The sequence below is a fragment of the Pteropus medius genome, unplaced genomic scaffold, assembly GCF_902729225.1.
Source record: "Pteropus medius unplaced genomic scaffold, Ma_sr-lr_union100, whole genome shotgun sequence".
NCBI classification, from domain to species: Eukaryota; Metazoa; Chordata; class Mammalia; order Chiroptera; family Pteropodidae; genus Pteropus; species Pteropus medius.
The window spans coordinates 1713504-1824838 of NW_024347793.1; the positions used below are offsets into that span (position 1 = coordinate 1713504).

A 111335-nucleotide genomic window follows, 5' to 3' on the forward strand; every position below is an offset into this window, starting at 1 on the left:
TCTCTCTTTCTCTCTCTCTCCCTCCCTCCCTTCCTTCTTTTCTTCCTTCCTTCCTTCCTTTCGCTGTTTTTCTCACACTGTCATATTATATAGTCATTTGTTTATCATGAACTCAGCTCCTTCAGGGCAGGGATTATCTGTCCTGTTCACTGCTATGTGTCCAGTGCCTGGCACACAGGAGGTCCACCTTTGTGGAATGCATGAATGACAGGCATCTCGCCAGCATTTTTAGTCCTTGTGGCTTCATGTCTGGTGAGATATTCTCCTAGCATTGGGGTGACAAGTAAAACCCTCGAGCCAGGCTTCCTGGGTTTGAATCCTGGCTCTTTCGCCTGTCAGCCATGCGTCTGGGACAAGCTCCTTAACTCCTCTAGGCCTCAGTTGCCCCACCTGTAAGATGGAGACAAGAATGGTGTCTACTCGTAAGAGTTGCCGTGAAGGTTAAGTTATTCCACATACTGTGTCAGTTAGCTATTGCTGCGTAACAAACCATTCTAGAGCTTAGCGACTTAAAACGCCACCAGCGTCTTATATCTGGGACTGGAATTTGGGCAGGGGGTTTCTTCTGCCCCATGCAGTGTCACCTGGGCTCACTCGGCTGTACTCAGCTGTTTCCAGGCTGGGTGGGAAGGTCCCAGGACTCCTCACCATGTTTCACGTGGTTTGGGCTTCCTCGCAGCACGGGGGCTCACGGTTGTTAAACTTCTTAACATGGCGACAGCTCCTCCAGAGCAAACGTTCCCTGACCCAAAGGCAGAAGCTGCCGTCTTTGAAGGCTCAGCGTCAGACGTTACAGTGTCGCCCTGCTCCATTCTGTTGGTCACCAAGTCACTGGACCAGCCCCGTGAAAGGAAAGGAAAACGGACCACAGTTACGAATGCGAGGGGTGGCAGAGACTCCACACGTGTAGGTAAAGCGCTTGGCACGAAGCCCCGGCGGTGTTAGCTACCGCTGCTTTGTAAGCCGTCACCCTCTTTCGCAAGAAGCGAGAGCCAGTCCGATATTCCCAACGTCTATCAACAGCTCGACGTTTCTCCCGTTTATAGAGCGCTAACTCTGTACCACACTGAGACGAACACATGTCAACCCCTCACAAACCCCACGACGTAAGTTGTATCATTAATGCCTTCACAGATGTGGAAACTGAGGCTCAGGGAGGGGAGATGACCTGCTCAAGGTCATAGAACAAAGAAGTACCCGCACCGGGGTCTGAACCCAAGAGCGTCTATACTGCTACACATCAGGTCTACACACGCCGAGCCCCTTTCCTCAACGAGAGGGCGCAGGGACTAATCCAGAAGGCTTACTATGGGCCAGGTCCTCTGTATCCGTTACTGCCCCTACTCCCTTTTATTTCTTCATTCATTCATTCATTCATTCATTCATTCGACAAACTTATTGAACACGTACTATGTGCTGGGGATATAGCGTTCAACAAAACTGACTCGATCATGGCCCTTGGAGAGACCGAGAGGGAATGAACAAGTAAAACCGTTCATTCTCCAAAGAGGACGTGCAGACGATCAACAGACACCCGCAAAGGTGCTCAACATCACTAATCATCGGGGAAATGCAAATCAAAACCACCATGAGACACCACCTCCTGTGACAGATAATACCTGTCAGAATGGCCACCACCAATAAATCAAAACCCAAGTGTTGGCAAGGATGTGGAGAAAAGGGAACCCTCATGCACTTTTGGTGGGATTGCAAATTGGTGCAACTGCTATGGAGAACAGTATGGAGGTTCCACAAAAAAATGAAAATTAGAACTGCCATGGGACCCAGGAATTCCACTCTGGACAAATCCAAAGAAAACAAAAACACCCACTTGCAAAGATACATGCACCCCTATGTTCATTGCAGCATTGCTGAAAATAGACAAGATATGGAAGCAACCTAGGTGTCCACCGATAGGGGAACGGAGAAAGAAGATGTGGTTCATATATGTAATATTAGTCAGCCATAAAAAAGAATGAAATCTTGTCATTCTTTGTGACGACGTGGGTGGGCCTAAGGGTATTATGCTCTGTGAGATAAGTCAGACAGAGACAGACAAATACCATAGGATTTCACTTATATAATGTGGATCCTAAAAAAAAAAAAAAAAAATAGGTGAATAAAACAAAACAGAACTAGATCCGTAGATACAGAGAACAGGCTGAGGTACAAGGATGAGAATAAAGAAAAAAATTATCTGAAATAAAATAAAACCATTGGGGTTGTGGTGAGTGATACCCGGAGAATTAGACGAGGGAAACTTCGGTTTGGTGGCATGAGACAGTCTTTCTGCGGCGGCGACATTTAAGCAGAAATTGAACATGCGAGGAAGAGTTGGTCACGGGGCAAGGTGAAGGAATGGCGTTCCACGCAGAGGGAACAGCCAATGCAAAGGCCCTGGGGCCGGGCCCTGCCTGATGTCGGAGGAACTGCACAGAGGCCCCAGATGGCTCGCCAGAGGTATGAACCGGTGAGAGATACAGATTGTAAAGCTATGGATGCGCTAAAACTTTACAACATCGTATGCACTGGAGAAAGAAAAACATTAATATGCTAATTGTTGGCTCTTCGTAGCGTTTGTTAAAGGACAGCCCCCCACCCCGCGAGGATGAGGCGCCCTGGGTCACAGCCCCCCGCTTGTGTTCCAGATCACGTGGACGGCCGGGGCGGTGTCCAGGGACTGCGGCTTCTCTCACGCCCGAGAAAAGCAGGAGGTGTTGGTCAGCTACCTCCCCCTCAGCCACATTGCGGCCCAGATGCTGGATGTCTGGGTGCACATGAAGATCGGGGCCGTCATGTACTTCGCTCAACCAGATGCTCTCAAGGTGAGGCCAAGGGCAGCGGCGAGGGCACTTCCCAGGGCTCCCTTCTGTCCCTGTCATGTTCCACTTAGCAGCGCCGGCAACAGCGGATCGCATGCATTCAGGATTATCTTTACCCGAGTCGGGGAATCCATGTGTGTAGACTGTACACTGAAAAACGCAAGACTACGATGTGAATGGTATTGAAAGCAGAATATTATTAGGTGATGATATGGCGTGTGTGTGTGTGTGTGTATTGTTTAAAGTCTAGTATTCCCAACTCAGCTCAAAAAAAAAAAAAAAAAATCCTTAACTTAATCACATCTGCAAAGTCTCTGCTGCCATAAAAGATAACAATTCAGGAAGTTAGAAGAAGGACATCTTGGGGGCAGGGGGCATGACTCTGCCTTCCACACTCTATCCAACAGGCTGTCTGAGGGCCTTTGTAATTCCTTCTAGAAGGTTCCTTCTCCTGTTTTTGTGTGGCTGAGGACTCTCTGTCATTTAGTTCTCTGCTTAAATTTCTCCAGAGACCTTCTCACGTCCCCAAAGCTCAGCGTCTGAGATGTAGTAGCCACTCGATGCTTTCCTTTCTGGCTAAATACGTAACGGATGTACATACATTCACTGACTGTCTTCCAAAGTGGCTGCACCGTTTCACGTTGCCACCAGATGCGCATGAGAGTTCTCATTTCTCCTCCCCGTCACTCACACGTCATCGTTTCATTATTATTATTGTCGTGACCATTTGCCATCCTGGCGGATGTGAAGTCATTGTAATTGTCATTTCCCTAATGACTAATCATCGTGAGCAAGTTTTCATTCGCTTATTGGCCATTCGTGTGTCTTCTCTGGGAAAATGTCTGTTCGAATCTTTTGCCCATTTAAAAATGTGGTTGCGTATCTTGTGGGGTTTTAAGGGTTCTTTATTCATTCTGGATATAAATCCTTTATCAAGTATATGATTTGCAAACACTTTCTCCCAGCTCTGAGGCTTGTCTGTTCGTTTTGATTCTGATCAAGTACAACTTATTATTTTTTTCTTTCATGGCTTTGCTGTCATAAGTAAGAAATTTTTGCCCAAGCTCATGGAGATTGCTTCTGTGTTCTTCAAGAAGGCTTTTCGTTTTAGCTCTTACATTTAGGTCTGTGATTCGTTTTGAGTTTCTTTTTGTGTTTGGCGAGAAGGAAGTCTCTAAGCTGAGCTCTTATTTTAACCTCCAGTGTTTTGGATGTGGATAGCCTTTCGCCAGTCAGTTTGCACTTTTATTGAATGTCAGTTGATCACAAATGCTAAGAGCCATCTCTGGGTTTCTATTCCATTCCGTTGATCTATGCGTCTGTCCTTATGCCGAAACCACACTGACTTGGTTTTTCTGGTTTATGGTAGGATGACTACTTTGTCCCAGTTTGCCTGAGACTTTGCCAGTTTTATAACTGAAAATCCGGCATTCCAGGAACTCCTTCGGTTCTGGGCAAACCAGGATGGTTGATCACCCTACTTTATAATAAATTTCAAAACCAGGTAGTAATTCTTCCTATTTTGTTCTTTTCCAAAATCGCTTTGACTGTTCTAGGCCCTCTGTATTTCCATATAAAATGCAAGATCATCTCGTCAGTTTGTGTAAACGAGCCTGTCTGGATTTTGATTGGGATTGCATTAAACCTAGAGATCGATTTTGTGGGGGAGAACCTTACATCTGTTTCAATTGGCCAGGAGAAGGTTCTCCTGGGCTGAGCTGGGTGGCTGGGAGAGATGAACATCTCGGGGCCTTGGAAGGTAGAAGGGGTGGCTAACAAGGCTCTGTCCCATGCAGGGCACCTTGGTCGATACTCTGCAGGAGGTAAAGCCTACCATCTTTTTGGGGGTGCCCCGAATTTGGGAGAAGATGCAAGAGAGGATAAAGGAAAATGGCACCAGAGACTCACAGTTGAAGAAGAAGGTGTTTTCATGGGCAAGAGCTATTGGCTTAAAGATCAATAAAAAAAAGATGCTGGGGTAGGTGGAGGGTGCAGCGGGGCCGGGCAGGGAGGGTGGTGGGTAAGGGGCTCAGCCTTCTCCGCCTGGGACCCATGGTCACAGAGCCCTCCCTGGCGCTGTTCACAGGATATATGAGACCCCCGTGACCTACCAGTTAGCGAAGGCGCTCGTGTTCAGCAAAGTCAGGAGCGCCCTGGGCCTCGAACGCTGCCGCTTCCTCATGAGCGGGGCCGGGTTCCTCGGCCCAGACACCTCCGAGTTCTTTCTGAGCCTGGACATCCCTGTGGGTGAGATGTACGGTTTAAGCGAAAGCTCAGGACCTCACACTGCACACAGCTGGGAAAACTACAGGATCCTAAGGTACTGACCTCCCGGACAGACCCCCGGTCCTCCAGAGACACGGTGCCCAGGGGAGGAAGACAGGAAGGTGGGCGGGCCTTGGCCCGAGGTGAATCTTGACTTGGTGGCACCAGAATGATCCCTGTTCTCCAGCCCCGGAGCCCCAAATCCTCATGACCGCGGGAAGCCCTGGCTTGTTGGGAAATCTGCCGACGGGGAAGGGTTCTCCGAACTTTCCATGGCCGCCCCTGATTGCCTGCAGACAGCCCACCCTGGCCTGCCCACCCCAGGTTCACTTCCTGGGACCTCAGACCCTTCATCTCCACGATGCTCCATCTCAGACACGCCACAGGCCCTCTCTGGCTTCTCCCAAGCTCCGCTCACCCCAGGCTGCGGGATTGAACCCCATGATACTGAAACAGTAAGAACACCAAACGCAGGTTCCACTCTGAGACTGAGAGCCTTCCAGTCGTCTCTCTCTCTGACCCCTTCCCTGCCGCCACGTTGCAAGTCCGGCTTGTCACTCATGCTCGGCCAGGTTCCGAATGCCTCTGAACTCAGCAAAAACCCAGTTCAACCTTCCTGATCTGGCAAAATCATCGCTGCCTTTCCCTTCGCCTTAGCGCCTCTCCCTTTCCACTCCGTAAAACCAGCTGAGGCCCGTTTTCCGCCAGATCAAATGTCCACGGGCGTTTTTCCAAAACCAAAGAGTGGTCCTTCCCTAGAGAGAAGTGACACTGTCCCAACCCTTGAGGAAAGGTAAAAATTCCAGCTTGTATCTTTAACTCTTTTTTTTTTTTCAATACACATTTCAAAAACAAATCGGAAGGGATGACGTGGTGAGGTGGAGGTGCCCTCTCGCCTGCTCCCCACCTCCCGTTCTGGCCCACTTCGCTGGGGCTGCGGTAGCACAGTGCCGCACGCTGGACGACAGAAATTTATCTCCTCACAATTCTGGGGACTAGAAGTCCGAGATCAAGGTGTTGGCCGGGTGGTTCCTTCTGAACTGGTGAGAGGGGTATCTAGGAGCATCCGATGGAAATCGCTTATCGCAGAGCCTGGCACAGGGACATGCTCACCGCAGGCCCCTCTCCCAGCCTCCGGGGCTGCTGGCACTCTCTGGCGGCCCCTGGCTTGTAGGAGCATCGCCCTGATCACTGCCTTCGTCTTCTCGTGCTGTCCTCCCTGTGCCCTGTGTGTCTGTGCCCACATCTCCCCTCTCCTAGGAGGACTCCAGTCATACTGGCTTTGGGTCTTAAAAGACCTCGTCTTAATGTAACCAATTACACGTGCAGTGACCCTGTTTCCAAATAAGCTCGCATTCTGACGTCCCAGGAGTTAGGACGACGAAGCATGAATGGGGTGGGGGCGGACACAGTCCAACCCACAGCACCCTCGACAGGCAAAATGGGCACATCGCGTTCTCTCAAATTAACCTGGCGTAAGCGGTGCTCTTATCCCAAGCGAGGGCATTTCCCATGTAAAAATAGACATAAAAGTCATTCTCTCTGAACTATTTATTACTTGCTATCTGGAGCTCAGGAACCGAAAAAACTCAGATGACATAATATCCTTCACTGTCTGGGTTTGTAATACAAACTTCCACTCAGCCTCGACTCCCACCACCCAAGCTCAGGCTCAAGCAGGTTTGGTTAGTAAGGAATTCTTGCAGAGAATGTTCCCTATGAGTGCGAACAGCTGTTTCATTTTTAACAGCTGCATAGTATTCCACGGGGTGGATATATTATAATTTATTCGAGTGGTCCCTTTCTTGTCGGATATTTAGGGCTTTTTCGCTCCATCGTTTGTGACCACAAACAACGCTAAAGGGAATGCTTTGTATGTACACCGTATATGTGGCTGAATCCATTGGTGGGAAGTGGTGTTCTATGACAGCTTTCGGCAACATTCCTTTATAATAACCGAAGTTGAAAAAAATCCTTCCATGCATTTAAAAACCATTTGTATTTCTTTCTCTTTGATCTGTCCACATCCCCCGCCCTTTTTAAAAACTAGATTATCGGTCCCTTTATTATTGGTTTGGTGGCACTCTTTACATATTAGGAAAATCAGCCCTTTGTTTTTGAAATGAGTCGCAAATAGTTTACCCCTAGGTGTATCATTGGTGTTTGGTTTTGGTCAAGGTGTCTTTGCTGTGCAGAAGTATTTTTATCTTTACATGGCTGAGTGTATCAATCTTTCCTTTACACCCTCTGGGTTCCTAGAAAGGCCTTCGATGGGGAAGTCATCGAGAGGCTCTTTGGAAGTTCTGAGCGTGCCTCTTTCCTCTCGCTAACTGTGGGAATCCCTACGATTAGCCCTGAAACCACTGGCCCATCTAAGTTCTGATGGAAGAGATCTCATCCAAGCAATAAGAAAATACTTTCTTTTCTGCCTCCTAAAACCTCCCTCCCAAATGCCGTCTCTAGGAAAAGAGGTCTTGTAAGAATGCGGATTTCAGGTAGTGCTATTCCATCTTAAGGAAGTAACTTTAACATCTAGAGAGATCGCGGTTGGTTGTCTTACTTAAAAATCAGCTTTTCCTGGTCACTGCGTGTAGGTTTATCTGTCTGTTTTCTAAAAGATGAGGGGTTGTGCACTTCTTAAGCCAGAGGCACTATGTCCTTCTCTGACTGATGTCAAACTTGAAGCCTGCAACTCTGCTGGGTGTCCCGGTTCACTGGCCCCTCCATTTGGCAAACACCTCCGCATAGCCCGGGTCCCAGAGAGGGTGGAAGGAGCAGGCGCAGTGTCAGGAGCCCGGGCCGCAGACCCAGGCCGACCTGTGCGGGAGACTTTGTCTCTCTGAGCCTCGGTGTCCCCTCTCCCGTTCCTTGGCAGCTGCGGAAAAATCCTAAGTGGGTGTAAAAATATGCTGTACCAGCAGAACAGCGATGGCACCGGGGAGGTGTGCATCTGGGGCCGGCACGTGTTCATGGGCTACCTGGAAAGGGAGCAGGATACCATGGAGGTCATCGACGAGGAAGGCTGGCTGCACAGCGGGGACTTGGGCCACATGGACAGCCAGGGTTTCCTCTTCATCTCTGGCCGTGTCAAAGGTACGGGGACTGGGCTCTGCCAGCCTCCTGCGAGCCGGCGGGTGGAACGCTTAGAGGCCGGGCGCACGTGCACGGGCGCAAGCCCGCGGCTCCCGGCCTGGGGGCCCAGCCCCGGGGTACGGTCACCCTGGTCCGCACAGCCTGGCTTGTCCTCGGGCTCAGCATTCGGCCCTCAGCAGGACGGGTGGGAGGACAGCCGTCCCAACACCGAAACCCGGTTCCTCCGCTGCAACCTGCGGACGACAGTCTGCAGATTGCACGACTAAATGCGGACGAAGTGGAAGGGCGTGGAACAGGGCCCGCCGGCCTCTGCGAAGGGCCCGACCGCAAACACCTTCGGGTTCGAGGACATGTGTTCTCGGCCACGGCTACTCGCTGGGCAGGTGTAGTAAAAGCAGCCGCAGACGACGCCAAGATGGGTAGATGTCGCCGTGTGCCAGTATGAGGGTCACGTGATTTTCATGTGTCGCAAATATTGTTATTCTTTGGGCTTCTTTCCAACCACTTGAAATGTAAAGACCAGTTTTGGCTTGCGGCCACACGAAAACAAGCAGAAGCCTGAATTTGGCTACAGTCTGCCCCCTCTGAAGCAGACAGAACATCTGGCACTGAGCCCGACAGAGGGAGTAACTATTCGATAAGGGGGCCACGTCAGCGTTATGTCCGTGATAAGCAACGGGAAGCCCTTCTGAAACAGGTTTGAGTGAACAACGGAAACTGGTTTCACAAACTGTGAAGTCCCAGCGGTCTTGCTTTAGGCCAAAGCGACGGCGGGAGGAGCCTCTTTAACCTTCTCTTGATGAGCTCTCTCCTGCGTTGGAGCCGTTCTCAAAGAGGCTTTTCCCAGTTGATGACAAGGTGGCCGCCAACGGTCTAGGCTTCTCCTAACTCCCAAGGGAAAGAGCATGTTGTTCCTGATAGTTTCAGCACAAGTTTTGGTCTTGGCCCTCCCTCATTGGGTCTCATCTCAGAATGAATCACTGTAGGTCAGCGGTCCCCAACCTCTGTGGCACCAGGGACCAGTGCTCCTGTGAGAATCTAACGCCTGAGGATCTGAGGCGGAGCTGAGGCGGCGATGCCAGTGCTGGGGAGCGGCTGCAGATACAGATGAAGCTTCGCTGGCCCGCCGCTCACCTCCTGCTGCACGGCCCGGTTCCTAACAGGCCACTGACCGGTACCAGTACTGGTCCCCAGCCAGGGGTTGAAGACGGAATGTGCCGATTGGTCAGACTTGGTCACATGCTCACCCTGCAGTCCACCTGCCCAAAGCACATACAGATGGAGAGTAGCTCCCTAAGGAAACGCCAGGGGGCGTTTATTCAAAGCGGGAGTTGCTGGGCAGAGAACCCCACGGATGTCCATTAGGTGATCATATCATTACTGTGGCTATGACCACCTCAGGAAAGGTGACGGCAAGATCACGGGATGAGATGGAGAGAGTCTGGGTGGATGGGACAGGAAGTGGCAAGCATCTCGGGAGGAAAGGACAAGTGAAGAATGTGCCTGGGGCAGCAGGAGGAGCTCTTGGAGAATTTTAGAGGCTGGGAGGAGAAAGCGATACAATTTTTTTAGACTGTGCCAAAATTAAGGATGGGACACATAATTTCAGAGTAACCCTGGACTTAGGTTCTTTTGGGGTTACCAAGTGATGGAAAATCAGGGGACAGAGAGACAGGGTGTGGCCAGAGGCATGTCACTATTTTCCGAGCAAGGCGTATTGGAGGGCCTGGACCGGGGCGTGGGGGACCGAGCTGATAAGACACTGTGCTGGTGGAATGCGCCGGTGACTCTGGGTCTGTGGCTTGGCGAAGGGCACGGTGGGAGTCCTGGCCATGGGCAGGGGTCCTCCTCCGCTTCTGGGATTTTCTAAGTGAGTGGTTGTCCATGCCGACATCTGTCCCCTCTGATCCTCGGGAAGGCAGAGGTTTCGTCTTATCGTAGTCGAACCCACCCCAAGCCGGGTTTTATTCCAGAAATCATCATCACAGCCAGCGGCGAGAACGTGTCCCCTGGCCCCATCGAGAACATGATTAAGAAGAAGATCCCCATCCTCAGTCACGCCATGTTGGTGGGAGATAAGGCGAAGTTTCTGAGTATCCTGCTGACGCTGAAGGTAATGGGGTCCACGGCGCACCCCGCGGGTCCTCGGGGCTGGCCGGGGCACACGTGCGTGTCGGTGTGGTGACAGGGGTGTCCCGGGGCAGTGTGAGATGGACTCGATAACCGGAGAGCCGTTGGACAAACTGAACTCGGAGGCCATCAAGTTCTGCCAGAGCGTGGGCAGCCAGGCGACCACCGTGACTGAGATCGTGGTGCAGCACGACCTCCGGGTCTACGCGGCCATCCAGAGGGGCATCGATGCTGCGAACCAGGAGGCCAACTCCGGCACACACAGGGTTCAGAAGTGGGTCATCTTGGAGAAGGACTTTTCCATCTGGGGTGGAGAGCTGGGTGAGTGGTGGGAGAGCCAGTGGCCTTGGCACTTGGAGGCTGGTCCCTGGCTAGTGTCCAGGGCCACATGGGCTCTGAGGAGTCATTCCCTTTTCTGAGGGTCAGAGGGTCTGCGGGACCAGCTGGGGATCGGGAGAGGGACGCTGCCACCTCCAGCCGCCTGGTGCCTGGCTCTCCCCAAGCACATGCACACGGACACCCACAACGTCCCTTCTCCCCTGGGCTCTGCTGGGACAGCCCCTCCGCCCGGGGATCAAAGCCCAGCTCCTGACCATGGCCCTGTGGCTCCCTCTCCTCCGACTCTCCTGGCACTTACTCCTCCCCACCGAGGAAAGGCGGTGCACCCAGGAAGTGGGCCCCGGCCCCAGCCGTGGGAGCCTGTCGCCTGGTCACACACGGGGATGTGGCCTTGCAGTTGATCTCCACTACCGGACTCGTTTCTCCTTTCTTGACAGGTCCAACAACAAAGATGAAGAGATACTTCATAACCCAGAAATACAAAAAGCAAATTGAAAACTTCTACCAGTGACTTCACTGCGAGCCACTCTCGGCTGCCCTGCTGGTGAGACCGGCCGCGCCTCGAGCGAGTCCAGCCCAGGCGGTCCCTCGTGTGGCAGGTAGGTCCACGAGCAGAGCTGCGGCGGCCACACGCACACGTGCGCACGCCTTCGGTCACCGTGGTCCTGGGTAGTGTCCGGCCTCGGCTCTCGCTGTCTCTGCCAGGGTCGCGCAGGGCACGCGAGCTCCTTCATGGTCGGCCGCCCACATCGTTAGCTGTTATTCTGGCCTTTTCCACTTGTCGCTGAGAGGGAGCAGAGCAATCTTCCCCTCCAGGACCAGAGCTGTTTGTTAGACGCCCAGATGTTTCACTGTGGCCTCTCTGGAGAAAGCCGCTTGCCAGAAACTTGGCTGGGGGGAGCACTACCTGCCAGGAACCCCGAGAATGAAGCGTGGTGGCCCGTCACAGATGGCAAGGGACGGAGACTTGTGTTCCTGCCCAGCCCTCCTTCCCCCCAAGTCTTGTCCTTAGGGAGCCCCCGTGACACCGCGAGTCACTAGACGTGGTGCAGGCAGAGAGCAGAACACGCCGTCACATCGTCAGTCATCCTTGGGGCCACCTGTAACCCTGTGACGGTCGCGTCTTTCTCTTGACACCCCAGCCAGCATATGCGTATGCGTTTACGGGGGCTGTGGTAGCACAAGGCCACGGGCCAGGGGCTCATACGACAGGGCCACGGGCTGGGGGCTCGGACACTAGGAAAGCTTTTTCTTGCGGTTCTGAGGCCGGAAGTCTGAGATCAAGGTGTCAGCCGGGTTGGCTCCTTGGATGCCATCTTCTCTGTGTCCAGATTTCCCCCTTTTATAAGGACACAGGTCATACCGGCCAGGCCCACCCTCCGGACCTCATTTCAACGTGATCACCTCTGCAGAGATCCGTGTCTCTAAGTCCTTCGTGTTCTGCGGCACGGGGTGGGGTCAGGACTTCAACATGCGGCCCCGGGGGAGGGGACGCGGCACAGCCCGTCACTCCACCGCCATCCGTTTCCTTCCCTCCGTCGCTACCTGGTGCAGGTCCTCACACCCTCGGCCCTCAGCCCAGCAGCCAGCGCATTCATCGCTCCGCATCTCGTGAAAGATTTCTAATTTCACTTTGCAGTTGCCTAAGAAACCATAGATACTGATGAGGGGTTGGGAGATGGGCCCTCCGCGCTTGTGCTGGCCGGTGTGGCAGCCACCGGCCACAGTGTGGCACGTCGGAATCGAGGTATGTGTATGTGGAAAATACACACTGGGTTGTGAAGGCTTAGAATATAAAGTATCTAATCAATATTTTTAAATATTTGTTACATGTTGAAATGATAATAGTTTGGATATCCTGGGTTACATAAATTACATACTATTTCAATCAATTTCATCAGTTCCTTCTTTGTGGCTAAAGGAAAATTTTAAAGTGTACGGGTGGGTCATGCAGTATTTTCCTTGGACAGTGCTGAGGGGTCCGATTTTCTAACTCATAAACGCATCAGTTCATTTAGAAACATTTTCATTTTAGGGCCGCTGCAGGGTCTCGGAGAGTGTCCCAAGGCCCCCGCGTGGTGGTGACTTGCTTCCCCTCTCTCCGGCCCCCTGCGGGAGCTCCCCACCTGCCCGTGCTGCGTCCTGCTGAGCGAGGGCTGTCCCCTCTGCCTTTCAGGAGCCGGCTTCCCTCCGGACCAGTCCCTCGACGATCGACGATCGATCGATTGCTCGTGCATTGAAGCGGTGCTCCGCTGGGACCGGCCACGCCTTTCGAAGCGATAGGGTGTCACAGATCTCAGTCCCGATGAACTTCGGCGTCATCCCTTCCAAGCGGACGCTTATGGCAGGTCTATGCAGAACGGCTTGGTGTAGAAGGCAGGCCTGAGCTGTGGCTTCCAACTGGATTTTGTTCTCTCCAGAGGCCCGACCGAGACATCGGAGAGAAAAGCATCCACAAGTTTAAGAACCGGGCCCGAACCGGCATGCCTCCCGGGGGCAGACTGGAAACCCTAACACTGGGCCCCGATACCAAAGCCACCTGTCCTGGGCCCCGGCCGTTGGCCAGACGCAAACGTTTCGTCTTTTGTTGAGAAGCTCAGACTCTGAAATCAGCTCAAATTCTGGCTATAGCTGTGTGTGAGTTCAACCTTCTGAGCCTCGGGGTGTTTTTATCTGTGGAAACAGACGCCCCTCGCACAGGGTGGCTGTGAAGTTCCACCGATGGCAGACGGAGTGTGGCCTCGGATGCCTCAAAGCCCCCGGTACACGTTAGCGGTCGCCATCAAAGCACCGTCGGTCCTGGTCAACGGCGAGGGCTTTGACAAATTCCCTCTCCGGGGATGAGTTTTGCTGGTGTCACAAGGTCCAGAATAACAGCAGTTTAAAGAAAAGAGACGTTTTTGGCTCTTTCACCCAACGGCCCGTGTGTCGGCAGAGCAAAGTGGATGCGGAAAACCCATGGTCCACTGGCCGCTAAGAGTGTGGGTGGGGGCAGCCGGGGAGGGGACACCCCCGGGCCAGGGGAGGGCAGCACATCAAGACAGGAGGACGAACCTCGTGTCCCTTAAGGTCCTGGACACCCAGCAGCAGCCCAGGGCCCCTTTTAGTTTTAAAACGTACAATTGGAAGTAGGTCAGAAATGCATTGAGCCATTCTTGTGAAAAAAATTAATTTGGTGCAGGTAAGGCTTATGCTGGTCACGTTCTATGGCCCCGCCCATCTACCTGGCAGGTGTCTATTTTTTATTAGGTAAGTCCCGTTACTCCTCTTTGCGGGTTCCATGTCTGCAAGCTGGCCTGCTTGCTAAGAATTATCTGCAACCCAAAACCCACACCCCCGGAGCCTGTGACCATTTGCGGACATGTCCAAGCCGTGAACGGATTGGAGCGCCCCACACCCACGTTCCCAGCTGAGGTCAGACAAGGCAATGCCCTGCCTTCCTCCTTCAGCTCATACTGTAAGTGCATGTCCTTTTAGAGGTCTACTTAGTGCCTTTTTTTTTTACATTTTTGTTGGTGATTTTGCTGTTGAAAATTGCTCCCGAGCAGGGCTACCGTGCTGTCTCGTGTTCCTGAGTGCAAGAAGGCTGTGGCGTGCCTTATGGAAAAACGTTAGGCAAGCTTAGTTCAGGTGCGAATTCTAATGTTAATGAATCGACAGCACATACTAGATAAGGTGTCTTTCAACGGAAACAGACACAATACGAGGTGATGCATTGATCGGTTGATAAAAATGTCGTGACCAGAGGCTGCCAGGGACCTGTTTCTCCTGAGAGCTGTGGTTCTGTATCTGCCACTTCAGTGCTGATAGCAAGTTTATGGAACATCGCTACCACAAACAGCAAGACCGACTGTATATAAATATACCTGTGTCGCTCTAAGAAAAATATATGTATGCATGTGTGCGGTAGAGAGGGGAGGATTTATTTTTACATATAAAAAATATAAAAGAGACGTCTTCTCTTCCAGGCGGGGGCAGTCAGCACAGTGGTTGAGGATGTGGGGTGGGGGCATGGCGGGCGGCTGCAGGGAGGAGCAGGCAGCAGGCTTGGTGGCCGCGGGCATGAGGCGGTGAGGGAGACAGAGCAGCGGCAGGCCGAGATGGCAGGGTGGCTGGGAGGCTGGATGCCTTGAGCAAATAAGTAAATATGTTGCAGGAAATAGAAGCTGAGTTTCTTACTGCCGGAGAAGAAATTTAGGAGAATTAAATTAGAACTGGAGGTACTGGACAAATTCATAACACAGGTACAGATATATAGACATGCGTTATACAAAGTGTCTATACATTTGTGTGCGTGCACTCCCATACACATTTACACATATACACACGTATGTATGCACATTTCCTAGTTCGGTCTGCTCAGGGGCCCTGGACGCAGTGACACGCGGTGGCAGCGAGCACACTGGACACCCAGATCTCAGGTCTTGGTTTCTAAACCCCACCAACCACTACGAGGAACCAGGGCTGTTTGGAGAAATGCCTGATTCCAGGCCTAGGGCAGGGAAAGTATGAGATAAGCCTGGAATATCTTGTGCCAGAAAGCAAGGAGGTGGCCCCAAATTTGCGGGACCTGGCAAAGGCCAGAGTAGCCAGCTTGAATCTGGGGCCAAATCTGGGGCGATCTGAGCATCGAGATAAATAATGATCGTGATGGATTATAACCCACCCAATAACTCATTGAACAATGGGATATATTGAAAATACGAATTCAAGCAAATATATGTTGATAAGTGAATTGGGGAAAGGGAAAGCTCTTCCTTACTGTGGAAAGCCAACCGAGCCAGAAGGCATTATGGAATTAGAAGATCTCCACTTGGCGACCATTACGGAGGTGGCTAACTCAAGTGGGAGTCATCAGTGGGTAAGTCCGTGTCGGCGGTTTGACGAGGAAGAAGGTATTGGCGTAATATGAGAACACCTCCAGCTGTGGGGAAGGCACTGTGCTGGAAAGAACACAGCACGGTTTCTGTCACGCTCCCGCTGAGGAAGCGGCAGTCGGTGGGGGCTTTGGGGCCGAGCACAGAAGCGACACAATCGCCAGGTGGCTGCAGCTCAGACGGGTGTCATGTAAGGGGCGCTGGCGGGTCTGCGTGCAGAGGACGCAGAAATGCATTGAGCCATTCTTGTGAAAAAAATTAATTTGGTGCAGGTAAGGCTTACGCTGGTCACGTTCTATGGCCCTGCCCATCTACCTGGCAGGTGTCCATTTTTTATTAGGTAAGTCCCGTTACTCTTCTCTGCGGGTTCCATGTTTGCAAGCTGACCTGCTTGCTAAGAATTATCTGCAACCCAAAACCCACAACCTCACGGCGCGAGACCTTCCAGGAGCCACGGCGCAGGGGCTACCACCCAGGAGGGGAGGAGGGCAAGGGGAACCCAAGGCAAAGGGCTTGTCCAGGCGGCACTGCCCAGCAGCGGGCGGGGGCTTTGGGCCAGGGAGCTCCAGAGGGCAGTGGCGGCCTGGGCTTTATCTTGTCTATGGCACACGCTTGGTGCAGCTTCTCACGGTACACGAAGCAGGCAGGCTCTAAATGGCTAAAAGTCTGCTTATTCAGCTCTATTTCAAACAACTAGACGTGTGAGAATTTGCATTTGCTACCACCTTTCCCTTCCAATGGCATGCGAGGTTGCAATATAACTTAATAGCCTCTATGGGCTACGAAATCATCTTTTTCAAGTCAAAAAAAAAAAAGAGTTTGGCACCAGAGGGCTTTTGAGCTAACGGGTCCCAGACTGCTGCAAAGAAGCAAACGTGGGGACAATCGCAGGGGCCTCATTGGCTCATTTATGTGAGAAAAGCACATCCTGAGTCTGGTCGTAACGAAACAGCAGACGAAGCCACACGGAGAGTCACCCTGCGGGAGGTCAGGCGGTGCTCTGGAAGGCTGGCCAGGGACGGAGCTGGCGCGACGCAGAGCCGCGCCGGGCCGAAGGGGTCTGCAGAGCCGTGACAGCAGGACCGGGAAGGAGGACGACATCGCGGGGTCAGCTGGGGACCATGAATGGGGTGCGAGTCCTGGCTGGCCGTGCGGCGCAGCCGACTCCCTGACTTGGGGGCCCCGTGCCGGCTGTGCGGCAAAGCGCTTTTATTTGGGGAGAGCACACACTGGGGGGCTTGTGGGAGCAGGTTACTCTCAGCAAAAGATAGTGGCAGTGGCGGGGGCCAGATAGAGGAACGTGGACAGTTGGCTAGTCTGCATAAAAGGCGAGTTCTTTGTGCTGTTTTGGAAAACCTGTAACCCTGAAAGTCGTATCAAAATAAATTATTCAAAAGATCTGTTAAAGAAACCTATACTTGATTTTTCTCCCACTTAAAACGGCAGCCGCAGACATCTTCCTCTGTAAGAATGAATTCAACCTCCTCGTCCTTTCTAACTACAGCTCCGTGTTCTGGGCGCGGGTCCACGCCGCACTCGGTCCTACCCTGTCGCCAGACGTCGAGGCTGCGCCCCCACCTGCCCGCTAATAAATGCCACGCTACGGTGAGCGCCCTCGTATACAGATGTCTCTTCAGATTCCTCGGTTGTTACACCAGACATTTTTCTGGCGTCTCAGCTGCAGTCACAAAGGCTGGCCAGGAGCTCGGCTCAGTCAGCGAACCAGGCTCCCCGCCAGAACGACTCCCGCCCGCTCGGGCCAGCCTAGTGACTCTGCGGTCTCGCCTCCCCTCTGCTGACAGATTCAGTCTGACCTGATACTGTGTCTCCCTCCCTGGTGCAGGACCCGTGGAGTCCAGTCCCGACAGTCTCTAGCGATTCCGGCTAACACGATCTAGCCAGGTCCTGCAAGTCGTTTGCAAGTCTTTGTCTAAGGTTTGACTTAGTGACTAGCCTCCTGGAGCACTCCGATGCTTGACTCCACTTTTGGCGTGGTGACAAGGGGGTGGCAGGTGTGGAAGACGGGACAGCTGGCCGCCATCTGCAAGGTAACTGCCTCATTAGACGGGAGGAAGGGCCGCCTTTCCTGGAAAGGAGGCTGAGTGGGATGTGGGAGTTCAGGACACTCGGCGCCATCTAAATTCTCCCAAATTACACCATGCCAATTCTCAGGGTACCACTTTTCTCAAATTATGCCCTAAGTCTTACCCAAAGGTCTGGCCAGGCTGTGAATTCACTCCGCATTGCAATTCAGCAACCTGCAGCTGGAAGAGGTTGGAGGCCATGGCGGGCACCCGCAGAAACGGGTCTCTGAACACGCTCGGAGGCGAGAATTGACACCCAGAGCCTGCCTACTTGAGGTCCTTGTGGCTCTCATGTCACCCGCAGTGACCTGCTCTTCTTGGCCCCCGGGACACCAGGTCCTCGCCTATAATAAAAGGCAGAGGTGGAAAAGTTTCAACTGAACAGTCACTAGGAAGCTACGTAACCAAGACGGTGTGGTGTCAGTGTAGGGACAGAAATGCAGATGGATGAAACGAAGTGGAGTCTGGGAATGAAATTCACATTTATGGCCAACCGGTTTTTGATAAAGGTGCCAAGGCAGTTCAGTGGGGGAAAAGACGATCTTTTCAACAAATAATGCTGAAATAATATGCAAACATAAATAAATAACAGGAGAACTTAGACCTTTACCTCGCACCATACACAAAAACGAACTCAAAATGGAAGGTCGGGGAGGGGGGAATGGCGTAGATAGAAGCTGCGTTCATCCCCCTTTGCGACCACATCAAAATCGAGACAGAAACATGGAGCAAACAGCAAGCAGAGTCGCCTGCGGTCTGGATGAATAGAAGCCCTACAACTAGGGAGAGAAATAAGAAATCACCCTGCAACGGGAGGAGGTAGGAGGGGACGAGGATGCGGGGCTGCCCGGACCCCAGCGGCTGAGTGAGACAGAGGCTGTGGCAGCTGCAGATGCCTCTTAAAGGGGCCGCACCCACGACTGGAACTTTGCAGTCACGGACCTGCTCACTCTGAGCACCAGCGCCAGTTCGGCTGAGTGGGGGCACCAGGGACTTACAGGGGGCCACGGAGTTGTCAGAGTGACTCTGTACAGAAGTGCCGGTGGTATCCATTGTTCCCTGCTGAGCCTTCCCCGCTCCCAGTGCGGGGACGCAGCACTGCCATAGCCCTGACATCACCAAGCTGGATAACAGAGGTCACTCTGCCCAGAGGATTCCCTGAAACCCCGCCTCCCCCAACTCGTGGCCCCACCCAAGCCACATCCAGGTGTATCCTCAGCGAGTCAGGTGCTCCTTGCTGAGCAGCGCCTAGACTCACACATGGAGGTAGCTGGCCTCGGTTTCTGGTGTGGCCTTTTGAGGCAACTATAAGCACAGCATCTGTGGATTGCTTGCTGAATATTAACAGGTGGTCTGGAGGCACAGAGGCTGGGGCTAAACTTGGCCTGCAGCTGAGTCCCTCTCAAGACTGTGCCACTGGACACCAGCTTCACAGATCCATACTAATAAGACCGAGAGACTAAGGATCTTTGCTTAGTACATAGAAACAGACATGGAAAGGCAGCCAAAATGGAAAGACAAAGAAGCAGAAACCATATGAGAGAACAGAACAGAGATCCAGAAACAATGGAGTCAAGTCATCTAACAGATGCAGAGTTCAAAACACTGGTTATAAAGATGCTCAATGAACTTCGGGGAAGTATAGAACTCAGTGAGAACTTTAACAGAGAGATAAAAAAAAAAACATAAAAATGGAAGTGGAAATTATAAAAGGAAACCAGTCGGAAATGAAGAACACATTATCTCATATGAAGAGCATATTAGATGGAAGAAACAAAGTGGATAAAGAGGATTGAACCACCCATATGAGAATGGGGAAACCAAGGAAACTCAATCAGAATAGCAAGAAAAAAAGCAGCCAAGACTATAATAATAATTTAAGGAGCCCACGGGACACAAATGTAAAAATATCCATGCCATAGGGGTACCTGAAGGAGAACAAGCTGTCGAAGAGCTATTTGAAGAAATAATGATGGAAAACTTCCCTACCCTGGTGAAGGAAATAGACATAAAACCCCAGGAAGCTCAGAGAGTCCCAAGAAAGAGGAACCCAAAGAGGTCCACACCAAGACACATTATAAATAAAATGCCAAAGGTTAAATACAAAGAGAGAATCTTAAAAGAAGCAAGAGAAAAGCAGTTAGTTATCTACAAGGGAGAACCCATAAGACTGGCAGCTGATTTCTCAAAAGAAACTATGCAGGACAGAAGGGCTTAGCACAAAATATTTTACATGATGAAAACCCAGGATCTACAGCCAAGAATACTTTATCCAGCAAAGCTATCGTTTAGAGTCGAAGGACAGATAAAGATCTTCCCAGACAAAAAGAAGCTAAAAGAATTCATCAACACCAAGCCAGTATTACAGGGACTTCTTTAAGAAGAAAAAACATGTATCAAAAACGGAATGGTCATAATTACATTCCTATCAACAAGCACCTCAAATGGAAAACAATTTAGTGCCCCAACCAAAAGACAGGATGGCTGAATGGATAAGAAAACAAGACCCCTACATATGCTGCCTAAAAGGGACTCACTTCAGTTTAAAAGACACACAAACTAAAAGAAAGGGGATGGAGAAAGATATTGCCTTGATGGATCTAGAGGGTATTGCACTGAATGAAATGGGTCAGATAGAGAAAGACAAATATCGCGTGATTTCACATACACGTGGAATCTAAAGAACAAAACCATCAACAACAACACAAGCAGAAATAAACTCATAGATACAGACAATATTTTGAGGGCCACTAGATGGGAGGGGTGTCGGGGGATGGCAAAAATAAAGGCAAAGGGATTAAGAGGAACAAATGGATAGTCGCAGAGTAGACGTGGATATGTAGAGTGTAGCATGGGGAAGATGGTTAATGTCATAAATATGTAAGGGGGAAGAGGGGTACTAGATTTAGTGGGGCGATCGCTTTGTGAGTTATATAGATCTCTAATCACTATGCTGTATAACTGAAACTAATATATTATTGTATGCCAACTATAGTTGAAAAAAAACCTCATTGAATCGTACAAAGTAAATACTAGCAACTAATTATCTACTATATTTCAGTAAAGCCAGAAAAAAAAATGTAATCCTAGGACCCATCCCAGTCTACAGACTGGTTGTGGGGAATCCAAAATAAGTAAAAAATCTGAAAAAAAAAAAAAACCAAAAAAACAACTTCTGTAACATTTGACAGATTAATTTTATAGTTAAATCTAATAAAAATTCAGAGCTTAAAAAAATTAACTCAAAATGTATGAAAGACCTAAAGGTAAAAGCTAAAACTATAAAACTTCTAGGGAAAAAAGCAGAGGCGTAAATCTGCACACCCTTGGATGAGGTAAAAATTTCTTAGTTCCTACACGTGATACCAAAGCACAGACCATATGTGAAAAAAAGCAACGAAATGGAACTTCATCAAAATTAAAAACTCTTGCTCTTCAGAAGATACTGTCAAGTAAATGCCAACTTTGAAAATGAAGACAAAGGTATTTAAGAATTGTTTATCTGCTAGAGGACTTGTAGCGAGAATGTATAAAGAACTCTCACAACTCGACAATAAAAAGAGAAATGACTCTGCCTTCTGCCTCTACGAATCTGACTTGAGTGCCTCACACGAGTGGAATATAAGAACGTTTGTCTTTTTGTAACTGGCTTATTCCACTGAGCACAAAGTCCTCAAGGGTCATCCACGTCGTAGCACACGTGAGGATCTCCTTTTTAAGGCCGACTAATGTTTCACTGGCCAGATGGACCACATTTTTTGAATCTACTCACCTGTAACGGGCAGTGGCTGTTTCCTTTTGGCCGTTGTGAATGATGCTGCTGAGAACATGGGTGTGCGAATATCTCTTCTAGTTCCTGCTTTCGATCCTCTTAGGTGTGGACCCGGAAATGGGATTGTTGGGTCATATGATAATTTTGTGTTTATTTTTTTTTTTGAGGAACTAGAGAGGCTTTTAAATGATTTCTCAGTTTATCGATGATCTCAGCGACATCCGACATTTGAAAATGTAGCTGTACACACATCTGGGAGACTACTCTATCTACAGCCCGCACCCGGCGGGCAAGTGAGTTCATGACCCCAGGCACAGTGACTCAGCTGACCTTGCCTTGATCTTTGAAACATCACTTTCTTGGCCGCCACGAGGGCACAGCCTCCGAGTGGGCCTCCTCCATCGCGCTAATCTTTTTCAGGCTCTCTTTTGGAGTCCTTCACTCAAAGCCAACGGTGCTGGGCAGTTAACTATGGAGCCCCTCCAGCTGCCAGACTTAAACCTGAGACTTTGCTGCTGGCTCTTTCCTGGCGACTGTCACCTTGGAAAGCACTGGTTGTTGGGGCGGACAGAGAAGGGCCTTCTTGGGTGGAACCCTGCCCTCCAAGACCCACCTCTGCAAAGGGGCAGCAGGCTATGTTGCCATCGTGGCTCCGGGCTGCAGAACCACAGTGATGTCACAAGGGCCGGCCACAGGGAGGAACGTCCAGGACGTGCAGTCTGGAGACTGCCATCGTCTGTGGCCAGAGCAGGGCGGGTAACCAAAGCTGATAAAAAGAAGCTGGAGACAGGAGTGGACACGGACTTCCTGACAACGGAGAGGAATAAAAATGCGCTGTGGGTAGAAGGTGGGGGCTGGGCACCCAGATATTTCAGCCCCTACCAGGGATGAATCGGTTGGCGCGCTGGGTGGGGGATGGGCATAGCAAGACCGCACGGGATCCGGTGCCCACCACGGGTCCTGTTTCATTTCCTTCCGTGCTCCCCACTTTTCCTTACATCAGCCCCAACAGCTTCCTCACATTGTTCTCTCCTCGGATGCCCGTCCCTCCTTTCTTTGCCTGGTCAGCACCTACCCACTGTTCAGAGAAGCCTTCCCTGACCCCGCCCCCATGGCTAGGTGGGACCCCTGAACTTCCCCACCACCCGCCACTCCCAGCCCTCCACTCGCTATAACTGTTTGTCTGAATATCTGTGTGCCCAGTCCCAGGAGACCAGACGTCCTGCAGACAGTGAGAACGAACAAAGGTACTCGGGACACCATGACCTCAAAGAAGCTACTGAGGCCATGGAAGGAGAGAGCTCGCTGGCAGGAAAAGAAGGCCAGAGGTCGGGGCTCGCTGGGCCCTGGGTGTCGCGGGTGTGGTTCCACAGAGGCCAGTTTGAGGGTGGGGCTTCCTTCCTCTGGGGGGTGGGCTGGCTGCGGTGGGATCCTCCAGGTGGGGTGGGGACTCATATGGGCGGGGGAGCGAGGGGAGGGGGCTGTCCCTCTGCCAGGGCGCTGAACGGGAGTCCGTGTGCGCAGGTGGTCAGCAGCGTCCCAGGCGGCTGTCCCTGGCGGGGGCGGGGATTCTACGGGAGGGACCGTGGCCTGCCGCTGGGCGGCCTGCTCGCGGGTGGGCCGGCTGCCGTGCTCTCCAGGCCAGCGCATCTGTCTGGACACCTGTCCCTGCATCCCGTCTGTGTCCCCCTGGCCACCTCCACCCTCCTCCCTGGGCGAGCCCTTGTCTTCCTCACCGTCATGTCTCCCTCCTCCTCCTCCCCCCACTTTCTCTGCCTCTGTGCCTCCCGAGCGTCTCCCCTTCCCTCTTCCCCTTCCTCTCCCTCATCTACCTGGGGTCCCAGCTGCCCCTGCGCCCGCAGGCCACCGCTACTGGACGACGCAGCGTGACGGGGAGGTGGACCTGCGGCAAGATGACTCTTTCCCCTACGAGACGCCCCTCACCGTGCACGACATGGTCATGGGCACGGCCACCAAGTACGCCAACTACATCGCGCTCGGCTCCAAGCGCAGGCACGGCTGGCACCTGCTCACCTACATCGAGCTCTACGAGGAGTGTCGGCGCGCGGCCAAGGCCTTCCTGCAGGTACCCGCGCCTGCCCGGCCGCGTTGCCCCTGCGTCCTGGTCTGAGGGAGACTTTCTCTGAGGCTCCCTGAGTTCCGGCATTCGAATCCCAGCCTCTCCACTAACCGGGTATGCTCGTTCACATTACTCAGCCGCACTCAGCAAAATACACACGTGAAATGTTTGCCGAAAAGTTACTTAACCTCGCTGTGCCTCAGTTTCCCCATCTGTAAAATGGGGCCTTTTGCATATCAATATACATTTATATGTACAGTATTAAAAATATAAATTTTACATATAAACGTCTATTGTACACTTTATTTTATATTAAAGCGTATATAAAATGCGTATCCTTTACATTAGCATTTTATATACAAATATATAAAATAAAATAGCACGGAGCACAAAGCTTCGCTCCAGGCCTCAGTGAGTTGACACATATCAACCAGCCCCAGGCGGCAGCTCTAGCTGTTACCGTCTGGTTAGTATTGTTTCTCTTTTCCAACGTGTCTCATTTCCGTAGCAAGGTTTTCCAGATCAGCCTGGCTCCCAGAGCGCACCCCCTTCTCCACTACAGCCCTTCGAAGAATGTTCTGCCCGTTCCTATGGCCACCTGGTACCATGGCTGTATCGTTTGTTTGGTTAGCTGGTCAGTTCCATGGCTGTAAGGGGCCAGACTGCCTTGTTCCATGAGGGCCCCCAAGATCTAGGCCTGCTCCCCTGGTGTGTGTTCTGTGAATGAATGCCCATTTTTCAGATTAAGAAAAGGGATGAGAGACCTCGAGGGACTTGTCCAGACAACACAGTAAATCAGTCAGTTATGCAGGAGGTAGACGGTGAGCTGGAGCAAACAAAAACAGGGGGCTGGGGGTGAGATTGTAACACCATGGCCGAGGAGAGCCTCCCCGAGAGCGATGTTTCAACAAAGGCTTGAATGAGCTGGCGGAGGGAGCTGTGTGAACGTCTGGGCGAGGATGTTCCAGGTGGAGGTAACATCCTGAGTAAAAGGCTCGGGCAGGATCAACCTGGTATGTGGGAGGAGCAGGGAGGAGGCCCATGTGGCTGGAGCAGCTGGAGCAAGGAGGAGGGAAGGGGGAGGTGAGGGCACGGAGGCGAAGGTGGGTTGGGGGTGTGGGACAGACAGGCCACTCGGGGTCTCGTGGTGTGGAGGGGACTTGGGCTTTCACCCGGGGACTGTGGGTAGGGAGCCCTGGAGGACTGTGGGTAGGGAGGAGTAGAACCTGACTCAGGTGCTCACGGGTGCCCTCTGGCTGCCGTGGAGAGAAGAGACTGGTTAGGCTGAGATGAAGGTCGAGGTGAAGCCGGTTTAGACCGGAACAGCAGCAGGAGAGGGGATGAGAAGTGATCATATTCCGAAGGCAGAACCAACAGAATGTCTCGATGGACTGGGTGCCTGAGAGAATGAAAGGTGCTGAGGATGACCAGTGTCTCGGGCCGATGCACCTGAAGGATGGAGCTGCTGCTAACTGAGATTGTGGAAGGTTGGGGTGGGGGGAACATCAGCAGTTCTGTCTGGGCCAGGCCGAGTTCGAGGTGCCCGCTAGAGGAGGACACAGGGCTGGGCCCTTGTGATCAGGAGCAGAGTGGAGGCGAGAGAGGCCCCACCGGAGTCAGGTGGTTCTGCCGGGACGAATGGCTGGTGCGCCACCGTGGGCTTCCAAGTCAGTTCAGATGTCAGCACAAACTATCACGTGCACAGGCAGAGCTCGAGTTACGAGGATGTTCACCCCAACATCGTGTCTGGTAAAAATGGAGGAAAACACAGAACCCACCTAAATATCAATCGATATGGGGGATCGTTAAATTCTGACCTTTCTATACTACGCAATGTTATAAGGCGTTGTATTTAATACCAGAGAGAAATATTTAAGACTGTGACAAACAGTCGAGATGTAAGGTTTTGTGAACAACAGGTTATGATAACATATGGACAGTACCACCCTGATTTTGTCAAATATTTGTGCATAAAAATGTCAGGGAGCATTTTGCTTGGATTTTTCTCAGATTATCTCAATCTAGGTATTGTTGACATTTGGGGCCAGTCATATTTTGTGGAGGGATCGGTCCTGCGCATTGGAGGCAGTTTCTCAGCCTCCCTGGTGCCTACGCACTCGGTGTCAGCTGCGTTCCCTCTCAAAAAATGTCTCAGATGTTGCTGAATGCCAGAGAATGTCAGCTTCTCAGCCCGAGGCTCCTGAGCAGGTGGGGGCGGGTGACGGCCGAGCCTCTCCGCACCTCACAAAGGCCTCCTCCCCCAGCTGGGCCTGAAGCGCTTCCACGGCGTGGGGATCATGGGGCTCAACTCTGAGGAGTGGGTCATTGCCAGCATTGGTGCCATCATGGCTGGGTAAGAGGCACCTGGTCTCTCCTGGGGGTATACTGAGGCAGGAAGCCACCAGCCCGGCAGAGGCCTGTCTCCCTTCTTGAGACCATTGAGGTCCCGTAGCAGAGTCCCCAGTTCAGGGAGCTGACTGAAGCCCGTTTAGTCTGTGCTCAGTGGGATTCATCAAGGGCCCAGCCCAGGGCACTGCCCAGCTCACCCTTCCTGATGTTCTTTATTTGGTGAACTCATATACATCCTGTGAAGCCCAGATCCCATGCCCCCTCCTCCAGGAAGCCTTCCCTTCGAGCCTTCCCCTGGAACTCTGAGCATTCCTGTCCAGACCACTGGGAAAACCCCGGAGGGCAGGGACGGAACCTGGGCTGTCCCTGAGCCCTGCAATTCGCCGGCAGGCTCTCACCTTTGGGTTCTGCTTCCAGAGGCTTCTCTGTTGGTGTCTCACCCACCAGTTCCCCGAAAGTCTGCCAAGTCATCGCCGAAAGCTCAGAGATGAACGTCTTTGTGGTGGATGATGACAGGCAGCTGCAGAAGATCATGCAGGTCAGTGGCGCCAGGGCCCGTGGGGGCCAGCAGGAGCATATCTGGGGGGCGCAAATGAGGCGAAGGCTCAGACTTTGCCCGGTAAAGAAATGGAGTCCAGGGAGCGGTGCCGTCACCGTCCCGTTGCTGCTCGCAAGCTGGCAACGGGGCGCCCGCGGGCAGACCGGTCCCGGGGCCCCTAAGAGGCGCCTTGCGTGCGCTATTCCTGCCACGTGGCCCTCATGCCGCTGACCGCTTCCCTGGTGCTCGGTCCTGAGACTCGGATCCGCCTCGCCCCCCGTGTTGGCTCCGCGCTGACCCTCAGCCCACCCCAATGACGCTGGCAGCAAATCCAAGCTGCGGTCACTGCACTCCCGTGGGCGCGGGAAGACGGCGCATGCGATGACCCGCCTTTAATAAAAACAGTGGGGCGACGGCAGGAAGGACCCGCAGCGCTGAGACCCGAAGCCCCACACCGAGGCCTGCGTCCCCTAAAACAGCCCCTGCGGGCAGAAACCGCATCGGAGCCCACTTTACAGATGCGCCAGTTGAGGTCCCGAGGTATGGGGTGTCCTGCTGGAAGTCACGCAGTTGGTCGGAGGCAGAGCCAGGACCCAGATCTACCCACTGCGAGCAGATCCCCCCCCAGCTGCTCTCTTTTCATCATTGTGGTAAAACATACAATTTCCCACCTTAACCACGTGTGATATACTGTCAGTGGCATGCACAGTGTGGGGCAGCCATGGCTTCTCTGGTTCCATCACCTAAGAAAGAAACCCTATACGCACCAGCAGTAAGTCCCACCCCTCTCCTGCTCCTGACAAACCCTGATCCACTTTCTGTCTGTGCGGATTTGCCTATTCTGACATCGCGTATAAATGAAATCATGCAACAGCCCCGTCTGCCAGGGGACCCCGACTCCCTTCCAGCCCAGGGCTAGTCCGAGCGAGGTGTTTCCAAGTTTGGGTTCTGCGCCTCAGAGGCTACCTTCCCTAACTCTGGGACGTTGGGCGAGTCACTCGGCCTCCCAGTGCCTCAGTTTCCTCATCCGCTAAATGGGAGTGTTAATATTCTGAGGACGACCCAGTTAAAACAGAAATGGGCTGGCACGGAGTGGCGCAGTCAGCGTTCAGTGCTAACTGCTGTCATCCGTAGGATTATCATTCCTATTTGATCTCTGACCTGGTGGGTGAGTGGGAAGAGATCCATGGGCATACGGGGCACCTGGAGGAGGTGGGCATCAGAGTTACGCCCGCCCATGTACCTCCCGCGTTCAGCCACCCCGGGCGCCTGGCTCCCTGGGCTAGAAGGAGCCAGTGACGGTACAGCCGCAACCTCTCAGCCGGTCCCTGCCTGGCCTCCGGCCTCAGCAACTCCCTATAAAATGGGCACCTTTAAAGGACCCACCACCATCTGACAGAGCATGTAGGCAAAGTCAGAGCCACCATGACACACCCACTGGGATGACTCGGATTTTAGAAGGGATGATATGGCGAGGCTGTGCAGCCACTGGAACGCTCTCACTGCTGGTGGGAGCGCGAGATGGGACGGCCGCTCTGCGGAGTTTAGCAGTTTATGTGAAGTCAAAGAAGCACCCACTGTATGGTCCAGCACTCCTGGGTCCGCAAGGGACGGCCGAGATGTCCATCAGGCTCCAGCTGTTTTTCTGCAATCTGGAGAACAGTGGTTTCCCCATCCACCGAACAGCGGTGGATGAGGCAGCGTCTCCAACGCCGTGCCGAGTGACGGAAGCCGCATGGAAGGCGCTGTCCTGTGAGTCTGTGCGCGTGAAGCCCCAGGAAAAGCGAAGCCGCAGGACAGAAGCCACAGCAGGAAGAAACCAACTACGAGCGGGCGGGGGTGACGGAACAACCTTTCTGGGGTGATGTAAATACTCTCTGGATTAGATGGTGGTCGCACCACTAAGGGCTTGTCAGGAGTCATAAAACTGTACACCTAAAAAGGTGACCTTGACTGCATGTAAACAACTCCTCAACAGACCCAGATGTGTGCTCCCCTGGTGGGAACGAGGTGACGCACCCCCACAGAAAACGGCATGGAGGCGCCTCAACACTTAAACACAGAATCACCACACGGTGCAGCCATCCCGCGCTGGGTGCAGGCCCCAGGGAACTGTAGCAGGGTCTCCAAGACACGTGCTCACTCACGTTCATAGCCGTATTCACAGTAGACAGAGGCGGAAACAACCCAAGTGGCCATCGACGGATGATGATGAGTGCAATGTGGTCCATCCACACGATGGAATATTATTCAGCCGTGAAAAGGAGAGACGTTCTGACACACGCTACGATGTGCGCAAGCCTCAAAAACATGCTACTGAGCGAAAAGACCAGACACAAAAGGCCATCTCTCCTGTGATTCCAATTACGTGAAGCATCCAGAACGGGCAAGTCCAAAGAGACACAAAGCAGATTAGCAGTTGCCAGGGGCCAGGGATGGAGTAAAGGGTGCGGTGGGAGCGGGTGGGGTGGGGGGAGTGACTGCTCATGGAGATGGGGATCCTTTTGAGGTGATGGAATATTCTGGAATTAGAGGTAAAGATTGTGCAACATGATGCATGTACAAAATGCCACAGCACTGTCCACTTTAAAATGTTTTAAATGGTACGTTCATGTATATTTTGCCACAATACAAAGAAAGCTGGGGTTTCATTCGCCCTCGCCACCTCTGAGGGAAGTGCTCAGTAAACAGGGAGGGGCTCCGGCCTGCTGCTGCCACTTTGTGCGCCCGCCCGCCCGCTGAGCGCCTGGTGTCTGGCAGATCCAGGGCTGCTTGAAGCACCTCAAGGCCATGGTCCAGTACAAGGAGAAGATCCAGACCCAGTTGCAGAACCTGTATTCCGTAGGTCCTTGCCGGAGGACAGGGTGGGGTGGGGAGCCTCGCCCTGCCCCCCGGGGTTGAAGTCTCCGCTGGAGGGCCCCAGGCCCCGCCCACCCCACCAGCCCAGCCCCTGCTCCGGCTCCCCCTCCCGCAGTGGAGAGCGTTCCTGGAGCTGGCGGACAGCATCTCCGACGACGCGCTGAACCGGGTCATCGATTCCCAAAAGCCCAACCAGTGCTGTGCCTTGATCTACAGGCCGGTGGCCACAGGGCCCCCCAAAGCCATCATGCTCAGCCATGACAATGTGAGTGGCCCACCCGGAGAGGCTGGGCGGGCCACGGGAAGGTGCTCTGGGTGTCATCTGGACCACGGTGAGCTCCTGGGGGCTGAGAACCAAACGGCCTGCAGGTGACAGCTGAGGTGCCTTTCAGATTACCTGGACCACGTGGGCCACAGCCCAGAGCCTGTCTTACAAGCACCCCCCTGAGGAGCAGGAGGTCCTGGTGAGCTACCTCCCTCTCAGCTACATGGGGGCCCAGATCTTCGACATGTGGGTCACCATCTCGGTGGCCGGAGCACTCTACTTTGCCCAGCCAGGCGCTCTGAGGGTGAGTGGGGCTCCTCGGCTGCCTGGGCAGGCTGCGGGAGAGCTTGGAGGGTAGCTGATGGGTGGTTGCCCTGAGGGGCTTGGCCTTGCTCTCCCCAACTAGCTTTATGACCTGGGTCTTCTCTCTGGGCCTTGGTTTCCCCATCCGTGAGGCAAAAGGGGTGAGCTAGTGCCATGGGGAATGGGAGGCATACGCCCACCCCTACTTGGGGACAGAAATTGACAGCGCAAGAAGTTTAATGTAGCATCAAAAGCACGCGAGTGGAAACAAGCCAGGTGTCCAACGACTGATGAATGGACAAATATAACGTGATCCATCCGTACGATGGAATATTATTCAGCCATAAAGTGGAGATTCTGACACCTGCCACAACATAGATGAGCCCCGAGGACACGATGCTCAGTGAAATCTGCCAGAAACAAAAGGACAGATACTGTGTGATCCCACCCACAGGGGGTCCACAGAGGAGTCAGATCCATAGAGACAGGAAGTCGATGGTGGGGCCAGGGGCTGGGGGAGGGGAGGGGAGTGAGTGTTTCATGGGGACAGAGTTCTAGTTAGGGAAGAGGAGAAAGTTCTGGAGACGGATGGTGGGGGCGGTGGCACAGCACTGTGCGTGTGCTTAATGTCGCTGAGCTACGCCCTTAAAAGTGGTTAAGGTGGCAAGTGTTATGTGGATTTTACCACGATTTAAAAAAATAGGACCCAAGGTCACTGACACACATCATGGAGCATCCATCGTGGTTATGTTCACCGTCTGAATGCAAGAAAATCACACATTTCCCATCAAGTCAGGAAATAGGGAAAAGCGATGAACGCTGACATCGTAGCCCAGACCATGACGCCCCCCAGCTCTGGGGCCGAAAGCATCTCCTGTGAGGGACCAGGCAGAGATTCAGGCTTCCTTAGCCAAGAGGTGAAACCGGAGCCAACTTGTAGGTACTCACTTAGGGAGAGAACAAATTTCTGCAGATTTCTTGTTGAAAAAACAAAACAAAACTTAATGGAGACGAAAATTTGAAATTTCGTATCATTTTCATGTATCATGAGATAGATACTCTTCTTCTTGGAGTTCTTTAAAGCCATTTAAAAATGCAAAAGCCACCTCGGCCCTCGGGCTGCAGCGGGTTGGCCTTGTCGCAGCCCAACAGCTGGCCTGGGACGCCGCAGGGGTTTGCTTTGCCTGCCACAGTCATTGTGGTCGCAGGATAATCTGTTTTGGTAACTCAGAAGACTTGGTAGTGTGACAAAACCAGCGTTTGTCCCTGTCACCCCCACTTTCTCCTATTCTCTCTCCTCCTCACCTTTCTCTCTCCCTCTCCCTCTCTCTCCATCTCTGCGTCTGTCCCTGCGTCTTCCGTTGCCCGTCCACCCCCGACTCAGAGTCCCCAGAGCAGGTGGCCACAGCCACTGGTGGGGACCGGCCGTGGGCAGCTCTGCTCAGTTGGGGGCTGAGGGCCGGGCAGGTGCGGAGGGGCTGGTGAAACCCCCACCGTGCCGTGTGGCGCAGGGGTCCCTGGTGGACACGCTGCGGGAGGTGAAACCCACCACGTTCTATGGCGTCCCCTGGATCTGGGAGAGACTGTTGGACAACCTGAAGACCAGCCAGCTGGCCTGCACCCCGTTCCGGAGGACGGTCAACAAGTGGGCCATGGGGCTGGGGCTCGAGACCAACAGGAGGCGGATGCTTGGGTGAGGCGGGCGCGCGGCTGCCTGGGGGGTCCCTGTGGGGCCGAGGCGGGGCGTCCCGAGGCCCCGCTCTGCTGCTGTGTCTGCCCCTCAAGGCAGATCTACCAGCCGCTGTGCTTCAGGCTGGCCAGGAAGCTGGCCTTCAACCACGCCCGGAGGTTCCTGGGCCTGCACCGCTGCCCGCAGCTCTTCAACATGGGGCTGGGGCTCCCGCAGGCCACCCGGGATTACTTCCTCAGCCTCGACATGCCCGTCTTCGAGCTGTACGGCCTGTCCGAGAGCTCGGGCATCCACACGCTCTCCCGCCAGCAGGACTTCAGGCTGCTCAGGTGGGTCCCGGTGGAGGGACGGACAGCAGGGGCCGGCCAGGGCCGGTCTCGAGCCCCGCACCCCTCAGGCGTGCAGCGTGCACGTGGTCACGGTCCCCACGTCGGGGTGTCCACCAAAGGCAAAGGCGGGCAGCAGGCGAACCCGCCTGTGGGGGGACCTGAGGCCCTCCGGTTTGTTTAGTTTGCCAGCCATTCTGTTCACTTATTGTCGATTATTTTTGATGTCCTGGCATCTCAGGAGAGAGCTCTTTCATTGCTGTATAAAAATCACCCCCCAAATTGAGCGGCTTAGGACAACACACGTCACCTCGCCTCAGCACCTAGGCGGGCTGGGAATTTCGGGGCGTTTGGGGCTGGGCGGCCGGTCTCTCGGGAGGCTGGAGGGAAGCTGTTGCTGGGCCTGGCTGCGGCCGAGGGGCCTCCGGGGTGACCGCTGGCGTAGTTCTTCGCTGCTGTCAGCAGGAAGCTTTCGTCCCTAGCCATGGGCCCGTCCAGCATGGCAGCTGGCTTCTCTCAAATGAGAGCACCAAGAGAAAGAAGGCAGAAGCCACACTCTCCTCTGGGCCTAGGGGTGCCGGATTTAGCAAATAAAAACATGAGACTCCCGGTGAAGTTTGGACTTCAGATAAACAACAGTTTTTTCTTAGTATAAATATATCCTTTGTAGTACTTGGGACATACTTATACTAAAAAAAAAAAAAAAAAATTTGTAATTCAGATTTACCCAGGAGTCTTGTCCTGGACCTGACACCCCCATCATGCTCTGTCCACCACACCTGACAGGCGTGTGGGTCGGCCTAGCTCAGGGCAGGAGAGGTGCTGGGCCAGCAAGGCCTCCCCGGGGCATCCTGGGGGCTGCTACGTGGCCACTGGTTGGGTTCAGGGCCCCAAGCGGCTTCCCGGATGATTTGGCATGTGTTGGGGGAACAGCACAGGACAGGAGACCCTTTGATGCGCTGGCTTTCTCCCCCGGCCTCGTAGAGTGACGGGGACAGATCTTATCCATAAGGCGACTGCGTCGGGGAGAGGGGTCCAGCACGAGCTGAACTTGGCTTCCATCCGGCAGAGGAGACCCGGGCGGGCGAGGGCATGGGAGGAGTCGGGGCTCCAGCAGTCCACGGGGTGGGGACGCGCAGAATCCGGGACGGGTTCCTTCAGGTAACTCGGCCGTGCGGGTTTGCAGGCGGGCGCTACACCTGCGACGAGGGGCTGCCACAGGTCGGGGTGAGGCCCGCTGCCGTGGGCCCCTCCTCCCACAGCGACCAAGGAGGGGCCGGCGACCTTCACGGACCTCGGCATTTCAGAGTGACAGCTCCCAGGCCCCCGAGGAGACAGTTCTGGGTGGTAGCTTTGCATCTCAGAGAGCAGGGAAAGGTTTATCATTGCACACTTTCTTAGATAACTGCCCTTGGGGCCTCGGGGCGTCTGCGCACCCCAGGTTCGGGCTGGAACACAGAGCAAGTCCTCCCGGCAGTACTGCGCTCTCTGGGGGGCGGCGGGTGGCAGGGAGGTGGTGGCAGTGGCTAGGGACGAGAGCATTTGCACTGACAGTCTGCGGTCCTAGCCCAAGGCCGAGGCCTCACTGAGAAGACGGCTCGGAGGAGCCCGAGCGGAGTTTGGCCAAGGAGAGTCTGGGTGGCCGTCCCAAGCGACTCAGCTTCAGGGAGGTGGAAGCACCTTTCAGCAGGACAGGATGAGGAGCCAACGACAAAGCACTTTCTCACTCACGGGGTCTCCTTGATCCCCAAATGTGGACAGGTGGGGCGGAAAAGGGGCAGGCAAGGGGGCTGAAGGAAGGAGAGGTGACCTGGCCACAGTTACAGCCACACTGGGCGCTGGCATTCAGTTTCCACTCCGCAGACCAACAATGCCTGCTGGGGAGCCTGTTCTCGTTTTGGTCGGTGTTGAGTGATCGCTGTCTGGGGTCACGGCAGGGAGCCAAGGTCAAAACTCCCTGCTGTGTGATCGGTGCTCCTGGAACAGACCGATCGAGGGTACATGGGGTTAGCCGAAGGGAACTCAGCCGGCAGAACAGGAGCATAAGGAAGCCTCTCGAACAGTTCTCCATCCATTTGTTGGGCTGTTCACTCATTAGTTCAGGGAGCATCTGACTTTGAACGTGGAGTTTGTGCTGTGCTGGAGGGTGCGCTTCTAGGCAGGCCTGGTCCCTGCCCTCCGAGGGCGGTGCTCAGCTCAGGCTGCCGTCACAGAACGGGCCTGAACCACGGAAATTCACCTCCTAGTCCCAGGGGCTGGAGGTCCGAGACCCAGGTGCCGCCGCTCGGTGCTGGGCGAAGGCCTCCTTCCTGGCTCGGAGGTGGCCGGCTCCCCCCTGTGCCCTCACACGGCAACGAAATAGAGCGAGCTCTCTGGTGTCTCTTCAAGGGCACCAATACCATCCTGAGGAACTTCACTGGAACCTACCCACTTCCAAACACCATCCCATTAAGGGTTAGGACTTCAACCTGGAAATTTGGGGTGACTCAATCCAGCCCATGTGGGGTGTGTCCTGGGTGATGGCGGGACCAGCTCCGAAGTCCCGCCCTGAGTCTCCAGACTTGGGGAGCCCTTCTAGGAACCCGAAGCTCCGAAGGCCGAGGCCCGGCCCCCCGTTTCCAGGCAAGAAGCAGGGCCCCCGCTCTTGCCTGTGGCATGTTCATTCTCTTTCTTGTCCAGATGCCTTCGGCAGCAATCGGTTCTGCCCAAAAGGTGTCTTGAGTTTATCTGTGGCTCGCCTTGTCCCTGTGCTTGTCTGTGGCCTCCTGGTGGCCAGGGGGGCTGAGTGTGCTGCGTCCATGTGCCCGAGCCTGGCTCTGAGTTGAGGTTGCCAGGCTCCCTCTCCCAGGGGATCCGCACCCTGCTTCCTTCTCCATCTGCCCCCTACTTTGGGTGCAGGGGATCCTAGGAGCTGAAAGGGAAGACACAGATCTGAACGCTTGTGTGGTGGGGACAGAGAGGCGGTGAGCGGGGTGTCCCCCCCCGCAGTGGGGCTGTCGTCCAGCCGAGTGGCCAGTGCCCCTCCCTGTCCACTGCCCCCAGCTGTGGGAAGCCTCTCCCTGGCACCTACACCAGGGTGCAGAAACAGGACAGTGGGGACATCCACATCTGGGGCCGGAACATCTTCATGGGGTACCTCAACGACGAGACCACCACCCGGGAGAAGATGGACTACCACGGCTGGATGCACACGGGGGACCTGGGCTTCCTGGACACTGAGGAGTTCCTCTACGTCGTGGGCAGCGTCAGGGGTGAGCGGGGCCGGGCCTCGAGCTGCTCTCTGCCTCTGGCCCCCACGGCTGCCGCGGGCATCGTGCAGCTTGGGCACCGCGCGGGGACGGAGGGCTGAGGTCCAGCTCAGAGGAAGGGGTGCCCTTTGCCTGGGCTGCATCGGGTGTCTCCGGGCAGCGAGGGGCAGCTGAGGGCTCCAGGCGCCCCCTCGTTCTGCCTTGGGACGGTATCCGAGGGCCCGCCCGAGGCTGCCACGAGAGCCGATGGGACAGCTTTTCAGAGATGCGACATAGCTCCCTGTTCCACATGCAGATGTCATCACCCTCAGTTCAGGCGAGAAGATCAACCCGAACCCCATCGAGGAGCGGGTGAAGAAGTATGTCCCCATCGTCCACTACGCCGTGCTGGTGGGCCAGGACGCCCCGTATCTGTGTGCCCTGCTCACGCTGAAGGTACCGTGGGGCTGTCCTTGAGCCACGTGGCAATCTGGGATGCCGGCTGGATGGGGGCTGCCATCCTTGTTTCAAGATGGGGAAACTGAGTCTGGGAGAGGAGCAATAGTCACTCAGTGCCAGCTCCCAGGGCACCAAGCCCAGGATTCTAGTCATTCCCTATTGTGGGGGGCTCCTGGTGACCCCAGAGAGACAGCAGATGGCTCCGAGTCTGGCCCTTCTGACCCCTAGGAGGCCAGGCAGCTCTGAGCAAGTCCTTCCTAGCCGAGCCCTTGTTTTTTCCTCTGGACAGTGGGGATGGGGACCCTAACCTCCCAGGGTCGAAGTGACAGTGACATGTGAGCCTCAAGGACAAATCCCCAGTATGGGGAGCTGGGCTTGGGGGCCACTAGCGGGTGTGGCGGCAGTTCAAGGGCTGCCTGACCCCTCATCCCTAAATGACAGTGTCAGGTCAACACGGACACAGGACAGCCTCGGGACATGCTGACCAGCGAGGCCATCGCCTTCTGCCGGCAGCTCAGAAGCCCGTCCACCAGGCTGTCAGACATCATTGACGATGGAGACCCAGTGGTCATGGAGTTCATCGGGCAGGGGATCGTCGCTGCCAACGCAGAGGCCGCCTCGGACAGTGCCAGGATCGCGAAGTGGGCCATCCTGGAGACGGACTTCTCCGTGGCTGGCGGGGAGCTGGGTGAGCGCGCGCGGCTGGGGAAGCGGTCCTGGCCCCAGAGACCGGGTCGGGCTCCCGCGGGGGGCTGGGCTCCCTGGCGTCCGCGTCTGTAACCAGTCCCTCCTCTGACGAGCCTCCCGCGCGGGCGCGGCCGCCGTCCGTGTGTGGCACGGACGTTCACAGGGCACTTGGGGACGGGCCCACTGCACCCCTTTTCCGGGCTCCTGAGTCAGGGCCTCCTGCGCCGGCACCACTTACCCCTCTGCGTCTCTGAACAAACCCGGCCACCAACGCCGCGTCCGGTCAGCGCTGCTGGGGACTCCTGGCAGGGGAGAGAGAAGGCCCTAGCTTGTCGACTCTGTCGCAGGGGCGACCACGAAGCTGAAGAGGGCCATAGTGGCCAAGATATACCAAGCCGAAATTGAGAGTTTTTACAAGGACGACAACTACTAGCAGCTGGGAAGAGCCCGTGGGCTCCCTCCTCGGGGCGCGCCGCAGCCCCCTGTCCTCGCCTGTCCTCTTTGACACCTACCCAGGAGCTGCTTTCTAGAGGAGGGAAATGGCTCCCAGTGAGAGGCCTAGGAAGCATTTTAAATTTAAATGTGAAAGATCAATAAAATGGTTTCACTAAAGCAGTGGTTCTTATCTGGGGTAACTGCCCCCCACGGGACACTGGCGATGTCTGGAGACATCTGGGGCTGTCACGACTGGGTGGTGGGTGCTACCCAATACCCCACAGTGCCCAGGAGGGGCCCCGTGGTGTCAACAGTGCGGGTGGGTGCCGAGCTCCACGCTGAGGGCTCTGGGAGAGACGCCAAGTGACGGGTGAAATTCGTGAGCTGCTTTTCCTCCGAGAAATATGCACATTCTTTAAGTGAGAGGCTGTGGGTGCACAGGCTTGGAATCCTCTCGGGAGACAGCTGTCCACAGTCACCCTGAGGTGCACCCAGGCAGCGGTCCCCAATCTTTGTGGCACCAGGGACTGGTGCTTCTATGAGAATCTAATGCCTGACGATCTGAGGCGGGGCTGAGGCGGTGATGTCGGCGCTGGGGAGCGGCTGCGAATGCAGATGGAGCTTCGCTCGCTGGCCTGCCACTCACCACCTGCTGTATGGCCCGGTTCCCAACAGGCCACAGACCAGAACCAGTCTGCAACTTGAGGGTTGAGGACCCAACCCCGCGCCCGAGGAAGGGAAGGGCTGAGACCTGCTCTTGTTTGTATATTGAGGGACCTGGGTTCAGGGAGTCACACATGGGCTGGACAGAACCGCCTGGGAGACCTAAACCACACGCTGCATGCAATCCAGAGAGGAGGTGAGAACAGCCCCCAAGGCCGTGGTGGACAGTGGGCCCCTTGGCTCAGGCAGGGGGCATGGCTGTAAGCAAGGCTCAGATGGGGCCTGAAGAGGCTGTCACAGCCTAGGACATCCTCAAGGAGACTCTCCCTCAAGGGTCAGGCACACAAACAAGAACCGTGAAGCATCGGGACGGCTGGCGGCAGGAGGGAGGCTGTATACGGACCTCACTCCCAAGGACACAGAGCTTGTTTCCTTGGAGAAACACCAGGAAGGCACATCTGAGAAACCAACGCGGAGAGCTGGCCGGATGGTTTGCAGCCTGAGTGGAAAAGAGCTTGGAAGCTGTCATTTCCGTCCTCGTGACCTGAAAAACTGCGAATCGACGACTCTTCTTAGACCTATCAGTAAATCGAGGTCACAGAGCAAACCCTTCCCCTCCTCGGCAGCAGGCGAGGCAGATGTGGAAAACCAAAGCTTCTGTGGAGCAGGGTCGCCCGCCGGAGCCAGCATCTGATGGTAGGTAAGGGCCTTTGCCTAACTAACAGCAGGAGACCAAGCGTGGATGAGATGGGGAGATAAAACTAAAGACCCAACCTTGGTGTGGGGTGGGAGGGGGCGGGGCCGGCCCAGCTCTGCCTCCGGGAGCCCCGCCAGGAGGCGGAGCCACCGCTGTGAAATGTCTCTGCATTCTGCTCCCCTTGACAAAGGCCTGCCCTCCAGGGCAGTTTCACCCTACCTGAGCTGGGGGAAGGGAAATACCTAACTCCAGCCCTGTCTATCCTTCCTCTCAGCTAAGATGGGGGGAAAAAAAAAAAAGAAAGCTGAAAGCACCTGTGAAGGTCACGATCCAAGGGCACAAGCTTAACAGGCCACAAGCATAGAACGCTTCCCTCCATCTGCATGTCACCATCACGTCAGTGGGGCTCCCGTGTAACAACAGGATTTCAGATGGAAAGAACTATGAGGCTCAGACCTGATTCTAAAAGGAGTCTCTGGGGACACCTGTGAGGGCAGGGGAGGCGAAAACAAGGACACCCGAAGAAATTTTAGCCTATGACTCCCCCAGCTACAACATGCAGTGAAACCCCTAACTCCTAGCCAGAGGAACGCAAGCCTGAAGGCCTATTTACCTCCGTTCCTTGTACCCAGCGCGCCGCTCCAGCTTCCAACAACTTACGACACATGCCAAAAGGCAGAAACTTTGTAATGATCAGGTCATGCACTTGAAACAACCATAATTAATATGCTACGAGCTCTACTGGACAAGGTGCAAGCACAGATGAGTATGCAGGGAGATGGAAGCTCAAGGAATCAAAAGGAGATGCTAGAAATCAAGAGCACTGGAACATAAGAAACTGATGGTCTCATCAGCAAACGGGACACAGCTGGAAACAATCAGGACACTTCGAGGCATGTCAGTAGAAACTTCTCAAACTGGAAAGCAGAGAAAAAAGAGAGAGAGACAGAAAGAAAGAGACAGACAGAGAGAGAGAGACAGAGAGAGAGAGACAGAGAGAGAGAGACAGAGAGAGAGAATGAATGAATGAATGAATGAATGAATGAATGAATGAATAGAATCAGAATATCCAAGAACTGTGGTACAATTACAAAAGGTATAACATACGCATAATGGGAGCTGGTTAGAGACCTGACAGGTGAATCCTGGAGGGTCTGGCCAACATCATAGGACGTCCAGGAGGAGGAGAGAAGAGGAAAGGGAGCATCTGGAGAGAGAATGGCTGGGAAGTCTCCAGGAGCCCAGCAAATGCCAGCGAGGATCTTTTCAAAAATTAGAATTAAAAATAGAATGTAAACATGAACTTCAGAACAGTAAGATAAAAATATCTTAAATTATGCTGATTAGGTTATATGGAAAAATAGACATGCAAGAATATCTGGGAAAATTCTAAAAAGAAAAAGAAAAAAAGAAAAAGAAGGAAGGAGGACTCGCCCTACCAGATAGCAAATAAATTATAGAGCAGCAGTAATGAATAGCTCAGTGATGGGGCATTATTAAACACGCAGAGAGACACCAGGAAAAAATGCAAATAAATGCAGAAACTGAATGATGCAATAAGGATGGTGTTTCAAATACGTAGAGGAAAGAGATTATTCAATAAATGGGGACGGATCGCCTGTGTTGCTATTGGGGAAATAGGGTTGTGGCCCTCACTCAAAGCAAGATAAGCCCCACATGGAACAAACTGAAAGCTGAGAAAGAAAGAAGGGATGGAGGGAGGGAGGGAGAAAAAGGGGGGAAATGATTAAATTCCGGGGAGAAACCATGAGGACTGTTTTTTCTTTTTTTTTAAATCATTCTAAACAAGGACTAAAACCCCAAAAACCATTTAAAGAAAAGCTTAACATAGATGTCTCCTAGAGCAAGGAAAACAAAAGAAAAAAATAAATGGGACTACATCCGACGAAGCAAGGAAACCATCGACAAAACAAAAAGACAACTGACTGAACGGGGTAAGACGTTCACCAGTGACACATTTGATAAGGGGTTAGTATCCAAAACATAGAAAGAAATACAACGTAATACCAAAAAGACAATCTGACTTAAAAATGGGCAGATGACCTGAACAGGCATTTCTCCAAAGAAGACATACAGATGACCAGTATGAAAAGGGGCTCAATCGATGATCATCGGAGAAATGCAAATTAAAACCACAATGAGATATCACCTCCCACCTGTCTGAATAACCAGCATCAATAAATCAAGGAATAACAAGTGCTGACAAGGATGTGGAGAAAGGGAACCCTCGTGCACTGTTGGTGGGATTGCAAATTGGTGCAGCCACTATGGAAAAGTTTGGAGGTTCCTCAAAAAATTAAGATGATGTGGTACTGACATCCAATGGAATATTACTCGGCCATAAAAAAGAATGGAATCTTACCATTCGTGACAACATGGATGGACCTAGAGGGTCTTATGCAAAGTGAAATAAGTCAGAGAGAGAAAGACCATATGGCTCACCTATATGTAGAATCTAAAAAACAAACAAACGAATGAACAAACACAACAGAAACAAACTCATAGATACAAACTGATTGTTGCCAGATGGGAGGGAATTGGAAGGATGGGTAAAAAAAGGTGAAGGGATTAAGAAGTACAAATTGGCAGTTGCAAAATAGTCACAGGATATAAAGTACAGCACAGGGAATATAGTCAATAATATTGTAATAACTACATATAGTGTCAGGTGGGTACTAGACTTTTCAGGGGGATCACTTCATAAGTTACATAAATGTCTAATCGCTATGCTGTGCACCTAAAATTCATATATAATATTGAATATCAACTACGATTGAAAATTTTTGATTGAAAAAATTTTTAATTAAAATTTTTTCATTAAAAAAAGAGTCAATAAAAATCTAAGACCTCAGCATGGGAGAAATGCCATAAACAAAAATTAAAGGCAAACTGGGGGAATATAATCCATTGCAAAGAGCTACATAAGTCTATAAGGAGCTCATAGAAATACAGACACACAAGCATACAAACACAAACACACGAACACCAAGAAACCCAGCAGAAAAAACAGGCAACTCCATTGCCGGAGCCACTGCTTATAGACCCATCCAGTTGCACACGTTCACATGTGTAGTTACAGGCAGTCACAGAAGTGAACGAGGGAAAATGGTCTAAATGTCATCCAGCAGGACTAGTTATGTAAGTTATGGTGCAGTTACTCAATACACGAATTCAGAATGAACTCTAAGACGTATTAAGAAAAAAAGTGTTACCGTTTGTGAAAAGAGCTATGTCTTGCTTGTGCACACAGGGCTCTCAGAGGACATGTAATAATAAGCTAGAGAAGAAAAAGAAGCAGGATGAGGGCCGCTGCTCGCAGCATGCATGCCCTGGGGACCTTCACACTTCCGCCTGCATCAGCAAAATAGAAATCTAAAATTTAAGATTTGAAAAAAAATTCTAGGCGAAAACATTTAAAAGGGACAGAGGTGCCATATTGATAAAAGAAAGAAGTCACCAAAACATATGAATGTGTTTCTAACCAAAAGACAAAAAGAAAATCTCTTAAAAGTACCAAGAGGAAGTAAAAACAGGAGCAGAGGTCAAAGAGATCTGAAGTTGGAAGGGGCCACAAGCCAAGGATTGCAGCAGCCTTTGGAAGCTCCGAAAGGCAAGGAAAGAAAATCTCCCTTTCAGCCTCCAGAAAAAACTCAGGCATCGCAACACCTTGATTTTAACTCCATGAAACTGATTTTTCAGGCCTCTGAGCCCCGGACTCTATGAAAACAAATTTGTGTTGTAAACAAACGAAAAGCACCGGAGACAAAAGACACATTATCCTCAAAGAGGCAACAATGAGACTTAACAGCTGACTTCTCAACAGGAACAATGGAAGCCAAAAGACAATGAAGTTTGGAAAGTAAATACCTGCCAGCCTAGAATGCTCTACCTAGCAAAAATATCCTTACAAAGATGAAGTTTTTCTGCAAGAGTAGCAGCTGAGAGAATTCATTACTGTAGCAAATGAAATGCTAATGAGAATTCTTCGGGCTCAAGGGAAATGATGACACAGGGAACCATGGAGCGAGAGATGGCAGTGATACGAGGGGCGATTATGTGGGTAAATACAAACAAATATGAACCGTCGAAAGCAACACCATCACATACCTGGGCTGGAGTCTCAGAAATGCACCTACCAGCTGTATCATCATAGGCAGGTCAACTCTTAAGAGGCGGTTTCTCCACGTCGATGGGGATTCTGACGGCAGTACCAACTTCAAGTGCTTGTGAAGCGTCGATAATTCTTAGCACCTGCAGCAAGCCCCGCTGCATTTTTCACACTCAAGTGATCCTTCCAGTGCATCGTGGGAGTCTGGGAACCACGAGGTCCATTCTAGACCCTCTTTCGCTCTGTTCCTACTTCAGGAGGTCAGATCAGAAACTGTCCCAAAAGGCCTGTAGAATCTCTCTCCAATAGGAAAGATACGGGTAGGAGAGGCCACAGCCTTGATGCTGGAAATGGAACTTCTGGCCACCAACTAGAAGGGAGGGACCGCTGAGTGCCCTGGCGTGGCCAGCGGTCCCCCGAGGTACTGGCCTCCATGTTGATCACAGAATTTCTGGCTCCTCTGGATGAGCTAGAGCCCACAGAGTAGAAAGGGCTGCTTCGATGGGGCCTGAGGGAGCTTTGTCCCCTTGGGGCTCGCTCAGCTCTACCACACTCGAGTCCAAAGCAAAACACACCTGAACTGGCAGATGGGCACCCCAGCTTCCAGCAGAGGATGTCTTTGCCCACATTTTTCTATGTCGCTTTCTATCATCCAGCCACCCACCCAACCCTCCCATCCTCCCATCGACCGACCCATCCATTCCTCCACCCACCAACCCGCCCGTCTTCTGAAGCCAGGCCTTTCAACCCAAACCTTGCTGTCGGCTTCCGAGGAAAGAACATCCCATCAAAAGCAAGACCTGAGACAGTCCTCCGTCTATCGGTCCTCTGGGATTTCTGGTGGCATCATCTCTATTCTCGCAGGACACCAACCTTGCTCACACTCCGTCCCGAGTCCTGCTGCCCTGCCCCGCTCCACCCCCCGAGCCTGGTCCTGACCCGGAAGCAATGAAACAGGGAGCAGGAACGAGGGGCGCCACGGTCCTTCGTGTTCCCCACCAACTCCACAGCAGGAGGAGCCAAGCGGACGCACGAGGCCCTACACGCAGGTCTGCTTTCCCATCTGACTTTATTTCACTTTTTTTCTATAAAATTCCTCCATAATTTCACAATTTAACAAAAAGTTTAAAATCCAGGACAGAAACAATCCTGTAACTTATTACAAACACGATTCTCCTTATTCCTTTTGCCCGGGAGTTGGTCTTGGGCCGGTGTGTCCTAGTTCCTAGTGAGACACATTCTTTGTAAAAACCCTTATGGGTAAGAAAGGTATTCGATACCTTTTGCTTTCAGGCGTCGGTTTACATTTTGTTCAGGAGATAGCAAGACACAGGGGTTCGCACTGGGGCAGGGGGCTTGCCGCTAAACGCGCGGCAATCACAAAGTGCCGGCCCCTTCCTATGGAAGCGTCCCCAGAGCCCTCGCGGGCCCAGCTGCCGGGCAGCTGGGGGTGGGGTAGGGGAGCAGCTGGGGGTGCTGCAGTCGGGGCCCTGGCTGCCTGGCACGTCCATCAGGCGGTCACAGGCCAGCACTTGGCCCAGAGCAGCTCCAGGGGACAGCACTGGAGGCCTTCTGGCCAGAGGAGGTAACTGAGAAATGGTCGGTGCTTCCTAAGGCCCTGGAAACAGCAGGAAGGGCCGCTTAGTGCTGCCATTATGAGCGGGCTGGAGGGCCTGGCTCCAAGGCGGCAGGCGCCCATGTCGCCATGTGGAGCCTGCGGTCCCTTCCGGGAGGTCCTGGTGGAGGAGGAAGGCCAGCATCCTGGAGCAGGGTCTCCTGCCTGTGACCCCGGCAGCCTCTGCACAGAGAGGGCCGGGCAGCCGCCGCTGCTGGAGCAGCCTGCTCAGGCCAGTTCCTTCCGTCCAATGTCTTGGAGATTTTCCAGAGAAGAAAGGTGCCCATTTCGGAGTATTGCTGGCCTGCCTGGGGAAGGGAACGGTGACAGCACAGCACCTGTCACCCAGGCCTGACCTCTTCCTGATACCTCGAAGCAGTGGGACCAGGAGAACCCGAGTGGGTGGCGAGGAGTCATGGTGCTTTCCGCTGACGGCTCTCGGGCCTCCCCCGAGACCGAGAGTGCTCCCAGGAAGGCCGGAGTTCGGGGCGCCTGGGAGACAGGGCTCCCCAGGGCGTGACAGACAGAATCAGAACAGGGGCACAGGAGTCGGGGACCACAGGGAAGGGGAGCGTGGTGCTCCCCATGCTGGAACTCTGGGACTGGGAGGCTGATTGACAGTGGGTTGAAGGGAGAGAGTGAGCCCACCTCTGGGCCCCCCGTCCTTTTTCCCACATCTCGTTCAGGGCAAAAGTCGGGGGTGGAGGCCCACAGGAGCCTTGAGTCGAGGTCTGGGGAAAGAGAGGCTGAGCCAACAGGTCCCCAGCGCCCAGCAGACCCACTGCAGGTGGGCCAGAGTGGGGAGGAACCGGCCCGGCCCTTGGAGAATCTGGGCTCGGGGGCTGTGAATGGCAGAAACGGGAGGGCCGGGCCCAAACCAGAGGAACAGCCGTGCCTGGAGGGCCCGCCGCCGGCAGGACTGGGCGTGAGGGACTGGCTCTGAGTCCTGACGCTCCTCGAAAGACTCCACACGCTATCCCGTCTTATTTGGCAAAAGCTCATTTTTTTTTCAACGTTCGAAGACTCGATCAACAGAAGGGAAGAAGAGGATCCTATGAAAGAGAGAGCGGCTGAGCCCCGGGACCCGTCGCAAGTGGCGGCCTGCAGTGGCTGGGGCCCAGGGACGGCTCCTGGAGACGGCCGCCAGTGCGACCGGGCGCGGGAGGGCTCACTGCCCCGTCGTCGTGTTCACAGGCCCCGGGCCGCGCCTTCCGAGTCCCCGGAGGACGGGTGTCCTCGTACCACCGAGGGAGGGGGTCCTCCCTGCACCTGGGGGAGGCCAGCTGGCGCTCCGGCTCGGCCTCCAGCCCGACAAGACCAGTGGAGACATCTTACCCTCAAAGTCCCGCCCTACTTGCCCCCCACCCCCCACGGGCACCGCTGCCCCGGCCACGGCTCTGGCACCCTCCGCGCACTCGCACACACGTGAGGACTGGACAGCGTGCGGCCCGGCAGTGAGAGCAGAGGGCTGCGCCCCGCTCACACGGAGGACGGGCCGGGGCCCCGCCTGGCGCAGCGGGCCCCTGAGGTCCTGGGTGCGGCAGGCGCGTCTGAACCGTTTGGGGGGCTGGAGGCGGTACCCCGGCTGCTCAGACGAGCCTGAGTAGTGACACCGTGACGCATGCCCCACCACGGAGCGAGGCTCCCACTGCCGGGCATACTCATTCCTCTACGAAAATGAGACCCAGCGCTGCCTTCGACGCAAGCCGCTTTCCAAGGGGGGCCCAGGTGACGGCCCCTGAGTGTTGGGGAGCAGCAGTAGCAGCGCTGGCCCAGCCCCCCTTGGCCCCAGGGCTCCCGGTGAGCTGGTGGGGAGGGCAGGCCAGGGAGCCAACGAGGAAAGTGCAGCTGGCCGTGTGGGCCAAGGACAGGGCGGTGACTAAGGCAGTGCTGCGGGCGGGCGAGTCGAGAGAGAGGAAGGCAGGCGGGGCCCAGGGGTGGCCTCCCGGGACCCCGGTGACAGGGGCCGGGCACCCGGCCCAGGGTCATGTGGCCACGGCCTCCAGGTAGCTCTGCAGCTTGCGCACGGTGGTCTCATCCAGGGAGAAGAGGTCGAAGTCAAAGGTGGTGTTGGTGACATTGAAGTGACCAGTCTCCTCGATCAAGTTCACGATCTGGAATGTGGTGGCAGAATGGCTTCAGGGGACAGGAGCTAGGGCTGGGGTGGCCCCACCCCTGACCAGCACCCCAAGGAGGAGGAGGAGGAGGAGGAGGAGGAGGAGGAGGCGGCGGCAGCTCCTTGGGGCTACAGTAAGGGATCCGGCAGCCTGCAGGCCTCATGGGCACGCCCTGCCCCAGGGACCCATCTGAGATCATCCGTGTCCTCGGCCAGGACCAAAGGGCCAGGGCAGCCGCCCTCCTGGTACCTGCTGCAGCACGTTGCGTTCCCGCAGAGCCATCAGCCTCCGGTGCAGCTCCACGAGTTCGTCCGTGTAGGCCTGCGGGCAGCACATGGCACTGAGTGGAAGGCCTCGGCCCATCTGAATGTCCGGCCTTGCCCACCTCGGCCGTGGCCCAGGACAGAGGAGGGCTCGGCACACCTGGGCTGGCCTGTCCCGTTCTGAAACCCTGGGTCCCGCCCACCGCACCTGAGCCCCACCTTGTCATAGGCGCCCCTCTTGAGGACCTTCTCCGGCTTGCTGCAGGGCTCCGGGCTCCTCCGGCCTGATGCCTGCAGGGCGAGTTGGGATCTGCGCTCAGCTCCTACCTGTGCCCCTCCCCAGCGCCCCGCAGGCTCTCCAACAGCCCTCATCTGGCCCCCAACGGCAAAGGAAGCCCATCCTGGGGAGCAGACAGACCTCAGGGGCCTGACGGAGACCTGCCCACCACGGAGACCTCCTCCCACAGGCTGCAGCTGCTGGGCTCACCTTGCTGCTGGGCGGGGGCGGCTTCTTGGGGGGCGGGGGCTCGCGGCTAGGCAGGCAGGAGTCGGCACTGTTGTCACTGTCGCTGTCACTGAAGCTCAGCCTGACAAGGGACACGGAGAACAAGGGACACGGTGAACGAGGGACACGGCCCCGTCAGGCGTTCGCCACCCTGCTGCACCGGGCCCCGAGCCTGACCACACGTGCCGAACGGCCAGCCCCTCCCTGTGAGCGACGCCTGAGCCCAACAGAGCTTGGGAGACCGGGCCCACTTAGCCCTGGGTGGCCACTGACACGCGAAACAGGAAATGGGCGTGCGGGCGACCCCAGAGTGGCAGGGCACCCTGGGGCTCCTGCCCCGCCGCCGGTCCGCCGAGGCTGGGCTCGGCTCCTTTCACGTGGTCCTGCAGGTGGGGCCGCCTTCAAGGTCCACTGAGGGGACGCGCGGGTCCCACCTCAGCTGGACGGCAGGCTCCCTCAGTGACAGCAGGGGCAGTCCCCGCTGGCAGGGCACTGGCCATGGTGTGTCTGGTGGCAGCTCAACCTCGAAGCTCCTGGGGCCTGCGCCTCCATTTCCTCGCCCACAAGATACGTCTCCGAGAGGAGCGTGCGGGGCAGGGGCTGGCTCACAGTGACGCATGGTCACTGCTGTTGGGGAGGCAAGGGTGAGCGTGGTTACTCAACATCCAAAATCCCCGGCTAGCTCAGGCTGGACAGCCTCCCCTCAGACTCATGCTTCGCTCACGCCCTCTGTGCACGTGAGCTGGTACAGTCCTTGCGATTTTTCCAGAATCTCTTGGAGAAGAGAGGGAGGGATGTAGAGGAAGCGAATTCCTCTCCAGCCCTCTGGGGGGCGGAACAGGCCCACCCTCTGCCCTGCCCCCCTGGGGGCCCCCTTGGGAGAGGCTCTGTCTGGGATCCCCAGTCCCTCATGGACATTTTGGGCTTCATTCAGCGAGGGGGAGCCTGACAACGGTTCCTCCAAATCTGCAATGTGGCAGATCCCGCCTGCCACCTTCCCCTCTGCCTAAAACCATAAAGCCCCACCATAAAGGCAGTGCCGGGAAACGCCAGGGAGCGCTGTGAGGAGCCTGGGTCTCGGGCACCAGTCTTACTCCCCCCGAGATCGAGGCTGTCCGTTTCCCTGGTTAACTTCGCCCACAGTGAGCACTGGGCTCTGGGGCACCTGCTCTCCCCTAAGGCCCCAAGCTCAGGCCTCCAACTTCCCAGCTGTGAATCACTCCAGGGGGAAAGGCAGGCAGCGTCTCCTCGTCACCCAAGCGACATTATCGCAGTGGCCAGACCCAGGCATGGCCTCATCGCCCTGCGCACCCCTGGCTTCCTTCTCTTCCTCAGGTCCACCGGGCAGTAGCCGGGGGCCGTGGCAGACTGTGGGCCCCCTGGGGAGCAGACCAGGATGAGATGGGGCTTGGCCAGCTCATCCCAAGCAGCAGCAGCACCAGCGTCAGGGTCTTTGTGGCCCCTGCCCTGACCATGGACGTGAGGCCGCTGCTGGTGCCCAGGGAACCCCACCTGGCCCACCACGTCTGCCTCTAGCAGGGGACACTCACAGTGCTGCTGCACATTTGGTCCCTGCACCACCGTGGGACCCCCTGGAGAACAGGACCCGTGTCTGTCAGCCCTCCCAGTTCCCTGCTCCTCCCGTCTAGTCGGAGTCCACACTGAATGGTGCCAGCAGGGATGGCTGGGGACCTATTGGGGACCCACTCCTGGGACTTGGGTGGTTCTCCTCGCGCCCCAGCCCACTGGGCCACCGCCTCAGACTGCCCACAGCCAGACCCTCAAGGCGGCAGGGCTCGCCAGCCACCCCGACACAGACTGCCCACGAGCACCGACGGGGCACGCCTCTGCTGGCAGACCGGACCCAGTGACCAGCCTGGTTTAAGGAGCCGCTGAGGCCCAAGGGCCTTGGCTTCCAGGGAGAAGGGGCTGGATCTGGGCCTGACCGGCCACCGACTGGGGTCTACCCTTTCTGCGGGCCTGGGGCCAAGGCTGCCATTTGGAGGCTGAGAACGCACACCTTCCCCGAGTGGGCTTGTTCCAGGGGTCTGGGGTATCCACTGGACAGTTCTCAGGGTCTGTCCTCACCCCATGCCGCACGCATGGGAAAGGGGAAAAAGGTCCCCAGGCTCTAGAGGAGAGGAACCAGCCACACCCCACCTCCGCCTCAGATCAGGGCTAGCCCTTGGCTGCCCCCGCTTCTCCGGTGGTGGCCCCCCCTGCCGGACAGCCCCTCCTTCCAGTGACAGGAGGAAGGATGCCTACGGCCCCTGCACTCTGCCCAGCAGGAGAGACAGCGTGGCCCCGGGCAGAGTGCCCTCCAGCAAGCTCAGCTGCCCCCTTTGTCCTCACCCCGGGGACACCCTGCCCTGGCCCCACCTCCTCCAGGCCCTGCCCATCAGCCAGGCCCGCCGGTTCCCCCGCGGCGCAGGCACCTGGAATCCCTCCCTGCGCTTGTCTTGCCGGCGGCCTCCTCGCCTGATGAAGAGTCGTCCTCGTCCGACTCCTCCGACTGCAGGTCCTCCACCATGGAGCGCAGGGGGCCTGCGGGGCACGAGGGAGCGGGAGAGCGGTCAGGGCTGCGCCTGAGCCCTGCAGCGTCCCCTCTGCACCGAGGGCCACGTGGAGCTTCTTGACGAAACCCCCCAAAACCACCCGCAAACCCGCCTACAAGTCCCTCTGGCCAGGTGGGGCCTGCTGCCTAGCTCCCAGGACTGCCCCCGAGGCCACCCCTAAGGGATCCTCTAGCTTCCCTACATCCCCTACCTTCCTGGCCCTGCTCACAGGCCTCTGGCCCCTGGTCCGAGGCAGGACCACAGGGCCCTTCCATAGCCAAAGCCAAAGGAGCTGAAGTCAGAGCCTCTGCCTAGAGCCAGGCCCAGGCAGCCCTGCCGGGAGGGCGAGCAGCCAGAGCCCAGGCCACAGGATCGCCTGCCCGGCCCGTGCCCCCACCCTGGCCTGCCCAACCCTCAGCACCCCCTCCGCTTCTCCCAGCCCAGTCCTCCCCTTTCTCCAGAGGCGCCCAGTTCCAGTCCCCTACAGACGGCATCTTGGTTTATATTCCTGTTACCAAGGCAACAGAGGGACACAAAGGCCTCAATTACCGTGGTCACATGATCCCACTTCAGCAGGTCCCGCCCCCCCTTTCCCTAAAGATAAGAGCCCCTGGAGAGAGTGTGGGCTTGAGCCCATCCCCCAGGCTCCCTCAGCGACAGCATGTCTGAATCCCAGGTCAGAACCCTCCCGAAACACCCCCCTCCCTCCTCTCTCCCCCTCCCCCGCTGCAGAATGACAGCAGGTGGGCGCCAGCACGCCAAGGCGGAGAGACTGTCATTCAATCCACCAGGAGAAATGCTTCCGGTGTGAGGGTTGGCAGCGGGCTCAGCTGGGCCCTCGCACACCCACACCCTGTAGGCCGGGAGCGCTTGGGCCCACCCTGAGCCTGTGCAAGGCCTCCCCAGGGGGTTCCGGGGCAGCCAAGCGGGCCTCACACCCTCTCGCCACTCCTAGCCCGCACCCCCCTACAGGGAAAAGGCAGAAGGTGCCAGCCAGACGCGCTGTGTGACCCAGGAGCACGTGTGGGGATGGGCGGGGTGCACGGTGGGCAGAGGGACCAGTGCTACCTTCGCCGGGGCGGGGGGAGCTGGCATGGAGGGCATCTGGACGTGGGTGGGGCAAACAGCAGCACCTCATCAGCCAGTGCAGCTCTGGCCCCCGTCACACACGGGGCGCCCTCAGGGCCAGAGAACGGACACTGGAAGGAAGGAACTTCCCACACCTGGCGGGCGCTCAGGTGACCTGCTTCTGCTTTTCCTTTTAGGAGACTCCCTGAGCTCTCACAACTAGGGACGGGGACCTCTGGGGGCCCAGCGTGGGCAAGCAGTCATACGCTGAAGAAACGCCCGGGGTGAGTGCAGCCCAGGCCTGAGCCCCCGCCCGCCCCTTGCCCGGGCCCTGGGTAAGGTGTAGCAACGGCCGTCAGACTCGGGCTTTGCTGAGCCTCAGGTGTGGCGTGAGCTCCCACACGAAAGCCCATCACGCCGGGAAACTGCTCGTGACCCCGGTTCTCTAACCTGCCTGGGACCCCAACGGCCTCCAGGCGGAGTCGGGGTGCTCCCACAGCAACACGCCACAGAAAACTTCCAGTTGCTTTCCTCTGTCATCACCCACCTTGACTGTGGTTCTGAGATGGCTCGAAATCTGAATCCGAACTGGAGTCGGAGCTGGAGCTGGAGCTGGACGGGCTGGACTGGGCAGACTGCACCCCACGGTGGGGTGGGGCAGACGGGGAGAGAAGAGAACAACCTTTCAGTCCAAGCAAAAAGAGTGGACAAGAAATCACCCAGGCAACAGCGACACACAACCGGGTCCCCCCGACACTCACTGAGAAAGTCGCAGAGGCGCCAGGCCCCAAGCACCCCGGCCCAGGCACAGAGGCGGACAGGTGCACACACCTGAGAACCTGTCCCGCCTCCGCCCTGGCCCCAGCACGCCTCGGGCTCCCATTCACAAGGTAATGGCCCTTCTTTTCCCACTGAGAAACTTCGACAAATTTCTAGAAGTTCCAGGAGGAACTCGGATCACATCGGTCCCCGTGCGCCTGGGCGGCACGCCCGTCTGTGGGGGAAGAGCTGGCAGGGACCATGGCACCACAGGGACAGGAGGGGGGCAGGGACCCGGATTCTCACTCTGCCCTCATTTCCCCACTGCCTGTCCCAGGGCTAAACGACAAAAAGCCGTGTTCCTGCCTGTGCTGCCATCGCCCAGCCGGTGCCCTGCGGTAGCGAGTGTGTGTGTGCATGCGACAAGCAGCTGAGTACACTGTGGCCTCCAGCCTGGTCCACTGTACCCACAGCAGGTCACAACCTCCCTCTTCCTGAAGCTGCCCACCCCGACTCGGCCACCAGGGGGCAGTAAAAGGCCAAACTAGGCCATTAGGATACGAGTGAGATGATAAGGGGGCGGAGCTATCACACCTCCCAGGGTGAACAGGGACTGGTCATTCCAGAGCCCTACTCGGAGAAGGGGCTTCCGGCCTTGCCAAACAGAGCACGGAGCCAGAACGGGCCTGCGTTCCTGCCAACGGGCCGCCCCGGAAGGCGTGTGTGGCCGAGCTGGCTGCGGGCCTGCACGGGCTCGCAAGGGCAGAGCAGCCAAGAAAGTCTGCCCTGGCTCAGTACGCCCACACCCAGGAGGCTGCCTCCGCCCTCTTGCCTCAGGGGACCGTCTGAAAGCTGAGCACCTGAGCGCTTGGGACCAAACGCCTCTGGCCATCTCCCGTTGTCAAGAGGAGGGAGGGGGCCGGGAGACAGGAGAGGCACCCGGCAGCATCTGCCTGGTCCTGGCGAGGCCACATGCGAGGAGACCCCCGGGGGCCCCTCCCCCTCCAGATGTCCACGGGCCGAGGCAGCCCCAGCCCGCAGGGCTGGAGCCCAGAGAGCGACCAGGCCGCCTGGGGCAGAACACTCACCACCTGAGGAGTTAAGGGGCCTCTTCTCCAGGGTTCACCATGGCCTAAGCCACTTGCTCCAGGGCCTCCCAACAGGCTCCTGCTGACGCCACCCACTCACACACCTGAGGGCTGGTGTGTGCCCCGGGGAACCCTCCTCCAGAAACCTGGCCTAGATTGCCACCAGCCCCTGTCCACTGTGGGGGCACCACAAAGATGAGCAACCTCCAAGCCCCAACGACGGGCCTGGAACCACGCAACCCTCTTGCACACAGACTTGAGTTCTTACCCCAGCTCCGAAGTCCAGGATGTGACCCTGGCTGTCCCACCAACTGACCAAGGCCGTTCTCAGTTTCCAGCCTTGGTTTCCCCATCTGTAAAAGCCGGCCTGCAGCCTCTGCTCTGTGTTTGGGCGTGGCCGCCACCAGCACACGGAGGCTGGTGCCCACCGTGCCTCTGACATCTACAACAGGGAATCTGAACCGGTGGCGTGAGTAGCAGGGTCCGTGAAACTGATACAAAACAGTGGGGCCGGGCTGTTTTGTAGAGCCGGTCCGGGGTGGTGGCCACCCAGTGTGCAGGCAGCAAGCTACGAAATGCCAGGCTGAGAGGCCGCTCCAGCCCCGCCCTGTGCCCGTGTGCGGTGGCGGTGGCAGTCAGACGCATCTCAGACGCACTTGCCCCCCTCTCCTACACAGACCCAAGGGGCGGACACGGTCTCCGCCCAAGAACAAAGGTCCGAAGGCTCACGAGGAGCCACTGCAAGCGCTGCCACGTTATCCAGCGGAGGGCAGAAGAGGGGCCCGCCATGCTCCCAGCGCTCCTGGGCCAGGGAGACCAGAGAGAAGCAGCCGGAGGAGCTGCGGGCTCAGCCCAGGGACCCAGATGAGGCACTGCCAGCCACCTCTCAGCCAAGTGGGAGGTGACCCAAGTCCTATGCAGCAGTCCCGGCTTTCCAGATGTGGCACCCCATGCGGCCTCCAGGCTGGGACGGCCCGAGACGGTCAGAGAAGCCAGGGACCTGGCTCTGGAAGACTGTCTCACCTCCCCCACCTCACCGAAATCCCAAGGCCGGGAAACGTCACTTAGTAACTGTCCCACAACCCTGGAGAGCCCTGGCGTCCTGTTGGTGGCCCAGGTCTCATCCCTGCACGAACCTCAAGTGGCTAAGTCTCATCATTCACAAGTCTCAGGGCTGAGACTCGAGGCGCAGCCGAGAGAAATCCCCGAGGCTTCCACGAGAAACCCCAGCGCCAGGTCCAAGGTGCCCGGCCGCAAATGCCACACATCCAGCCCCTCCAAGCAGCAGCACCTCGGGGAGGCTTCCCAGGTGCTCACGGGGATCCCAGCCGGGTGTGATCCCAACTTCGCTTCCCAATGTAGGTCACCGGCCCTGGGTGCGGAAAGGCCTTGCCCGGAAGCATCTAGGGTGGAAAGGGGGCGAAGGCACCTGTCCAAGCTCTGGGGGCCAAGCGGACAGAGGAAGCAGGCGACAGGTTGGGCTCTGTTCAGCACCCAAAGAACCTGCAGCGGCCAAGGAGGCTACTGAGACGGGCCCGGACGGCCGGGAGGCTGTCAGCGCCCCGCCCCTTAGGTTCCCTGGCGAACAGGGTCTCCTGGCCATGTGAAGTGCCAGGCGCGGAGCATCGCCCGCCTTGTGTGTCTCCTTAGTCCAGCGGGTGCCCTATTACCTGTGCGCCGAATCGTTACCCCTAGTGCTGTCGCCTCCAATGGGGTACCCCTGGAAGCCACACACTCGTGACGTCAGCACCGCTGACATAAAACAGCTCTGGCTTCAAGAACCACTTCCAAAGCCCCAGCAGAGCCCTGGGCAGCACCACTGGTGGCAATGCTTCCGCCTTTGAGAGCGAATGAAGATCTGGAAACAGCAAAAGGCCATGGAGCACCGGGCCAGGCGCTGCTGCAGCTGAGGGGGTCACTCGCTCACTCACCCAGCCCTCCGTCCATCCAGACGCCAAACAGCACTCACAGAGGACACCGCCTCAGAGAGGCCCCAGGGAGGTCTGGACCCCCAGTCAGCTACCCGGCTACTGGCTCCTTTGTGGCTCACGGCTGCCCTTCCCGAGGCACCGGCTCCTCACAGCCCGCAGCCCGCACGAGGCGGGCTTTCCCAGGCCCACAGGCAGGGAGCCTGCGCTAGCCACGAGCGCGGGTGCGCCCAAGCTGCAGGAGCGAGCAGGAGCCCTGGGTCCAGACCCCAGCCTCCCCGGGGCCTGACCTCAGGGCCAACGAGGCTTCCCATGGCTCAGCGCTGAGAGAGATAACAAGGACGGGGTGACGGGGGACGGGATGACGGGCGGGACAGGCCACCTCTGTCTTAAAGGAGGCTTCATCCTCTGAGTTGGACTCCTCCACCTCCGGGGGCTTTTTGACCTCTCGGGGCTCGCTCTCAGCCTTGACCTTCTCCCCTTTGGTGCTGCCCTTGTCCTTGACCGGCTTTTTGTCCGAGAAGGAAGACGAGGTGCTGGGGCGAGGTGCCGGGGGCCTCCTGGACCCCTTGGAGCTGCTCTTTCTGCTTTTTGGCACTGGGCTTGGGTGCATGGCCGGGCCGCTTGCTGGAAGACTTGGAAGGGGGCGGTGGGGGGGGCCCGCCCTTGGGGGACAGGCTCTCCAGTTTGGTCTCCTTCAAGGCCATCTTGGGCTCCTTAAACGCGGCCTTGGGTGGCGGGGCCTTCTCCTCCTTGGGTGGCCGGCCCTCGCCCAGCTTCCGTGCAGCGTCCTTGGCGCCTCGGGCCTGCTCCCGCTCCGGCTCCTTGGAGGGGCCCTTGCCCTCGGAGTCCTTGCGTGGCCGCTCCCGGTGCTCCTTGGCCGTCTTGTGGGCCTTGCAGGCTTTGCCGCTCTCTCTGCTGGCGTCCTGACATGCCGGGCGGGAAGGAAGAAAGACAGTCAAATGGCATCTCGGGGTCGCCCTGCTCCTCCTCCCCCGACCCCTACAAAGTATAATCCACCTGATTCAGACTCAGCTAGAGAAAATCTTCCAAAAAGCGAAAAAGTAAGGCAGCAGGTGAGAGTTTTAAATGGAGCTGTGCCTTTAAACTACTAGGAAGTGTCAGCAGGTCGCAGGCGGCTGCAGGCTAAGACTCCCCTCTGAATTGAACTGACATTCCCTGAGGGATTCAAGAAGAGCACACGGTGAGTCAGACAGAGAAAGGCAGCCACACGACCCACTCCCCTCCGACACGCCTTGCAGCTTCCCGCCGGGGGGCACTAGCAGGTGGGCCCCTCTCCTGTCCCCACCACAGAGTCTGTGTGCCTCCTGCCTGGTCACCCCGACCCCGCCTGGACCCAGCGCACAGCCAGGCACAGGGCTCTTTGGTCCCCTGAGTGCCTGCCAGCAACCCCGAGGCCCTGGGATCAAAGCTGGCCAGGCGGGCGGCTTTCTTATAATGCGGATGGTTCTTGAGAAATCCAGATGGCTGAGGGTGGGTCGCCAGGTCACAGAGCTCCAGCTAGGGACAGGCGGAGAGCGGCCCTGCTCCGGACTTCTGGGAAGGCCAGGCCAGGTGACTCCAACCCTGTGTGCCTGTGCTTCCTCTGAACCAGGGCAAGGCCACCTACCTCACTGGGACAGTGTGGGCCGTGGCCGACACCGAGCACTCAGATCAAGGGGCCGGGGCCACCCCCACAGAGTCAGCATAGCCTGCGGGTGGGTGCCCCACCAGACGCCTTGTTTGCCTCCTCCTTTCAACACTCCTTTGCGACCCTGCACGTCCAGGGGTGCTGGACCAGTGCCCGCTGCTGCTGGCTGCCTAGGGCTCCGCTGTCACTCAGCCAGCCAGGCGCATGGCTGGGCCCAGAGGCTCACCAGATCAAAGCCCGCCAGGACACCAACAGCAGCCAGACTCCAAGGGTGGCCCACAGTATCTGAGGGAGCCATACTTTGCCAGCTCACACTGAGTGCCAACGGGATGGACGAGCCAGCTAAACGCCCTGCAGAGAGGCCTATGCTTCCTGTTCTCCCAGCCCCAGTGAGGGCCCAATGACAGAGCTCGCCCAATAAAGAGTCACAGGGACAGAGAGCCCAGTCTCAACCACCTCGGAGCAGCTCTGTCACCATCTTCTTGCAAATCCACAACCTACATCAGTGCCAAAGATTTGGGGACAGCCCCGGTGGTCATGGCTCCTAACACCTCTCTGGAGAAATGTCAGCCCCTGTGCCCAGCCCTGGCTCTTCCATCACCAGGCCTGTGGGAGGGGGCCCTCGCAAAAGCCCCCAGCTGACCATTTAGAGGGGCGCATCCCTTGGGGCTGGTGCATCGAACGGGGCCAGTCCCTGGGGACTCCGCTCCCCAGCCAGCTGCTCCTCCACAGAGAGAGACAGGAAGCAGAGATCCCACGTGCAATTCCAGCCTCTTCTCGCAGAGTCCACGCACCCGCCTGGGCTGCAGGAGCTGGTCCCAGCCTCAGGAAGTGGGGCGACAGCACACCTGACAGGCACATCCACCAAAGGCCACAGCTTCTGAGCAGCAGCCCTTCCCCCCGGGACTCTGCACAGGCCCAAGGCTGCGGTGCTCTGAAATCGCACACTGAGATCTGAGTGTCAGGCAGATGTTCCCGACCCCTCGCAGAAACATTTCCAGAGCGAAAATTTCAATGACGCGAAAAGTCATCCAAGACAACTGGCTGACGTCAGACTGGGAGAAGCTACAGAGACGCAAGTCCAGGGGCACTGCAGGGCAGGGCCAAAGGGAACACCGTCCTCACAGCAGGCCACGCAGGGCTCCGCTCCCCTTCCAGGATGCCGGCTCCTGCCTGCCACGCTACCTCCGAGGAGCCTGCAGTGGCAAGTCCACTAGGGGCCGATCCCGCTATGGCGACAGCAGCCAGACTCCCCAGGGCCCCTGGGCTGGGGACCCTGCTCAACCTGACCCTCTCTGCCTGGAGTCTGTGGCCGGGCAACCCGACTTCGGGTCCCGGCAGTGGAGAACTAATCTTGGGGGACAGCCAGTGCCCACAGGAAGGTCCCCAGCTGGAGGAAGAGGCTGGTGCACGGCCCTGCCCGCCAACAAGAGCAGAATGAGGCCGACGGCTCGGAAGCCAGAACTGCACAGCAGGCAAAGCGGTTCCAGGGAAGCCACCAGCGGAGAAGAACCAGCCCTGTGCTGTCTGAGAAACCTGTGCAGGTGCCTCCTGCACCATGCCACCCAGCTGGCTGCAGACAGATCCTGGAACGGGAGGGGCAGAGATCAAGGACGCCGAGCCTGGCGGATGTGCCCGTCTGGCTGGGGGCTCCCGGGGGCCGCCAAGGAACTCTGCTGAGAAATGCCAGCGTCCTCACTACCTGGGAGGGCATCTCTTCATGGGCTTTTAGGTGACTTGCAAGTAACACACAGAAGAAATGAAAATTCCTACCCTTCCTATTTTGCAACGACTTCCGGAAAACTGTGAGTGGCGGAGAGAGAAGCTGCCAAGATCTCTAGCAAGGATCCCTCTTCCACGTGACCTCCGTCGGCTCAGGAGGACGGGCCCAGGAGGCCGGTGTGGGGAAGACCCCAGAGCTGCGTTCCGTGCTCGAGACTGGCCTCATGCGTCTTGAGGGCTTTATCAGACGAATCTGAGGACTTCAGAGACTGACCGGCCTTGCGGAAAGCGCCAGAAAGACCCTGCCTGGGAGACGTGGTGCTCCGCCAGCACCGCTGCTGAGTAAGGCTATGCCCCAGGCTCACGACACCCCGCAGTGAGTGAAGCAAGAAGAACGCAAAGACGAGAAGTGCATAAACTTGTGGGGTCGGCGACGCGAGACCAAGCAGCGGCCCCAGGACAGAGCTGTGTGGGCGGTGGCCGGGTACGGGACGCACGCTCAGAGTCGATGTGCACATCGTGACACCGGCGAAGGGCGCTGGCAGCCACTCCGGGACGGCTCAGAGAGTCGTCTCACGAAGCGGGGGGAGTGCCACCCGCCTGCGGGGGCCGAGCGAAGACAAGGACACGTTTCTTCTCAGGGGAGTCGGCCCGCTTGCTCACACGGTCCCGCCTGCCCCCACAGAAGCCGTCTCTGCCGAGAGCCGCTGCGGCAGAAAGAAGTGCGCCTGGAACAGCCCAGGGAAGACGCACCCAGCCCTGGCAACCGGGCATCCCGGCTGAGTGCAGGAGGCCTGACGGGGTGGGCGTGGTGGCCGCAATGGACACACTCTGTCCATGGCCCCCCAAACTCACGAGACTGCCTCGGGGCTCTGTCTGAGGGACTCGGCAGAGTGGGGAGGTTGGGGCAGGTGCTCTGGCCTCAAGAGGAACAGGGACAAGAGCCTGCGATCGCCAGGATGTCCTGTGTAATCCAGGAGGAGCCGACGCTTCTGACTAAGTGGCAGAGAGCAGCCGGGGGAGCACGGAGAGCTCCAAGAGCAAGATGCCGAGGGGAAGAGTCTGGGGAAGGAAGGCTCAGCCCTGCAGAGGGGGCGCCCTGAGCCCAGGACCCTCCGCTGGGCCCCGGTGCTCCCACGAGACTGGGCCTTCCACCTCACTAACCTTGGAGCCGTGGGACGGTTTGGTCTTCTTGGGGTCAGAGAAGGCAGAGAGTGGAATTGTGGGTAACATGGGGTAGTCAGGACTGGGCCTGGACACCGTTTCTGCTCCTTCGGGCATTACCATCACCTAGTGATAAAGAAGAGACAGACGTTATCAACGAGCAAGGAGGCAGGATGGACATCCGGTGGGCAAGAGGATTCGGCTTGTGGGACTGTGGCTGGAGGTGTCAGGGCGTCCTTCTGGGGGAGCAGGCCAGGGAGAGCCTGGGTGCTGAGTGCTCGGAGCAAAGCAGGCTCACAGCAAGAGCAAAGAGAAGCAGGGTCCCAGGATGGCTGGGCCCGGGTGCGGCCGGCGTGACCTCGGGGAAGAGAGCGCTGGGCCACGAAGACCGGCAGAGTGTGCAAGAGGCACGAGGAGGCAGCTGCGGCCAAGGCCGACCTGAGCGCTGCGGTTGAGAAAGACCAGAAGCACGAAGGTGAGAAGCCAGGCAGACCCCGCACCGGCAGGCGCGTGGCGGAGGAAACAGCTTCTGCGGGACGTGAGTGTGCGCGGCTTCGCCGGGTCCCATGTCTCCTGAAGAACCAGCCCTCTTCCACCGCCAGGTGGCTGAGGCTGACTGAAACGGAGCGAGCGGGGAGGCCGAGGCAAGGGGGAGCCGCATGGAGGCTGGCCCAGCTCTCTGCAAAAGCCACCTGGCTGGAGCCTGCGGGGTGGGGAGTGCGCTCTGCCTTCATTAACTACGAGGCAGGGCCTGGGCTCCTGCCAGGAGCTGCTCCTGAAAACACCCGCCCAGGTCCAGCGAGGCTCCTGTGGTACCTGCTGGAGGGAGAGAAGACTCAGGAGCAAGTCTGCCGAAGACCCGCACTGGAAGTTCACACTGATGGCGGTCAGCCACTCAGAAGGAACCTTCCAGATGGCGACGAGATAGAACAAAAGAAGAAAGCGCACGTAAAAGCAAAATGCGAGAAAAAGACCTTTAGCTGGTAGGACACACACCATTAACGACCTCAGGCACCTGAGACGCCTTGACGAGCCCAACCTCTCATCTGAGGTGGCTGATGTCACGGTCATGGTCACGGGACTCCGAGCTGAAAGCAGGGCACTGGAGCCCTTCGCGCCACGCCCCAACCCCGACTCCGGGCAGCGAAGCCGGAGGCCGAGCCGCTCGCCAGCTTGTCCAACCACAACGCTCGTAAGCACGGCTGCCAGAACGCGGCAGACCCTGGCCGGCGCGGCCCGGACCGCGAGGTCTCAGGACATCGCCAGGCTCGAAGGCCAGCAAGACACACGCGGCGCTGGAGAAGCGACCGACAGCCAAGGCAGGAGCGGACAGCTGCGGTCTCCCGGGACGCCGGAGCCCGTCACTCATCTCCTTCCGCCTTCCCTCACGTCTCTCTTCTCTCCTTCACAGGAAGGTCCTAGCCTGACGCCGTTTCGGGACAGTGCAGCGCGCGCCCTGCGTCTGCCCCGCTTCTCCCTAGCGGCCCTTTAAGAAACGGTGAAGTGAATGAATGGACCCGCTTCCACCTCCGCCCCGGGCTCGACAAGGACACGTCTCACCCAAGGGAAATGCAGACCCTCAGCTGCTGAGGAGGCCGAGGACGAGGACGAGGACGAGGCACTGTGCTGAGGGGAGAAGCAGCCGACTGTCCCGAGGCTGGCCTCTGACCGTCTACAAAAACGGCCAAGCCACTCTGGCCGCCTCTGGGTTAGTGCCTGATGCTCACACGGGGAATCACAGGACCCCACGCCCACCAGTGACGCGCAGCACGGGGCGCCGTTCCCCCGACGCGTGGACGCTGTGCTCCTCCACCACCAGGTGCCGATGGCAGCCCCCCTGGGGACACTCAGAGCTCCAGACCGGCTAACACAAGGACCACAACTCAGGCCTCAAGTGCCACTATCGCATGAAGCAGCGGTCCCCAGCCTTCTAGGCACCAGGGACCGGTGCTCCTATGAGAACCTAACGCCTGATGAGCGGAGGCGGAGCGGAGGCGGTGATGCCAGCGCTGGGGAGCGGCTGCTTCGCTCGCTGGCCCGCCGCTCATCTCCTGCTGTGCGGCCCACTTCCCAGGCCACGGACTGGCACCGGTCCACGGCCCGGGGATTGCGGACCCCAGTCGTGAAGGTCCTAGGCTGCTCCTAAGACCAGAGAGCACTGCCGTGCCATCAGGTAGGACAAGCCCCAGAAGCCCATGGTTCCAGAGGCCAAGAAAGTTCCTGTGGTTGTCCCGGCAGCCTCCCGCCCGCCCCCTGACCAGCTCTCTCTCTGAGAAGCCGTCACCAAAGGTGCAAAGTGCCTGGCAGAGAGCGACGGGTCGCAGCCCGCGGGCCTCGTTCTCCCTTCCGCCCTCCCGGGCTGTGACGCGGACCTGCCCTCCCAGCCTCTCTGGCTCGCCCCTCATGCCACCTCGTCCTCCCCCGCCCCTCCGGCTTTGCATGTTTAGATGATGCACACTGAGCCTCCATCTCTTCAGAGCGAAGAAAACCCCTGACACAGAGAGCGGAGGGGCACGGTCCCTGGTCCTGGGGCTCTGAGCGGCCGGGGAATGCTGACTGGACATCTGTCCCCAGAGCTGTGACTGTGGAGACCGGGCGACCCCAGGCCAGGGGAAACGTGTGGAAGGGAAGCGGCAGGGGCAGAGTGGGGCAGGGCCGTGGAGGCTGACACGCCCCCTGCGTCCTCGGCCCGTCCCGCAAGGGGCGAACGTGAGGACCGGCTGCGTCGGTCCGTCCGCCCCGCCGCCCTGCCGCGTAGGGGTCTGAATCCCAGACTCGCCCTCCACTGGGACAGAGCGGAGCTTATGCAACCGCTCTGCAGGGAACACGTCACTGCGGAGCTTTAGAAACGTCTGTTAAAGACCCAACTAAATTAAATGAAGAGAAAAAGACTGCTCCCCAGGCCCAAAGAAGCTCAATCCAAACTCCCTGTGCTCACTGGGAAGGGGGGCCTGACACACACACACACACACACACTCTCACTCAAACATGCTCACAGTCTCACACTCACACACACGCTCACACTCATTCACATACACTCACACACACCAAGTCTCACTCACACAAACGTGCTCACACACCCACACATTCTCTCTCTCTTCACCAACCCCCAATGACCCTGACAGAATCCTCCATCAGAGGCACCTCTGGCAGCTAGACAAATGCTCAGTGACTTTGGGTCACCAACAAGTGGCTCTGAGATGTCTCATGTGCTTAGCCTGCACCTCTCTTGACACACACAGTCCAGCCTGCAGCCAAGTGCCCCGCCTCCTCCATAATCAACCATCCATTTGCACCAAGCTCCCCAACCCCAGTCTCCCTGAGTCCTGACACATGCTCCTGGCACTCTGCCACCACAGCAGGATCACCAGCCACACGACTCACCTCAGAGACCTAGGTTCTGAGAGCTGGCACCTTCACCTAGCCTCACGAGGACAAAGCTGCCAGGTGGCGTGCATCATTAGGGAACCCCACAGAGAGCGGCTGCTGTTTCCCCAGATGACGCGGTCCCAGGGTGGCCTTGCCAATCCGGTTGGGAGCGGGCCCCAGAGCCTTGCCACGCTGACAGAGTGGCCTCACGCCTATCCTTCTCCCCACCCTCCTTCTGGAGGAAGGTGCTAATTAACCAAAGCCGACCAGGAAGCTAAGAAGCTACGGGGATAACTAGTGGCTAGTCATTCCCGGCTGACAAAGCCCCAGCACAGACTCGGGATACCTGGGACTTCGCCAGCGCTGCCAGGGGCTACCTGTGCAACCTGGCCCTCTGGGTACCTGGTGTGTCCACCCATGCACTAGAGGGATGCACCCTGGAGGGAGATCCCCAGGCGCCCCAGCACCAAGGCTCCCAGTTCGGGAGCAGAGATAAAAGTCTACGGAAGCCACGACAGAGCAGCTGAGCCCGTCGGCGCGCGGACGGGCGGGGGCGGGGCCCGCCCGCTCGGGGCACACTCACCCCGCCAGCCATGAGGAGCTTGTACCGGAACTCGATGGTGGGGTTGTTGAAGGTGAGCTTCTCGCAGCGCAGGTGGTTTACGGGCGGGTTGCCCTCCAGGTTCAGGAACAGGTCATAGGTGAAGCAAACTTTCCTCGGCTCCTCCTTAAACAAAGAACACGAGGAAGTCCGTTTCAGGGGGCGGATGGGAGGCTGCCGGGACAGTCACGGGACAGAGGTGGCCGTGCGCTCCCCACGGCCGGCTGCTGCCCTCTATCTCCTTCGCTTGGCCTCCACTCCTCCCCCGCTCAGACCCCTGTCTACGCCTCTCTCCGTGCGCCTCCTTCTCGTCCATCTGATTATGTGAAATGAATTAACTTGCTATTTGCAGAAAACGTGGCAAAGCAGGCTCCGCGACAGAAACAGAGGCCACAGAGAGAAACAGAGGCCACAGGTCGTTAAGAATAATGGTAAATGGTAACATTTTTGCTGACGGGATGGAGAGCCTTGTGCACACGTTCCCCTGCGAAACCCCACACCACCTGCCAACAAATGGAGGGACCAAGGCTCGAAGATGCAGCACTGCTAAGTGACAGTGCTGAGACCTGACCGCAGGCTCCGAGACCCCCGATCCTCGAGCCTCCTTCCCCAGCCCCTTCCTAGAAGGGAAATTTCTCCAAAGATACACGAACGGCCAATAAACACACAGAACGACGGTCGACATCATTAATCATTATGAAAATACAAATCGAAACCAGGAGACACCACCTTACACCCACTAGGATGGCAATTAATAAAAAAAGCTGAAAATAACAAGTGTGGGCAAGGATGCAGAGAAACTGGAACCCTTGTGTACGGCCAGCAGGAATGGAAAATGGTGCAGTCGCTTTGGAAAAATGTCGACGAGTTCCTCAAAATGTTGAAATAGAATATCTGTGTGACCCATGTAGCTCCTAGATACACACCCAAAAGAAAAGGAAACACAGTCACACAGAAACTTGTATGTCTACGTCCGCGGCAGCGTGAGTCACAGTAGGCACAAGGGGCAACAATCCAAGTGTCCATCAGCAAAGGACTGAATGAACGTGATGTGGCCCGTCCACACACTGGAGCGGCGCTCAGCCTTAAAAGCAGCGAGGCGCTGACACTCACTACGACGTGGGTGGACCCTGAACACATGACATTCAGCGAGAAGCGGGGCACTGGAGGCCACACAGCGTGTGACCCCATTCACGTGAAACGTCCAGGCACGTCCACACAGGCAGGAAGTGGGTTCGTGAGCATCAGGGACTGGGGAGGGGGAAATGGAAGCTGACTGCTAACGGGCACGGGGCTTCTTTCTGGGGTGATGAAAACGTTCTGGAATTTAAATCTGTGATGATGGCACAATGCTGAATGTACTAGAACCCCCCGAATCTGTGTGCTTTCAAAGGGTGAATTTTCTGGAATGTGAATTACACCCCCATTTCAAAAAGTGCTCTCCACTGGGAGAGAAAAAACGAGCAGCACAGGAGCCAGTGAAGGTTTCTCAACGGTCCGAAGGAGGCCTCACAACAGGTCCTCCCGGAAGTGGCCGCACCTCCTCTCCACCCCAGCCTCCTGCAAGCTCACAGTCCCAGGGAGAGAGGGGGCAAAGGGGGGGCGCGGCAGCCTGGCCACGCGCCTCGGCCCCCCAGCAAGGCCCTCTGGTTTGCAGGAGTAACGCCAGGCTTTGTGAACCCTGGTGAACAGGCGACGCCTGAGTGGGAGCCAGCTGGCCGCGTGCCCACTTCTAAACGAGGAGGACAGGGGTGGGGTCCGGCGGTCCGTGTGGATGGCCCTGTCCCCACTTTCGGACATGCCTGCCACCTGTAAAAGCCGAAGACTCTGCCTTCTGGGAGCCCCAGGTCTGGTGAGAAGACAAGCAAGCAGTCCTTCTCGGGCCACTGCCGGCTTCCAAGGCGGCACCGGCCTCGCCCCTCCCCGCTGCCCCTGGTCTCAGGCAGCGAGGGTGTCTCACTCGGCCCGTCCGTCTAAACCAGACACGGAGACGTCCCCTGGCAGAGGCGGGGTGCTGAGATGCAAAGGCATAGGGTAGCTACGCCCAGGGAGGGCTTTCCTTCCCAAATCAAACACAAACGTGCGGAGAGAAAGCCTCAGCACCTCTCTTCCTGCTTATCCGTGTGATGTGACGCTTCGCAGGGCACTGTCAACCACAGAAAGGCCGTGGAGGAAGCCAGGAGAGTCCCAGGAGGCAGCCACTGCCCTGAGGCCTTTAGCTGCTTCCCAGTCCTGTCAAGGGAAGGACGCCCTGTAGTGAGCCACTGTAATGCCCGTAAACATGGCCAGTGTCCCTCCTCCCTGCCCAAACTGCCCCATGACTGCCCTTAATGAGGCATTTGTCACAGGGCGTGTCTCTCCACCAGACTGGGAAGCCCTTGGAGGCAGGGGCTCTGGGGACCCCTGTCCTGTACCCTCCAGGTGCTGGCACATGGGAGGCACTCCATATTTACCAAAAAAATGAAATCAGAGGATGGAGAAGAGAAGAGCCTGAGCCCACAGCAGGGGCGGGGAAGGGGTCAGAAGGCCCTGGACGCTGTGACAGGCTAGGAGAATGAATGGCTGTGAGTCGGTCAAGTCAAGAAGTGTCAGGGGGACAGGGAGAAGTGCGTTCCCATGGGAGCCCCGAGGGCCCGCGTGGCAGCAGCTGGGGATGGGCCAGAGAGCGGTGGCAGCAGCGACTCAGAGAGAAAGGCCGTGGGCCCTGGGAGGGCGAACTGCGTCCTGGGCAGAGGGACTTAGGCTCAGAAGAGCAAAGCCAGACCCGTGTCCTCCGCCTGCAAGATGCGGAGACTGCTGTGGGGTCTGAAACTGGCACGTAAAGGAGAGGGAAGACCAAGCGCCGGGGCTGCCTTTCCGGGGGTAACCACACAGGAGGCGACAGGCGAAAGGCACACGTGGAGAAGGGATGACGGCATCACTGTTCGGTGACTCCTCAAAGCCATCGAGGCGCTGCCCATCAACAGCTGCCTATTTCACAACCACACACCACCAGATGGGACCCCCTGCCACCTTCCTAGGCAGATCTCACCTCCAGATTCAAGTTCAAGTTGACAGGGAATACACAAACCAGAAGACTGTGCTAAATTAATACCACAGGGACAGAAGCAGCAAAAAGCCAGATGGTACCAAACTCTACAGGACAAATGACCCAGTTTCTTCAACAAATGGCAAAGAGGGAGACTCTATAGATGAAAAGGGATTTAAGAGACAAACCCATGAATCACAATGTGTGGATCTTACCTAGACCCTGATTCGAACAGAAAAAAAAAAAAAGAAACCCTGGGTATTAAGTAATTATTAATTTATAGGTGTGCTACCACTTTTATTATAATAGTATTACTATTAAAAAGCAATGCTTATCTTTGAGAGAACATTCTGGAATATCAACACCTGAAATGTTGGTGTCTGGGGCTTGCTCCAAATGACACAGGCTGGGGAGAGCTGGGCCGGGGCCAGGCCGGACGTGGCGGCGTGCGGGAACGCTGGACCTAGCTGGTGGCTCGAGCGGGCTCCTCCCACCCCCGTGTCTCCTCTGCAGCTGCTGCGGCCTTTCCCCGCGACCTTCTGAGTGGACACAGCAAGCAGCAAAGCTGCACATCTGGAGGACCTCCGCTCAGGGGACGTGGCGGCGGGGAGGCAACCGGAGCCCGGGGGCACCAGCAGGAGGTTGGCAGGCAGCTGGAGCGGGGTGGGAGGCTGGGGCTCGTCGCTCACCAGCTCACCGGCCTCGGTCCCTGGCTTGCCCTCTGGAGCCTTGGTTTCGTCACCTGTAACACTGGGAGCATCCGATGAGATGACGCAGCCATGGCGCTCGGCTCGGTGCCATTAACAAATGAAAGCTACTGCTTTTTCCAGAAAGATCTGGGCTAGAGGAGGGTGCCTGGGAGATGCGGCCGACAGAGGGGAACAGGGACACTGGAAGGGCACTCCGCAGCTCTGCCAGACGCAGGGGCGCCCCGGGGCTCAGGAGGACTTCCTCTCCTCCCCACCCTCCCCGGCTGACCCCAGGCTGACCCCAGGCTGATGCTCTGGCCGCATGGCAGTCTGGCCACCTCTCCCTGGCTCCTCGGCCAGCCCCTCCTCTTCGTCTCCCTGGACCACTCATCACCTCCTAACCTTCCGGCTGCTCCCACGAGGGCCCCCTCTTAATCCACGGAGTTTAAAATGGCTCCCGGCTCACTCTCGACCCGCTCCTTCAAAACCTGCCCATGGCCTTCCTGAGCCTTGAGCAAAATGCAAAGCACCACCACAGCCAGAGTGGCCGGGCCAGCTCGGGCCACTGCCCCCATGTCCTGCGGCCATCTTCCACTCCCTGCCCCCGGCTCTCCCCTGGGCTGGCACTCGCCCCGCGGTGGCCTTCTCGGACCACTGTCTCCAGTCACAGTGTGCAGTTCGCTCTCACAAGTAGAACTCACTCATCAAGGTCCAGAGGATGATGTCTGTTTTCTGTCCACCGACCCCACTGGACTGTGAGCATCAAGAACAAAGGGACCCTTTTCTGTCCCTGATGGGCCTGGCACTGACCAAGCACCTGTGTCCGTTCAATGTGCCCACATCCTCCTTTACCCGACAAAAACGTAATGGGTGCCTGTCATGTGCTCACAGCAGTGACCGAGACAGAGGAGGGATCTCTAACCTCATGAATACTTGGGTTCTGTAGGTAAAGCGGTCACGGAGGCAGCAATACTGACGTGACGCTGACCATACTATGTAACGTCACACTTGTGAAGCCAGGCACTTTGCCAAGCACTTAATATGTACGAATGCTTCATAGCCCAAAACACAGGTGCCCTTACTGTCCCCATTTGAAGAAACAAACTGTCCCACAGATGAAGAAACAAACAGAGGTAGCAACCTGCTTGGTGACACACGGCTGGCTGGTCGGTGGGGAGCCGAGACTCACTCAGGCAGGTGTTCTCCAGGACCCCTGGGGAGGTTTTCAGGCCCACGAAGCCCAGCAGGGCAGGGCAAGAGTTCTGCCCGACTCCCGGAGGCCAGGCGGAGGCCTCCCGGGGGACTGGCGTGTGCCCTGCACTGGTGCGTGCGTCAGAGCACACAGAATGGCTGACTGGAGCGTCCTCTGGACGAGACCTTGGGCCTGAGAAGCTTGGGAACCTCCAGGCAGGCAACAGACCGCTCCCTGCCCAGCCCGGGGGTAACCAGCCTAGAGAAAGGGGACACACAGCTAGCACCGCGGTGCTGAGAGCCAGCAGCACCCTCGCCGAGGTATGCTGCGTCAGCCCTCCCAACAGTGACATCCCCAGGCGGTCCAGCCGGACCCCTACATACGCACTGCTCTCAGCAAAGGCAGCTGGGGCCGGCCTCGAGCTTTCTCAGACCAGGTCATGGGTGGCCACCCACTCCCCGGGCCACTGGCCATGGGCCAGAGGCTCCTCCAGCCTCAGCAAAGTAATATGCGGAGGAACTGGCTAGACGGGCCAGCGTCGAAGCCAGCAGCGTGGGCTCCCACCCATGGTGCACATGGTGCACAGGGAGGCCAAGCTGCGGGAGTCCGAGTGGGCCGCCAGCCCTGGCACGGGGCACACCCAGGCACACGGGGCTAGCCGACTGAGCCAGGAGCCCGCAACGCTGTCCCTCCACCACCTGAGGACGCCCCTCCCCTGGGCCATCTCCAGCGCAGCTGGTAGGCCTGGCCCCAGAGGACCCCAGGTTGACTGCCCCACCCTGGGTACAAATGTTAAGAGTCACCAACCCTCAGACTCCCGGCAGTCCGCAGGAGGACACCTGGCTCCTCAGGACCAGGCTGTCACCTTGCCACCTCTGCCCGGCCCACGCTCACCTGGAGCCTGACTCTCCCCTATGAGAGGCCCTGGGGTTCACTCGCAGATTCCAGGCTTAAAAAAGGTCAAACTTGAATCTGCTCACAGCCCTACATCTAACCGTGACATCCCTACGGGACGAATGACATGACTCCTTAAAATGCTTTGCAAGGAAAGAAAAAATGAGAAAGGGAGAGAAGCTGGAGAGAGAAAAAAAGAGTTAAAGAAGCACAAGAGACACAGCAATAACAATGCTCTGACCTTATTTGAATCTTGATTTAAATAAACATTTTATGTGTGTATGTATATATACATACATATATACATAGCAATTAGGGAAATTGACATTATTATTGTTTTTAGTTTTTTTTAGGCAAGGCAACCCTTGGTTGACCTCACAGATTACATGGACCTTGTTGGCTTACAATCTTTTATTTTTTAAAAACTTTTTATGCTTACAGCACCTGGTTTTCCTAGGTGGTCTCCCATCCAAGTACTAACCAGGCCCGACCCTGCTTAGCTTCCGAGATCAGACGGGATCGGGCACGTTCAGGGTGGCATGGCCATAGACTCAAAACTGACATTTAGACATTTAGATATTTAATATTAAAGGATTACTAATTTATTAATTTCTAGTTATGATGATGTTGTGGTTAGTGTTTTTTTTTTTTTAAGAGACCTTTTACGGACACAGACCGAAATATTTACAGAGTGAAAGCTAGGGTATCTAAGACCTGGTTCAAAATAACCCTGGGGGCAGAGATGAAAGCGACATTTTGCCGAGGCGCTGCTGAAGCCGGGCGGTACGGGGTGGGGCGATGGTTTGCTCTGCTATTCCTCTACTTCTGTGTGTACTTCCAAGTTTTGTACACTAAATAAGTTTAAATACATATGCGTGGCTCCATCCGCAGCCTTGCTGGAGGTGCTGCATCTGAGTGCCTACCAACTACCTACTGTGAGCAGGCTCTATGCTGGAACCGGGGTGAAAGAGCAGACAGGGCAAGCCCCCACGGCGCTGGGAGGAGCCCAACAGAACCCTCTGTCCCCGGGTCCCCTGGATCCTCTGTGGCCACCAGGCAAATGCCCTGCTCTCGTGTTCAAGCAGCTACTGGCCACCAGCGGCACGGAGGCAGCCCTCCCCGGGCCAGGCGCTGTGCTACAGGTCTACCTAGCACCTTAGCTCATCCTCACAAATACTCCGAGATGTCTTCTTATTCTCACATGTCAGCAGAGGAAACCGCGGTTTCATGGCATTTATTTATTTGCCAAAGCCACAGGGAACCAGTAAGAGCCAGACCTGAGGGTCTGAGCATGGCGGCCTCTGGCATCTTCCTGTGCATGCAGCGCTAACCCACCCAGCCCGCCAGCTGCCCAGCCCACGGAGAACCAGAGAACCGGAACCAGACTGCTCCAGGGTGGCAAGAATTAACTGCCAACCGCCTGGTAGGGAGAGCAAAGGAAGTGACACGGGAAAAACGTCCCGAAGCAAACACCACCGAACCTGAAATCCCACTTTCGGGATCCGATGCTACCGACGGAGCTCGAGAACCAATGTCTGAGGGTCACCAAGGCTGCTGCAGTGGTGAGGGGCCCAGAGACGGGACAGGAGAGCCCTCAGCAGGGGCACTGGGGCATCACAGCTGGTCTAGGGCGCGCTAGGCTGACGTCGCAGAGAATGAGGTAGGGCTGTGTGTGCTGGCACGTCGGTCCACGGCTATTTAGTTTTAAAATGTGCGTGCACACACACGTGCCACAGAACAAATGTTTCTGGAAGGACTTCAGCAACTAACGGTTCGAGTAGTTACTTCAAGGACGTAAGCTGGAGAGGGCTTCGAATCGTTGCAACTGAAATATACCACCTCTGTAGTTATAAGCAGAAGAAAAGCTTTTAGAAAGCGTAAGGAGGACAGTGCAATGTGGGCTAAAAACTGTTGGTTTGGGGTCTGAGACCTGGATGCCAAAGCAGCTCTGCTAGCGCCTCGCTGTGTGACTCGCCACCTCTCTGAGTCTCGGCGAGAGGAGGAAATAAACCCCCAGGGCTCTGGGTGACAAGGAGGGAGAAAAGACTGTGACTCTGGCTGGCAGGGCCCTCAGGAAGGCCAGGTGGGGCCCCTCGCAGGCGCGCTCAAGGCCCGCCAGGTGCAGCGATGGCGAGAGGCGGCCCACTGAGACGCGCATCAGGAAGGCGCTGTCTCTGGAGGTCAGGGGCACAAGGAACATGTGCCTTCTGCGCCTTCGAATTCCGACAAGATGGAACACGTGCGCAGGGGGCAGCCTCGGGGCGAAGCGACCGAGGGGCAGGCTCTACAGCTAAGCGCGCTCTGCACTTACTGCGTCGCCTCGAGCAGGGCATGTCACCTGTTTGTGCCTCAGCTTCCTCACCTGTGAAATGGAATAACGGACCCCACCCACGTAAGAGCGCTCAAAAACGCTGGTCGCCTCCACCACGGGCGTGGAAGGAGCGCCACAGCCTGCGGGCGGCGGAAGGCAGTGAAAACTGGGGGCGACCGGAACGGACCCCGTGGCTTCCAGAGCACATACACTTCACTTCTGCATCAGTGGAAAACACAGGGACCGTGCCGCGTGACAGACACTCAGTTATTCACCTCTTGAGAGATCCAAAAGATTGGGAGGGGATGGGAAAGAGATGGGAAGGAAAGAGTCCCATTTTTCTACTCTGCACGCTTCCACATTATTTGAATTTATGACAACCTGAATATATCCATGCACTGACAAGCAATCAGAAACTGAAACGAGAAGGCAGAAAGGAACACGCTACATTTTAAAGACCTTGCCGTTGAAACAGACGAACGCGTTTCAGCTTAAAGTAAGCTTCCGGTACCTGGAGCCCTAACTTAATGAGTAGTTCCCAATAAAACACCAGAAAGAGTGAGAAAGCCTGCAACAGCAATTTGACAAAGAAACCTGGACCGAAACAGACAAAAAGGAGGAAAGGATGTGGTGTCCCCAGGATGAGCCCATGAAAGCTTGGAGCTGAGGGGACCTGCAAATGGTCAGTTTCCACCTGAACCTCACTGGCCCCCACGTCTAAGAGAGACCGCCACTCCCACCCCCCACGGTGGCTGTAAAACAAAGACACAAGAGCCAGGGATGCGAAACACGGGAAGGGAAGGCCTGTCCAACCCTGGCCGAGGGTGAACGACCTGCAGCCCCGACCCCACAGACAGCGTGGGGCTGAGCTGTGCAGATGAGCACCCCACAGTACTCCCTGCCTCACCCCTACTCAGCTGCACCCCTCCTTCACTTTGGGGGCTAACGGTGCAAATGCCTGAGTTACTGGGAAACCGTCAGTGAGGAGAGGTCCTCAGGCAAGCTGACGCAGGCCAGTGCCTCCGCCCCTTTGTGTGCAGGCACGAGAGGGGGTGGCCGCCTCCCCTGGTCCTGAGGTGACGGTGATCAGCCGTGGCTCTTCCCTGCACGGTCACGCTTTCGAGGCGCTTTCCGCGTGGCCCGGACACTGACTGCCCTCGAGGAAGCACAGATGCTTCCAGGCCCCACACTGAGGAGCAGAAAGATGCTCCAGGGAGAGATGCTCCGAGGAGTAGAAAGAAACCGAGCCACACAGCCCTCCACATTCACACGGCTTGTCACAACGCGGCAGCCCTCTGACCTTTCCCTGGATCTCGTTGCACAATGTCCCTTCTGTTCAGCCTCCTCGGCCATCCGCCAGTGAGGGCCGGTCCCCTCAGCCACTGTCAACCAGGGCAGCTGGCTCCACGGAGGGCTGCCCACCTCCTGAGCTCTGGGAAGCCCCAAGGAGTCTGCAGGACGGATGGCTCTTCCACCCGCCCACCTGAGGGAAAAGCAAGGGGACTAGACGATGGCTACCCCAGAAGGGGTGTGCTGAACCGGGGGAATCCGGTTCCCCGCTTAATTGCCCAAGACCAACTCTCGCTGAGTCTCAATTTAAAGTGAGGGCAGGTGGGAAAAGCCCGCCTGAGCCCAGCACGAATGGCTGTCTGCAGCCCAGAGTCACTTCCACGCTAAAGGGTGGGGAGGGGCAGGGGATCCGGTGGCCCTGGGACCTCGACAGCATGTCACAGGACCTGCCACACTGCCCACGCAAACTGTCTCCCCCCACCGAACACAAGTCAGCCAGCTTGTGTCCAAGATGCCTCTGAGGGCTTAAGGCTCGGAAACCACCGCTGTTTTAAAAAACACTTTCTGGGAGAGAGGAAAAAAAAAACCCACTAACCCTCCCAGGCATAAAATGTACCGAAATGCCCTTTCTGGGACTTCAGGTATAGCAGCCTCTGAGTAAGGGCTCCCTGCCCAATAACAGCTTATTGTGGGGGGCGGGGGGAGGGCAGAGGGCTGCCTGATGTTAGCGGCAAATAACCAAGCTCAACTTCTTCATATTTTGCCTTTTCTGAAAGTTGGGCTGTCTCTTAAAGTTAGCACACACACTTGACATTTCTTTTCCTCCGCCCAAAAAGTATGTTGTTGACGGTACACCTCAAAATGAAGGGAGGCACAGACCAGACGAAATGGGGTCAGCTGCAGGGGATTTTTTGTGCACTAAACAGTAGAGCTTTGGCCCTGATACCGACACGTGCCCAGACCAGCGTCCACACCGACACACGTCCACAGGGCCCAGGCGGGCGTGAGAAATGACAGAGCGGGTTTCTTTGCATTCCCGTCCCCTGCTCCAGCTGCCTGTCTCCTCTCTTCCCCGTGTCGCCGACCACAAGCCGGGAGCTCAGAGCTAAGGGGCAGGCGACTCTAATGTGAAGAATAAAAAAATCAGATCAGCTCCCGCACACCTGCTCCCACCCAAGACCAAGCCCTCCAGGTCCGCCCGGGAGCCCCCCACCCCGGCGCACCGACCCTGTTTCTTATGCTTTCTAACGGACCCCAGAACTCACACAAGTATTTCCTGTTTGGCAGCCACTGACTTCCTTCTTGAAAAGGCTTCATAAAGTGACTGTGCTACCACAAAACAATCTGAGACACACACAGACGGTGCCTGGCAGGGATTCCGAAGCCGTGGCCATCGACAGCACGCCCGAAGAGGCAGACGCGCTCGGAGGGAGCAGAGGGCTCGTCCCTTCGTGGAGGGTCTGATGGCACAGCCCCTCGCCACACGCAGGCCAAGAGGTCTTTTTATAAAGCAAGTGTGACCAGCTCACACCTCCCCCGCCCAAGCTTAACTCCCCGATGGTTCCCCAGTGTGCTGGGGATGAGTGGCCTTGCCGACCTCGCTTGCCCTCCCCCAGACTCCCTTCTGCAACCCGAAGTCCCCGACTCTGTGGGAAGGGGGTCTCCCCATCCTCTCTGCCTGGCTGACCCTTCCTCACCCACAAGTCCCTGAGCAAACCTCGCTTTCTAAGGGAACCCGTGCCCGACACCCTGCCCCCGCCCCTCCTGCTGCCCCTGTGACACACGCACAGCGCCCGCTGCCGCCTCAGCCCACTGATGAGTTCTGCCCGCGCAGCCACATTCGTTACTGTTTGATTTCTATCTGTCGCCCCTCCACGAGACAGGAGATTGTGTCCACTTTGATCCCTGGTGTGTCCTAGAATCTGCTGCCTGAATCAATCAATGAAACTGAAGCAAAGGAAAGAAGAAAAGCGATTCCTCCTCCTCATGGTAAATAAATTTTTCTAAAAAACCCTCAACTGCAAAGAATCAGTGACAGGGGCATCCTCCTACAGGGTACCACTCTCCTACTGGCGATCTCTCCCTGCCGCTAAATAGCGGTTTTGGCATGAGGCGCCGGTGGGTGGCAGAAACTCGTGGGCCTGGGGTCCGGCACAGGGTTTTCATATATAACATCGGAAGCACTATCCAGAAAAGAAAAAAGCGATGATGAACTGGACTATCAAAATTCAAAATTTGGCTGCTCTCGCCTTGCTGGCTGCTGCCCCAGTGTGCAGGGCCCGGCTGCCTCCACGTCTGGCCTGCTCAAGCTCTCGGTGCAGGATCTCGATGACCTGCCCTCGGATGACAACAGCTGCTACAGGCCAGCCCTGCAACAAGGTCACCCCCAGTACCTACATGGGAAACGAATCTGTGGCTCAGGACATCCCCAAGCTGCAGAAAGTGGGCATCACCCACGTCCTGAATGCTACTCTGGGCAGGTCCTTCACGTGCGTCAACATCAACGCCAGCTTCTACGAGGGCTCTAGCATCACGTGCCTGGGCCTCAAGGCCAACAGCACGTAGGAGTTCAACTTTAGCGTCTACTCTGAAAGGGCTGCAGACTTCATCGACCAGGCCTCGGCTCAAAAGCACAGCCGTGAGCTTGTCCGCAGCTGCGAAGGTGACAGCCACTCCCCAACTCTAGTTATCGTGGACCTCGTGATGCGTCAGAAGGTGGATGTCAAGTCTGCCCTGACATCGTAAGGCAGAGCCGTGAGATCGGCCCCAGTGATGGTTTCCTGGCCCAACTCTGCCAGCTCAGTGACAGCTAGTCAAGGAGGGGAAAGTCTAAGTCCAGGGCACCCCCGCTGCCTCTTCCCTACAGGCTGGACAGGGGAGGCCTGGCTGAGGTGTCCCAAGCCGCCTGTTAAGGAAACACAGTGCACCCTGCTCCCAGCATCAACAGGCACTTGCCCACGAATCTGTCCCAACTCCCCCTGAGGAGCATATAAAGAAGCTTGCTAAGGAGAAAAAAAAAAATCAAAGGTTTTGCTGGGCAAAAGATACTGTTGAGAAAATGAAAAACAAGCCACTTGGAAAATTATTTGCAAATCATATACTGCACAAAGCACTTGCATCCAAAGTGTATAAAGAACTATTTAAATTCAATAGTAAGAAAATACCTACCCCAATGAAAAAAGACAACATTCTGAAAAGACACTTCACCAAAGAAAATATATGAACAGCAAAAAAAAAAAAAAAAAAAAAAACCCACATGAAAAGATGCCCAATGTCATCAGCCATCAGGGAAATGCAAAAATCGAAACCTAATGATACCACTTCATATCCACCAGGACAGTTACAATCAAAAGGAAAAAATCTTGGTGAGGATGTAGAGAAACTGGAAGCCTTGCACGCAGCTGTGGGAATGTAAACTAGTGCAGCTGCCGTGGAAGACGGTCCGGAGGTTGCTGAAGAGTCCATCACAGGACTGCCAAGACCCAGCGGTTCCACTCCCAGGTCCACGCCCAGGAAAAGTGCACGCGCACACACACACGCACGCGCGCGCGCACACACACACACACACACACACATTGCACACAAAATAGCTCATCGGTGGAAACAACCCACACAAACGCCCATCGACTGAAGAATGAACAGAAAAAAGTGGTCCATCTATAGAAAGAAATAGAATTCAGCCATAAAAAAGAGTGAATGGACCTTAAAACATTACACTTAATAAAGGAAGCCAGTCACAAAAGGCCACATAGCGTGTGATTCCATCTATGTGAAACGTCCGGAACAGGCGCATCCACGGAGACAAAGTGGATGAGTGGTTGCCGGGGGGCTGGGGAGCGGGGGTGTTGGGGAGTGACTGCTCATGGGAACAGTTTCTCTTTTTAGGGCAATGAGAATGTTCTAGAATTAGTGATGGCTGCGCCAACTCTGAATATACTAAAAACCAATGACATGTACACTTTAAGTGAATGAATTATATGGTATATAAATTGTACATGAATAAAACGACTTTTTGTAAAGTAAGCTGCCACCACACGTCCATTAGGAAGGCAAAAAGAAAACCATCGACCTCATTGAGCGCCGGCAGGAACACAGAGCAGCAAGAGCCCTCACCGGCCACTGCAGACGGCTGTCGGGCAGCTTCTTACAATGCTAAACATACCTGTCCCAGACCCAGCAATCCCACTCCTGGATATTTACCAAGCAAACTGAGAACTCTCGTTCACAGGGAAAAGCTGTATGCGAACACTCGTCATCAGCAAACTGGGAGCGCTCAGGTGCGCCCCCAGCGGCGGGAAAGGGTAAAGGCACAGCAGCTCGTGCAGGCAGTCCCCAGGAAAGGCCTGTTCACTCACGCCAACAGCGTGGGTGCATCCTGCTAAGTGAAAGACACCAGACACAAAGGGCTGGATGCTGTGCGCATCTACTTCTATGACACTCTGGAAAAGGCAAAAATGACAAGACGGGAAACAGCTGAGTGGTTTCGGGGGACTGAGGGTGGCGGGAGGGGCTGCCTTCAAAGGGACTGGGGCTGGGGGATGAAACTGTCCCGTGCGGTTCTGTCGTGCAGCAGGCATGACTATGCAGAGCAAGACCCAGAGCGAGTTTCACTGAATACAACTAAAATAACAGCAACCAGGCGGGCAGGGAGACAGGGCACCCGAGGCAGGTGCGGGCCGTGGCTGATGAATCCAACTGCATGCAAATGCGGGACACGGCCACACCAGCAGACGGAGGGAAAGAGCGTCACGAATAACTGCAGAGTAGGGTTTAACTGGACACTGGCGCCAGAGACACAGAGAACGGCACCCAGACGCCGACTCGAGCTGGTCGGCGCGCTGCTCACAGGGGTGCTGCTCGGCAGTTCGGGAAGCGCTCGGGGTACACTGGAGTTAAACCAGTCAGCAAGGACACTGTGGGGAATGGCAGCCAGCTTCTTTCCCTCAGAGCAGCTTAAAATAAGCCACGGAGGAACGCCAGAACGAGCACGGAGCTGCCGGGTCGGCGCTGGGGGCGTCGGCACAGGCTGATGTTTATTTTCATACACAGACAGACAGAGGAATAAACACAGAAGGGGGCGTCAGTATATGCGCATACGTTTCCCAGCTCTGTCACATGAGGGGCTAGGACACAGTGACACCCCGGGAGCAATGAGCACACTTTGCCCCCAGACCTTGGCTTTTAAATTCCATTCTCTAACTAGAGGGACAAGGGCTCCTGGGAGAAATGGCTGATTCTAGGGCTCAGGAAGAGGACCAAGATGAGCTTGGGGTCCTTGTGGTGCCAGAAAGTGAAGAAGCACCCCAAAACACATGGGAACATGATGAAAGGCACAGGGGCAAATCTGAGGGAGTTCCCATCTGCCAGAGAGAGAACGATTTGAACAACAAAATAAATAACAACAGGACTGGATTATAACCCCAAGGGGGGGGACCCAATACCAACAAATGCACACTGATATAAATCAATGACTGAATAAATAAATGGGGGAGGACAACCATTCTTTCCAGATAAATCCCAACTAATAAATGTAGAAGGCATGAAGGAAATGGAAATGACCACAGAACGCTGATGGATACTAAAACTGGTGGATGAAACGCAGGAAAGAAATAGGAGATCTGTAGAGTTTCAAAGCGTCCTCCCCCACCCCCCGACAGATGGACGTTAGCTGCTCTGGTGATTTTAAATATGCTCACCGAGTGCGGGCTGGACTTGGGTGACTACTCCTAACTAACCAAGTATGGAAAGGGGCAGGTAGTAACTTTACAGCAGAGAAACCTAGCAGACACCACCCTAACCCAGAGATCAAGGTTAACATCCCCTGCAGTCAGTCAGTAAGTATCAGGTCCACCCCACTAAGATGTGGTAAGGGCACTCTTGACCTCTGCAGTTACCTTACCAAAATCTATAACCCCGGTCTAATCAGGAGAAAACACCAGACAAATCCAAGGTGGTAGGCAGTCTCTAAAATGCCTGACTAGCACATTTCGAAAACGTCAAGGTCGTAAAAGGTAAGGGAAAACAGAAACTGTCACAGACTGGAGGAGGTTAAAGAGACCTGACGGCTAGACTCAATGGAGTGTCCTGGAGCGAATTCCAGAACAGAAAATGAACATTAGCAAGAAATGGGCGCTCCGACCAGCATCTGTTGGTGGCGAGCACTGGACATGCCAGCCGCTGTGTCCTGGCCACGTGTCGTGGCCATGCCAGGTGCTAACGTGAGGGAAGCAGGATGCAGGGTATAAGGGAACTCTGTACGGTCTTTGTAACTCTTCTGCACGTCTAAAATTCTTTCAAAATTCAAAGTGAGAAAGAAATCGTGACTACGAGACAGCCCCTATTCGGCTGTTACTAGATTTTTACATACACTTGGAGCAACTTGGGTCTGTGAATCTACTTCTCCGACTCTGAATTTTGTGGAACTGAAAATGCAGACCAAGTCATTGTGATAACACCTAGCAGTCAAACTCAGACGCACAGAAAGTGTAGCCCACGCACCTCTGTAAAGACAGTACGAAAAAGCGAGTGTAAATTAGCTTGGTAATTTAAAAATACTGATGACGTGTTGAAATGATAATGTTTTTGATACGCTGGGTTAAAGAAGTTACATTATTAAAATTAGTTTCACCTGTATCTTTTAACCTTTTTTGATGTAGCTACTAGAAAATTTTTAATTGAGTATTTCTAGTGGACGACCAGGGCACGAGATTTAATTTACTGGTTGAAACAAGAGGGCTTCAAATATCTCTGGCCAATTCTCAGACAAGAAGCAGACAGAAAGGGAGCATTTCAGCAAGACTCCAGTCACGTGATCCGTCCTAGGGCGCCTGGGAACCAATGTGCTCACCTGAGCACACTGCCTTGTCCTGGGGCAGCACCAGCGTGGGAACTCCCTCTCCCAGGCCACACCCAATGCTCAGTCCACCTTCCAAAGGAACAACTCAGCCAGAGCACGCAGCGGCTTCTGGGTGGACACGTAATCAGAGGGCGACCCTCTGGCTCCCCGCTCAATGACCTTGAGCTCCCAACTGAGGCAAGTTCACGTGATGACATATTCATTCTGCCCAGCACTGTGCTTTACTGTCAGCATTCAAAAACGGCACCTAACCAGAATACGCAAGGAACTGTTACGACACAACGACAAAAAGACAAACTAGCCAATTCAAACGTGGGCAAAGGATCTGAATAGACATGTCTTCAAAGGAGACAACACATGGTCAGCGAGCGTGAGAAGATGCTCGGCATCGTCGGTCACTAGGAAAAGCAAATCAAAACCAAAATGAGAAACCATCTCATTCACCTACTAAGATAGCTGTAATTTTAAACATTAATAAGCAAAAATAGGAAATAACATGTGTTGGGGAGGATGTGAAGAAACTGGAACCCTCATATACTGCTGGCAGGAATGTAAAATGGTTCAGCCATTGTGGAAAATTATGGCGGTCCATCAAAAATTTAAACATAGAATTACCGTAACGATGGTAATTCCAGGCCCAGAGTCATGTGCGTACCCAAAGGAGCTGAAGGTGGTACTCAAACAAGTGCACAGCAGGACTGCGTCACAGCAGCAGACGATACATAATGGCCAAAAGGTGGAAACAGCCCAAGTGCCCATCAACAGGTGAGTGCACAAGACAGAGTGGTATCGGCGCACAGCGGAAAACCAGGAAAAGGAAGGAAATTCTGACACCTGCTACAAGGTGGCTGAACGCATAAACATCCTGAGTGAAAGACGCCAGATGCACGAGGTCACATACGGGGAACAACTGAGAATGGGGACAAGGTTTCCTTTTGGGGTGAAGATATTTTGAAACTAGACAGAGGTGGTCACTGCAGAGTACTATGAATGCACTAAATGCCACTTAACTGTTCACCTAAAAAGTTAATTTTATGTTCTGTGAATTTCACCTCAATTTTTAAAAAGGTGGAGGGTACGCTACACAGCGGTTGTGTCACACGGTTTCCTGACAGACAACAGCTGCCCCCTCCAGAATCAACCTGGTTCATCCATGTAGTCACTTGTTCAACATCTGCTAAGGGCCAGTACACAGAGAACAAAGCGGACAGGGCCCTGCCCTGAAGCTCTTACATTCTAGCGGTAGAGCAGATGTCAGACGAGTAAAAACATGTCCGCTTAAGCACTGTGAGAAAGGACGAAACGGCGTGCAAGGGGAAAGAATGGAAGGGACCACATTCGGATGGGAAGATCAGAGCGGATCGCTCTGGGCTCTCCCCCACCAGAATCGGGAATCTTGGGAAGGTTAACTTCTCTAATTTTTCATTTTCCCACCCGTAAAATGGGACCTACCCCTCTGTGGGGCTGTGTGAGGATTATGGGAACCACCATGTTAAATGCCTAACATAGCCCCTGACCCAGCTTATCAGCAAATACTTCGCTCCTAGGTTTAAAATTGACATATGCGATATTATAAAAACTAAAACTACGTGATTATCTCAAAAGCAGAAAAAGCATTTGACAAAATCCAACACCCTTTCGTGATAAAAACACTCAACGAACTAGAAACAGAAGGAAACTACCTCAACATAATAAAAGCCATACATGAAAAGCCTACAGCGACCATCACACTCAGTGGTGAAGGACAAAGCCCTTCCTCTGGGATCAGGAACAAGGCAAGGATGCCCACTCTCACCACTTCTAAACAATACGGTACTGGAAACCTTAGCCAGTGCATTAGAAAGGAAAAAAAAAAAAAAAGGAAAAAAAAAACGGGCAACCAAATTAGAAAGGAAGAAGTAAATTTATCACAGATGATAAATTCGTATATGTAAAAAATCCTAAGAGTACACACACACGCGCACACACACGCACGCACACGCGCAAAACAAAGTTGCAGGATACAAAATCAACACACACAAAAGATCAGTTCCATTTCTATACATTAACAATGAGCATGTGAAAAAAATTAAGAACACAATTCCACTTACAATATCAAAAAGAATACAATACTTAGGAATTAACCAAAGAGATAAAAATTTGTCAATGAAAACTACAAAACACTGCTGAAATTAAAGAAGACCTAAATGGAAAAACAGCCTATGTTCATGGATCGGAAGACTTCATATTGTTTACATGTCAATACTACACAAAGTGACCGGTAGACTCAATGCCATCCCTATTAAAATCCCCATGATATTTTCTGCAGGAAAAAAAAAAAATCTATCCTAAAATTCATATGGAATCTCAAGGATTCCAAATTGCAAAGGGAAAAAAAAGTTGGAAGACTCATACTTCCTGATTTCAAAACTTACTATAAAGCTATGGTCATTGAGACACTGTGGTAGCAGCATACAGACCAATGGAATGGACTGGAAAGCTCAGACATAAATCCTCATATACATGGTAAAACGATTTTCAACAAGGGAGGCAAGATCGCTCAATAGGGAAAGAATAGTCTGTCAACAAATGGTGCTGGGGACACTGGACAGCCACATCTAGAAGACTGAAGTTCAACCCTTACCTAACGCCATATCCAAAAATTAACTCAGAGTGAACCAAATACTTAAGAGTTAAGATTATAAAACTCTTAGAAGAAAACACAGGGCAAAAGCTGCAGACACTGAATTTGGTAATGATTTCTTGGATATGGCATAGGCAAGGCACAGGTAAGCAAATGAAAAATAAGTCAATTGGGCTTTGTGAAAATTAAAAACGTTTACTTATCAAAGGGCATGATCAACAGAGAGAAAAGGCAACCCACAGAATGAGAGAAAATGTTTACAAATTATGTATCTGATACAGGATTCAATACCTAGAATGTCTAAATAACTCCTAAAATTCAACAACCCAATTCAAAACTAGGCAAGAGTCTAACAGACATTTCTCCAAAATATATATACAAATGCCCAATAAGCACATGAAAAGATGCTAACTAATCATTAGAGAAAGGCGTCAAAACCACAATGAGATACCATCTCACACCCACTATTGTGAAAAGCATTCGAAAGAACAACAAGTGTTGACAAGGATGTGGAAAAGTTACACCAGCTGTCCACCGTTAGTAACTGCGGAAAATGCGACAGCTGCCGTGAAAAACTAAAAACAGATTTACCTTACTATCCAGCACTTGCATGTATCCAAAAGAACTGAAAGCAGGGTCTCAAAGAGATATTTGCATCCTCATGTTCGAAGCATCATTATTCACGATATTTAAAATGTGGGAGCAGCCCAAGTGTCCACAGAGATGGGCGGGTAAGCAAATGTGGTCCGCCCACACAATGGAATATTATTCGGCCTTAAAAAAGGAATGAAACGCTGCCCCACGCCACAATGTGGACGAACCTCCACACCTACCGGAATACCCGTAACAAAATGAAACACAGAAGAAAGGCACTAGCACTGAAGAGGAACGCGGAGAAGCAGAAACTTTCGTGCACTGCTAGCGGGAACGGAACGTGGTGAAGCAGCTGCAGGAAACAGCCCGCCGGTTCCTCACGGGCAAACACAGACGACCAGATGACCCAGCAATTGCACTTGTAGGTATCCACCCAAAGGAAGTGAAAACGTACAAGCGTGTTCACAGCAGCAGGCGGGCGGAAACAGCCCGAGTGTCTACCCGCAGGCGGGTGGACGAGCGAACTGCGGGGCAGCGCATCGTCATCATGCGTGGGTTCCATGCTTGCAGGTTCACCTATTCACCAGAACTGATTTATAACCCAAATCCAGTACTCGAGGTTCTCACACTCGTTCACAGACATGCACAGGGGGGTGGGAGCGCTGAGCGGCCCGACACACCGTTCCCGGCTGACATCGCCCCAGGTGGCGCTCTGCCTTCTGAGTTCGGCTCTCAAACTCTAACAGTGTCCTGGTCTGGCGAGTGCCCTGACGAGGCGAGTGTTTCTGACACGTATGTGCTTTTTGCTGGTGTTCTGGCTATTTGAAACGGTTCCTAAGCATGGGAAGGCTGGGACGTGCCTTACAAAGAAAGCTTGGTTGGGGCAGGAGTTACAGAGCTGCTGGCTGTGAGTTCGATGTTAATGAATCAACGATGTATATTAAATAAGCCGCCTGTACACAGAAACGCACGCGGCACAGGTTATGCACGACCAGCTGATGAAAGCATCGTGGCCAGAGGCTTGCGGGAACCAAACACTGTATTCCCCCTCGTAGCAATGGTCCAGTTTTCAGTAATTCTGCGTTCGTGGTGACTTTACAGAAGAGAACTATTGTGAGTAATGTGAATCGAGTGTTATCTATACAACAGAGTATGACTGGAATGAAGGAGGAATGAAGCCCTGACACGCGACAACATGGATGACCCTCGAAAACATTTCGCTAAGTGAAAGAAGCCGACGCAGCAGGACGTGCAGTTTACGATTCCTTTCTATGAAATGTCTAGAAGAGGCAATCCGTAGAACAGAAGGCAGATTAGAGGCTGCCAGAAGGTGGGGGCAGGGAGAACGAGGAGACAAGAAATTTGAGACTAGTCTACAGCCAGGCCACCCTGAACGTGCCCGATCCCGTCTGATCTCGGAAGCTAAGCAGGGTCGGGCCTGGCTAGTACTTGGATGGGAGACCACCTAGGGAGACCAGGTGCTATAGGCATGAAAAATAGAAAAATAAGGGATTGTAAACTGACAAAGTCCTTGTAATCTGTGAGGTGAACCAAGGGTTGCCTCGCCTAAAAAAAAAATTTTTTTAAATTTGAGACTAGAGGCGTGGTTGCACATCGAGACTACACTCTATGCCAGCGAATGGTACACTCTAAAATGGGTAATTGTATGTTATGTGAATTCCACCTCAACAAATTTTTTTCAAACAATTGTGGTCGCATGGAAAGATATTTTGTCTTTGTCCCCGTTTCCTCCCACAGATCTCCTAAAACCCTTGGAATTTCCTGATAGGGATGACAGGAGCATCTTTTGTTTTGATGAGGTGACTTCTGGTGGGCCCCTATCTAGCCCCGGGATGGGGCCTGGTCCCCAGAAAGACCAAGCCTCGATCAGAAGCTTGGAACTTCCATCTCCACCTTCCACCTCCAGGGAGGGGAGACGGGCTGGTGGCTGAGTTAGTTAATCACCTAGGGCCGCTGACCTAATCAACCAGGCCTACATCATGACGCCTCGGTGAAAACCCCCAACTGACAGGGTTCGGAGCACTTCCAGCGAGGCGAGCTGGAGGTGCTGGGGCTGGTGCGCCTGGAAGCCCTACGACCCCTGCCACATATCTTGCCCCATGCATCTCTTCCACCTGGCTGGTCCTGAGTTGTGTGCCCTGTAACAGCAGTCCCCAACATCCTGGACACCAGGGACCGGTGCTCCTATGAGAATCTAACGCCTGATGATCTGAGGCGGAGCTGCGGCAGTGATGCCGGTGCTGGGGAGCAGCTGCAAATGCAGATGAAGCTTCGCTCGCTCACCTCCTGCGGTGCGGCCGGGCTCCTAACAAGCCACGGACTGGTACCGGTGTCTGGAGACCCGGAGAGTCTGGAGAAGAGGGGCTGTGAAAGGCACTGGGCGCTTGGTTTCGGAAGGAGGAAAAACCTCTCCTTTGGTGTCATTTGGCAAGAGTGAAAACAGCAGGACCATGCACGAATGTGACCCCTCACACAAAGCGCCCCCATTTTTTTCCCCTGGGGGAAAGTAATGGTTTATCCATAAAAGAGCATCCTGCCAAGAGATCAAACAGAAGGTGGCCTCAGAGAAGATCCAGTGCCAAACAGCACGTAAAACAGAACTTCATCTCACAGACGACGCCGTGTTCAGGGTCAAGTGCGGCTAAGAACACCTCATGCTTCAACGAGACAACGTCTCGCATCTGAGCAAGTGCTCTTTCTGTTCGAGGTGCAGACCCAGCCCCACCAGAGAAGACAAGGTCACCTTTCTTCACCTCTGGAGCCTCCACGGCTGCTCTGTCCACTGGCTTCTCACCCGGACCAACTGGAAAGAGGCGACGCCACCTCAGCAGCAACAGTAAGAGCCCTGCGGAACGCCTTGTCCGCACTGGGCACCCGCCCGGCTTTACCGGCTCCCTCGGCGGCCCTTCCTGACAGCCCCGAGGAGCAGGCAGCCCGGGGGCCCGCTGTACAGAGAGACGGGCTAAGACCGGGAGAGGTAACGAGGACACAGCCGCTTTGTCCTGTGCTTCCCGCCTCAAACACTCGCCTCCCACAGTGATGGCAGAGGACAACGTTGCGGCCAAAAGGCAAGTGCGACCCTTCCCACACCAGGGTGGAGCGGCCATCAGAGGACCTACTCGTGATGACCCTGCTGTGTCCAACCCTGCACGAGCCGCTGCATGGGACCCGGCATTCACTTTTCCACAGCTGTCTGGTCTTCGCAAAACTTCTAAAGCAGGGACACATTCAGACAACATCTGCAGAACACAGCACAGAAAAATCATACTTTGCCTATCACCCAGATGTCAGCAAAGCCCAGAATTCATGAACAGCTACTGTTCTAGATCAAGCCTGTCCTGGGGGTGCGTAGAGGACCACACGCTCCGCTGGTTCAAATCCCAGCACCGCCACTTACTGAGTGGCCTCGAGCAGGTGCCTGCGCATCCAAGAGCTCCTTCGTCCACAGACTGGGGAGAGCGCCTTCCTCCAGAGCGCCTCTGGAGACCAAGTGCCCGCCCACCCGCCCAGCAGCGTGAGCTAAGGACCACGACGAGTCCGTGACTGGCGTGCAGCCGAGTTCGGTGTCTGTCCTGAGTTCGGTGTCTGTCCCGAGCGACACCACGCTGCAGTTCTGAGAACAGGCTCATGGGGCCTCTGCGGGAACTGGTCAGACAGGTAAATCCTAAAGAATGTGACCTTTCTGTCACAAAAAAAACAACCATCCGCCAACAGGATTCAAAGGAAAACACATGATGAAATCTAAAAAACCTACTACTCCTAAGATGAGAAAGTGTTTTCTATATTAAATTACACCTCAAAAAACTCGACCAGAACAAAAACCCTCCACCCTGCACCAGCTGCTGCCATGCCTGCTCGATGCGTGGGGCGGTGAGGTGCACGCATGCCCCTCTGAGGGGGCACCTGGAGAAGTGGCAACCGCTGGGGCCAGCAACTCAGAGCCTCGTAAAGAGACGGGGCAATTAAAGAGGCGTACAGGGTACCGCCCACGCATACTCGCAGCCCCCCGGAGGAAGCAAGCCCGCAGGCCCCAGAACAGCACACAGGGACTCAGGACAGGCTCTGAGAAGCCTCCTCTGCCCCTCGATGCCACGGTGTAGGTGAGGACGCTGTGCCTGCACACGAGTCCTGCGGTCAGAGCGCCACGCGGTCCCTTCCTTGCCGGTGCCAGGACATACGGGTGTATCCTCAGGGACTCAGTACAGGCCCTGAAGTCTGGACACGAGGCCCAGGGGACCGCTGCTCAGGTGGGGGCCAAGAGAGGGGCCGCCCCAAACAGTTCCCGCTTCCCCCCACAGGTGCCCCTTTAGAGGGAGACCCTGTGCGCCTCACTGCCACCCCGTGAAAGGTCTGAGGCACAAAGGTTGCAGAGGCCACCACAGGGAAAGGTCCGAGCTGGGATTTGAGTCGCAAGCACCAAGTGCCCCTGCCTCTCTCAATCCGGAGCCCGGCAAGGACCGCCGGGCCAGGAAGGCACTAAGACACAGCAGTCACACCATGTTACTGTCCGGCCCCAGCAGTGCCCCTCCCCCCTGGGGTAAGCCAGGGCCTACTAGCAGACCCCTGGGGACAGCGAGAAGTCAAGCGAGAAGTCAGGGACCAGTCAAGTCTCAGAGAACACAAACCCTTGCTGACCAGTGGGGCCCAAAGACGCTTCTGAGCCTCAAAGAAATATATTCATAAACCACAGAGGAGCTTCAAAGAATTTCGCCACCACTGCCCGCCTCCCAGACACCAGCGCACAGGGACGCTGGCACTTTCTGCAGACGGACTGTGTTCCCGCCCACCCAGGGAACTACCCTCATCATGCCCTCCACAGGCTCCGCACAGGGACTGCAGAGACCAGTGACACCTGCCCCCAGCCTGAGTCCCCAGTGTGGGTCCCTGTGCCTCCAAAATCCCTGCCCCCTTTCTCCCCACTCCCAGGGCAGCAAGAGGCCTCCCTGGCCCGGCCTCCCGAAGCAGGTGGTGGGACGATGGCCCTGCAGGGCACGGCGGCCCCCCTGCATCTCCCCCAGCCCCTCCCGAAAACGCACGAGCCTCCGCCCTGCAGACGGGCTGAGCTCTGCCCTCAACAGGCACCAGGGCTCTCAAGCTCTGAGTCCATAAAAGCTTCAGGTGACCCAGGCTTCTGGGAACTGGGCTCCAGAAAGCCCCAGAGCTGAATCCCGCTGCGTGGTACTTGCTGGAATGTCACTCAGTCCCTAGTGGGGCAGCACACCTGAACACCATCCCCAGAGGTCCTTGATACCAGGTGGTCTGCGTGAGAGCCAGGAACAAACAAGGGACTCATGAGGGGGCTGCAGCATCCGCAGGCCTCCCAGAGAGTCCCCTTCCTGACAGACAGCCCAGCTGCTTGCACTGGGAGAAAAGCGCCCAGCCAAGGCCAAGCCGCCTTTGAGACAGGGAAGGTCACCATGGCCTCTTGGTGGCATCTGTGAGGAGGAACAGAGGCAGGCTGCCAGGAAGGCTTTTTCAATTTTAATTAATAGGCTTTAAAAAAAAAGCCATGGTCTGAATGTGTTCCCCCAAAATTCACATGCTGAAACCCTAAGCCCCGAAGGTGGTGCTGTGAGGAGGTGGGCCCTCGTTTGGGGTAAGCCCCAAAAACGGGATTAGTGCCCTCGTAAGAGATCCCACCGATCTCTCGCCCTTCCGCTGTGTGAGGACACAGCAAGGAGGCTGTGACTGGGAAGAGGGGCTGGCACCCTGACCTTGGTCCAGCCTCTAGAACCGTGAGCAATAAACTTCTACTGTCTGTAAGCCATCCAGGCTGTGCTATTTCGTCATAGCGGCCTCATAGCTAATACAACAGATATCAATATGTTCATTGTAAAGATTTAGAAAATACACGTTGGAGGAAAATAAAACAAAAACCACTTGGAATCCCACCCCCCAGACCACCTCTGCTGACATTTTTCCTGCAGAAAGCATACCTATACGTCGCCTTTTCATTCAGTAACATGACCCACCCCCTCCCCGCGCCAGGCCACCGAAGACGCTACTCAGAGGTGCGGCTCAACTCACGTAACTAGCCGCCTGCTGCTGGACACCCAGGACCTTGCCGTGATGCCCAGCCCAGTGACGAGCCCGGCAGGACCAGCTGTACCGTCTGGCCCCGTCACGCACGGCCAGACCACGGGACGTGGCCGTGTGACCCGGAGAGATGGCCCCCACTCGCACTCCCACCCGCAAGGCGGCGAGCCCGCCCTCCTGGCCCCCACCTTCCAGACAGATGGACGCGACGTCCCCGCAGCACTCCCACGCGGACGGCTCTGCCGCCAGGGCTCACGGCATCCGTCACCCACGTGTCACCAGCTCTACTTCCTCTCTTGTGGACTGCGCGCCCCTGACCGCCGCTCAGGGACCCTACCTTGTTTTTGAAGTACACCTCAATGGGCATGATGAAGCCAGCGTATCCCGACTCCTCCACTTTGTAGGGGGGCTCCTTGCACACTAAAGAGAAAGGGAAAACACTTCGTCAGTGTCCTGCCTGTCCAAAGGCCCCGCCACCAGCAGCAGGAAGCCCGCCACCCCGAGCCTCCTCTCTGGGGCTCGCCGGCCTCAAAGAGTCCTGGCTTTTCAGGACCCAGATCCCGCGCGAATGCTGAACTCCATACCAAACGGGTCGCAGGGTTCAAAGGGCAGAGCGGGAGGAAGGTGCCCCCAGCGCAGCGTGGCAGGAGGGCGTGGCACCAACTAAGGCAGAGCAGCCGGTTCGGCCACAGGCAGCTCAAGTGCAACCCGCTCAGGGCAGTGAGCACGGCAGGGCTGAGGTGCCAGAGCCAGGGGGCCGCGGTCTCCCACTACGGCGTCAGTGACCTTCCACCGCTCACTCGACCGTGTGTCCTCATGCCAGGAGATGGCCAGGACTTTGACTCAGCTGGGACTCTCTCCTGGGCCCATTTTAGCACCTAATAAAAGCATTCCCAAGTGACACAAACACTCACTGACCCCAGAGTTTAAGAAAAAAACAAAAAAAAACCTAAGAATAGCAAAATACAGGTAAAACAATCTCCCACAATCTCACTCTCCAGAATGTAGTCAATGTTTGACACATACGTTTTCATTATGCAAGTTACATGAAAATATTATTCTCCCATTTTAAAAAAAATCAGAACAATACAGATCAAATCCCCCTTGCCCTCCACCCCACCCTCCCCAGAGGCAACTGGCATGGACAGAAAAAATCCTGCCAATTGTTAAAATCTTTATGCAAATATGTATCAGTCAGATAATTTTTAAGTGGGCCAGAAATTACTAAAAACCAGTACATGGAATATAATGAAAGACATCTTTTGAAAATTAAAATTTTTTTTCTTTAACAATTTTCAGCTCTCGAAAATCTCATCAAATATCTCACGTATCTCATCTATGCAAACAAAACTGGCGGGCAGGTGGGCTTGGCGTCCTTCGCAACCCTCCGGGACAGGGCTGGCTGGACAGCCTTCCACAGGCCCAGTCTGCAAACTCCAGGGGAGCGGGGGCAGGGCTCATGGCTCAGGCTTGGGGAAACCCCTTTGCCTCACAGATGGGAGTGTCACAGGTGACTTCCACCCCAAATCTCTATTGCAGCCAGTCTCCTGCTCCTGGGACACACACATATGGGTGCTGGATGGGCACCTCAGATGCAGCCTGCCCCAAAGTAGCTCCTCATCCCCTCGCAAACCCACGCCTTCCCCAGGATCCCACGGCTCGGGACCCGGGCTGTCCACCACTCGCCCAAGGATTGAGGACGCCCCGACTCCTCCCTCTCCCATGGCTCACCTGTCACCAAGCACTATATCAGACCCACCTGCAGACTGCTCTGGGATGCACTGCTGCCCAGCGCCCTGTGGCTCCAACGTGGGTCACTGCCCGGGGCCCCACTAGCCATCCTGCCTCAAGCTTGCTCCCAGGGACCGCCTGCATGGGCAGCAGGAATGGTAGTTCACTGCACACCCCACCCGTGCCCCTGGTGGCTCCCCACCTACCCCGGGACCAGCCTCCAGCCCCGAGGGGGCCTGCGTGGAGCCTCATCACCCCTAGACTGCTCTCTCACCAGCCTGGACTCAGGTCCTCAGGTCCAGCCCCGATGAACCTCAGATCTCAGAGTACTTCAGCCAGGCACCCGGCTCTGCGTTCCCCCCATTTCCAGGTCCTGGTTCCCTCCTACAGGCCACCAGCAGCCTTTGTCACTTCATCAGAGGCTTCCTTGTGCTTACCCCGGCTGTCTTACTCAATCCCTATATCAGCTCTGTCTCACTCAGTGTCACATCCCCAGGGCCGGACCTTTCAAAAACGTTCAATAAGCATCTGTCGAATACTGCTGAGCCCGCCCCACGCCATGCCTCCCCCAGGTCCTCCGCCAAAGGAGACGGAGCCGGAGCGGAAGTAACTCCAAGGCCTGCATCTCTAGGAGCCCCTCGATCCTGTCTGGGCGGACTGAGAGAAGAAGTGAGGGCTCTCCAGCTACAGGAACGCTGCCCGCCTCGTGCTCTGCCCACGCCCGTCCGCCGTGAGCGCCCTGCAGTCTGCCCTCTGCGCCCAAGTCTAGCACAGGGCCGGGTGCCTGGCAGACACCCGAACACCCGCCTGAAGCATTAATCTGAACCCAGGAAGGAAAGTGGAAGCGAAGCAGAGGGGAAGGTGGCCTGTCCTCGCTGCAAAATCCCCAAGGGCGGAGGGACGCGAGAGGCAGAGGCAAAGGAGAGGCCTGCGGACTTGCTCCCAACTCCGCCCCCCGCCCGCGTCCTCCCGACCCAGCCCCAGTCTAAGTCCAGGCAGCCATCGAGGCCGAGTCGGGGCCCGCCTCCTAGCGGCTTCCCTTGGCCTCTGACCTCCAGGTCACTTACTTCCGCTGAGGGCGGTTATCTTTCCAAGAGTACATTATATGTCACATCTGATCTCCATGTCCCTACCAGAAGATAAACCTTGAAGGAAAGAGATTCTGCCGTGCGTTTTCTCAACCTCTCGCCAAAGGCCTATCACGTGACAGGCCCTCCAAGGCTGAAACCTGTCCATCCTTTCAGAGATGGGGAACAGGGAGCACAGGCTTCTGGGCCAGCGCGGGAGACCAAGCGCCACACCCTGGCCTGCCTTCCCGCCTCGGAGCCCACGGCAACCAGCGGCAGACACGAAGGGACATAAAGCTGCGGAGTGAAGAGCGGAGGCAGGTGATGAGAGCTGTGGGGAAATCTCTGGAAGGCAAAAAGTGGATGAGGGCATGCTGGGCAAGAGAACGGGAAAAGGAAGCTGCAGCCCAGAACATGCCATGGGGCGCTGTGGGGCAGGCAGGCCCGGCTGGTGCCAGAACCGCGAAAGGTCAGAGGTGTGGCATCTACAGGCTCGGTGAAGGGCAGGAGGGAAGCCGGGAGAGGAAAGGGAAGACGAGAGGGGTGACAGCTAACGGTGGCCAGGAGCTGAGCGTCTGCCGGGTGAAACGTTCTAGAATGATGGCCGCACACTTCGTGAATACGCCAAAAGCGCTGGGCATGTTTGAAGGGTGACTTTTATCATCTGTGGCTTTTATCTCAGGAAAGCAGTTATTTAAAAACAAAAAAAACAAAAAAAAGCCCAACTGAGCGAGAGGTTGTATCTGAATGACAGCCTGGACCCCTCCTGCCGCCCACCGCCGCCCACCCCCACTCCAGGCACAAGCAGTTTCAAGCTTCTCTCTGGGGAAATCCGGGTGGTTCCAGGTCTCAGGGGAAAAAGCTGTCTGGAGGAAGCTAAAGCCTACGGGATGAAAGTGGACTCAGGGTAAAGCCCTCCACGTTTAGGAAACTGGGAGCCCGTGTCCCGAAGCAGAAGCCTGCTGCTTACCAGTGCGGGAGGAGAGCTCCCGCCTGAAGGAAGGGACAGGGATGATTGAAAGCCCACGAGAGAACTCGGGAACAAGAAAAGACGAAACAGAAACCAGAGTCATTGTCCTTAGATCCAAGATTTGCCCGACGAATAAAAACGAGGTATTTTTAAAAAGGAAAATGAGAGACTAAGAAAGGGCTCTCAGATATTACGCACACAGTACTTACAATTGTTTAATTCAGTGCAAAGACTAGATAATAAAGCCAAGGAAATTTCCCAGAATGTAGAGCAAAAAGGTTTTACTTTTAAAGTGAGACACGAAGAAACGACTCGGCAGGTTAAACAAATGCTAACAGCAACTGATATTTATAAAGCACCTACTGTGTGCAGCACTACTCTCAGAACTTAGTACATATTAATTCATTTAACCCTTTCAACCTTCAGGCAGATACAGTTGTTCCCATTGTATAGACGAAAGATTTAGTCATACAGAAGTTAAGTAATAAGCAACCTAGAAAAAGATAATAAATAGATGGAAAGAAACTGCCAAAGAAATAGAAGACTTTCCAGGACTAAATGGAGAGCACCAAACATCCAGCACAAGGAACACAGTCAGAAAACACCGCAGAAACAAGATCCTAAAAAAACATCATTAAAAATATCCTAAATGCTCCCAGAGGGGGATTAAAAAAAAGCTAATTTGCAATAGAACCCAATTGCGTCAAGACTTTTCAAAAGACGAAGCAGCAAACATTTTCAAAGCTCTAAGTGACAGTATTTCTCTCACTAGAATATTATGCCCAACCAGACTATCATTCTAGTGTGAGAACAGAATGGCCCTTTCAAATATACTAGGAGTCAGAGTTCATTTCCCACACACATTTCTTCGGAATTTCCTAAGTTACTAACCTCTTGGGACATTATTTGAAAAATTACTCCAGAAAAACAAGAAAATAAACCAAAACAGAGGATAACGAATAAATCCCCCCAAGAGAACAGTAAAGGAATGTCCCAGGGGGATGGCTAAAGAGGTGGTCTCCAGAGGGGCCAGTCCTGATTAGAGAAGAACAAGAGAGCCAGAAGGAAATATATGGGGTGGGGGCGAATCCAAACACCTAATGAGATGATTGCGGACGGGGGGCGGGAGGGTGAAGGCATGGTACAAACACCATACAGTGGGGGAAAAGGGAGAAGCAAAGAGAAGTCACGAAGTCAGGGCCCAAACATGAAGCAAAATAAACAGGGTTGAATTTTAACCAAGAATAGTAAGGAAAGAACCCTGTGACCTTGACATGACCTTGGTGTCCTGTGCGTGGCACACAGCTCGCAGAGAAGACGAATGAGATCCCAGCCCCCCTGATGTCCCGACAGCGACCAGCCAGTAAAGCCAAGCCTGCTCACCGGCTCACAACTCTCGGCACCTGCAGATCTGGGGGGCCTCGGTCTCAGTTCGACAGCCACGACCATGTCAAGCACGGCTCCCAAAATGAGGGGTGCGAGGCAGAGGCGGGTTGCTCGTGTCCTCCTCTTCCTGAGTGGAAAGTCAGAAGACACTGACCAAGTTGACGGAGTTGAAGAATCCATTCGTTCACTCGACAAATATCTAGGAGGGAGCCACTCTGCCCGGTCAGCACCAAGGACACAGCAGCAAAACACAGCAAGACACGAATCTCCCACTTGGAAGGGGTGAGGGGACGAACCAGAGAAGCGACGCGTATGTTAAGATGGTGTGAAGGAGGAAACTTTAAAAAGACACTTTAAAAAGAACAGAAAAAAAAAAACAGAAAAAAAGGCTAGAAGCGTGAGACTGTTTAGGTGTTTTGAGCAAAGAAACTCCGAGTTACATACAGCTGGTGGCCAGAGGACTTCCCCAAACGAAGGTGACAGGGAGCCTCTGCGGAGGAACTGAAAGGTAAGCAGGTTTGCTCTTCATTCACAGCCACAAAGACAATCTCCATAAAACGAAGCACGAAACTCTAAACCATTTAGAGCGGATGTGGATAAAGGGTTGGGGTTTAGTGTAAGGTCTAGCATTCCATGCTGGTAAATTAATACATATCTTTTTAATCTGAAGGATCAAGAAATAAGAAGTAGATTCGCTTTCACTAATTTAACGCATTCAGGAAGGACACGATCCAGAAAGGGCTAGAGAGGTGCCCCCGGGGTGGTGTGACCGGCGACGAGATGGGACATGGAAAACTCTCCACCTGGCACCTCTCCGTCGGGTCTGCTATGTGCATACATGATTTTAAAGACACTTTTTAAGCACATTACGTATAATTTCAAAGGCTAGAGTCCTGTAAAAAGTCGCTAGCTCTTTACTCATCCATTTTTCATTGACAACTGGCAAGGTATAATCCCAGTGAGTTTTGTTCAAGGCAAACAGCTATCCTGCCATTTACTATTTGATACATTTTGTGCAGACTTTGCAACATGTGTCATTCATTCAACTACTAATTTAAACTCTGCCTGCAAGCTGACACCCTAAGAAAGTGGGCCTCGCTCACCACTCATCTTCCAGGCACTAGGAACTCAGAGACTCTGTACTTCCATGTGACCACAAGCAGGTTACTGGGCCTCTCTGAACCTCGCTTTCCCTATCTAGCTGGCAGGGGTTCTGGGAAGTCCTATGTCGCAGGGCTGTCATGAGCACGGCGCACAGACCGGCTGAGTGCAGAACACACACAGACTGCTACTACCACTTCCGGTAACCACCTGGTTACTGACCCTGTGGGGACGAAGACGAAATAAGCAGTGTAAAGGTGAATGGAACCATCATGCTGGGTCCATCCGGACAGAAGGGAAGGGGACCAGTGATGGACAGGGGAAGAGCCCGGGGCGGAAGCTGCCGGAGAAACAAGGAGGGCCCAAGAGAAAGGCAGCTGCAGCTTCTACTCTGCTGGAAAGCAGCCACGGAGGACACCTGAATAATGGGCGTGGCTGATGCCAACAAAACAGGCAGTGCCAAAGCCCCCTCCCCCCCGCCCCCTTCTGGCCTCCAGGCCAGTGTGTGGACCCCTCCTTCAAAGCTCAAAAGCTCAGGCAGCTTACCAGGCCCCCTTGAGCCTGCTTCCCCACCTGTAAAAGGGTTGTGGGAAGAATGGGCGGAGACCCCGCTGGAGTGCTTGATCAGTGGCATGCATTATGTTGCCATAATTATTATTATTATTATTATGAGGTGCTTTATAGATATCTGCTATTGTCAGTAACAAGAAGACGCTCAGAGAGGAAGGGAGGGAGGGGGAAAGGGGAGAAGGGGGCAAGGGAGGGAAGGGAGACGGGAAGGGAAGGGGAAGACTCAGGAAAGGAGAAATGAGGGAAAGGAACAGCTGAAAGCGGACAGGAAAAGGAATGGCCACGAAGCCACTAGGAATCTTGAGTCGCCGCCCCTTCTGTACCAGAAGTTTCTGCTTCTGTAATATACGTCATTTCCCCAACCGGACAGTAAGCCGCTGCTGGCCCAGGCCCCCAGTGGTCCCTGCAGGCGTGTGCTCCTGCTCCTGCCTGAGGCTGTCCTGTCCACAGCTCCCAGCTCAGCTCCTGGGCCCGGAACCCTGCAGGCGGAGGGGTCAGCGGCCCAGCAGGGACTCTCCCGCCCTGCAGCACTTTGCTGGCAAAAAGTCCTTCTGCCTATATCAACACATCCATTGAGAAGTATTTAGTGGTGTCAAATACCCATCTCAAACGTTAACTCCTTCTAGCAAATCCAGTCTCATCTTTCTACTGAAAACCACCTCCTCTGGGTTTTCAGTAGAGCACACTTCGGCAGGCAGGGAGCGAGGGGATGTACTGGACTCCTGTGACATGCCAGGCTTTACCGTGGGGACTCCAGGCAAGAAGCAGACGTGGCCCCCCGAGAGCTCACAAGATGGCTACCACTTTCGTTCCCAGCTTCTCCACCAAATCCCCGGGAACTGTCCTCCGATCCCCATAAACTGGTGAGTTCCCCACTCTCTGCCCTGTCAGACGACCAGGTCACAGGAAATCAAGCTCTTTGCGGAAAACACGAACGAGGCATTCGTGCTTATCGGACATCAGTCTGTGGACTGCCACGAAGACACAGGAAACAGGACAGTGGTGAAATGGGCGCCTCTTACGCTCTCTGCTGCAAATAGCATGAGCCCTGAAAACTGCATCTCTCATCAAACCCAATAAGCCATTTCCTGATCACTCACTGAGTGGGAGTAAGTCGCCCTTCCTACCCACTGGCCACTGACCACGTTCTCTGGAGGATTCTCACAGCCCGAGTCTAAACAGTGACATGAGACAGTCATCGCTTTGCGTTTTCCCTATGATGAAGGCGACAGCTGAAGGGGAGGGAGCGGGGCCTTCACGGGGTCAGGGAAGGGCCACATCCGGGCCGGGCACGCGGAGGGGTGCGAGCCAGAACCTCACGACGTGGGCCCAGCTGCGCCCGGGGAAAAGGTGAGCACCAGCCTTGCGAGAAGTGACATCCAATGGGAGGTGCCCGGCCGCGGGCTGGGGGTCGGGGGCGCTCACCACGCTTGGGCTTGGGGAAGCTGTCGTGCAGGCGGAAGACCACCTTCTCCACGAAGTGCTGGATCTCACACTGCTCCGGGCCGCGGACGAACACCATCCAGTCGTGCGTGAAGCCCTCCGTGGTGGGCTTCTTGCGCAGCTGGGCCCGGTGCCCCAGCTCTAACTTCACCTGGACAGTGCACTGGGGGAGGGAAAGAGAGGCAGAGGGTCAGCGCAAAGCCCAGAGCAGCGCACTGCCCGCTGTCCCGCCTCGTCGCGCTCAGAGCACGCTCCTCGCTGCCCATGGTAAACACAAACACCGAGTGGGCCTGTGGGCTCGCGGACCACGACGAGAGCATGAACAGCTTCCGGGAGCTTCCAGAGGCCCGGGCACTGTGCATGTGCTTTCCGTGCTTCTGTCCCCGGCAAGCCCAGGCCAGGCCCCACGTCCCCTCGCCACCCTCCCCCTCGGCCTCTCGTTCCTGCCTCAGGGCCTCGGCGCCCTCGGTTCCTTCTGCCTCAGGTGCTCTGCCCTTAGGCCTTCCGAGGGCAAGATCCTTCTTGTACCGAGGTCTAGGCTGGACCGTCATCTTGTCAGGGAGGCCTTCCCTGGCCACCCAATAGGAAAGCACCCACCACATCATCTGTCTTCTCAACATTGTTCAATATCAGAACTCAACCTGCTAATGACTCATCTGCTCCACTCTAATGTCGGCTCCCCGGGGGGCTCCTGTCCGGAGCCAGCAGCCTCACCCAGATCTCATGGAATACAACGGCGCAACCCGGGGTGGTTACCTCCACCTATGGAGGAGTCTGAGGCTCCATGAGAGAGCTGGCCATGGCACACGACAGGGGGCCCAGCTGGTAGGAAGCAGGGCCCAGACTCCAGCCCAGGTGCCTGTCATCCAAGGGCCTGGCGCCCTTAGCCACCCGGCCAGCTTGCCTCCCTGGCCAAGCCGCCCACGCTCCTTGATTAAAGCATTTCATTCTTCGTCTTACAGAAAGCCTCCCGGAAAACAGAGACCCTCAAGGTCACCTGAGTCATCCACACAAATGCTGGCTCGGTTTTAAAAGCAGAATGGCGAGAATGGAGGGGTGAGCTCCAAGCCACCTGGGGACAGGTCGTAGGTGGACCTGCAGCCCAACAGTCAGAGTCCCGGCACTACGCACGTGTTTGACACTCTACCCTCAAACACAAGGCGGCTCCTGCCAGTTCCACTCCACTGGACACAAAGTCACGAAACTTCAAAGCCTGCAGCACCTAGGACGCCAGAAACCGCCAGGGAACCCAGCACCAGCAGCCGCTCTCCTGGGTGCCATGCTGCCAGACCTCCCCCGGACACAGCCCGACACCTAGTATCGAATGCAAGAACAGTGCGAAGAAAACAGGGCCAAGTGGACACTTGTTCCTAAGTGCTGAGATAACCAGGAGCAAGCAGTGGGTGGCGTGGCTGCCACACTTCCCAAAGGACGCTCCCCCGCGCCGGGGTCCCCAGCCCTCCCTGCCCAGAAACCTCCCACTCGGCGCATTCCACCCTTCCTCACCCAAGCCACTGACCGCGTGTGTCCCTACGGCCGGTCCTTCCATACCTGCCTCCTCTCTGTGACCCAGCAACCCGTTCGGGCCCTGCTACCAGCATCCTCCCTCCGTCCTCGCCTTCCTCTGGCTACTCAGTTACAGACGAAGGCACAGCAGACAGCTCTCGCCCTGTTCCACAGCTTTCCACGCTCACCGCGCCCTCAGAATAAAGTCCAAACGCACACCCCGCTCCCACCTCTGTGCTTCCTCGAGTCTGAGATGCTCATCATTTTTCACTTTTTAACCCTTCTGAGGTCAAAGTGTACCTTATCCGGTTCACGCGTGCGTCCGTGCGCATGCCTGTGCGCGCGCACACACAAAGCGATCACAGAGTCCGCGGCGTGCCTGGGAGGCTCAGAATGGAGGACGCGCAGGAAGAGCGCACACCCTCCGCTCCAGCTCAGACACCGGCCGCCCTGAAACATACCGAGAACACCACTCCTGTCCGCCTCGGCTCCTCTGGCCCGCAGCCTGCGGTGCCCTACTCACGTTTCTCTGCTGATCGAATTCCACCCATCCCTTAAGCCCCAGCGTAAAAAGTGCCACTCTCTCCAGAGCCCACGGCAGTGGACGCCATCGCACCCCTCAGTCTCCATGGCGGTCTGTGTACAGCCATCTCCATGGCGCCCACTTCCTCCCGCCGCTGCTCCTGGGCTGGCCACTGCTGCCCCCGAGGGGCCACATCTCCGTCGTCCTCTTAATCTCTATCTTGGAACCACGGTAATGAGCCACCAACAATACTTGATGAATCAAAGTAGAGGGCCTTCCTAGATCAGCGAGTTCCAAGTGGTGCTTTCCAAGAGGAAGTGCCCACAAGGACAGCGAGGTCCCCACGCACTAAGAGCTGACGGAGGCTCTGGGCACTTAGAGAGCAGCTGTAAAACCCGAAAACCCTAAACCGGGCAGGAGTTCCCCAGGCAAAGGGCAGTCCCCATGGGGTGCCTTGGGAAAAGAGCAGGGACTCGCTGGAGGGAAGGGCAGGCATCGTTTGGGGGGGAGCCTTTAGATTCGACATAACAGAAATGACAGCCAATTTTAAGTGAGTGACAGGTGCGAGGGCACAGTATGCAAGTAAAAGGGTCAGGCAAACTGTGGAGTCTGGGCTGAAGGCAGAAAAGGACAAATAAGCAAGCAAGCAAGCCTGCATGGAGGCGGCCAGAGGGCGTGGCTGGCACAGGAAACAAGGACGAGCCTTTCAGCCTGAAATGCGGGAACCTGCAGGAGCTCTGAGTGGATGGAGCAGGAGAGCCAGGTGCCTGGGATGCTGTGATGCCAAGTAGTGGTGAGTCGGGGTACTGGGGACATTCAGGGGAAATGGAAGTACCCCATGAAACGCCAGAGACGAGGGACTGAACGTCTGGATCAACACGGAATGTTCAAATCAAGCACAAGCGACTATCTGCAGAGTGCCGCGCACGGACCACGTCCAGCATGATCAGACCCGAGCGGTATTTACATCATCCTGAGAAGCTGTGATCACCACGCACACGCCCGTGTGTGTAAGAAACTCTGCCTTTCTCTCCAACCTTTTCACACCGAGAAAACGCGAAGCAATCCTTGGAGCGCTGGGATAGTTACAGGTGGAAGACTAAATACATGTAATCACGACGGTGACGCACTGGCGGATGACTTCTCATCCCCTGGGGTTAACGCCTGCGTAACGAGACATCTCCCCGGATTCTGTGATCCACCGATCCAGCGCCCTCCCGGCATGTCTGATGACATGGGGTTCCTACCCAAGGCACATGGGTGGCAGAGCAGTAACTGAAAAAATGGAGACCACAGTTCCATCGGCGGGGGAAAATGGAAGCACCGAACACATGCTCCAGAGGCCAAAGGAAACAGGAAGGGTGTGAAGCAGCACTGGGTCACTTCTGCAGCTGGCAGGCCAGACCCGAAGCTCGCCGGGCGGCACCTGTGCCCGGAGGGCTGGTGCCAACTCAGCCTCCACACCCCCAGGTTCTAGGTGCCAGCGACCGCTTTATTACACTGGTGTACTCCCCCGAACGTGGAATCCTCTAAGAAATAAAGATGGTGGAATGACACAGATTCTGGGCCACTGTTAGAAGTCATTGATATGGTAAGACATTCAAGCTACAATGAACTAGAGGCAAGCAAGAAGCTGAGCCCTGGCCAATGACTATGACCTGTCACGACACTGTTAGCGCAGCTAAGCCAAGTCCACCTCCAGGGGTCCTGCCCCACTCCTTCCTCACTCTACCTGGCCCTCTCCACTGTCCATCAGAACCAGCTTTTGCTTTTCCTCTAGGAAGGAGTAAGCTAAGCTCAGGACTGCCTTGGAATGAAGAATCTCACTATCCCAGCTGCATAGGCGCCCTTTGTGGAGCCTCCAAAGTGGGTAGCTGGAAGTGGCCCTGGGACCCAGTCCCAGTTACTGCCATGTCCCAGCATCTTAGGGGCCACTTTGCCACCCACTCCCCCAACCAAAGCCTGGTACAAAGAAAAGTATTCCAGGCCTGCCCTGGAAAGAGTTAACTATTTTACTCCTGGGGCATCATCCCGAAAACCTGCGGATGGAGAGGGAGCAACATAAGGGCTCTGCGGGCCATCTGGGGACAGTTAACCTTGGGCAGAGGGCCTCAGCTGGGCACTGCCCTCCCTCCAGGCCAAATGGAAGAGGGCGTCTGGAACCCAAGGGCCAGACTCCCGAGTCCTGTAAGCCAGGTGAACAGAGCCTGCAGTTCTCCAGGTGCTTCTTCCCTGGAGCACAGAGCTCCCGGACGCACACCTGGCAAAGAGAAAGAGCAAGCTGGTCCCTTTGGTGTCCTCTCTCCATTGACCCACGAGCCCTGCCCTCAGCCTGGGCCCCAGAAGGCAGGTCTTTAACCACCAGTTTATCTGTAAGATTCCCCTGATCTTCTGGTGGGAATTCTCTTCAACAGATGCCTTTTCTCCTGGGAATCTGCACTTTACCAAGCGGCATAATTATGCTTGGGGTTTGGCCACTGCATCTAATTCCCTCAGATGCGACGATTCGGTCCCCTCCCAGGAGGAGAGAGCTCCAAGAGCATCTTCTCCTGTCAGTCGGGGTGAGTTGCCAAGTCCCACTGCACGCAGCGGACTGCGGGCACCGTGGCCCACACACACGGACGTGGGAGAAGGGGCCGGTTCCCCGAGCATGGCGACACAGGCCCAAGTAAAACACTTCGAAGAACTTGTTCCCTCCAGTCTCACGGTGGGCTCTCAGGAGCAGCCACCGAGCGAGACCGTGAGAAAGGCAGGGAGACGAAGGCTGTCCCTCTGCAACAGCTCTCTCGAGCGGAGGGCAGCCAGCCCCGAGCTGGGGACAGAAGCAAGGGTGGGAACCTCTCAGCGACCGCTGCACGAGGCCCTGGTCTCCTAATCACTGGCACACAGGGGGCTGGCGGCAGCACCCGCACGTCACCCCTCTCTGATCCTGTCTGGCCTTGTCCCTTTCACCCAGAGCACAAATTACTGACAAATGGATGAGAAAGGACTCGACAAATGCTCTGTGGGGGCTCCCAGGGGCAGCGTGCGGACACACCTGCGACCCTTCATTTTCGGGTTCCTGGGAGACAGAGCCTCACCGGCCTGCCACGGGACCTGAAACAGGGCACGTGCTTCCCGAGGTGCCCAAGACGCAGAGGCGCTGTGCCGGGCTCTGCCGTGTGCATCCGTGGCCGGCCTCTGGTCACGAGGGGCTTTTATTTAACTGACGGTGGGCAAAGCTCAGGCGAAACCCCGCTGCAGACGAGACAGACGTCAGGCGGGCAGGACTCGGGCCCCTGCTCTCGGGCACTCTGCAACATGCTAACTTCAGGACAAAAAGGTTGGCAGGCCAACTTTCCAAGCACCTGTCTCAGAGCCGGGTGGGAGAGGAGGTGGCCACCCGCGCGGCAGCGTGCCCGCAAGGTCTCAGGGACAGAGCGAGCTACCTAGGAGGCCCCGCCGGCAGCGCCTCCTCCCGGGGCCCCCCTGGGCCTGTGCTTCCACGTCTGTAGAATGGGCCATCGCTGCTGGAGACGAACCTCCCCTTCCGGAAGAGGGCAGTCGCAGCGGCTGCTTCCAAACTCAAACTCAAGAGACCTTCTGAGAGACCAGCATCAAGTGTGGGACTCAGCGGGCTGACTGCCCATTGGAGAACACGGCCGCCAGGTGCCGACTCCGTGTCTAGCTCGCCAGGCACCCCTGTGCCAGACCCCTCCCCAGCCTTCTCTCCGGGCATTGTCAGCATCTGCTCACAGCCTTTAGCCACGCCCGTCCCTTCCCCGGGCCTTGGAGATAAATCTCATACCTCCCAGACATGACCCCTAAGTGAGCAAAGACCTGCTCTCCAAAGTACATCACCCTTTCACCCCTAAAATAACATCTTCCAGACTTGGGGTATGGGTGGAGGAAACCAGAGAGGCTTTTCCTTTTTCCTTCCCATGGGGGAAGGTTTCACCGCTGAGAAGTTGGGAGCCCAGAGCATATGCAGGATCCCCCTTCCCAGCTGGACTGAAGGTTCTAGAGAACACAAGAGGAAGGTAAACGGGAGCAAAGCCTCCCAAAGCCAGCAGGCCCTTCCAGGCCAGTCCTGTTGTCCCCCATCGGACTGAGGCACCTACGGGCTTGGGACATCCAAGGGGAGAAAGAGAAGGCTGAGATTCCGTTGGCTTCAAAGGCTTTGCCGCGCACCAGAAGGCATTCTGGAACACTGACAGCCAACTCGCCTAGCTGGGCACAAGACACCATTCTCTCCCGCCTCCCCAGGGGCTGCCATCCCTGTCAGAGTTCCTGGGTCGCGCCCAAATTTTCATGAAAACAGAGCCAGGGATGGAGAATCAGTCTACGGGGTGACACATACTTTCCTTTGGGCCCAGTTTCACTTACAAATACTTCTACAAGGACCTGGACAAGCACAGTCCGATGGAACTTTCTGCCACCTCTCCATGCTGCCTGACGGGGGAGGCCAACTGCTCAAAAAGGGGGGTTACTGAACCCTTAAGGTGTGGCTGGTGCAACTGAGGAACTGGCATTTTCATTCTGGTTCACCTGCATTCAAAGAGCCGCAGGGGCTAGTGACCACAGCGTTGGGCAGCGCAGCCTTGGGCCCAGTCCACCAAGCCAGGCCGTTATCTCTGTCACTGACCAAGAATGTCACCTATTCTCACCATTCCACTTACACAAATGACAACCGTCCAGGGAGCCAGGGCTCAGCACGTCACAAGGGGAATGGACACACTTGAGCCTAAGACATCTCCCCAGGGGACTAGCGGGGGGCGGGGGTGAGAGGCGGGAATGGCGTTCTATGCCTGTGTGGTACCCAACAAGCCCTTCCCAGAGGTGAGCTCTGCTGAAAGGGGAGACTGAGGTATCTTTTTTGTTTTGAACTCAAAATGGAGACAATAAGGTGCGTCCATTCACAGGAAACGAACTCGCGCCACGCTGTAGAAACCCACCATTCAACCACTATAAACTCTTCTTTACCTCTCAGAGAAGACAGTAACACCAAAGCCACAAGGGAAACCATGGTGAGAGGGTGCCACAAACACAAGCCTCAATGATCCCGTGTCACCACGGGCAGCTGGGATGGGCGGGGGGAGACCTCCTGCCCCACACCCCTGAAACCTCACAGCCACGAAGCACCTTACCAGACAGAGCTGCCTCCATGGGCCAGCAGCCAGAGACGCCCCAACCTGCCCTCGCTAGCGGGGAGATTTCAGCTGCCACCCCCAAAGCCCCACACCACTTTTCTTGGCCTTGTGCCCCTGGAAGCCAGGGGCAGGAGGGGAGGATGAGGAAATGCATGATCCTCTGCTGGGGGCCGCAGTGGCCCTGGGCTTGAAGGGAAGGGGCCTGCGTACTGAAGAGGAGAGCGCGCGGAGCTGGTGAAGTGGGGGCCAGAGGCCCAAAAGGCTTCAGGCTTACAGAACCGACAGGTTGGCTCCATTTCCAGAAAAGGAAGTGGGGCCATGGGGAGTTTATGGAGGGGCGGGAACCACCGGGGGTTTGGAGCCAGGCTCTTGATGGAGGGGCTAAGATGTTGGCGAGGGCAGAGAAAACAGGGTGTGTTGGAAGGAGAGGGTAGTGGCTCAAAGTCACAGCGTTAGGCTGGGGGACGGGGGAATGACGTGGGAGACCCTGAAAGTAAGGAAAGGAGGCCCTGGGCTTCTGGGGAGACTGCAGATCGGTGAGGGGAGCCCGACCGAGGTCAGAGGAAGCAGACGAATGAGAGAGATCAGATTAGAGGGAAATGTGGGGAAGAGTAAACCAAGGTCCCAGGGCAAAGAGGCGCGGGCTGAGCGGGGTGAGGCATCTGGCGTGGGAAGGCTGCGAGCTCCAGGTGAGAGCAGAAGGTGAAAGACCGCAGCCCCAGGGGCACTGGGGCCGCAGGGAAGGTGACCAGAGCTTAAAACCAGAGTGGGCTGAGGTAGCACAGTGGGTCAAAGGAGTCTGAGGACGCGAACCCAGGTCCAAAGACGGGGACGCTCAACGCAGGCCTGGGTCCTGGTGGGAAAAGATCCAGGACCCAGCCGGGGTCTGAGGGGAAAGGAACATCGGGGCTGAGGCAGGGGCGGGATCAGAGGGGAGAGGGGGGCTCAGGCCTGGAAGAGGACGAGAGGCAAGAAGGCTCGGTGTGAGGGAGAGAGCGGCAGACTGCGGTCCCGGGGGTTCTGGGGGCCGCGCATCCCCGCCCAGGTTGAAGGCTGCGCGCTCAGGGAGTCCGAGGGCACTCAGGGCCGAGGGTCCAGGGAAGAAGGGAGCCACAGGCCCAAAGGGGAAAGGAGGTACAGGCCAGATCGAGGAATCCGAGGGGTCCCCAGGGGCGCCTAGGGGGACGCTGGGCTGGGGTCCCAAGCGATGTCGCAGGGAGCTCTAGGTCGGAGTAGGGGTCATAAAAGGAGACCAGGGGGGTCTGGGCCGCCGGTGGGGACTCTCGGCTAAGCCGGGTCTCCGAGGGGTGTCCCAGTGGATTCTGGGCCGGACTGGGACCCCGAGCTGCGCCCCCGGGGGCTCCGTGCCCGGCTGGCCCGAGGTCCCCAGGAGGGTCCAAGGCGCGCCGGCCGGCCGGGGTCGCGGATGGGGGAGGGGCGCCCCCGGCCCCGCATAAAGGCCCGGGAGCGGTGGGCGCGCACAAAGCGGGGCGGTCGGGAGCCGAGCGCGGGCGGGAGGCCGGGGCCGCGGAGGGCGCGCGGCGGGGCGGGGGCCGGGCGGGCGGCGCGGCCGCTCCTCACCTGATTGTCCATGGCTGGCGCCCAGCCCCGCCCCCGGGCCCCGCTTCGCTCGCCGCCGCCGCAGCCGCCGCCGCTCAGCGCCGCCCCGCCGCCCTCATTGTCTGTCAGGCGCCGCCGCCGCCGCCGCTCCCGGCCGCCCGCCCGCCCGCCAGCCCCGCGGAACCGGAAACCACCGCCAGCTCCGGTCGAGAACCGACCCCGGGCCCCCGCCGCCGACTCAGGCCCGCCGCCCCCAGTGACAGCCACTTGGGCCAATCAACAGCGCGGGAGGCCGCTGGCGGGGCGGGACTTCCTGCCTGGCGCGGGCCGGCAGGGCTGCTCTCGGAGGGACGAAGTCCTCAGCCAATGGGAGGCCCGGACCGGAGGGGCGGGAGGAGGGAGGGAGGGAGGCGCGAGGCGAGCCCGGCGGAGCGAGCGCGAGGTGTGCGCCGCACGTGGAGGGGGGCGGGGGCGGGACGGGAGCGCCGCGCCTGCGCACCGCGGCCCACGAGGACGCTCCCTCGGGGAGCCGCTGGGGCCCCAGCCGGCCCGGTTTGGCGGGAGCTCCAGGGACACCTTTGGTTCCTGGCAGCGTGTTGCTCTGTGATGGAATGAGCCCCGGGCTCTGGAACTGCAGGTTGATTTTCCGATCCTGGTTCTGCATCATGGCAAGTCTGGTCAACTGGCATCTCCCCCTGAGTCTCAGCTTGAGCATCTGTGGAATGGGGACAGTCAGAGAACGGTGTGATACTAGTTGATGCTAATTTGAATGATGCAAATTTGATATAGTGCTCCATTAAAATGACCAAAGCGTCTCGTTTTGTTCACGAAGTTTATAATGCTAAGTGCGCCAAAAAACGATCTTTGAATTTACCTGCGATCCCAGGATTTCACAGCGACTTATATAAACTGTATTTAGATGAACGTAGACACATCCCTCTATCTTTTTCGGGATCCTGTAAACCACTTGTCTCTCAGACGTTAGGACTTCCTCCTATTATTTCGGGACCCTTGTGCAGTTATTAAAATTCCTTCTTAAAAACCGTTTTGTTTGGGTGTTTCCCCATCCCCCTTCACTTTTCATTTAAGTATCAGCCAAATATTCATTAGGTGGCGTGGCTGATACTTTGCGTTAAAGAACAGCACCGGAAAATCAGTAACTGGATTGTCAATAGATTCAGACAAAAACCCTGAAGAAGATCAGATGGCTATCAGGATAACACTGTGCTTTTTAATTTAGGACAGGACTGTGCCAGCTGGCGCGGGGTGGGGCGGGGGACGCGGCGGGAGAGAATGGAGATCATGCTAAGAAAAAAAGCACCAACTTTAATGTTAATACAACTTTAACTTTTTTATTTATGGAGCTGAATATAAGTAAATCAGTGGTTCTATGTGGTCCTTGAACCAGCAGGCTCAGCGTCACCTGAGAACTTTGTTAGAAATGCCGTTTCTGGTGTCTTTGTATTTATGGAATCAGAAACGCTGAGCACGCACCCAGAGTTTTGGTTTAACCAGTTCTTCACATGATCCTGAGACTCACCTTTCAAAGCCACTGCCCCAGGTAAAGGGACAAAAATGGGGGTGGGGGGGAGTAGCAATTTGTCTCTTAAGGAAGCTTGCAGTAAAGAACCTTTAAACTACAATTGTTGCAAAGAGCCCCCTTTTTTAAAGTTCAGCTGGAGATTCTAATGAAGACTGGGTTAAGAATCACAGAGCTGCAGTAGATAACTTGTTGTTGTTACTGTATCTAGTTTTACGGTTATTTTTGATCTAGGACAAGTGACTTCTTGAAGTGACACAATGTTTCCTGTTTAAGTACATCAGAGTGAGCAAAGGGAGTAGAGTTAAAGAGAAACATAATGCAAATAGTAATCTGAGCATTTGGCAGAATTCACGACTGCTACATGTTATCTCCATGTTATAAAAAATAAAATTGATACACGGAGAGGGCTATAAGTGGACCCAAGTCCCACAGCCAGAAAGTAACGTTTTGAACCTAGGGAGTTTAACTTCCTGTCTGTAAGTGAACTGCTGCTATGTTAAGTCTGTATCGCCCTCCAGAGGTCCCGTTTATTTGCACCCAAAGGGAGGACTTCAGCATGTATCCCCCCTTCTACCTTGTAGATGGTCCAACCCTTCAAGATTTTTTTTTTCTTTTTTGGAATCCTCTTTCTGGCCTCCAGTATGTTCCCTGTACCTCTGAGTTTCTTGCCAGCCACAAATGTACACACGGCCACTCATGGCGATATTGAATATGACCAAGCTGGAGCAGAGCCCAGTGGCCAGCTAGAGATGTACCTCAGATTAACTTCAATTCAGAGCAGACCTTGACTGTTTCACTGGGGCTTTGGACCCTTATCCCACAGGCAATGGAGAGTTATGAATGCATTTGGCACTGACCAAAACTATGTGTAATAAGTATTTCCCCAGGAAAGGGCAGTGCACTGGACATTGCAATTTTTCTCTCTCTTAGCATCATTCTCCCCCCCAACTTTTTTTTCCTGGTAACGGTCCCTCATCTGGGGGATCCTCCCAGGGAAAATATGAGCCTGTAAGTTACCTTTGCAAGAATTTTTAAATGGCAGCCCTTCTGGAGAATCTCAATTCATGACAAGGCACAAGGCTTGAGGAAGGACATCGGGCCCCCAAGTGCTCACTCTTCTCCCTCTCAAACCCAAAGTCGGAATGGGGCTCTTGACCACTCATCCATTCACCTGCCACCCCTAGGAAGCACGTGACCGGGCCTGGCCAATCAAAGGACTGCATCCTTTTGGCTGCTGGGATTGGTTGGCGGCAGGGGCGTGACCTAAGACCAGCGGGAGGGTGACTCTGAGAACTTTATTACATTTTAAGTGAAGTAAAATTCACACAACATAAAACTAACCAGTAATCATATCAACATGTACAACACAGTGGCATTTAGAAGGTTCCCACTGTGTGCGGCCTCCACCTGTATCCAGTCCCAGGATGTGTTCTTCCCCCCAGAAAGAAATCCCATGCCCCTCGGCGTCGCTCCCCACTCCCTGCTCTCAGCTCAGCTACCTCTAATCTGCTTTCTGCCTCTATGAATTTGCCTATGTCTGGACATTTCATATGAGTGGAATCATGCCACAGCCGGCCTTCAGCGTCTTGCTTCTCTCCGAGCATCATGTGTCCAAGATTCATCCATGTTGCTATGTCAGCGCTTCACTCCATTCACCTGTCGTTGGACATTTATATTGTTTCCACCCTTTGCCTCTTATCAGCAGTGCTTCTATAAACATTTTTGTACAAGTATTTGTCTGAATACCTGTTTTCCATTCTTTCGGGTATACACCTAGGAATGGAGTTGCTGGATCATATCAGGCTATGTGGCCCTGGGCAAGTTGCTTGCCCTCTCTGAGCCACCTATATAAAATGAGAACATTCCTGTCTGTCTGAAGGGGTATGGGAGGGTATTAGGTTCAATGATGTGTTTGTCGTGGGCATAGAGCACATGGGAGGCACTCAGTAAATATGAGTGGCCACTACCCTTTAATTTCTCCGTTTCTCCAAATGGGCTTGCCTCTACTCTTTTGGAGTGAGGCACTCCTGGGGCCCAGATAACATGCCCCAACACCCATCTTTTACAGGGAATACCAAATGGTCCATAGGTATTAAAACCCAGCCAAGGCCCCCAGGTTAGGAACCTCGACTCCGAGCTCTCCCTTGCTTACTAGGCTCCAGCGACAGCTTTCTTTCTGCTGCTCCAGTGCATCCCCACCCCCAGGAGTTTCACATCTGCCATTTCCTCTGCCCAGAATGGCCTTTCCCAGCTCTTTAGATGGCCTGTTTCCTCTTCTCATTGAGGAAATGACAGCTGGAAAGTGCAATCCCCATTCACCTTCCATTTAAAAGGGCAGCTCGACCACCCTGAGGTTCTCTAAAACATCACCGTACTTTATCTTTTAGGCAGCACTCATCGGTGCTTGGAATTGCCTTATTGGTGTGTCATTTTACTTGTCCAGTGTGTGTCTCCTCATTAAGGCAAGAACTTTGCATGCCTTTGTTGTCTTGTATCCCCAGTTGCTGGTGTAAGACATATAGTAGACACTCAACGTATATTTGTTAAAGAGATAGATGAATGAATGGATGAATGAATGAATAGGTGGGATGAATGGAAGAATGATGACATGATTTGGATGGATAAATGAATGCAAATGGATGGCTAAATATAGATGTATGGATTAGTGGAGGATGAGGAATGGATAACAGTTGAATGGTTGGATGGAAGGATAATAGGTAATGGACGATGGATGAATAATGGATAGATGGATAGATGGATGGATAAGTGGATGGATGAATGGATGTTTCAATGAATGGCTCAGTGATTGGATGGATACATTAATAAATGAACAGGTAGGTAAAAATAGATAACATGAAAAGATGAAGGACTGAATGAATAAATTAATGGATGAGTATTTTAAAGAATAGGTAAATAAATGGCTGCTTCAGTGGAGGGTCCAAAAGATCAATGGTTGGACGGATGGGTGGATGGATGTTTGCCAGATTCCATGCTAAACACTTTACACACATCATCTTGTTTTATCCACGTAGAAATCTCATGAAGGAAGAAATATTTCCATTTTACAGACAAGGTACTTGAGCTTCAGAAAGATCACTAGGAAAAATCACTTCGCCCAGATTACACAACTAGGAAATGGTGGATCATAAAAACTTAGGTCTCTTGACTCCATGTGCTCTTAACCACCATAAAAACATCTTCCCTCCTCCCCTCACTTGACAGCCTGTATTGGCCACCCCGGCTCCCCTTCTTATGCCCATGCCCAACAGCACCCAGACTGCCCATTCAGGTGTCCATGTTTCTCCACCGTCAATGAGTGAGATGGCCGCAGAAGTCCATGTGTGAGTGTGTGAGGGCCCGCAAGCTCTCTATAGGCATAAGCAAGGGTAGAACGGGGTGACTGGAAAACATGTTCCTTCTCTGGGAGGGCCCCCAAGTACCAGAGATATTAAATGGCCATAGAAAGGTCCGAAGAGTCTGGTAGTGACCACCGCTATTAGTAAAATGCCCATGGACCAAACCCCAGCCCGAGGTCATTCCCAGTAGACGCCACGTAATCACAGCACATGATGATCCAGCCTCACCAGTTAGTGAGACAACAGGAAAGCAGAGAACACACAAGAGGAAATGAAAGAGAACAGGGGCAGATCATGGAGGGGAGCCGCAGCCGGCAGCCCCCGTCACCAGCCTGCTGCGCAGAGTGGTCGTGAAGTCCATCCCCTGCCTTGGGGTGAGGCCACGCAGGGCGGGGGAATGGGGAAAGAGCTGCAGGAAGGAGCTGGGAGTGTCTCTGACTCTGATCCAGGCCTCTCTCCTCAAGACACAGGTGAGTTGGCAGGTTGTTGGGCGGTCGAGAAACGGGCATTCAGCAGTTCTTGTGGTCACCAATGATTTCCACATAAGGCAGCCCCACGGGCCAAGTGTCCCGAGGCCAGTAGCGAACTTTGAGGGTTTGGTCTGGCATTTCATACCTGGCGTCCACCAAGGCCATGGTGACCATGCCGTAAGGGAAGGTGATGCTGATGAGCACATGCCTGTGGGATGCAGAGAGAGAGGGGATGAGGGTGCAACACGCCCCTACAGACAGCTGGATGCCCCCTGCCCCACCTGGATCCTTTTCTTACTTCTTATGGACCCTCATCATCCAAAGGAACCTTCTGGAACTGACCGCATTACTGCAACCCTTATACATACGCAGGACCCAGTATCTGTGCCTCCCTTCTCTGTTCCCAGGCTGCTGCTCCAAGCTCTGGCATTCTGGTTCTCCAGCCCCAGACCAAAGGGCACGTGCTTACCAGATGCTGTGCATGTAGGAAAAATTAATCTGCCGCCAGAAACTGCAAAGGAGGAGGTCACTAATCCAGCTGGTCAATGCGAAAGCCCATAAAACCACAGAGACCTCAATGAGATGCTGGAGCTCCTTATTGCTGGTCCTAGGGAGGGAAGAAGGGAGATCAGAACCTGACTCAGAGAGAGCTCGCAGGGGCTGATGGGAAATTCCTCCATCAAGGAGATGAGGCTGGGAAGAGGGGTCTCATCTGTGCTTACCACTAACACTTGCCTAGCACTTACGGGATGCCAGGTGCTGTTCCAAAAGTCCTTCGATTAGAAACTCGGTCCTCACAACACTAATATTCCCATTTTGCAGGTGAGAAAACTGAGGCCCGTGAGAGTAAGTTATGTCCCGACCCCACCCAGTTACACAGTTAGTGAGGGGCAGAGCCGTGCCTGAACCAGCATTATCAGATTGCAGAACTCTTAACCAACGAGCCCTTCTG

General features: G+C 55.4%; 4 protein-coding genes and 2 non-coding genes across 6 annotated transcripts in view; 2 read left to right on the forward strand and 4 right to left on the reverse strand.

The window, feature by feature from the left end:
• Window positions 1–11428, forward strand: part of ACSBG2 (acyl-CoA synthetase bubblegum family member 2) — a 20965-nt gene extending 9537 nt beyond the window's left edge. The window contains exons 6-12 of the mRNA XM_039878554.1: window positions 2649–2825; window positions 4619–4800; window positions 4909–5142; window positions 7963–8180; window positions 10154–10293; window positions 10385–10631; window positions 11087–11428. Coding sequence (XP_039734488.1) covers window positions 2649–2825; window positions 4619–4800; window positions 4909–5142; window positions 7963–8180; window positions 10154–10293; window positions 10385–10631; window positions 11087–11160 — 1272 coding nt within the window. The 3' untranslated portion in view covers window positions 11161–11428. The remainder of the gene's footprint in view (window positions 1–2648; window positions 2826–4618; window positions 4801–4908; window positions 5143–7962; window positions 8181–10153; window positions 10294–10384; window positions 10632–11086) is intronic.
• Window positions 11429–32649: 21221 nt separating this feature from the next.
• LOC120615438 (uncharacterized) lies at window positions 32650–42995 on the reverse strand. The gene is made up of 2 exons (XM_039878492.1): window positions 42089–42995; window positions 32650–37815 (listed from the first exon to the last, which is right to left on the reverse strand). The coding sequence occupies exon 2, from the start codon at window positions 35409–35411 to the stop codon at window positions 34452–34454; it is 960 nt and encodes a 319-aa protein (XP_039734426.1). The 5' UTR covers window positions 35412–37815; window positions 42089–42995; the 3' UTR covers window positions 32650–34451.
• Window positions 42996–43139: 144 nt separating this feature from the next.
• On the reverse strand, window positions 43140–105186 carry MLLT1 (MLLT1 super elongation complex subunit). The gene is given in 13 exon segments (XM_039878491.1): window positions 43140–45818; window positions 46071–46142; window positions 46304–46375; window positions 46572–46671; window positions 49025–49133; window positions 50760–50847; window positions 54370–54571; window positions 54573–54913; window positions 58525–58650; window positions 62477–62620; window positions 88366–88448; window positions 96279–96459; window positions 105036–105186. Coding segments are annotated over 13 exon segments (1659 nt in total). The 5' UTR covers window positions 105048–105186; the 3' UTR covers window positions 43140–45689.
• LOC120615476 (5S ribosomal RNA) lies at window positions 68730–68848 on the reverse strand. The gene has a single exon (XR_005656281.1). It is a non-coding gene; the product is annotated as a 5S ribosomal RNA (ribosomal RNA).
• Window positions 83343–83461, forward strand: LOC120615488 (5S ribosomal RNA). Its single transcript, XR_005656286.1, has one exon. It is a non-coding gene; the product is annotated as a 5S ribosomal RNA (ribosomal RNA).
• Window positions 105187–109557: 4371 nt separating the features above from the next.
• The window catches only part of ACER1 (alkaline ceramidase 1), a 31606-nt gene continuing 29828 nt past the window's right edge, over window positions 109558–111335 (reverse strand). Inside the window, exons 6-7 of the mRNA XM_039878501.1 lie at window positions 110853–110990; window positions 109558–110591 (exon numbers count right to left, since the gene is read on the reverse strand). Of these exons, the coding sequence (XP_039734435.1) occupies window positions 110423–110591; window positions 110853–110990 (307 nt within the window). The 3' untranslated portion in view covers window positions 109558–110422. The remainder of the gene's footprint in view (window positions 110592–110852; window positions 110991–111335) is intronic.

Excerpts from the sequence above, each read along its gene's own strand:
- LOC120615438 (XM_039878492.1), bottom strand. The coding sequence starts at position 35,411 with ATGGGGACATACTTCTTCACCCGCTCCTCGATGGGGTTCGGGTTGATC.